The sequence below is a fragment of the Cydia fagiglandana genome, chromosome 21, assembly GCF_963556715.1.
Source record: "Cydia fagiglandana chromosome 21, ilCydFagi1.1, whole genome shotgun sequence".
In the NCBI taxonomy this organism is placed as follows: domain Eukaryota; kingdom Metazoa; phylum Arthropoda; class Insecta; order Lepidoptera; family Tortricidae; genus Cydia; species Cydia fagiglandana.
The window spans coordinates 9,906,787-10,028,682 of record NC_085952.1 but is presented as its reverse complement, the minus strand read 5'-3'; the positions used below and the strand labels follow the sequence as shown (position 1 = coordinate 10,028,682).

General features: G+C 41.1%; 4 protein-coding genes across 4 annotated transcripts; 2 read left to right on the top strand and 2 right to left on the bottom strand.

Annotated features, from left to right (window-relative positions):
• Positions 1-1,144: 1,144 nt before the first annotated feature.
• Positions 1,145-5,674, bottom strand: LOC134675034 (uncharacterized). The gene is made up of 7 exons (XM_063533180.1): positions 5,539-5,674; positions 4,802-4,919; positions 4,452-4,522; positions 3,675-3,750; positions 3,033-3,179; positions 1,978-2,137; positions 1,145-1,288 (listed from the first exon to the last, which is right to left on the bottom strand). Exons 1-7 carry the CDS (start codon positions 5,632-5,634, stop codon positions 1,150-1,152), a joined length of 807 nt encoding a protein of 268 aa, XP_063389250.1. The 5' UTR covers positions 5,635-5,674; the 3' UTR covers positions 1,145-1,149.
• An 8,108-nt stretch (positions 5,675-13,782) lies between these two features.
• LOC134675247 (huntingtin) lies at positions 13,783-68,896 on the bottom strand. The gene is made up of 45 exons (XM_063533464.1): positions 68,700-68,896; positions 68,485-68,626; positions 68,183-68,304; positions 67,655-67,872; positions 66,629-66,760; positions 66,229-66,362; positions 65,150-65,339; positions 64,146-64,270; positions 62,832-63,002; positions 61,564-61,673; positions 61,189-61,313; positions 58,013-58,785; positions 56,428-56,624; positions 55,596-55,715; positions 51,959-52,211; positions 50,654-50,828; positions 49,280-49,525; positions 48,602-48,774; positions 47,517-48,047; positions 46,735-46,895; positions 45,989-46,082; positions 45,711-45,810; positions 44,944-45,038; positions 44,300-44,542; positions 39,227-39,614; positions 37,591-37,777; positions 36,140-36,278; positions 34,731-34,847; positions 34,061-34,126; positions 33,757-33,875; positions 32,890-33,021; positions 32,005-32,157; positions 30,546-31,578; positions 29,508-29,701; positions 26,896-27,042; positions 26,051-26,224; positions 25,508-25,656; positions 24,553-24,680; positions 23,600-23,745; positions 22,616-22,682; positions 21,977-22,170; positions 20,553-20,691; positions 19,710-19,845; positions 18,994-19,313; positions 13,783-16,589 (listed from the first exon to the last, which is right to left on the bottom strand). The coding sequence occupies exons 1-45, from the start codon at positions 68,762-68,764 to the stop codon at positions 16,191-16,193; spliced, it is 9,222 nt and encodes a 3,073-aa protein (XP_063389534.1). The 5' UTR covers positions 68,765-68,896; the 3' UTR covers positions 13,783-16,190.
• Positions 68,897-69,157: 261 nt separating this feature from the next.
• LOC134675131 (pyridoxal phosphate homeostasis protein) lies at positions 69,158-72,169 on the top strand. Its single transcript, XM_063533290.1, has 4 exons — positions 69,158-69,367; positions 69,487-69,844; positions 71,328-71,569; positions 71,861-72,169. The coding sequence occupies exons 1-4, from the start codon at positions 69,269-69,271 to the stop codon at positions 71,939-71,941; spliced, it is 780 nt and encodes a 259-aa protein (XP_063389360.1). The 5' UTR covers positions 69,158-69,268; the 3' UTR covers positions 71,942-72,169.
• A 1,904-nt stretch (positions 72,170-74,073) lies between these two features.
• Positions 74,074-115,599, top strand: LOC134675278 (uncharacterized). The gene is made up of 6 exons (XM_063533499.1): positions 74,074-74,346; positions 105,803-106,188; positions 108,735-108,902; positions 110,946-111,081; positions 111,775-111,917; positions 112,439-115,599. The coding sequence occupies exons 2-5, from the start codon at positions 105,963-105,965 to the stop codon at positions 111,908-111,910; spliced, it is 666 nt and encodes a 221-aa protein (XP_063389569.1). The 5' UTR covers positions 74,074-74,346; positions 105,803-105,962; the 3' UTR covers positions 111,911-111,917; positions 112,439-115,599.
• Positions 115,600-121,896: the final 6,297 nt, after the last annotated feature.

Sequence of the window (121,896 nt, the reverse complement as noted above, 5' to 3'; positions counted from 1 at the left end):
AGAATAATAGAAGTCTGGACCTCAAAAATGATCCAACGTCCATTGTGCCGCGAGCGACTACTGGGCTATAATCGCGAAAATCGAAGTTCGCAAATTACGGGCATTTTTCCCTGTCACTCTAATTACGCATTCATTGGAGCCCCTCTGCGCGCAGCTCGACAACGTCATAGGGACCGTGCGCGTTGGAGGGTCTACCATCTTGTGGCCTGAATCGGAAACATATGTGCACAATGTGCACATGTACATTGCCAAAGCAAGTGCTGCCATCTACCGTTCACGTCGGTACGTTTCTGCCATCTTGTGGGCTACATCGGAGGCATAAACGACACATTTACGCCTCGCGCTAAAAATCAAACAACTCCTATGCTGCCCCCTATAGTTCATGCATGCCCCATAATTATAATTGGGTAATTTATAATTGGGTAATATTGAAAGCTGCGGGCGCGGTATAATTATGGAGAAGAGTTGATAACTGTCAGTGATACGTGTCAGTTATGTGGACCGATTTTTTAAGTCACAAGTACTAAGAGCTTCGGTGTATTCCCATTTGTCCCCGCTGGACACAGATGGGAATAGGCGCTGGGGCGCTGCATATGAATCATTCCCGTTTGTCCCCGCCTCATGTATGGGGTCATCCATTAATTACATCACACGTTTAGGGGGAGGGAGGGGGTCAAGAAAATGTGACATATTGTGACTTGGGGGAGGGGGAAGACACAAACTTTGTGACGTCACTTTAACTTCATCAGTAACCGAAAATTTATTTAAATTATTTTATTCGCTGTACATTTAAATAACAAGTTTTTAAAACGATAATCGTTTTTATTCGTTTAATTTTCTTTTCTAAGCAGTTTTGGGTTATAAAATTACTAATATTTATTTCGTCAAAAATATTTTGTTAAATATTTATAATACTTAGGTACTTACTTAATTCGATTAGGCGATTTCGTAGAAAAAATGTGACGTTACACTAGGGGGGAGGGGTTTGCCAAATGTGACCAAGTGTGACAAGGAGGGGGGGGGGGAGGGGTTAAAAAACCTAGAAATTCGTGTGACGCAATTAATGGATGACCCCTATGGCGGCGGCCACGTGGGGCAGGGACAAATGGGAAAACACCAGAGCTTCGTCTATATATTCCGTGGCTGTTATTAGTACAAAAATATGGTTCCATCGGAATGGTTCTCGACTTTGATGACGGGCGGCGGCGGGTCCCGTTCCAGCAGGTACCTGCGGAGCTCGATGAGGCCTACGTTGGCCACGGAACACAGCAAAGCTACTAGAAGAAGCCTGCAAAACACAAAATTGTAATGTTTAAACTGAACCCAACAAAATACATTTAAAGTATAATAAATTATATAATTTCACATAATTAATTGTAATGCTCAATGATCGATAGGTAAAGATAGGTAAGGAGGGTAGTACCCTAGCTTTTACGCATAAGGTAGGTAGTACATTTTATTTGCTTGCACCATCTCGCCAACCCCGGGGTTAAATGGTCAAACCTGGAGTTATAGTATGTAGTTTTCAAATAGAGCTCGACGGCTAATCCTAAGTATTGTTAAGTAAAACCGCACGTGCTACTTACCTGCAAAAAAGGGTCTTTATTATTATATTTGGCACCTGAGCGCGGGCTAGTCCAACGCTCAAAAAACCGTGTAGGTGCGCTCTACGATAACGCGCCTTTGTTACGCATCTCGATGACACATTTTATACTGGTTCTGTAGCATTCGACTCGCCGGCACTCAGTAACTGACGTACGTATTTGTTATGCAGGTGGTTGTAGCACGTGGCACGAGCGGTTTTACTTAACAACAGACAATAGCATTAGCCGTCGAGTTCTATTTGAAAGCTACACACTATACCATAGTTACCAGTACAATTTGATACTCGGTTAACGCGGTTTAACCGGTTAACCCTAGGTTAGCGGGGTGGTGTAAGCAAATAAAAATAAGACCCCAAAAATTACAAATAATTACCAGAAAGAATATCCCAGACCCGCTGTGAAGGCGTAGTCGCCTCCCGCTATGTACGAAAGGGCCAGGTGGCTCTTAAGGCCCGAAGCGGCCCAGTAGATTCCGAACATCAGTAATGATGTGAATCCTAGCACTGATGTCACTACGTTGCTCCATAGACAGCCTGGAAAAAATAATATTTAAGGAATACACGAGGGAAACTATCGAGTTTGTTACTGTCTCTACACGGTGTTACAAAAATAGTGGGTGTCCGTGTAAGTGCATATTCGGTATAGGGCGGCAAAATGACAAAAAATTCGCTGATGATAACAAGAAATAACTGAAACAGTCAAAATGATGGGCGCTGAAAAAGGGGCGGCTACAGGGCCTGGGGCCTAGGGCGGCAAAGACTGCAAATCCGCCACTGCGGTATGGTGTTCTGATTAGGAAAAAGTAGAAGAAAAATTGTTTTGACGAGAATATTTATTATCGGGCGAGACAACAATATAATTACGCGTGTATAAGAACAGGCAGGGCAATGTATGAAATTCTATGTGCTTCGTCGTCGTAAATTTAAGAGTTAGACTCTTGTCGGTGTAGCTCTCCACATTTGACTCTATCCAGGGCCGCCTCCTTGATTTCCTTATACGACATTACAGCTACCTTTTCTTTTATTTGTGCTATGTAGCTTATACTCGGCCTTCCCCTTCCTCTCTTGCCTGCAATCTTTCCTTCTATTATGTTATTTATAAAAGCGTCATGTCGTATAAGATGACCAATCATTTTCCCTCTCCTACTCTCTATGTGCTTAGCGTATCTTATGTATTTTAGAGTAGGAAACGCTAAAGCCAAATATATACACATTGCAGATTTGCAGTCTTTGCCGCCCTAGGCCGCAGGCCCTGTAGCCGCCCCTTTCTCAGCACCCTACTACGCTCGATATTATATTGACTACATTTTGAGTTATTTCTTATTATCATCATTGAATTTTTTGTCACAATTTGCCGCCCTAGGCCCAGGCTTACTTGGCCTTAGGGCAAATCCGCCGTTGTATATACAAGGAAAATACTTAAACTTACCGGGCAACCCAAACATGGGTTCCGTTGGGTTCTTAGTGGAGTTGATGATGGCCAGGCCGGCCGCTATTACCGCGAACAGGAGCTGGAGGAACAGCATCACCAGGAGACTGATGTAGAAGCCGAAGGAAATCACTGCTGGCTCGTTGGCTGTCAATAAATAAAATAAAATAATATTATGGGAGAATGTTACACAAATCAACCTAAACGGCGGCCTTAAACGCTAGCGACTGCGTCAACTCAAATGCAGTTCATCTCGTGCACCAATGTTAGTATAGACAACCGCTTTTTTAAATGAGTCCTCGCCTGCGCGGTACGGGGGTGACGGGGTAGGACGACTAAGGGTGGCGGGGAACGTGCGGGCGCCGTACGCCTGCCCCCGCACCCCCCGCCACCCTTAGTAGTCCTACCCCGTCGCCCCCGTACCGCGCAGGCGAGGACTCATTTAAGTGGTCGGACTATAGGAGGGATATGCATTCTAAGTTAGTTTACGCTGTTTACGAAAGTCGCTAGCGAATATGTCAGTGTCAAACTCGTGGTAAGAACACTGGTCACATGAAGCTCAATATTAGCACGAGCGGTTAAACATCAAATAACTGTTGCCCTTCCACGAAGATTCCAGAACAATATACCTAAACAACTTACGTGGGTCGAGTACTTGCACGGTCGTAATGGACCCACACGCGAGGCTAGGGGCATTACCCTGGGCTAAAGCACGAACCTGAAAACAAATGATAATTCTCATTATACTTACCTAGGCTACATACGACGAGTGGCATGGAAGTAGACAGAGGTGTGGCCGCGCTACTCGTCATCGGCTGCTATAGGTACCTACTGCCATGCATACTTCCCTCACTACTCCCCATAATACCACTCGTCGAGTGTGAGGCAGGGGTATTAGGTAAGTTAGAAAAAGTATGACGACTCTACCTCACGAGTACCTAGGTACCAAATAATTTAATATGAATACGCGACCCCCCATTTCAGTTACGTTTACGTTAATAACTTGCCACTCACGTAAATTACAAATAAATTGTTAAAAATTTTGAAAAATAAAATTGTAAGATTACATCTTGCGTTCATGTAGATCTGGGTTTGCATTTAAATAATTTGTTTTTGGGATACGTACCTCTATTTGGCTTAAGTCTTTAGTTGGGCAGTTTCAATAAGTTTACAACAACTTATTTAGAAAATAAACTACAGTATAAATTAGCAATGAATTTTCGTTTTGAATAGCCCTATTTGGCTTAGTAGGGCAGTATTGTATCTTTAATTGGTGTGTTCCCATTTGTCCCCGCCCCACACGTGACCGCGGCCATACATTAGGCGGGGACAAATAGAAGTGGTATCACCATACAACTTCTATTTGTGCCCGGCGGGGACAAATGGGAATACATCCATTAATTAACAATTTTAACTCACATCTTCAACCCTGGCTGTCCTCTCAGTCTTGCAGCTGACAGCACACGCGTTTTCTTCAGGCAAACATGTCACTGGAAAAGTTTATGGCTGAATTAAATGTATCAGAGTTCTAATTACCTACATAGTCTACCTTGAAGTAGGTTAAATTAAATTAAATGAATACCCGGGTTCACACAGAGCGAGTATACGCGCGAGGCAATTTCCTCGCGCACTAAACGGCCAGTGTATTAGACGTGCCTTGCCCGAGGCAATGCGGCCGAGGCACATCTATACAGTAGCCGTTTAGTGCGCGAGGAAATTGCCTCGCGCCTCGCGATAATCGCCGAAATTAAATGTCAAATTTTACTTACTAAATAGCGTATTGAAAGTAGGCGTCCCCAGACTTCGAAGCACCAGTTCTCCTCTGAACAACCCATATTGGATGTCGCTTTCCGCTACATCCAGTTCTGCTGAAGCGGTTGAGACTATCTGAAACAGTTAAGGTAGTTGTACAGTGAATAAAAAAAAATAGTGTTATTGGACATTTCAGAGACGAACGCGAAGCCAACACCAACACGTAGAAGCTTTTTCGACAAACGTTAGTTCCCGAATCGCCGGATTCTCTTATATTACCTACTCGGTGAAATGTGAAGTCCTAAAGAAAATCCGGCGAATCGCGAACTAACCTCGACAAATATACCTATGGGGTTGTACCTACACCGAGGAAATGTTTGTACCATAATATAAGCTAAATGTTTACGATTATTTAGTAGGTACTCCTAAGTTGCAACGAACTTAAAAATTCAATTAAGAGTAGACTAGGTACTTTAATATCAGCACTCTCCTGCAACCCTGACATTGACATCTACTTGCGCAAAAAGCCATCCCTTATGTCCATAAAAAGAAGATTGAAGGTGCCAATAGTTGGTAGGATTATATGCTAATTACTTAATATTGAGTATTTTACCGCATGTAAAGGGGCCCACTGATTAACAGTCTGCCGGACAGTATCGGCCTGTCAGTTAGAACAAAATTTTGACAGTTCCGAACAACTGACAGGTCGATACTGTGCGGCGGGCTGTTAATCAGTGGGCCCCTTAAGACTTACCCAACTGTCACTGGACACAGCTACAATAATCAACAGCACACTCAACACACCAGACAGAAACGCTCCGAAAATGTACCCGCGCCGTGTCACCGCCATATTGCCGACTAACGCTTATCTCAAGATAATGACTAATAATGGGAATTATATCTATTGATAATTCGATTGATGTATGTTATTATACTTATTATAGATGCGATACACGATGAATGCTAATATTACTGAAACAGAACATTAGGTAGTATCTATTAAAAATCTTGTCTTGACAAAAAGAAGCCCCCATTGCCAGGGGTGCGAAACTCCTCCGTCTAGTCTATGCTTCGGGCAAACTCGGCTCCGTTCGGCTCAGCATTGCTCCGAGAAATTATAGGGGTTGACACATCTTGACGTCCCTTTGTGTGCACGAGCACAGAAGATTAATGGCTTGAATTTTGACAACCCTAAATAGTTGAAAGGGATAGTGCCATATATTAGAAAGGGCCAGCATGATTCGACCCTGAGCCGCTGTTAAGCTTCGGTTTTGTAGGAAGTTTCCTTTCTGTACGGTAGTGGGTATACTATTATTTATTCAGTGTCACTGCTGCGCACCTCCAAATGGTACCTACAGCCACCATGATGAATCCGATGATACACGAGTACAGGGACAGCGGGCTCCGAAGGTGTCCATGGTCTTCTGCAGGGAGGTCTTACAGCTTCTCAGTGGCGGATTTGCAGTCTTTGCCGCCCCTTTCTCAGCACCCATCATATTGACTAGTATTGACTACACAATTTGCCGCCCTAGGCCCGGGTCTACTCGGCCTTAGGGCAAATCCGCCGCTGGGGCTTCTTCGGCTTGCGTCATGCGGAAAACGTAGTACAGTCAAAGAATTTAATTTACTACCCATTTTGTACTTTGTCACAGTGACAACCGTATGAGGTCTCTAGCGGCTTTCATATTGATTGTCACTGTGACAAAGTACGAAATGGGTCGGAAAATTAAATTCTTTGACTGTACGTGGTAAAACGTACACTACGATTGTTTTGTTACGTAGCGTTAAAGTCTGCCTAAACAGCGTATCTACTTCTTGCATTAATCTTCATAGATACTGATATATCGGTTCTTAAGCTTTCTATTGGAATAGCCGTGATTAAGGCACATACGTAGAATCGTAAAACAATACGTCACTACATGAAACAAGCGGTTATGTCGTAAGTACGGAATGTTATCTGCAATGCAGTGAAAACAGTACGATCACCCAAATTCACTATCACTATCAATTGACCTCCCACGGGTAAAGGTTACCTTTATGGTGGTTGGCGCTTACGCTATTATGATGTTATGCGACGTAAGCGCCGACCGATATAAGGTAACTTTACCCGTGGGACGTCACAATTAGAGTTAGAGACCAAGAAAAATTTGCTGAGATTTTGATAGCCCACGGTGCAAGTGTTAGGTATTTTAAACGTCAAACTTCTATGGCGTGCTGCCTTTCTTTCGCATTTGTTAATTCGTAAGTGTGAAAGAGAGGCAACCCGTCGAACGTGGTTCGCGGTATGCCCTCTGTTTCGGTCGTGATCTGTAAGTTGCGGCGCCTGCTTATTTTTGCGAGTCCTGTTAACTTTAAATTTTTGATTTAGGGCCACCCCACATCTGGCGTCTTTCGAGCGTCGGCGTCTACAATTCTATGGCTGCTGCTCGACGCAACTGCGCAGCGACGTCATTTTCCATAGCGCTGACCAGACGCCGACGCTCGAGAGACGCTAGATGTGGGGTGGCCCTTAGTCCACAAAGCACGGTTCCTATAAGGAGCTTACATGAACTTGTACACTGTTGACTTAAATTGGTTAAGGTATGAAAAAAACACGTTAAATGTAAATCTCATTAAATTTTACTTCTCGCTGAAGCGGTGATAAATAACATAATTTCATACATAATAATTTCCTATAAAATATACAAATTATACAACGTTAAGGCTACTAACACTACAGTGCTCGTCTCTAAAAAGGACTTGTCCAAAATAATTTAAAAGCTCCCATCTCACATTTCTCCTCGTTTGAGTTTGCGACTTATTTCCACTACAAGAAAGTCTATTTTACATATAAGCATAGCCGGTGAGATCGGAGTTAGTTGTTATTCCTCTTTATTGCTTAGACTAAGATAAACTAGCGCCATCTATGTTCCGATTAGTCAAATTAATAAACCGAATTGTTACTTTATGAAAATACTATCCTTTTTAAATTTATATGTTTATATGTGGCGCTAATGCGAAATAACTTTACAAAAAACTAAATCTAAGCCCTCAAACTGTGATATTACACAATTAGGTACACCCAGTTTGCAAAAGTAGATGTCCACCACTTTTAGAATGGGTTCCTTTCACAATGTGTCCATGCAATTTTACAGCTCGCTGTACAAATGGTTCGTTAGAAAGACAATCATTTCGAAAATATGAGAAATATCCGAGGAATATATCGCCTTAACCGATCTGTAACTTAGAAGTACAGTCAGCAGCAGAAGTTGCAAAGCGGGCGACGTGTTTAAAACTACCTTGACGCGTTCTTATTCTCTTGACAATACAGTCGCGTCAAGATAATTTTGAACAATTTGCCTGGTTAGTAACTATTGCTTCTGACTGTAGCAGTTGGGATATCGGATAAACGTATATAATTATATTATGTGTTCCGTACTCCACATCGGATATCTTCATTGAGAGAGTAACGCGATCGTTGACCAATGATGCCGCTAGCGTCTATGTAGTCGCTCCGCCCCACGCCGTGACGTAGTTCCGCTTCCACTTCCTGCGAACCGTTGCTCGCTTCCCGCCACTCGCCACCGCCATGGCATTGTTTCGTCGACCGTCTTGACCGATGGTCCGCAAATATTTTTTGCGTATATTTTTGCAGCATGGTGCTTTAACATTTCCGATCCAAAGCTCGGTCGATTAAATAGTGAGATATGGCAGAGATCGCCACTATTAGTCTTTTGGCGGTCTCGCGATCGAAGTCATCGAACGGTGCTTTTCGATTCTACCCACTTTTTTCTTGCTAAATTAATTTTCACATTCCATGCTGCTAAAATCGTTACCGTTAACTCGCATTTTCGAGATCGAAGTAGGAAGTGCGTCAGTGGTTTTTGTTAACAAGTGGTAACAAGTCGCTCCGCATCGGAGAGGGAACGTGCGGTCATCGTGCCTGCGGCGGCGGCGGCGGCGCCCGGGCGGCGCGGCGGCGGACGGCCTGCGCGCGCTGCTTTCGGGCGCCGCGCTTCGCTGATAAGGAGGTTTGGATTGTCTCGAACCATCCGGTGAGCCAGTTTAAGATATTCTAATTTTATTGGCGTTCAGAAGTTACTTCGTCACTAAAGGAGGGTTCTCAGGCAGTAGCCTGGGAGTACCTCGTGTTGTTAGTTGCGGCGCGACCGGGGCGCCCGTCCCCCGGCGCCCGCCCCCGCCCGCGCGCGCCGCGTCTTCTGCTGTCGTCCAAGGTGACTCCGAGACACCGCGCCGCTGCGGGCCACGGTGGACGCCTCCAGTCCGCAGGACTCGGAGAGACGTCACACGCCCGCTCCTGTTGCTGCAGTCGCGGTGCGGACGCCTCCAGTCGCGGTGCGGACGCCTTCAGTCCGCGGGACTCCGAGAGACGTCACACGCCCGCTCCTGTTGCTGCAGTCGCGGTGCGGACGCCTCCAGTCCGCGGGACTCCGAGAGACGTCACACGCCCGCTCCTGTTGCTGCAGTCGCGGTGTGGACGCCTCCAGTCCGCGGGACTCCGAGAGACGTCACACGCCCGCTCCTGTTGCTGCAGTCGCGGTGCGGACGCCTCCAGTCCGCGGGACTCCGAGAGACGTCACACGCCCGCTCCTGTTGCTGCAGTCGCGGTGCGGACGCCTCCAGTCCGCGGGACTCCGAGAGGCGTCACACGCCCGCTCCTGCTGCTGCAGTCGCTGTGCGGACGCCTCCAGTCCGCGGGACTCCGAGAGACGTCACACGCCCGCTCCTGTTGCTGCAGTCACGGTGCGGACGCCTCCAGTCCGCGGGACTCCGCGAGACGTTACACGCCCGCTCCTATTGCTGCAGTTGCGGTGCGGACGCTTCCAGTCCAGCGGGACTCCGAGAGATCCGCGTGGCTCTGCGCGTCACACGCCCGCTCCTGCAGCTGCGGGCGCATCGCGGGTGGATCGCGCCAAGGTGAAGGCGGACCGCTTCTGCGTCCCGACTGCTCGAGCGGAAGGAAGGTAAGTTACGTGTAAGCAGTGGAAAGGCTACGAGTACAGCGACGATCGCCGCGTTGGTTGCCGGCCGTCATGACGTCGCTGGTGACCTACGCGCCGGTGGTGGCCACCACGATGGCACCGCCGAGGGCAACAGCGTCGCCGTGATGATGCGTGCAACTACGAGCCTAGCCATCGGCGCCTCCCGTGCCGGTAACGTCCGTCACGCGCACCGGCGCCTGTCGAGCTGGCCGCCACGACGGCGCCTCTCGCACCTGAGCCTGGCGACGGTGGCCGCCATGATGGCGCCGCCCGCTCGATGACACCGCCTGCCCCCCGAGCTGGCCGCCACGATGGCGCCTCTCGCATTACGCATCGACGCGGCGGCGGCGGCTGCCACAATGGCGCTGCCCGCCACGATGATGCCGCCCGCCACGATGGCACCACCACCTGCGCACTGGCGCCTCTCGAGCTGGCCGCCACGATGGCGCCTCTCGCCTCACAGCAGTGCCTCCCAGACCAGCCAGCCAGACGGCGACCGCCTCATGCACCGGTGCCTCCCGAGCTGGCCGCCACGATGGCGCCTCTCGCCGCACGCACCGGCGCCTCCCGAGCCGGTGGCGGCGGCCGCCACGATGGAGCCGCCCGCCTCACGCGACAACGCCTCTAGAGCGGGCCGCCACTATGGGTCCTCGCCTCACGCACCAGCGCTTCCCGAACCAGTGGCGGCCGCCATGAGCCGCCCGGCCTCAGGCACCGGTGCCCCACCCCCCCCCCGAGCCGGCCGCCACGATGGCGCCCCTAGCTTCACGCACCGGCGCCTCCCGAGCGGCGGCGGTTGCCACAATCACGCCGATGCTGTCCACCGATGCTGCAACTACGACGATGTCGTCCCTTGCTCGCTGGGCGCCACAGTATCAGTTTTGTCCTGTCCACATGGTTCCATTGAGGTACGCAGGCGCCTATAGCTATGGTGCAGGTATAGGTATGGTATGGTACAGCACGAACAGACCGCTAAGCTCTTGGTTTCGGTTAAAGAATCCTCCGGCGACGGCAGACAAGGTCGTAAAGAGCCCCGTCCTAGCGCGGCTCGACTGCCCGGAGTTGAAAGCGGTAAGATATGTCGATACTCAGAGGAAAATACGTCGTGTTCCCGGGCTTCATAAAGGTGCTGATCGACTTCGCTGTGTCGCTTCGAAGCTCCTACGACTTCTCGAGGCCATGGAGTGGTCCAACCGGAGAACAGCTAGCGACAAGGCCCTGTGCGACCGCTCGAAACCGAGGTGAAAGGCATCGAAAAGGTCTGCAGACTTCACATAATTATCTCTACTTGCTCGCGCTCTCCAGCTTAAGTTCCGTCTTACAAAGACGAACTCGTGCGAAAAGCCATAATAAACAAAATGGGACAAATAAACCCGCTGCGCCTGAACAAGCTTGAGTTTCCGGTGCTAAGAGAAAGGGGAAAGGAGGACTCCAGCAGTTTCCATCTGTCTGTATTCGACTTTATCGAAACAGTTTTGTTACGCAAAGCGCCAAAATCGATTTTAGACTTGATTTCATCAGTTCGATTTCCTTAAAAGCATGCTACTAACTCGATGCCCTATACTAACTCGATATAGGGTGTCTCTTCGGATAAAGCGAATTAGACCATCACGCTCCTAGACATCACGTGGGACACGCGGCACAACACACCGATTGAAAGTTTTCTTTTTCGCGACATACAGGCCTGCCTTGCTGTAGAGTTTCTCGCAGAAATGAGACTCAATGCCTTCTGTTCAGTCTCAAATTCGCAAACTTTAGTTCATGGAGGAAGGTGAAGCCTTCGCAGTCCCCAGCAACACGGAGCTGCCGAAAGCCTCGCACCACTTTCTTCCTCATCTTATGCAAGCAGTCCGTTACAATCTCCAATATTGGTAGACAATGTACGAGGTAAGGCCCTTTCAGCGAAGAGTAACCGTTAACGGGCCGCATCTGCAGCGCTGACGACAGAAGTGTAAACATACAACCGCACCGGTACAGTATACATAAAACGACGGCGACACTACATCCCTTCCGTTACTACGGCTGTCGCAAAAACTGCTGATGCCAGCAGATCGTCTACAGGTCGCGCTGGTTGCTTGCTACTTGCCAGGTCGGTACAACCCCCGAGGGCAACGGTTTATCAAGAAGTCACTGCGCGCCCGAGTGGCAGCTGCGCCCAGCAGCCGCCGAGACTGTCTTCACCTGACAGGCGCCTTGTTGGCCGGCCTCCGCCTTCGAGAGCCCTCGCACTGTGCCACGGTATTTCTTAACAGACTCATTGAACTGCTACCACGACCTTTGACAGCTGCCTGTGAGACTTGGCATGGATGTCTCCACCTCCCAGCCTAGTCTGTGTACTGCGACGGCGTGATAAGGAGTCTTAAAGCAGCTGTGGTAAGCTTGCAATTTACTGGCGGTCCTAGTGAACACAACGTCAGACCGCCCTATTACGAGTCAACGACCTTAAGAATGAGGCGTAGCTCCTGTCAGATAGGACGCTCCAACACCGAGCTGGCGGGATCAGGAGTGACGTCCGCTACTGGCGTGACTGGCGCATGCATATAACATGCCAAGGTCTAACGCTACGTAGCGAACGAAACGCAACTGTCACTGTCTCACTAATATGGAAGAACCGGATATTCCCGATTCCGGTATTGTGTTTGTATAGAAAACAGTAACGGGAGCCCCTAGATCGTCCCCTTGTCTAGGCTGCATGTACGGCCACAATGTAGAAACGGTATTTATGGTACATCAAAAATAAGATCAACTGCCAGGTACCTCTATCCAGTGAAGTAGCGAGCTATCTCAGACGTCTATTTCTATTATCCATGTTAGCTTTCAGAACGATACTCGTTCATAAGCCTCTCACAAGTGCTGTGTATGAACCACTATCGGACACTATGCCTTCTTCCAACGCCATTAATAGCGAGACCAGCGCCTCCCAAAGCACCAGCTTGGGACGCGAGACATCTACTTGCCCTAATTTAAATAGCCCTACAACGTTAGGTACGTTAGAAGAAGTACGATAGAATAGCTGCCGCACTTTTGCTGTTAGCATCAGGCCGCAGGGTCAATGACCTTACTCTACTACACTGTAGCCCGGGCAATTATATAGATAACTTTAACGCTATTATTTTGTGTCCGAAATTCGGCTCTAAACCAGATAACGTGTCTTACCGACTGGACTCTTAGAAGCTCCGGAATAAAGTATAGACCCAGTATAAGTAGGTAGTCTGGGTACGTCACCTTGCGAGAATTACACAAAATGTTAGGGGACACTTCGCTTATTTCTTTCAGCCACAGTCTCATCCAAGCCGGCCTCGCCTACGATTGCTTTTGATCCACGATGTACTTAATAACTAAATTGGCTGGAAAGCTATTCACTTAGCGATATTTTCGCTTATGTTAATTGGGAACATGACTCGCCGAGATTCTGCGGATCGGATGCGATTTCGAATGAGAATTCTCTTAAACCAGTTTAACGTCAGATTCGAACCTGAGATTACAATTTCAATTCTCAATTTCCTGTAATTCACATTATAACGAGTCACTGTGATTTCATGGGTTGCAATATGGTGTATACATATTTATTCATTCTCTGAGTTCTTAGACAGTAGGTGTAGCCCTATCGCTTGCGCGCCCGCTAACTCGCCACCAGGAGATAATAAACAGGTCTCAATGAAGATATCCGATGTGGAGTACGGAACACATAATATAAAAATTTTACCTTCCAATAAAATTATTATTATGTTTCCTATCCACATCGGATATCTGAGTAATGCCTTCCTGGCAGGCTACTAGGCTACTTTTATGCCGACGGTACTTCTCCTCAACAATGACATGGCGGTGGCGAGTGGCGGGAAGCGAGCAACGGTTCGCAGGAAGTGGAAGCGGAACTACGTCACGGCGTGGGGCGGAGCGACTACATAGACGCTAGCGGCATCATTGGTCAACGATCGCGTTACTCTCTCAATGAAGATATCCGATGTGGATAGGAAACATAATAATAATTTTATTGGAAGGTAAAATTTTTATATTTTCAGGACCATCCAAATACCTTCAAAAACTGGATGTTTCGTATTTTGGGTATCAATGAATGGGTCCTATACTATTTCATACACCAGTGTCGCAAGCATACAAACTTATTGCATACTAGCGACCCGCCCCGCCTTCGCACGGGTTACACAAAATCTTAACAAATTATACAACTAAACCTTCCTCAAGAATCACTCTATTGATGGGTGTAAACCGCATGAAAATTCGTCCAGTGGTTTTTGAGTTTATCGCGAACATATAGCTGGCCAAGCAGATCCTGTCAGTAGAAAAAGTCGGCAAATTTGAAAAATGTAGGCGCGAAGGCATATCGTCTCATAGAAAATTTGAATTTCGCGCCCTTTTCTACTGACAAGATTTGCTTGACCATCTATATATTATGTATAATTACACACAAACAGACAGACGCGACGGGGATTTTGTTCTATAAGGTGTATTGGTATAGTTCTTAGTTTTGTAACAGAGCCCGGCGGCTAATCCTATTGTCTATTGTTAAGTAAAACCGCACGTGCTACTTACCTGCAAAAAAGGGTCATACTTATTATATTTGGCACCTGAGCGCGGGCTAGTCTAACGCTCAAAAAACCAGTGTAGGTGCGCTCTCCGATAACGCGCCTTTGTTACGCATCTCGATGACACATTTTAGACTGGTTCTGTAGCGTTCGACTCGCCGGCACACGCGGTAACCGAAGTACGCAGGTTTTTATGCGGGTGGTTGTGGCACGTGCGGTTTTACTTAACAATAGACAATAGGATTAGCTCGGGCTCTGTTACAAAACTACGAACTATAATTGTGTGAGTGAATCTCTTGAATTAATATGATCCTTCGAATCATAAAATACTACATAATAAAGGAGGTCATTAAAATTTTACAATATACTCGTAACCATTTCTGTATCGCTTTGGAAGCCATTACTAACGTTGAAATTATGTAAACATTATGTTCTTAAAAATATATTTCACTAAAACGACGTTTAGATTGATCTATGTTTAGAGTATTCAGACAAATACATTCATAGTAACGTGTTTTATCTTTCTTTTATTCAACCTTTTTTTGCTATTTACCCCTATTTTAAGAACCTCACTCAATATAATTTGTACTATTACCATGTACACTATGTATAAGCATTTTTAAAAAAAGGTAGGATCTCTCAAATGGAATTATTAAGTATCTAATTTTCAATTTACCCCTACGTTTCGGCACCTTTTTATGAATGAATGAAATTAATTTATTCCAGACAATATTTTCATATATTAAGAACGTAGAGACTAACAATTGGTTAAAATAACTAAATAAAAGTAAACAATACGTGGTATAGGTACAAATAATTAAAATGTATCTCGAAAATCATGCCCAATGCCTTCACAATTTCATTCATCACATTGCATTAAAATTCGAAATAAGAGCATAAGGTCATGTGGCTAATTCCGTTATAGGGTCTATTCCGTCCACGAACGTATATTTCCGTACGAACGTACGTCCGAACGTAAAAAACCGTTTGCTTTTGATTGCTGAAACCAAAATTAATAGATAGTATAGAGGGGTCCTGTCATAGTAAATGTTGTAGTCACTGTAAATTTACTGCCATCTATCGACACACGACTATAACTCAAAGTAAACACGTATAAAATTATCTAAAAAATGAATATATATATGGATAAATGATTTTACTATTTTTATATCATTGTCGAGCGTTTTTCGACTTAAAATACGTGAGTGACCCGTTCTTAATATATTTAATAATGTTGTTAGTTGTTCGAGAAAAACGCTAGAGGACGGAATAACCCCTATGACGGAATTAGCCACATTGATATTACAGTAGTTTTAAACCTATTGATATAAATCTGAGAACCATATTACTGAACTGCTAGCCACTGCGTACAGTCAGCAGCAGAAATTGCTAAGCGAGCGAGGTGTTCAAAATGATCTTGACGCGACTTTATTGTTAAGATAATAAGAGCTTGTCAATGTAATTTTGAACACCTCGCCCGCTGTGCAACTTATGCTGCTGACTGTATAGTGTGTAGCTTTCAAATAGAGCTCGACGGCTAATCCTATTGTCTATTGTTGAGTAAAACCGCTCGTGCCAAGTGCCACTACCACCTGCATAAAAAATACGTACTTCGGTTACTGAGTGCCGGCGAGTCGAACGCTACAGAACCAGTCTAAAATGTGTCATCGAGATGCGTAACAAAGGCGCGTTATCGGAGAGCACACCTACACTGGTTTTTAGAGCGTTGGACTAGCCCGCGCTCAGGTGCCAAATAGAATAATTAAGACCCTATTTTGCAGATAAGTAGCACGTGCGGTTTTACTTAACAATAGACAATAGGATTAGCCGTCGAGCTCTATTTGAAAGCTACACACTATACACGCTGCAAATTCGGTCCTTTAAGCATCCAAGCACATCAGGACATCGCTCAAACAATCATTACTACTACAAAGCTCTTTCAGCCTCTCCAACTGCCCCCCACTAAAACCAGAATGCCTCGCCACCACACACAGCAACCTCCTATCACTAAAACTCATCCCCTCCTTACACTTTACAAAATCAGTAAAATACCCGAAATCAACATCAGCACATCTGTGGAAACCTAGCCTTAATATGTAGTAGCATAGAGGAATGATTTTGCGTATGTGTTTGGTGGACGAAGCGGAGACGAGGAGTGTTAGTAGAGTGTAGGGGAGGAGGTTTGGAGATATTTTGCCGTGGAGTAAGTGGCAGAGCGCCTCGAAGATCCAGCCGCTGAGGACTGGGAGCTGGTCTTGGGTTACTGATGTCTCGAATACCTGAGAAAAAAAAGAATACATATTGGACAATTTTATACAAACCTGCCTTGTGGGAATAGGGCGATAAGTAAGCTTAATAAGGCTTGTGTTGTGGGTACTAGACAACGGTATATACAATGCTTAGATAAGTTAGCTCATTTTATTAAAAAAACTGTATTCAAAGATTTTTAAATGCATTATATTCGCTTGTCGCCGGGAATACCTGTATAATAGATTTACTTAAATACATAAAAAAATATCTACAACTCAGGAAAAATATTTGTGAGGATGAAATAAATGTCCTTACCAGGTGTAGAGGTGTAAGTATAGCACGTAAGTACTAATGTTTATATGTGTGTAATCTCTAGTATATAAGGCTAACGTACTCCAAATAAAGAGAGTTCATCTATGACTTTCGTTGTTATCACTTGTCTCCAACTCCCGTCCCTACATGGCGATCCTGCCAGTAGCCGCGGTGAGCGCGTGTTTTAGTGTTAAATACCGCGGAATAGTTCGGACAATTAAATAAAATGTGCGGGACAAATTCTAAATAAGCTTCTGACATGAAGCAATGGACATATTTTTGTATGTTTGTGTTTTTGCAATAATTTCTTTTGGGCCGTGTCATTGACACTTCGTAGTGCGTGAAAACCTTTTATGGACCGAGCGTGAGTCAACGAACGTTGCACCTTTGTTCGCATAAATGGGACAGATGGTTAGTACGAACTTTTGAGTGGAAATTGTGAAAATGGGAAACACCAGGTCGACGGCCACACCATCAATTTATATAAACTCACACGCTCAATCACAAATATCGCGAGCCGACTTTGTGAGAGAACTTGAGGTATTCTGCAAGACATGTCATGTCGAGCGAATATATATAATAAAAAGTAAAAATAATTATGTTTTTGTTAATAAACTAGCGCAAGAAATAAATAAAACAAAGGATTGGACCGGTCCGTCATTATGCATATTAAGAGATGTTATAAAAATAACTGACAATGATGACAAACAAGTTATACTTAACGATTTTCACTTATTACCTACGAGTGGCCACGCAGGTACAAGGAGAATGATAAATAATATTAAAAAATATTACTTTTGGTCGGGTTTAGAACGCGACGTAAAACACTATGTAGAGCAATGTAACACATGTAAAAAACAAAAATACACGTGTTACACCAAGGAACCAATGGTCATAACGACCACTGCAGATTCAGCATTTGATAAGATATATTTAGATTTAGTACCTAGGGCCCCTAGATAAGGATAGTTATAATTATTCATATATTTTAACTCTACAGTGCGAGTTATCGAAATATGTAGAGACGTATCCACTGACTACTAAAACGACAACGGAAGTAGCTAAAGCATTAGTAAATAATTTTATCCTTAGGTATGGTATTCCCTTAGAGATTGCAACTGACCGAGGTACAGAATTCATCTCTAACGTTATGACGGAGGTTTGTAACTTACTCAAAATCAATAAAATACAATCTACAGCTTACCACCACGAAAGTATTGGCTCGCTAGAAAATTCCCACAAACATTTGGCTACCTTTTTGCGCATCCAAACCGATTGTCACCCAGAATCATGGAGTGATTGGCTCCCTTATTGGTCATTTTCATATAATACTTCAGTCCATTCCGAAACTAAATACACCCCGTACGAACTAGTGTTTGGTAAAAAGTGCACTTTGCCAAGCAATTTATTAACTAAAGTTGACCCTCTGTACAATCATAATAGTTATCCGTGTGAGTTACGATACAGACTACAACTTTCTCAAAAAGAGGCCAAGGAAAATTTAATTAAGAGTAAAATAGTACGTAAGTCAAAATATGACAAAAATATTAATCCTGTAACATATAAGAAAAATGATTTAATATTAATTAAAAATGAAAATCGACTTAAGATGGATCCATTGTATTCGGGACCCTATGTAGTTGTAAGAGATTTAACGCCTAATGTAGAAATAGAAAAAGATGGAAAAATAGATATCGTTCACAAAAACAGAACGAAATTGTATAAATCAGTATAATAGTAAAAAAAAAAAAAACCTTCCCTAATATGAAAGTTTTTTTTTTCTTGTGAATGGGAGGTGTAGAGGTGTAAGTATAGCACGTAAGTACTAATGTTTATATGTGTGTAATCTCTAGTATATAAGGCTAACGTACTCCAAATAAAGAGAGTTCATCTATGACTTTCGTTGTTATCACTTGTCTCCAACTCCCGTCCCTACACAGGATTCGAACCCGGGACCTCCTGCTTTGGAGGCCGAGCTACACTGACTAGGCTAGAACCCCGCAAATATGAATGATATTGATATCCAATAAGTACTTTCGCCCACACTGTCAACTGTCCATCGGTAAACCTTATTACAAAAGGCATAAGGTACATGGACAGTTAAGTGCTGTTTGTACTTACCTCAAAAACAACTTCAGCATTCAACACCGCACTCTCTATCCCCCTCCCCCTCTCACTAAGCACCGCCATCATCTCCCTCTCGCTCTCCTTACAAGTCTCGAGAAACTCGATCACAACTCGACTGAGCGTCGCTGCGGGCGGTAGCGTCTCTCTCAAGAAGTATTTAAGTGCATTCGTTATTATTTGCTTGGTCTCTGGCGTTTCGGATTTGCGCAAGAGTTTGTAGAGGAGGGTAATGCGTTCCATTGAGTTCATTAGGATGTCTGGGTCCATGTTCGACACGTCTGAGGTCAGTTTTGGACTTAGGAGTTTGTTGTCGGCTGAAAATTAGTTAACATTTGATAATTCAGCATTTCGAAAACAAAACAATGTTAAGATAAGTTAAGAAGTAAATATAAATGAAATCTAAGTGTTAGCGTGTAAGGTTTATCTGTTTATGCTAATATTACATTATAAAATAAATTAAACAATTGCTGCTGAGTCTCAAGAGGATAAGACGGTCAGTATGCTTGTTTGCCATGATCGTAGCATAATATGTGACGTCCGACGGGTAAAGGTACCTTATAGCGGTTGGCGCTTATGGTATTATCACACATCATATAATACTAGATCATATATTATTAACCCCGCTCCAATATTATTGCGGCGCTATGCAACGTAAGCGCCAGCCGCCAAAAGGTACCTTTTGCCGTGGAACGTCACATATGGGGACATACCTGAGAACAGATGCACCATCAGAATCATCAAGGCGTGTCTCTCCGAATATTTTTTGGTGTTTTCCGACAATTTCTCTATCACATTGTTTTTTAGCTCTTTTGGCAGCACCTGCTGTCGGATTGTGTTTGATATGCCCTGAAATAAATATAAAAGAAATGAATCAAACATAGTTAAATTCAGTGGCGTAGCTAGGGGAGGGGGCGGCGGGGGCGGTCCGCCCCGGGTGTCACCCATTTAGGGGTGACAACCGACCGTGAACATCAGTAGTGCCACCTATAAAAATTCGTTAAATCATGTAAAATGAAAGCGATGGAGTAAATCCTGAGCTATTTAACATAAATTACAATTAATCTTTTTAAATATATTTTACAATTTTGGGGTGACACGCACAATTTCCGCACCGAGTGCCACCCATGCTAGCTACGCCACTGGTTACATTTTCAATAATTATGCGCGTGCAATAGGGGGTATCACTGCAATGTTCTGCCGCCAGAGTGCAGCACTAGGCTAGCTAGTAAACCATAGAGTAACTAATACATACTGTGCCTTAAAATGTTTCTTGACAAGTTATCACAGACAATAAAATTTGACATTGATCAAGGCGGTTTGTTAACAATGGCTTACCGGTAAACGCGAAAATAGAAATTTGGTTATCTGCCTCTTTATCGCTCGAATATGCAAGAGTGATAGAGAGGTTAGATGACGAAATTTCGATTTTCTTGTTTCGCGGTAGACCCCCAGATTGCGATGGATAGTGGTAGTGGCGCCCCCTACGCAGACTTTTGCAATCCATGTGCGTGTTTTCTTTAGGCTAGGAGGCCATTTAGGTATAATTGAGTTACCTTGACAACTAGATCTATGCAGTAATGCCTAGGCTTCGCTAGCACGAAATCCACAGCGATATTTATGAGGTCCGGATGTCCCAGCTCAATCAGTGTGAACAGGACGGCCCAGTAGAGGCTCTGTTCGTATAGGGACAATCTGAAACAAAATGTAATAAAAAAAATAAAAATCATTTATTTCAGACATAAGGCCATCCAGGTATTTAATCGTATGGCAAACATATTGTAAAAATAGAAACAAATAGAATTGGCCACGGTCGATGCGCCTATTACAAACACCGCTGTGGGTTGGTGGACTCTAGGGAATGCAAATCGGTTATTTTTTGTATGGAAATAATCGGTTTTTAACCGAAACCGCGGTTATTTCCATACAAAAAATAACCGATTTGCATTCCCTAGTGGACTCCCCGGCCTGCGGCTGCGGCGCGGAAGCCCAAACCATCCAGCATATCATCCAAGACTGCCCTATAACGCGCTATGTCGCCGGTCCTCCAGAAGACCTGATCACCCTCAGCGACGAGGCCATAAGGTGGCTGATTGGTCGTAGTGTAGAGGTTACGTTACTAAACTTATAAATTAGGGTTAATATTATATAAAACTATTATACAAAATAAGACGATAAAATATTGTCTTCTGTTAAGCTTTGGTTTCCTAGGAAAGCGGTGCCGTCATATAGCGGCCGTCATACAGCGGTGAATAACGTCACTAGAACGTTGTCTATGTAAACCAAATGGCGCTGTTTCCTAGAGAGCGGTGATTGACACCATGACGTCAAAAAGCGGTGCCGCCATTTGCATGACGGCCGTCTTAACGGTGTCGATAGTTTCGTGAACTTTTTAAGTTATTCGATAGCAGTGAAGCCATTTCTACTAAAATCTCAAATGCACCTTCTGTACCACGCGATTTGAATAAATTACCTTCCGCACTACGATTATTTTCATCTTCTGATGATAGTTCATCTTCCATGTAAATTATTAAAGCTAAATCAAGGTCGTCAATTTTCTCTCCAGGCGGCGTAGCACGGTCGCGTTTTTATCCCTTGTCACCATATCTGTCACGTTCTAACAAGTATGTAAGTGCGAAAGGGACGCGCATAGTGATAGTCGATAAAAATGGAACCGTGCTGCGCCCGCTGGATACGTTTCGTTTGCCGTTGATGGCTGTGATGACGCCGTGGAACTTTCCACATGTCGTCACCGTAAAGACGGCTGTCTTTTTGCGTCCGCTATATGACGGCACCGCTTCCTAGGAAACCAAAGCTTTACTGCGATAGCTGCCAGAGGATGACACCAGTGTCATGTGTGATTTAGACGAGAACAACTGGTCTGGTGTCATGTGTGGTTTCGACGACAACTGACCTGGTGTCATGTGTGGTTTCAACCACAACTGACCTGGTGTCATGTGTGGTTTCAACCACAACTGACCTGGTGTCATGTGGCAGATGAGTCCGCACGTGATGCGCCAGTTGGGTCACCAGCTCCTGGTAGGGCGACGGCGCGGCCACGACCCGCCGCGAGCCGCTGAGCTGCAGCAGGCATCCCTGCAGCGCCGCCTGACGCAGCGGGGCGTACGGGGAGGTCAGGGATTTCAGGAGCTTTTGATGGACTGTTTGGAGTTCCTGTTGAAAAATATTACATTTAGTATGAAAAATAAGTACCTACAAACTTCGTTACAAATGTCAGTTTCGACAGGCGTGGCTCACTCCGCGATTTCGTCGCTTTGCTACAGGTAGCTAAAAGTACATCCGTTCGACCCCAATTTTGGGATTTGCCATAAGCCGCGCGTGGCGCTGTCGCCACCTAGCGGCCATATCTGTGCTGATCGTGACAGACGCGTTTTGTTAGAGAGTGAGTCTTCTGTACCTAGTACTATTATTAATTTTGTGGTTTCGATAAGTAGGACAGTTTAAAACTGTAGTTTCTTTGGACGGTAATTTTTTTTTCGAGAGTATCGAGACGATTCCAACAAGCCCAAACTCATGGTTCTAACAAGCCCAATTTGTATTTTCATTATAGTTTGTACTCACCGGGATTTTATTTGTACATATATACTATATAGCATACCTGCGTATCATGCCTCTCCACACACAACGCCCGTTGCATGGCGGCGAGTAGAGCTCTCCCGGCCGCACTGCAAAATAATAAGTAATAACACTAATAACACATTTGTAATTCATGGCACATAATAAACGTTTTTCTATTCTGTTATATTCTTCCCCCCCCTGGGCACCCCGCGCACCACCGCCACGTCCCCCCGCCGCCGCACTCCCCCCCCCCCCCCCCCCGCCCCGCGCCGGCGGCGGGGGCCGACGCGGGGTAGCGACGTCACCCCGGGCCCCGCTCAGGGCTATAGGCTACCACACTTTTACACCTATATAGTAGTACTTGTACCTACAGAGTGAAGTGTATCATGAAGCCTCTTAAACGTCAGCTGTCGCTCCGTTGACGTGTACTGTCTTATCGTCAGGTGACAAGCAAAAGTCACTAACTTACACGTGTAACACGGTTTATTGTCCAATAATTTTAATGGTGTTAGTACTGTTAGTTAGTGACTTTTGGTTGTCACCCGACGAGATGGGTTGTACATAAAATATTATTCAATTCTATTATTAGTAGTACCTGTACTGAGTAATATCTCCCCGCGCCCCGCTCAGGGCTATAGGCTACACATGTATATAATAGTACCTGTAAGTACTTAGTGAAGTGTATTATGAAGCCTCGTAAACGTCAGCTGTCGCTCCGTTGGCGTGTTGAAGTATTGTCTTATTGTAGATGGTTTGTACATCAAATGTTATTCAATTATACTATTAGTAGTACCCACAGATAAAACATCCTCCAGACTGAGCATAGTCGCGCTACTCCCTCTGCCACGCATACGGTAATTTTACTCCGTGTTCGAGTCGACAGTGTCTTTGTGTGACATCCGTGTCTTTGAACGGATCAATCACAGCACGGGAGTTCGCTCACCTCGTCCCGCGCACCCCCGCATTTTTGGCATGGATGCTTGCTCTAAACTCGGTCTAGAGGATTCCTAGTCTATGGTAGTACCTGTACTGAGTAATATCGCCCCGCGCCCCGCTCAGGGCTATGAGCTGCGCGGCGCCGCACCGCCACTGAGACGCGTCGCTGTATACGTCGCTGCAGTAGATCAGGCTGGTCAGTAGGGCTAGGCGGGTCGCTAAGCCTGTTGGTGCCTAAACAGATAAAATCGTTGATGAGCGAGGAAAAATCGTTGAAGATTGAAGCCTAGACTTTCGTCTGATAAAGATAAAAAATAGTTTATTGAAGTAGGCATATTACAATGCGCTATTAAATCTATTTGTTTTGGGCACATATTTTAATCGCCTTTTAGTAGCCCACATTCAAAACCAAAATTAGCATTATGTCATGGATCTTTTATATACACGTCAGCGTTATAAAGTTGCTGTGTAATGTTTTGACGGTAGCAGGCGTGGCTCACTCCGCAATTTCGTCGCTTTGCTGTAGCTACAAGTACATCCGTTCCACACCAATTTTGGTGACTAGCTATAAGCCGCGCGTGGCGCTGTCGCCGCCTAATAGCAGCCATATCTGTCCTGATCGTAACAGACGCGTTTTGTTAGAGAGTGAGTCTTCTGTACCTAGTACTATTATTTATTCTGTGACGGTAGTCCAATAGATAGGTAGGATAGGTTCGTTAGGTTGCTTCAGATGCCCGAAGGGAAAACTGTCCAGATATAGTAGACTCAGGGAACGAGACAATGATTTTCACGTTTCACGATATGCCTAGGAATCTCATGATCTGCCTGATTCTACGATCGGCCGCCGACATATAGTACAATGCAAATACTCTTTATTGCACACCTCAATACAGAAAACAATACTATGAATACAGCAACTCAAGAAGTAAACAACAGGCGGTCTTATCTCTAAAAAGCGATCTCTTCCAGACAACCTTTAGGTAGTGGAAATTAATAAATGTATGTATTAATTTAATAAGTAAACTCGTTCTTAATGTTTACCTTAGGATCTAGCATCTGAGAAGTAACATCCATAAGAAGCTGCAAGCAGCTGTTCACGTCGACGTCTCTGTTCTTTCTAGCACGCTTCACTTCTTTCCTTACGAAGTATGGCGCGTAGTCTGTTATGTCTGCGAAAAAAAATACACATTTACTTCGACCTTTAACTGATGCTGTAGGTGCAGTTTATAGCTTTCCCCAATGAATGTTGAGGAAGGCATTGGTTGTGATACGCGGCATGCTATAGTTAATTTTTTTTAGCATAAGAAAGAACTTGCAAGAAGGTAAGCGATCTTGACATATTCATTAATTGAAAAACGCTTTTTAAAAATCAGTAACTATTGCTTATGAAATCAGAAGAATATAAATGATCGTATTAGATTCATAATTGTTACATATTTGCCTTAACTTATTTTTTAAATGTGTTTTTCAATTGAAAGACACATCAAGATTGTTTACCTTATTTCTAATGCTAAAAAAAACGAACTATAGTGAAAGCTATTTAGTGCCTTAACAATTACAACATAAAGTTGATTTTACCTGCAGATATTTTGAGGTAATAGGCTTATATTTTGCACAATGGGAGCTCGGTGCGTCATCGTTCAGAAGTGGCATCTCTTTCAAATAAGGTGACAAGCTATTTATTGCCTTAACCATTACAACATAAAGTCTATTTTACCTGCAGCCAGTTTGAGGTAATCAGCATTGTATTCTGCACAATGGTAGCTCGGCGCGTCATCGTTAAGAAGTAGATCTCTTCCAAATAAGATGACAAGCTATTTAGTGCCTTAACCATTACAACATAAAGTCTATTTTACCTGCAGCCATTTTGAGGTAATCAGCATTGTATTCAGCACAATGGTAGCTGGCGCGTCATCGTTCAAAAGTGGGATCACTTTCAAAATACGGTGACAAGCTATTTACTGCCTTAACCATTACAACATAAAGTCTATTTTACCTGCCGCCAGTTTGAGGTAATCTGCATTGTACTCTGCACAATGGTAGCTCGGCGCGTCATCGTTCAGAAGCGGGATCCGTTCCAAGTTGATGCTGTCCAGTTGAGAGAAGAAGGAAGTGCCGACTAGAATGTTGCGCAATCGGTGGATTCTGTTAACAAAAACACAATGTATTACTTATACTGCGGCAAACCCACTATGTCAGTAGAAAAAAGCGCGAAATTCAAATTTTGCATAGACCGACCTTTCGCGCCTACATTTTCTAGTCCTGCCCAGGTCTCTAGGCACGTGTCTAGCGCACCTAGCGCTTGTCAGCAACTGTGTTATTCCCCGCACGGCCCAATGCCCGCCGTTAGAGAACCACCCAAATTCAAACGTTTTGGTAAACTGCACTCACTCCCGGCTAGTCCTGCCTATGTCTCTAGGCACGTGTCTAGCGCACCTAGCGCCTGTCAGCAACTGTGTTATCCCCCACACGGCCCAATGCCCGCCGTTGCCCTTAGAGAACCACCCAAATTTCAAACGTTTTGTTAAACTGCACTCACCCCCGGCTAGTCCTGCCCATGTCTCTAGGGACGTGTCTAGCGCACCTAGCGCCGGTCAGCAACTGTGTTATCCCCCGCACGGCCCAATGCCCGCCGTTGCCCTGCAGCGCGCCGAGGAGAACCACCCAAATTTCTTCGAATTGCTTCTTTGACGACCAACCGATTAGGTTCACCCTGAAATACGAACGAGTCTATCAATATAGCGACTTGGAGAGTCTGCCATTAAGTCCGCCTATTTCTATTTTTTTTGTATTTTGTACAATAAAGTTTAAATACATAAATATATTGCTGGAAATTAATAATACAGGGCGTTTTTTGAACAACTAGCCATATTGTGCGAGGTGATTAGGTAAGCCATACTGAACAACTTTTTCTATGGCACCAACTCCGAAATCACAAATATTTTTTTGCCCGTTTCATACGTTTTGGTCGAGTGGATGTCGACGTTTTCTATGGGCAGGCCAGTTTCCTTTTCGGGATTTCGGGGTTGGACCCATAGAAAAAGTTGTTCAGTGTGACCTACCTAATCAATTCGCACAATATGGCTAGTTGTCCAAAAAACGCCATGTAGAATGGTTAGTATGTGTGTTATAAATGTGTAATATTTTTCATCATGGTCGGTCTGATCTGCTACTACTGACACAGAATAAATAATAGTACTAGGTACAGAAGACTCACTCTCTAACAAAACGCGTCTGTCACGATCAGCACAGATATGGCCGCTAGGTGGCGACAGCGCCACGCGCGGCTTATGGCAAACTCCAAAATTGGGGTCGAACGGATGTACTTTTAGCTACCTGTAGCAAAGCGACGAAATCGCGGAGTGAGCCACGCCTGCTACTGACCTGAATAAGAAGGCTTCCAAAACGTCCATATCCTGGAAGGCTTGGAGCGGCAGGTCGATCTTCTGGAGCTGGTCTTTCTTGGAGACCACTTCTACGGAAGACCAGGCTATGGGCGGTATGAGCGCCATGTTGCTTACTATGTCCAGTCTGAAAAGATGAGCATTTGGAAATATGTTTTATTTGTTTCGATATACAAAATAAAATACAGTATGTAAACTAACGAAAAACATTTATTCAAACCCGTTAATGTGTAGGTCACACCGACCAACTTTTACTATGACACCGACCCCGAAATCGTGAAAAAAAATTTGGTTGTTTCATACATTTTACATTGAAATTTTCTATGGGAGTCAATTTACTTTCGCGATTAATGGGTTGGTGCCAGCCCAGTAAAAGTTTCTCAGTGTGACTCATTCATTAAAGAGCTTGAGCTTAATTTACATACTGTATACAACGTGTCTCTGCCCTCTGGACATAGATGAATAGGACGTGTCGATTGGGGTATTTTTAACCTATGTACCTACAAAGTCTCATACCAAACGCCACAGTATTACGGAGAAATTACTGATTTACTATTTAATACTTCGGAATAGCCTCTATGTACAGTCAGCAGCAGAAGTCGCTATACACTCCAGGTGCTCAAAGAGAGGTAAACGTTTAAACTGTCAAAAAGTTGTTGACTGTCATGGTAGTATTTACTTGTGAGCGCTCAACGTGTCACAAATATGTTAACAGTCGCTATTCATTAATTTCTACACTTACAACAAGTCATTGATACCTTAGCTGTCAAAAAACCAATGGTATCTAAGCGGTCAACGTGTCAAATATATCTGAACAATATGGAAAAATAGACTTTAAAGCATATAAGTATGGTCGAATATTGAATAAAAGATAGCCATGCTAATTTCAGGTAAAGCGTTTTGACAATCATCGAAAGCAGTACAGTCTTGTCATCACATACATCTATCTCACGTTTTGCCCTTCAACCATTTGACAGGAGCCTCTCGGTCAACTTACTGCAAACTATTTCTTTTAACAGAATCGTCAAGACGAATGACACATAGCAAAAGCTAACTGAAGCCGAATTTAGAGCCAATTGTCAAGGCACGTCGTGGTCTCAGTAACAGGCGTTTGCTTTTCAAAGCAGAGACCGCGGGTTCAAATCTCAGTCGTACGCACCTAGAGATTACAGCTTTTTGTTTTTTTTTGGATTTCATTTCTATTATTAATTTGTGTCTTCTGGTTTTATGTTAATTTCGCATTAGTTTATATAATTTTTGAAGATAATGTCACATGTAGCGTATGTACGACTTTCTATCAGGACGTTGTAGGTTTGAACCCGCAGTGGGCGTTACTTAGATTACTCCTGTGCGGAATACCATTTGATATTTACTACTCAAAAATCACGGTTGTTGTATGGGAGCCCCACTTAAATCTTTATTTTATTCTGTTTTTAGTATTTCTTGTTACTTATAATAGCGTCAACAGAAATACATCATTTGTGAAAATTTGAACTGTCTAGCTATCACGGTTCCTGAGATATAGCCTGGTGACAGACGGACGGACGGACGGATGTCGATGGACAGACGGAGGGACAGCAGAGTCTTAGTAATAGGGTCCCGTTTTACCCTTTGGGTACGGAACCCTAAAAATGGCTGGTCTCTTCGAAAACTGACTAAATTAAATTAAAGGATATGAAAACAATGCATTTTATTAATTTCAGACATCATGTTTCATAGTAACATTTATTGCTTAAGACCTACACAATCGATATCTAAATATAAATAGTCTTAGTTTTATTTTTCAAAACGTTCGGGGTTCGATTCCCGAGCTGAGTACACATTTTTTTTAATGTATGAATGCAGTTTTTCGTGTTACTAAAATTGATGACATGATTCCTAAGAAGAGATCGGTGTATATCGTATAGTATCAGATTTTCCCATACTGGCCGATCTAAATGGGCCACCCTGTATAGTATATTTTACTACAATAAGTGGGCTAAATAAATATATTAACAAAGGTATATAATATGATCAACGGTTTGGAAGAACAGCTGCATATGACAGTTAAAATAAAAAAACCGATCATTCTAGTAGAACCTACTTATTTATTGTATAAGTTTGACACTTAACGATAAAATACTTCTTTAAGAAAGGAGGTGTCAATTCGTAGTGCTACAGTATTTATTTTAAAGTTAAACAGATAAAATGTTGATGCTTAGTTACCATTGAAATAACAACTGCTTAGCAACTGGTGGCACCCTGGCTGCTGACGTACGTGATTGGCAGTGCGTGTAGGTATTAATGACAGCAGCTTGAATTTGATTGCTTAGTTATCACTGACTTTTTAACCGTTATTGTCATTGTGATTAAATAAGGGTGTATGTGTTAAAGAAAAACTCGGAAGTTAAGGTATTTGTGACGAACTGAAAGCCTACGTGAAAATGACATCTTAGATGTCCTTATTTTTGTGACGATTGAAGTGTATATGTTTTCTTGGACACCTTGCCCGCTCAGGTATATCTGCTGCTGACTGTACGGCAAATATTTGTATCAATTAAATAAATATTCTAAGGGCTGATTAAGGCCAGAAAATCGAATGAATAAACTTACCTAGCCAGGCTGACAAGTAACTTCTCAATAGGTCTCCTATAGCATTTGCCGAGCACTGCACTCGCTCCGTCGGGACACAAGTTCGATTCCCAGTACTCTATTAGGGTGACCAGTTTGTCTCCTATGATGATTATGTCAGGTTTAGGGTCTTCGTCGGTCGTTATATATTTATTTAGTGTTATTGGTTTGGTGTCCTGTAAAAATATATAATGTACATATGTAGTGCATTATATATAAAAAAAAAACAAAAAAAACAAGGGGTTGCACTCCGGGAGTGCCGGCAGAAGTGAAATCTCAATGACATTGTAACAGTTTTTCGATCAGGTCACGTGTCCGTCTTACGAATTTTCAATCTGTCGAATCTGTCGGTCACGTGGCCTGTCGCGAGTTTAACATTTTTCCCCATCACAAAAAGTGCACAGCGCCGCTAAAGAAGTTTTCACTTCAAAAAATGTTTTCCATCGTATTTTATCGGAAACGTTCATATTTGTCATGCTACTTCAGTCCACCTCAGTACTTTTTGTACCGAGACTGACTGAAATAGCAAGACACGTTCGTACGTTTCCGTAAAAATACGAAGGAAAATACTTATACACAGATGCAAAATCGAAAAACTCATGTCCCAGAATTTGACAGTTAAAATAGATGGCGCTGTTTGTGGTTACCGAATTGTTTAACATCTTTAGACATCCAGATTCATCGCATAATGTACAGAGCCGTACAGCGCCATCTACATTAGCGCTCTTTTTAAAATGGTTTACAAATAAATAACTATTAGGGAGACATCTTACATAGATCAACCTAGCCCCAAACTAAGCAAAGCTTGTGCTATGGGTGCTAGGCGACGATATACATACTTATATAGATAAATACATACTTATATACATAGAAAACACCCATGACTCAGGAACAAATATTTGTGTTCATCACACAAATAAATGCCCTTACCGGGATTCGAACCCAGGACCATCGGCTTCCCAGGCAGGGTCACTACCCACTAAGCCAGACCGGTCGACAAATAAATGCATAAAAACATACCTTGACTAGATACTTCACAATCGCGTACAAACAACTGATCGCAGACTGCGTCCTATTGACATTACTGTCAAAATTCAACCCACTCCATATCTCCTTACAGCCCAAAGCCTCCGCCACATTGTCAGCTGTCAAAACTATGACATTATCAACTACAACGTCATCTGTCACGGTGACATTAGCTCTGAATGATACATCAGTATGCACCGGACTCTCTACAAGTTTTTTATTCTTTATCAAAAACGTCAAATACTGTAAAGATATCACGGAAAAAATGGCTATGTTCTTCGCTAAAGATCCTGGTAATATGCTCTCTATACATTTCTCTAATAAGTCGCAGTCAGTATCGTCTATAAGAGTCAAAGTCCTTTGCATGGATTCTAGGAATCCTTTTAAAATCGTTTGGACTGTAATGAATTCTTGATAGAATAATTTATCTTGAAATACTTGATGGCATCTTCTTGTGTATTTATCTATAGTTTGTTCTACAGTTAGGTTAAAGTTTTCAGATTGACTTAAAGGCCGATTTTGCTTAGGAAATAGTCTTATTATTTCAGATAGACTTTTGTCAAAGGAGGTTATAGCGACTTCATATAATTCAGACATCTGTGGAGGAATCAATTCTGTGTCCTCATCAGTCAATTCTAAATTTCCGAATTTCTCCTTTTCATTAACCGGTATGAAGAATTGTGATTTTGATTCTTTGTCACGATTTTTGAAAACTTGTAAACTGTTGACCACATTCAATTTGTTACTGTCCATTGATGATATCATTTCTTCGTGTAATTTTATCATCTCTCTCTGTTCTCGGATGTTGTCTCGCTCCAACTCTTTGCGTTCGCAAGCGGACGCCACGTCCAGAAATTCTTTTAGATAATTATCACAGATCAGTTTGAAGAAGGTGCTAAGTAATTTCCTGTCAAATTCTGGGCACGCGATGACAGTTGACAGCTCGTCTTTTGACAGATTTAGTAGTAGCGAAGCAAGCTCCTTTTGCTTGGATATCTTCGGTAAAGCGCAGTTGGTTTGACAGCATCTGAAATCGGAATAGGGTGTTAAGGTTGTAAACTTTAGAATGCAGATGTCGCTAGTGACGTTGTGACAGTTGCAATGACTAAATTCGCGTTGATTGACGGATGGTTAGCTGGCGGAATTGGTAATGCATTTTTTTTTCGAAAGAAACTTGAAAAAAACGAGCCGTTTTGAAATATTACCATATATTCCGGGTTTTTTCAACGCTATGTAGCAAGGTATAAGGTACAAGCAAGGTTATATGGATGGAACTGACCTGGCTTTAACCTGGTTGGTTGGTTGGTTTCATTTTAGACCCAGTAGTTTCAGAGATAAAGGGGAGGGGGGGATGGTCGGATAGACAGACAGACGCACGAGTGGTCCTATAAGGGTTCCGTTTTTCCTTTTGAAGTACGGAACCCTAAAGCATGGTTATACGGATGGAACTGACCTGGCTTTAACCTGGTTGGCGAGCCAGTGGTCGTCCACGTTGGTGGTGACGATGTACTGCGGGTTGATGGCCCGGTCTTGGGACAGGTCCAGCGGGGACAAGTCGAATACCGTTGACGCCAGAGAATTTAGTTCCATTACTAACGAAGAGTATCTGTAAAAGACCAGAATATTAACCTTTTGAACGCCACAGACGGCAATTGACGTCAACGCAAAATCGTGACGTCGACGCCAAAGACGGCATTTGACGTTGATCGTTTTTTGATGAAAATATACCTACTGAAAAACACCCCACTTTTAGGTTGGCATTATTTATTCACAAAACTAAATTTTACCCCCGTGGCGTCAGTGGCGCGGCAAATGGATGCGCCGTTTGACGTTCTAAAGGTTATAAAACACACACACCTTCTAAATACAGCTACTCGTATTGCCCAGTCCTTACGTTCTGGTACATTCAAGCGGCAACCGCGCCGCTAGCGGCCGCTATAAAGCTTAAAAAGCAGCACTCGTGAAATGTCCAAATACGTGATGGCTTCTCTTTTCAACACTTCAGTCGTCTTAGCGTAAGCACAGAATAAATAATAGTTCTCGGTACATATGGTTCACTTTCTAACAAAACGCGTTTATTACGACAGATATGACCGCAAGGTGGCGCAAGCGATTACACTCACTTGTAATTTTAGTCGCTATTGGCGATTTTTCGGGCCCATCGGGGGTCCTTCCTCAGGCGCTAGTGCTCGCAACGCTTCCCCGCTCGTCGCGCGCCCTGACAGGCCGGCGCGGGGGCGGGGGTGCGCCGGCGAGTACATAGACTAGGAATCCTCTAGACGGAGCTTAGAGCAATTATTTCATGAAACCGATGCTGCCAAAAATACAGTAAACTTACCGAACATGGACCTTCTCTCTCTGCAGCATCTCTAAAGCCACTTGAACGTCCTCTTTAGTCAGTTGCACGTTTATATCTTCGACGGACATGTCTTTCAGAAGTCTGCATCTCTCTATTGCCAGGTTTGCGAACCTAAAATATATCGTGTCATAACATGTCATAAACAGACCTTGGATTCTAGAAATCAGAAATTATTTATTTGCATTGATACAGTATGGGGATGTTACAATATATGGTGTTACAGATCTTGTACCTAGCTTGCATGCAAGCGTGCAAATTCATCATTATAATCATAAATTTAAATAAATATAAAATGTCCCCATACTGTATCAATGCAAAAAAATTATGTCTGATTTCTGATTTTCAAATTGAAATTATTGAAAAAATTAACATAATAGGCATATCACAATAGAATTAATAACTAAATATCTAGGGGGCATAATTCAATTAATTACGCATCTAGAATCCTAGTTCCTATATCGATAAATAGAGTCGCTTAACTTCAAACTCGGGTAAATCCATCTGTCAGATTATGCGATTTTGGTTTTATGAAAAGTTAAGGGGATATTTGCTTGATTTCCCCGAGTTTAAAGTTAAGCGACATCTTGTAGCCACGCGAGTTTTTCGAACTAACCGCACTTGGTCTTGTTTATCAGTTTGAACATTTTGCGCACTAGGGATAGGGCTAGGGATGTTGTGATGATGTTGACGTCAACTTGAGCCAGTCTTCTCCGAGACCACGGGGACAACGCCGTCCTCGAAACATCGGAGGTAAATCTTAAAACTTAAATACGCCATTAAGTCCCGTTGTGCAATGTAATAATGTTTAATAATCGTGAAAGTTTAAATCAACATAAGGATACTCACCGAATAGCAACAGCGGGCTCCAGCTTGCCGATAATACGACAGATGAGGAACACTAGAGCCCCGGACTGGGTCTCGTGGCATAGCGATAGCATTTTGTATATGTTTAGAGCGAATTCGTCCTGTAAACAAATTTTACGGTAGGCACAGATGTAGTGCATAATTATTTTCCATCGTATTTTCACGGAAACGTACGAACGTGTCTTGCTATTTCAGTCAGTCTCTGTACAAAAAGTACTGAGGTTTATTAAAGTAGCATGACAAATACGAATATGAATTCAAATAAATAAAAACTGCTAAAATTTACCTTGAGACACCCTTGACAGCGCGCAGCAACACATTGCAAGAGCAAGCTAGAGGCCCCTGCGTTTTCCTGCAATTTTTTTTAAAAACTATTAGAACCAAGCCACACAATAAATAATAGTACTAGGTACAGAAGGCTCACTCTTTAACAAAACGCGTCTATTACGGCAGATATGACCGCCAGGTGGCGCTAGCGCGAGCAGGCGTCCGTTCCGTAGCGGTGTGCGGCAACGACTACTGCTAAACACCAAACTTGGCGTGGGCCGCGTGTACTCGTAGCGACGCGACGAAATCGTGTAGTGAGCCACGCCTGACCCGGTTGCGTTTCCTGACTATTCAATGCCATAACCATATTACCTACACTATACCTCGACGACCGGTCTGGCCTAGTGGGTAGTGACCCTGCCTATGAAGCCGATGGTCCCGGGTTCGAATCCTGGTAAGGGCATTTGTACGATGATACAGATATTTGTTCCTGAGTCATGGTTGTTTTCTATGTATTTAAGTATTTCTATATTATATATATCGTTGTCTGAGTACCCACAACACAAGCCTTCTTGAGCTTACCGCGGGGCTTAGTCAATTTGTGTAAAAAAATGTCCTAATAATATATTTATTGATCTCAAATTCAACATAGGAGGTTTTAATGTAAGTAAACTTAACGCCGTTCTCACCTGCACTTTCAACACTAAGCTTTGCACTACGCGTTCAGCGTACTGTGTGGCTAGGATCTGCACTCGGTTCACAAGTAGCCACGTCAGGTGAACCGCTTCCGAGAGACCGTTCTCTACCTGAAAATATAATGACAATAGCACAGTGTAATAAGTTTTTGGTACTAATTTCATTTTTGGTACAAGCTTATCGCTGACTTTTCTTACGACAGACAACTAATACTTATCGAGACAATTCTAAAAACCCCTAACACAATTAAGTTGCGTTGTTTCATCACAGAGTTCCTATGGCCATCTCCTGTCTCCATCATCAGATCAGCTCGTTAGTACCATAATATTGCATTGTCATCCGATTTATACATGCATGCAAAATTTCAGCTCAATCGGAAACCGGGAAGTGGATCAAATTTAACTTGCAAGATTTGACTACAGACAGACAACGGTCAGGTGAAACTAAATAAAAGCTTGTACAGTCGCCATCAGATATATCGGAGCGGCCAAGGTGCTCATAAATATCTGAACACGCCTCTATTGTCAAGGCGTTAGAGTGCGTGTTCAGATATTGTGAACACCTTGGCCGCTCCGATATATCTGATGGCGACTGTAAAAAGTAACGCAGTAGGGTTGTCACAGACTTTTACACACCAACACAAACATACCAAATATTTCAAATAAGACACGCTAGCTGAATTTTAAAAATTTATTATGTACCTGTTGCATAAAATACTATAGGCCCCGTGCATGAACAATAGAGGGCAGCATAGAAGCCGTCAGATTTTTAGCGCGAGGCATATAGGTGTCGTTTATGCTTCCAATGTAGCCCACAAGATGGCAGAGCCTACTATGGAAACGTACTGACGAGAACGGTAAATGTTGGCACTTGCTTTGGCAATGTACATGTGTACATATGTTTCCGATTCAGGCCACAAGATGGCAGACCCTCCAACGCGCACGGTCCCTATAGGGAAACCCAACTATTTTGGGACTGGTCACTTACAAAATATTCGCAGTTAGCCAGAGCGCAAGCGGTTTGAAGCGCGTTCGCTGGCGATGGCCGAGTGTCGCCGCCTCCCAATGGAAGGTTATTTAGGCCCTTGAATTTTAAGAACTTTTGCATAAAATAACTATAGAAGGATATAGGGAAACCCTACTATTTTGCGACTGGTAACTTAACTTACAAAAGCGAAAAACATGGTGCGCGACATAGGCCGTAGACTTAGGCAGAAGGGGGAGGACCCCCGCTCCGAATCGTTTCTGGTGCAAAGGCCATCCATAGCGCGGCAATGCCACGAGTATTATGGGCACTTTTGCACCGGAAGCGTCCAGGAGCGGCAGCAATGTTTAGTTAGTAACTTGTGTGTTTTTAGTTTGTAAGTATGACTAACTGTATGTATGTTTTGATCAAAACTTACAAAATATTCGCAGTACGCCAGAACGCAAGCGGTTTGAAGCGCGTTCGCTGGCGATGGCCGAGTGTCGCCGCCTCCCAATGGAAGGTCGCGGGCGAAACCGATCAGTTTCTGCCAGTATTTGTGAGACAGGAAGTTTAGCCTGCAACAAACGAATGAAAATTATGAATAACACTAGCGACCCGCCCCGGCTTCGCACGAGTTACACAAAGCCTTAACAAATTACACACCTAAACCTTCCTCAAGAATTCGCCGGAAGAAAGAGCCGGAGTTTTTTTTTTTGACATTTTTACACAAATTAACTAAGCCCCACGGTAAACTCAAGAAAGCTTGTGTTGTGGGTACTCAGACAACGATATATATAATATATAAATACTTAAATACATAGAAAACAACCATGACTCAGGAACTAATATATGTATCATCATACAAATAAATGCCCTTAACAGGATTCGAACCCGTGACCATCGGCTTCATAGGCAGGGTCACTACCCACTAGGCCAGACCGGTCGTCAGTTTGAACCCGCAACCACCACCGGATTGAAAGTCGCACGTTCTTACCGCTAGACCACCAGCAGCGCTTCAATCCACGTGCAAACATATTTATATTAATCTAAAATACACGCCAAAATGTCTTCTCATGTTACCTTATCAACAAGTGCGACCAGTGTACAGTCAGTAGTGGCGTCCTGTGCGCGGCGCGCAGTCATATCAGGTTGAGCAGGTCCAGCGGAATATTCTCGTCGGGACTGTACAGGCCCGTGTTGAGCCCGCTCTGCTCGTTGTGCAGGGTGCTTTGAGCGGTCTTGGCTATTTAGTAAATTCATCACATTTTCACGGTGAATATGCTTGTTCGCTTAAGACGTATTTTTAGAACCAGCTCAATAAGATTTCCCGAGTAATATGCCGTTTTACACTTAAGTATTCAATACATTTTACATGTTTAATAGTTACGCTTGTTCGCTTAAGACTCATTTTTAGAACCCGCATAATACGATTTCCCGAGTAAGGGCTGATTTAGACGGCGCGCGAACTCGCATGCAATTTTAGTTACATTGCGGATTCCAAATTTTATATTAAAGGAAAAAATTGAAAAATTTACGCTTTAAATTAAAAAAAAAAAATGATTTACATTGCGGATTGTCGGTTACGTCCAATTCAACCAACCGATTCAAAGTCGCACGCTCTTACCGTTAGACCACCAGCAGCGCTTCAATCCATGTGCATTGTTAGAACCCGCATAATACGATTTCCCGAGTAAGGGCTGATTTAGACGGCGCGCGAACTCGCATGCGATTTTAGTTACATTGCGGATCGTTGGTTACGTCCAATTCAACCAACCGATTGAAAGTCGCACGCTCTTACCGCTAGACCACCAGCAACGCTTCAATCCATGTGCTAACATATAATTTATATCAATCCAAAATATACGCCAAAATTTATCGTCACGTTACCTTATCAGCAAGTGCGACCAGTGTACAGTCAGCAGCGGCGTCCTGTGCGCGGCGCGCAGGCATATCAGGTTGAGCAGGTCCAGCGGAATATTCTCGTCGGGACTGTACAGGCCCGTGTTGAGGCCGCTTTGCTCGTTGTGCAGGATGCTTTGAGCGGTCTTGGCTGTTAGGGGGAAGAGGCAGCCACCTAAAAAATAATATACCTATTAGGGCCACTAGCACCATTCTAACCCGGGGTTAAGCGGTTAAACCTGGAGTTACCATGGTTACAATTTGACACTGTGTTAACGGTTTAGCTTAACCCCGGGTTAATGGGATGGTACGGTCAGCCAAGAAAGTGGTCTATCACTTTTCGACTCTAGGTACCATCTGATACCATCTGACTCTATACTGCAAAACGTAATTCAAGGCCAAAAAAAGTAAGAAAATGTTGCCACTTTTTACTAGCGCGTCTTGTATTTATGCAAGAATAAATAAATAAAAGATTTTTTTTAAATCGTGGGAGTAAAATTACTAATAAATAAATTATCTTAGCGTGATTATTTGTCAAAAGGAATTTACTATTTTACAAACAAATTATTGCAGTAGCAACATTTTCTTACTTTTTTTGGTCTTGAATTACGTTTTGCAGTATAGGTAGGTATCATCTGATTGATAAGAGTCGAAAAGTGGTAGGCCACTTTCTTGGCTGACTGTACAAGTGGCTCTTAGGAACACTGATTTGACGTATAGTCAGCAACAGAACTTGCTAAGCGGGCAAGGTACCTATTCAAAGTGAGCTAATACATTTAAAAAATAAGAGCTCATTTAGACGATGCGAGAACTCGCATGCGAGTTTCATTGCATTGCGGGTTTTGATCGGTCGGTTGAATTGGACGTAACCAACAGTCCGCAATGTAACTAAAATCGCATGCGAGTTCGCACGCCGTCTAAATCAGCCCTAAGAGTTGACTGCATGTTTAAGTAAACTCACTGTTTTATGTACTTATTAATGAATGTAACATAGTACTTTTGTAATAATAAGCCACTCAAAATATTACGATTTTGGATGTAAGAATACGTGATTATAACGGCTCGTACGCACAATACCGGCGGCACACCCGGCCGATTTTTGCCGAGTGGGTATGTCGCCGGCATAATCAAGCCCGGCAGGTAATGCAAGCCCGGGCAGCTCAAATACCGCCGGGCTTGATGGCGGCATGCCCGCCGGCCGGGCCGCCGGCATAGTGTGTAGGAGCTTTAACCTCTAGCTGCCCATACGTCAAACCTTGCCAAGCAAAATGAAACTTTATTTTGTCAACACAAAGTTTAAATTAAAATGGAACAGGATACCTTTTTATAGGTCTCTGGGCGGATATACTTCGTTTTTTTTTAGCATTAGAAATAAGGTAAACAATCTTGATGTGTCTTTTAATTGAAAAACACATTTTTAAAATAAGTTACGGCCAATGTGTAACACTTATGAATCTAATACAATCATTTATATTCTTTTGCTTTCATAAGGAATAGTTACTGATTTAATAAAAGCGTTTTTCAATTAAAAGACATGTCAAGATCGCTTATCTTCGTTTAAGTTCTTTCTAATGCTAAAAAAACGAACTATAGAGGTTAACATAACTACGTACAAAATACCTACTTGTTAAATGCAGCATATGCTTAACTTGCACAATAATATTCACGCACACCGCATACAGCAAGCCATTCTGACCCTCTCCATCGCCAAGCTCAATCGCATCATGGCAATTATCCACCTCAGTTATAGCGAACGTCAAAGTTTTGAACAAAAACCTGACCAGAATGACATCTGGCGACAAATTCGCGCAGTTCTCGTTGACATTTTGGACGTTTAGCGGGTCCACGTCAGGTTTGACGTTGAAAAATATGGATTGAGGTGAAATGTGGGACGATTTGAGGTAGTTTATTGACAGTAGTATTTCGCTCTCTGGTATTAGAACGAGTATTTTTCGCAGGATGACCATTGTTATGGCGAGGTAGCGGATTTTCAGTTTGCGGGGCGACGTTGTCTGAAATAGAAAAACATATTGTATATTTATATGTTTTATGCGTATGCAACTTTCAATGCCTATTGTGAAATTATCTGTAAGCAAAAAAAAAATGTTCTCATAATACATTTAATAAAACAGAATGGTAATCAGAAAGTCTATTTAGTAATCTCATCAAATTTTGCTGCTCACGGCTCACGGCTCACGGCTGTTCGCTTAAGACGCATTTTTAGAACCAGCTTAATACGATTTCCCGAATAATATACCATTTTACACTTTTTTCGTACATTCTTCATGGTCCGCTTGTTCGCTTAACACATTCACTGCCAAGAACACGTATGTGTGTTCATTTTGTACCGAAAACGGGGCGCCCGGCACCGAAAGTGTTAAGACGCCTTTTGAGAAACCATTTCATACGATTTCCTACGCAATAGACCATTTTAAACATATTCATAATTTTTTCACGTTTAATACGCTTGTCCGCTTAAGTCGCTCTTAAATCGTCTTAAGCGTGTTTTACTGTTGACACTTTCTGGGTTGCTTTATAGCATGTTAAGGCTAAAAACATTTCAAATACCTGTTCAAGTTTTACTGAAGTTTTTTTTTCAAGGTTAACATGATCGTCCGCTTAAGATGCGTTTTAAAAATCTTGTTAAGCGGGTTTATTTTGTTTATTTTTTTTACTGTATGTGTACTATTCTCCCGGTTAATACGCTTGTCCTCTTAAGGTGGTTCGCCTAGGTTACTCAAAACTTAACTCTCGCTAGATGGCACCACTTTTGCAAAATTTCAGGTTTTATTTTTTTGTGAAATGGTCATGGTATTTGTATACTTAAAAGTATGTTTCGCGCACTCTTTAAATAAATATTGAACAATTAAAGTAAACATTGAATACTTCATTGTGCAAAAACCACCTTTTTAATTCGACGGAGTGTTGCTGTCACGCTTTTTCCTAGTATTACTCACACATGCAAACAGTGTTTCCGTGATCCTTGTAGTAGACAATTTCACACAACGTAAGTATGTTGCATTGCAATAGCGTAACGGTATGTTCGTGGAAATAACTACGTGCAAGAGGATTGGGGTTCAAGACTGGTGCGAGTAGGTAATTTCTTTTTGTTTCTCCTTTGTGTTATCTTACCTTTAAACGAGCAATTATTATATATATGTTACTGTAAAAGCCCGAAGTACGGCAAAACCTAGGATTTACCGGTAAAACCTAGGTTTTACCGATGCCGATCGGTAAAAGCCCGAAATGTTAAATCTTACTAGTTTACATCGGGCTTTTACCAACACCGATATGGTAGAGTCTGTGCGGAAAGAGAAGAGTCGTGGGATTTGAGGGCGCGCCAGTGCTATTTTATGGTTTTTGCTATGCTGACAACACTGGTCACGTGATTATAGTACGACACTAAAGGTCATGATACTTGAATCCCTTTTGTTCCGGTTTTTTACCACGGCTTACTAAACGGAGCCTGGTGGTGGTGTCGTCTCGTCAACTCAATCCTCTGATTTAGCGCAGGCACTAGTTTTCTTTTTAAAACACACTTGTTTTTATGTCTCGGATACTACAAAGTGACTGCGATTGACAAAACTGCTAAAACTAGTTAAGAATCTGCCCAATACAACTGTAATTTTAGTACCAAACAAGATAGTCTCATTTATGTACTGCCTAATCTGTGCAGTCCAACAGTTATTAAAACCGGGTAGATCGGGTAGAAATTGGGCAATAGAACCGTAATTTTATCTGGGATATATTTCACCCATTGTAAACTTGACTTGTAATGTATGTGTACATTATTAATAATAAATATGAATATGAATAAAAATAGTGCATTAAGTAGGTAGGCCTTATTGGGATATGTCCGGTTCTCTCATCTCACGATATTTTACTTCGCCGAAAAGTCACTGCTAAATATGAAATATAATTTCGTAACTAACAGAACCTACAAATAAAGAAATATTTTATTAGAAAAAGTTTTATTCAGAACCTAGTAAACGAACTTACAAATAAAGAAATATTTTATTAGAAAAAGTTTTATTCTTTGTAATCGAAGTCTGAATTAAAATATTCAATGTCACTTATGTTTGAGCTAGCTTCAAAACAACTAGGGACACTCATAAACTATCTTCATCTGAACTGGATGTGCTTGAATCCGGCACGTAGATTACGAATTCTTGCATATCACCTACTTAGCGGTCTTTTATTCGAGTTACCGTAGGTACTTTTACACAATCCTGAAAAAGAAATTACATATAAATATGCATAAAATGGCAAGTATCAAGACTACTTGTCAGTTATTCTAAAGGTCATGAATGACCTGCATATTTATGAAAATTAATATATTTTGAATGAATATACATACCGATTATGTACCGGAGACAAGTTACTTAGGGGGCTTATTAAATAGGTAATTATTTAATATTAAATACAACATCAATACCCGCGAATAGCGGAAACACGTTCCCCGACTTTTTGTAAGTCGATAGTCGGCTTTTAGCCGTTTTCTTCCCGCTGACAAAACCGAACAATGTTAAATATAATTTTCCTTGTGGTTTTATGTACGGTTTTATCGTGTTTTGAAAATATTTAATACATAAAACTTGCGGTTTTTGTTAGTAAAAATATACATTGACAGAAGTTTGTTTACTTTTTACAAGACAGGTGTCAAAGGTTTGATTGCCATATAAAATTTAAAATGTTAGTTCCCGTTTCTGCCACGACTCTTCTCTTTCCGCACAGACTCTAAATCCTAGGTCTTACCACGGCAACCGGTAAAGTTTGAATCATGCACTGATTCTTGAGATTATTAGATGAAAAGTAGGTAGGTTTGGATCTCCCGGTTCTGCTGAAGGTGAAAGAGAACTCTACTAGCCTGCATCGTGGCTAGGCACCCAGGTTTAGGTATAGTTAACTTTAAAACCGAATCTGCAGCTGGCCACTTTATTGAGTAATAGAAACGCGTTCCGTATGTGTTTCGCTTTCCAGATGACCAGGGTGCCTAGCCAAGGTGCCAATGGTTTACGCTCCGTAGCGACTGAAGCGCAGCCGTGTCTGTCGCATTAATATGGCAGAGTGATAGAGAGAGGTATTACCCTAACGTTCGCTACGGAGCGAACGACTGGCATCATGGCTAGGCACCCAGATTTAGGTATAGTTAAGATTACCGCCGAATCTGCAGCTGGCCACTGTATTGAGTAATAGGAAAGCGTTCCGTATGTGTTTCGCTTTCCAGATGACCAGGGTGCCTAGCCAAGATGCCAATGGTGTACGCTCCGTAGCGAACGAAGCGCAACCGTGTCTGTCGCATTAATATGACAGAGTGATAGAGAGAGGTATTACCCTAACGTTCGCTACGGAGCGAACGACTGGCATCTTGCCTAGGCACCCAGATTTAGGTATAGTTAAGTTTACCGCCGAATCTGCAACTGGCCACTGTATTGAGTAATAGAAACGCGTTCCGTTTGTGTTTCGCTTTCCAGATGACCAGGGTGCCTAGCCAAGGTGCCAATGGTTTACGCTCCGTAGCGACCGAAGCGCAGCCGTGTCTGTCGCATTAATATGGCAGAGTGATAGAGACAGGTATTACCCTAACGTTCGCTACGGAGCGAACGACTGGCATCTTGGCTAGGCACACAGATTTAAACGCTTTTTAAAAATCAAAAAACTATTACTTATGAAAGCAGAAGAATATAAATGATCGTATTTGATTTATAATTGTTACATATTTGCCGTAACTTATTTTTAAAATGTGTTTTTCAATTAAAAGACACGTCAAGATTGTTTACCTTATTTCTAATGCTAAAAAAAACAAACTATAGTAATAATTGTGTTTTTCATTCATAGACAAAATCCATTATTTTATCCACAGGAAATTTTATATATCTCTTTTTTATTGCAGTGAGGATGTCCTGATTGTAAAAATAAGAGAGATTAGGTAGAGTATAATTTCTAATTTTCTTTGTCAAAAATAAACGAATACGTGTAGCCCATACCATACTTAATCAATCGATTTATGATAATAAGAAAAATTAAATAAAAATAAAAAAACAATACGAAATTTAGATGTAACAAAAATACAAAAAGTTATGTTCCAGCATACAATTGACTGGGGATCGAACCGGGAATCTTCCGTTTGTAAGCAAAAAAGCGACTGTTTGCATAACACGCCATGATAGTTCTTAGCTAAGCTGACGAACTTCGGGTACTTATTCTCGCTTAGGTCAATTAAGTACCTGTCAAACGTCAGTGTCAACAAAATTGCACTAAACATGACGGCACTCCAAATTCGCGCCGTGGTCAGCCCGGCAACGTCGGAAATGGTATGGCAACGTCGCAAATGTATCTGTACACGACATTTGTGACACACACATACGTAAAATTGATGAAAATTTAACTATGATTTTTGCATGATTTCTGTATGAAACATTGTTTTCCTGTTAATTTCGCGCAAACGAATATTCGAAGGAAGATAAATGCGGAAATATTTATGTATTAATAGTGTGTAGTTACTTAATGAGCTTTGATTGAATTTTGTATGAAAATCGAACCACCTTAAGACACTTTTAAATCTTCTTATAGCATGTTAACGCATTCATTGCCAGGGGGCGTGGCCTAGGAACAAACTTGTACGAAGGTGAACGCACATGTGCGTTGGGGGCAGTGAATGTGTTAAGGGTAAAAACGAATTGGTAAATACAAATACCTGTTCAGGCGCCTTGAACAATATCTTGAGCAGCGTCTCCACCCGGCCCTGCTCCAGCAGCACGTCTTTATACACGGACTCTATCAGCCTCTCCAGCGCCGCGATGGCGTGCCGGCTGTCCAGCTCGATGGACGCGCTGGCCAGCAGGTTCAGTAGGGTGTTGCAGGCCAGCTCCGACCAGAGGTAGTAGCTTTCTGGGTGGTCTTGGGAGAGACAGAGGACGCAGGATACTAGTTCTAGGACCTGGGAAAGAAAATAATTTAGTTAGTGATTTAGCTCACCTAAAAACTCAATATGAGCATTATCCACACAGGCTACGGTCATAATTAATTCATCAGTTTAGTGATCAATATTTGATTGACAAATAAGACAACAGCAGTGCGAGTTACGAAAAAGTTCTAACAGTTCTCGGTGTTTCGAAATTTTTCATAATATGTAAAGGAGATTCCCATTTTGGGAAGAGGATATTTCGTTCTCCATAGGAAATCGCATCAAACTCCCGAGATCTCTCCATGTGGAAAATTTCACATTAGTTTTTTTCCGTTGGCTCGTTAGTGCTTTAAAACCAAGTTATTTATTTATTATGTAATAATAATAATGTGTAAAGCTGTATTGTTGGCGATAACTATGGTAAGGATGCATACCTTTTGTCTGTCCATAGTTTTTTGCAACATTGAAAACAGGACTTCCCTTGTAGCCTGTGCTTCCTGTTGCTGTTGCCTTCCCAATACACTACCACCTGCAAGAACAAAACAGTTTTTACGAAAATATATCATACTAGCCTCTTCCCGCCACTGCGTCCATGTACATTTCAATAAATTCCCTCTCGCCTCCCCCTTATCACTTTAGAGTACTAAATTGCAATACCTACTGCACCCCTGAGGTGACCCAAACTGCCCATGATCGGAGTCAGTGGAAGAATAGGATTTGAGACCACCTTATGGCTCATTTAGACGGCGCGCGAACTCGCATGCGATTTTAGTTACATTGCGGACCATTGAGGTTACATCAACTCAGCCGACCGATCAAATAACGCAATGTAATGAAACTCGCATGCGAGTTCTCGCACTGTCTAAATGAGCCCTAACAGAGGTTAACAGGATAAAAAGAAGAAAGAATAAGATTGAAAAAAGGTCCTTGTGTAATTTTCCAGGTTATAAACTACGTACAGTCGCCATCAGATATATCGGAGCGGTCAAGGTGCTCACAAATATCTAAGCACGCCTCTATTGTCAGGGCGTTAGTGTGCGTATTCAGATATTGTGAACACCTTGGCCGGTCGAATATATCTGATGGTGACTGTACCTATTTGTGTGTATTGGTCCAGAAGTTTGCGTGATGGAGGAATATAAGGAACAACCATTCAAACTTCCACTTATAATATTAGTTTAATTTAAGAGGCATGTCTTACCCCCCATGTTGCTGAAAATTTTGACGATAACTGGCTCCAAACCTGCTATACACTCCAAGTGATTGCCAGATGCCATTAGACCGTCGCATAGTTGTATTAGCTAAAAAGTGTAGGAATATTAAATGAAAATTAAACTTAAAGAAAAATAATTTTTCATCCAATTTTTTAGTAAAATATTCAATAAATAAGCTAATTACCAAACAACTTGGTAACTGTCTAATAAATATGCGTCATGGTTCCAATTCGAGACTCGAGAGTATTTTATCAGAACAACGTACCTTAGGAATTTCTATTATTTGCTTCGTGTGGTGTTTCGAGGAGGACAGTTGAACTAAGAACATCAGTATACTGTGGACTAGATCACAGCAATTACTGAAACAATGAAACAGATACTAAAATACGCATCGAACAAATCAACTATCAATTACAAAATTTCTGTAAGACTTTTTTATATTGGCTGACCGACTAAGATTTACATCGTGAATGGCTCTCGATAAAGCTCCTCGTTATGGAGCGGACCCTGTCGGGCAGGCTTAGTAAAAAAAAGAAATACCACGACAAACACACGAATAATGTTTTTTTCGGAATTTATATATCCTGGTCACGGCACCAAAATGTAACGCTCCCACTACAAGAATCCTTTTTAACACGTGATTATAATTCTAATTACTAAAATAAGCCCCAGAATAGCTGGTGGGTTATTTTGAATTGCTAGTATTTAGTTAGTTCATAGCTAAATTAGTTTCTGAATTATATTTTATAAGTATCACAGCGAGAACTGTTGAGAAGGCACTCCTTTTATATAGGCAATCATGCCTGTTATAGGCTCCCATGAGCCGTGGCAAAATGCCGGGATAACGCCAGGATGATGATGATGACACCCAACTGGTCAGTCAAAAAAAGGCGCTAAATTCAAATTTTCTTTGGGAAGTCAACTCTTTGTGCCTACATTTTTTTAATTTGCCGCCCTTTTCTACTGACAAGGTTGCTGTGCCAGAGTATAAAAATGTGATGGCATACTCACGGTATCTCATGTTGTTCCACATACTCAAGTTGCTTGATAAGGAACGCGATGAAGATCTGCTCACTGTCTAGCATGCAGTAGTTGACTCTCAGGGTTAGCAGCTGGCTTAGAAGGCTTAACACGCGGCATTGCAGTGGTATGTCGTTTTGCATCGTGTAGCTCTGTGAATGATATAAATGATTCACGAAAAGCGTAATTATTGTAAGAGAAAATGATTTGGATAAAAATGAAAACTCTGATAAGATAGAATCTTTTCCATGAAACGTATCTTTCTTGTATCTTGTAAAGAGTGATATTCTTAGTCTGTTTTCCGAAAACTGAGCATTGCGATTAAAATAATAATCTTCGGTATCATATCCAAAAAAACTACTATTAAGACACATGTTTATCTTTGATTAGGAATTTAGGAGCTCTAGTATAATAAGTTTTTGGCAAAAATATCATTTTGGTACAAGCTTTTAAGCTGACTGTACTTTTCTTACGACAGACTACTAATACTCATCGAGACAGTTCTGAAAACCCCTAACACAATTAGGTTGCGTTGTTTCATCACAGAGTTCCTATGGCCACCTCCTGTCTCCATCATCAGATCAGCTCGATGGTACCATAATATTGCATTGTCATCCGATTTATACATGCATGCAAAATTTCAGCTCAATCGGAAACCGGGAAGTGGATCAAATTTAACTTGCAAGTTTTGATTACAGACAGACAACGGGACAGGTGAAAGTAAATAAAAGCTTGTAAAATACCGACTGTGTATAAAAACTAAGCAAACTCACCTTTAAAGCTTGTATCACAACCGGTTCAAACAACCTAATATATCTCTCCAACTCCTTTTTATTCGTACTCCACTTCCTATCCATTTTATTCTTAGAGAAATTCTCCATAGCTATCAACATTTTTCGTTCTTCCATCATCACCGGATTTTTACTGTCTAATGTAAGTTTCTGACTAGAATTCGAACATATACTGTTCCTTCTAGACTCACTCTCAATAGGACTTAATGAATTAATCAACATAACATCATCATAAAACGTAGCTTGCTCATCGTTTTTGGGTAAAGCTTCTATACTCATGAAATCATTATATTCAGTTATCATGTTAGTACCAAATAAGCATTTTAATAGCTGTGTTATGCAATACACGGTGGTGTCGGAACGAAGTGGCATAATAACTTTGAGGTAGTAGAGTAGCTCTTCTGTGACTGAACCAAATTCACGTTCAGTGGAAAGTTCCAATTGTATAGCCAGGCAATTGAGCACTGTTGTTAGGAATTCGTAGAACATACTGCTTTTTGGGTCGAGGTTTATCTGAAATGGTAAAAAGGACACCAACTGAAGCAATAAGAAACAATATATGTATAAACATGTCGAGCCATGCTGTGTTCCGTAGTTGTTCGACTGACAACCTACGTCAGTGCTTTGAGTCATCCAAGGGGGATTTTTGTCGGATATTGTGTACATATAATGATAAATACAATACCTTATGGTTACTGTACGTAGCCCTCAGATTGTCATACAGCTTCATATAGAAGGGTTCGGTGTAGAAGTGACCCGCGAAAGTCGGTCGCATGCTGGTGGCCGGTGTGGGGAGTCGCTTGCGCATGTTTCTGTCATCTACCCCGCCTGGGACACTGTTCTGATTGTGCACATAACAACAAAGTGGTACAATACCTTATGGTTAGAGTACGTAGCCCTCAGATTGTCGTACAGCTTCATATAGAAGGGTTCGGTGTAGAAGTGTCCCGCGAAAGTCGGTCGCATGCTGGTGGCCGGTGTGGGGAGTCGCTTGCGCATGTTTCTGTCATCTACCCCGTCTGGGACACTGTTCTGATTGTGTTCATAACAATAAAGTGGTACAATACCTTATGGTTAGAGTACGCAGCCCTCAGATTGTCATACAGCTTCATATAGAAGGGTTCGGTGTAGAAGTGTCCCGCGAAAGTCGGTCGCATGCTGGTGGCGGGTGTGGGAAGTCGCTTGCGCATGTTTTTGTCGTCTGAGCCGTCTGGGACACTGCCGCGACGGGGTTGAGGTTCTGATTGTGAAGAAATATGAACTTTAATCAATTTTAAGTTCGTATGAGACTTTTTAGTTGTAATTTTATGGATTTTTATTAGTTTTTATTGTGCCTGTGACCGCTGTCATTTCAAGATACTGATACAAATTTCTGCACCTATCAGTTTAGTCGATACATTTAAAATAAACAATTCAACATTCTAACTTTGTTGTTTGTTGCCAGGCAAAACTAGCCGCAAGATTCTAATATTTTTTATTGCATTTTGTTACTTAGGCGTAAAAGTAAGATTTGTATGCCATTTAGTTTCCTCAAAAATACTTACAGCTTGGCAAAAAAGAGTAGAAATTAAAAAGTGGCAACACTGTAGTGTCGTCCTGTTTTCTTATATAAATTGGTTTGAAAGGGACGACACTACAATGTTGCCACTTTTTGATTTCTATAACTGATATACTGGAAAACAAAAAAAAAACATCCTGTATAAAATATTCTTTTACATAAAAAAAACATTTTTTAATAAAAATACCTGTACTTTTCCTCCTAACCGGGCTTCCCGGTAGCGCAATACCACTCTTATTCAAATGCACATTAGGGTTAACATCCTCAATCAAATGCACCAGCACGTTTAGCATTTTCAACGTCACTTGCAGAAACTTCTCCGCTGAGCTCGAAACTCGTTCGTCGTCTAAATGTTGCCATTTGTCTTTAGTTTGGGAGTCGCGTTCGAATATGTCTGTGGTTGTTTTCTTGCACATTATGTTGTGGATTTCCACTACAACAATAATTTATTATATCAAAAATAATCCAAATAAAATTTATTCATAAACATTATTGGTAGGTACATTCAATGTCAATCTTAAAATCTAGTTAACAATTTACTAAACGATGTGAAATATTACAAAAATTAGCAAAAATTGGGGATAAAAAATGTTTATATCATATTGGTATAGTCAGAATCAAAGTAGCGGATCAGCCGGCCTAGCCAAGGTGACAATCGCTATCGCTTCGACAACGAAAAGCATTATGTCTCTCTATCACTCTTCCATATTAGCGCGACAGTGACAGTTGCGTTTCGAGTGTTTCGACCGCTACGGAGCGTAAGCGATTGGCATCTTGGCTACGCTTCCTGACTACACATCAAAAGTATCTACCATTCTCTAACAGCTTAACACAAAGAGATTTTGGATAGATAAATGAGATTTGTATATATGTAGAACATAGACTGAAACATATACTTTTGAATGCGATCTGTATAGATAGATATATCTCTATTTGAAAAAGTTATCCAGGATACCTACTGATAACTAAACTTTTTCAAAGAGATATATGTATAGGTATATAGTCCTGTATCTTTAATTCTTGGGATTAGTTGTCAAGCGGACCCCAGGCTCCCATGAGCCGTGGCAAAATGCCGGGATAACGCGAGGAAGAAGGAAGGAGTCTGTATCTTTAAGTATTAAATAAAAGTAAACAAACAATTTTTAAATGTTCGGGTAGTTATAAGATTCATTGGTTAACCAACCAAATACAAAACCGCCTGGATCTGTCACTGAACGGCCTGACTTTAATCTACATTATTTGATCATATAATGTTTTCATCTACCCTCAACAGCTGGCTTAAGGAGGCATTTAAAGATACAGAGTACTTATATAAGAAGTTATCCAGATACTTTTAGCGCGTAGTTTTATCCATATGTGAAAGCTCACGATCGTCGCTCTCACTAGCCAGTGAATCCACTCGCCGAGGCCGAAACCGGCTAGGACAGGATGATGATGATGATGTGAAATTACAAATTGTAGCAAAACTACGACTATTTTTGGTCTAACCTTACAGGAACAGAAGAAAAAAATTCTGTTTTTCAGCCTTAAACACGCTCAATATTAACTATCTTAAACTTACCTGGATAAACCAGCCTGCAAATATCAAGTAGCAACGTCCTCCTAGCCACACTTCCATTGCAGTAGTCCAGATTATCGAGGCAGTAGCTCAAGATGCCTTGGTCCGAATATGCCTCCTTGTGTCTCCATGGCAACCACTTCTTGCATATGGCTTGTAAGCATTCTAGTAGCCCTTGCTGTAAAATAGACCTTAACACTTAAAACTTAAGAGTTCAATTTAGTAGCTCGAGTGAACTTGAAATTATTTACAGATTTATTCGATTATTTTGAAGTACAGTATGTACTGCAAAAAAATTAACATAGTATTTTTTATGCAGAATTATTAGGTTTCGCAATGAAACTTGAATGTGGATTTTTTTAAATGTGGTTCGTACTAACAGGTACGTTGGTAATTCTAACAGGTAGCATTGTCAAAAACTAACACAAAACCACTCCAAATTAAAAAAAAATATCACAGCTGAAATAAAACTATGTTACAGAGGACAGTCTTTCCACTCTGTCACAGAGGACCGTGTTTTGATAAAAAAAAACCGGCCAAGTGCGAGTCCGACTCGCGCACGAAGGCTTCCGTACCGTTACACAAAAAACGGCAAAAAATCACGTTTGTTGTATAGGAGCCCCACTTAAATATTTATTTTATTCTGTATGTGAATAGAAATAGGTACATCATCTGTGAAAATTTCAATTGCCTAGCTATCATGGTTCATGAGGTACAGCCTCGTGACAGACAGACAGACGAATGTTACTCACCGAATAGAATTTACAATTGCACCCGACCAACCGCCACATAACATCATCCACGATGGCTCTTAAACTTCCACCTTTCAATACATCTCCACTTCTCAGTTCCTCAGGCAGATCAAAGTAGAAGTACATATCCTTGACCAGGTCTAGTGACAACCCTGGACGCTTGCATGTGAACAGTTGGTTCTGCTCTTTGGTCAGTTAAATACCACTTCGTTTAAGAGTTCTTTCCACTCCGTCACAAAATACAGTAGTTTATAGAAAAATGGACTCTATTACTCACCGAATAGAATTTACAATTGCACCCGACCAGCCGCCACATAACATCGCCCACAACGGCCCTCAAACTCCCTCCCTTCAACACGTCTCCACTTCTCAGTTCCTCAGGCAGATCAAAGTAGAAGTACATATCCTTGACCAGGTCTAGTGACAACCCTGGACGGTTGAAAGTGAACAGTTGGTTCTGCCCTTTGGTCAGTTAAATACCACTTCGTTTGAGAAGAGTCTTTACACTCCGTCACAAAATACAGTAGTTTATAGAAAAATGGACTCTATTACTCACCGAATAGAATTTACAATTGCACCCGACCAACCGCCACATAACATCGCCCACAACAGCCCTCAAACTCCCACCCTTCAACACATCTCCACTTCTCAGTTCCTCAGGCAGATCGAAGTAGAAGTACATATCCTTGACCAGGTCTAGTGACAACCCTGGACGGTTGAAAGTGAAGAGTTGGCTCTGCTCTTTGGTCAGTTGCGCGAGCATTGTGGTAGGGGTGTGCCGTTTTGAGATGAAGATTTTTGGTATTATGCTGGAAAGGAGTTTTCTTTTTAATAAATTGTTTTTTTGCTTAATTTACTGGTTAACTCAGATGATTGGTGAGAAGTTACTGGGGTGTACTGGTTTATATTATGTTTACAAAAAAAATAATTTGGCCAAGTCCGAGAGAGCTCGAGGCATTTAGTGTTCCGTACGGCTACCATCAGTTTGGCATTGACATAAACGATATCGTGAACGTAATTTACTTCCTATAGGTATATCTCTTTCGCAGTAATATGTCAGTACGAGCGAGATGCATAGAAAGTAAATTACGTTCACGCCCACGGTAGCGTTTATGTCAATGCCAAACTGATGGTATGATGCCAAGCAATAGTACAAGTGTCTAAATGTGAAGGCCAAAGGCCGACCTCCGCGTAGCCCGAAGGCCCGAAGCGTCCAGTGGCCTATTTTATAAAGCTACAAGTTACAATTTACAAGCGGAAGTCTCGTTCTAAAACGTAGGGTTAGAAAGAGACTTCCGCTTGTAAATTGTAACTTGTAGCTTTATAAAATGGGCCACAGGATGTCAGTGCTTTAACACAGAACAATAGTACAAGTGTCTAAATGCGAAAGCCGAAGGCCGAGCTCCGCGTAGGGCCGAAGGCCCGAAGCGTCCAGGCTGTCAGTTCTGTGTTTAACCACTGACATCTTGCAGGCTTCGGGCCTTCGGCCCTACGCGGAGCTCGGCCTCCGGCTTTCGCATTTAGACACTTGTATTAATTACCTGTGTTTAGAACTGACCTCTTGGATGCTTCGGGCTTTCGGCCCAATGCGACTTCAGCCTTTGGATCTTGCGACTTAGACACTTGTACTTAAAAATACTTGGAAAAGTTACGGGAGACGCGCGTCTGTCGGACGCTTCGGATCTTCGAATCGCTCCTTCGGCCTTTGCATTTAGTTAGATTCTTGTACTATTGCTTTGTGTTTGAATACCGAAGTCGAGCATCTCGCGAATGCTTGATGTATTATAATAATTTAGAGTAAGGCCAAGCGCGCACCACGATTTTTTGTCCTGCGATAATTTTGTCGCAGAAATGCAACGTATGTGTTTATATGTTAGTGCGCGCATATGCGACAAAAAAATCGCAGCGATTTTAAAATTGTGATTTGTCACAATAGTATAAGTATCTAAATGCGAAGGCCGAAGGCCGAGCTCCGCGTAGGGCCGAAGGCCCGAAGCGTCCAGGCTGTCAGTTCTGTGTTTAACCACTGACATCTTGCAGGCTTCCGCGATTGTTCGCGACGCGATTGTCGCAAAGTGAATTGCAGCATGCGGAGTTGTATGGCCCCGCGCGCACTATGATAATAAAATCGCACCCCGGCCGGACCTCACTCGGCATTTCGCTCTCCAAACCCCAACATCTCGGCACCTGCATCTCCAATGGAGTCTCAAAATGAGACGCTAGATGTTGACAATTTAATTATGGAAATAGACGGGGATCACCTTTGTGTTATAAATGCTCAAAGTCATACAGCAATCGCATTTTAAAGACACGTTTCATGACAAGGGACTGGTACGAAATCCATGTTGAGAATGAACAAATCGTCGACTTTTTCATCACAGTGCGCGCAGTGAATTTTCTAAAATCGTGTCGCAAAAATTAATATCGTGGTGCGCGCTTGGCCTATAATACCTTAAATGTATACTCCTTCAATTTGAATTTAGAACTCATTATTATTTTTTATTTGATTTTGTTTCTAGTTCTATATGCCATATATATAGACTTTAATATTATTTAGAACTGCTAAAAAACAAGATCGGCTTACTTTAAATATTTCGTCAATTTTACCTTTGTTTCTAAAAACTGTGATATTTAACTGTCATATACTATTAATGTCTTCCAAAATTATTTTCTCGTAACAGGACTGAGGGGCTACCGCGAAAACCGAAATTTGCAATTTGCGGGGATATTTCTCTTTTACTCCAATGAAGGCGTAATTAGAGTGACAGAGAAAAATGCTCGCAATTTGCGAACTTCTATTTTCGCGGTTATAGCCCTGAATCTTGTTGCTCACCGATCCGTTCAAAAATATACATAAGTACTGAATAATAATTAATAGCTATTATAATTATACAATGAATGCAGAAATGTAATGGTACTTAATGAAAAGGAATATTGTGTATATTGTTTCGACGAATCAGATACTCTCAATAAAATCTATACACGAGGCCAAAGCTGTTCATAAATATTAAATGACTTTATTATCTCTATACGCCTTACTAACTCTATTGTGTCCCATTGTGGAAAAAAAAAACACAACGACAGTCAAGAACGGAATTCTTAATTTGAATTTTTCAGATTTTTGAGATGCCTAGTCCATTGATTGGAAAGCCAGTTCGAAATTGAAACTTATTTGCAATATAATAAGGTCGTATTTTGTAGATCTCTCTCATACTTATAGTAGGCTATTGAGATAAAATTAAATATCCCACAAAAATAAGCAAGCAGAATTAAACTTTGTGTCAAAGATATAAGTCATAAATTTCAATGCCAAAGTTTTAACTAAGGATGTTTCTCGCCTAATATGAATTGACCAGTGTAAGCATCAGTTAGCTAGCCCTAAGCAACCAAAGGTCAAGCTGCAGTTGAAAAACTAATAAAGATAAAGTTAAGCTGATAATTTTCCCGCCGTCTCCATGCTTCTTTAAGTTGGGTATTGACTGGTCAGCTGCCTGTTAGCTATAGTTTTCGCGAAAATCGCCAGGACAGAGGTGAAAATTTTTGTATGAAAACTTGCAACTTTAAATGCATTTTTTGACGAAACTATTGCAGTCTAAAATGAAGTCAAAATCAGTCCATCGACTCAATTTTTTGCAAGCTTTCTAATGGTACCCCACACGATTCTTACAAATGAAAAAAGTTTCAGCCTACCCCTCTCAACCCCCTATATTTCCCCCTTTAATAAGAAATAAGCAGTTTTGACTTATTTACAATATGAGTGGTGGTAATTGCTATAACTGTTCCAAATTTTAGGTATCTATGTCAAACGGTCTCTGAGAAAAACATATTTAACTGATTTGCAAGACCGAAGTGATCCCATAAGTGTTCCGTAAACAAAGTTTTGTACGGAACACTAAAAATTGTCTAAAACTATGCTGTCTTTCACAATAAAACCAGCTCGCAACTGATGTAGTTGCGACCAACGACCAACAATCTAAGAGTGGTACGGCACCAGCGATTTCTATGCTGGGTATTTTTTTTTTGTCGCGCCCATTACAAAAAATACATGATACAAAAATCAATCACTCAATCATACCGCTCTGTCACGATTAAAAGGAACGAAATAAGCGCATTGAAATTGACGCAGTTAAGATTTACAAAAGGAGACCCTGACAATTTTGGGGCATTCAAATATTATAAAGTAGTCTACTTACTTGGTTATAGTTTGGGCGGCGGCTTGCCTCACCCTCTGGTCTTCGTCGGCCAGAAGGCGAAATAGCGTATCCACGATTATTTTACTTTTTGCGTGGAAACCAGGGTACAATAAAAATATCCTGTAACAACACCAAAACTGAATTAGTTTCTTATTAATTAACATACTTACAACCCTACAGTATGACGCTTCGCTCAATGCGAAAGCTGTCAAGCTATTTTCAACCTTATGGAGGTTAGGTCTAAAGTCACACAAATTGTTATTACTATTAGTACTTACTTCTGATATGGTAATTTCTCATACAGCTTACGACGCGTCGCTCAATGCGATAGCTGTCAAGCTATTTTCAACCTTACCTTATGGAGGTTAGGTCTAAAGTCACACAAATTGTTATTACTATTAGTACTTACTTCTGATATGGTAATTTCTCATACAGCTTACACAAATTAACTCTGCACAGCCAATACTTGTTACTCTCTACAAAAATGAGATAATTGATACAGTCCCATAGTAGAGGCCAGGATGACGCGTCGCTCAATGCGAAAGCTGTCAAGCTATTTTCAACCTTACCTTATGGAGGTTAGGTATAAAGTCCAACAAATTGTTATTACATTTACTACTTACTTCTGATAAGGTAATTTCTCATACAGCTTACACAAATTAACTCTGCACAGCCAATACTTGTTACTCTCAACGAAAATGAGAGAATTAATACAGTCCCAAAGAAGAGGCCAGGATGACGCGTCGCTCAATGCGAAAGCTGTCAAGCTATTTTCAACCTTATGGAGGTTAGGTCTAAAGTCCCACAATTTGTTATTACATTTAGTACTTACTTCTGATAGGGTAATTTCTCATACAGCTTACACAAATTAACTCTGCACAGCCAATACTTGTTACTCTCAACGAAAATGAGAGAATTGATACAGTCCCATAGTAGAGGCCAGGATGACGCGTCGCTTAATGCGATAACGGTCTTGGTTAGGGCCGAGAGCGTGTGGTTCACTGCCGAGTGTATTTCGTCGGTTAGACCCTGCAACATTTAATATTATCAAAGACAAATGGCAAATAGACTTTTAATATTATTAGAGACAAATAAATAAGTGAAAAGTAGTGCAAAAATTTGCAGCAAAAAAAGAAAGAATAAAACCGGGCAAGTGCGAGTCGGACTCGCGCACGAAGGGTTCCGTACCATAATGCAAAAACAAAAACAAAAAAAAAGCAAAAAAAAACGGTCACCCATCCAAGTACTGACCACTCCCGACGTTGCTTAACTTTGGTCAAAAATCACGTTTGTTGTATGGGAACCCCATTTAAATCTTTATTTTATTCTGTTTTTAGTATTTGTTGTTACGAGGGGCAAACTGAAAGTGTTTAGAATAGAAAAAGCTGAAGTAATTAGGACGTTACTCTTTATTTTAATGCGTGCTTTATCTCTTTCTGACCACGCGTACAAATTTTCATTAGGATAGGATTACCCTGAAGCGCACACAGCTCATTCTTCCAATGCCTTTTTTGTATGGCGATTTTAGGTCCTCGGAGGTTTTGTATGAAATTCATGAGGTACCCATTGGGATTCAAGCTTTTTTGACACAAAATAATTTAAGCAAGATTTTTTTAACAGTGTCATATGAATACTGAGGGATATCAAAAACTACTGATATACAATTTTTTGCCAGTATTTTTTATTAACCGCACAACTGTGCGATGTAAACTTTTGACGTCACTCTAGAATGACATGCTTCTCTATGATCATCCGTTGAATACCTACAAAAGCGATTAAATGAGTAATTTAAAAAATAAACCGACGTACAAGAACTAGGCTTCATTATGAAACTATAACTGAAGCCTACTGTAACTCTGTTGTCGGCTGAGCCAACAATGAAAATCGTTATAAATAGTAATACGAAAAAATTCTTAGGGCGAAATTGGAATAACGTTTGACGTACAATTTCCAAATTGCCATCAATCCTGAAACACAGATAACTACCAAATTGCATATACCTCAAAAAAAGAATAAAGAGTTATATTTTCATAAATAATATGCCTCTTTTTGTTATATGATCTCTAAGTAGCCTTTTCTAAGAACTTTCAGAGTTGCCTACGTATAGCGGCAACAGAAATACATCATCTGTGAAAATTTCAACTGTCTAGCTATCACGGTTCGTGAGATACAGCCTGGTGACAGACGGACGGACGGACAGCGAAGTCTTAGTAATAGGGTCCCGTTTTACCCTTTGGGTACGGAACCCTAAAAAATAACTGTAATGTCAACTTCAAACGTATATTCAACTTTAAAATACTAATACTTTGTTATCTAGTACAAAATCAGTCGTAACTCTGATAGGGACTCGGAAACAGTGGTTGCACCACCAACAGTGGCAGACCTTAGGCAAACGAGTATGAGTTGCAGTACTGTACCTTTAAAATGATCTTCACCAGCTTTTCAGCGCTGATATTATCACTAACTTCCTTCGGCAAAGCACTAACATTCCTCCACCTATTGTAATCCCCATGTGAAAGCTCTAACGCTGCACTCAAATAATTCCCTATACACACTCTCACCAACCCCCTTATTTGTGGGTCCGAATGCTCTTCAAAAAGAACAAAAACATCCGACATGTGCTGAAACTCGAAACTGCCATCCTCACTTATTTCCATAATCGGAGCATCTTTGCTATGAACTTCATCGGTCCTTTTCAACGCCCGTTTCTTTTCTTCCCTTTTAAAAGCGTCTAGGTTCTCCAAATTGGTAGTAGATTCACCGAAATGGTCGAATTTCATGTCTAAATCTATGCTTGAAGATAATATGTCACCGCTGCTTGACATAGGGTAGCCCGTAGTAGGGTCGTTACTGCAAGACATATTGGAGTTTGTAGTGAAATTACTGTTAGTCATATTAGGGTTAGTGCTATCCGTCATGGCGCTAGCGATTAATTCTTTGGTGTAAACTTTGCTATCCAAGATGTTGCTTTGGACGTCTTTCGAGGAGCTCTTTTGTTCGACACTGTCCATAGATTTTTCTAGAGATTTGCTGTCCTTTTTGGATTGTTGCGATGGCGTGTGGCTGTCAATGCTTCGGTTCAGGAGGTCTTGGGTTAGGGAGTCTGTCAGTGAGTCTTGGTAGCAGACGTTGCGTTCAAGTATGAAGTCGTTTATGTGGTCTTGGTTGTAATCTGTTCCTTCTGATGAGCCTGTAATTTGAATAATTTGTAAGTATAGTTTGTAGCTTTCTAATAGATACGGCTAAAAATTTGTATATTGTTAAATAAAACCGCACGTGCTACTTACCTGCAAAAAAGGGTCTGTAATTATTCTAATAGGCACCTGAGCGCGGGCTAGACCAACGCTCAAAAAACCAGTGCAGTTACGCTCTCCGATAACACGCCTTTGTTACGCATCTCGATGACACATTTTAGACTGGTTCTGTAGCGTTTGACTCGCCGGCACTCAGTAACCGTAATGCCGGCGAGTTGAACGGACCACACACATCCTAACAAAATATTTATCCATCAGTTAATTTTGAATCTTATTGCAATTTTCATAGGTGTTGTAATTGAATTACCTGGGTAAAGCGAACGAACGATTTTTTATGCAGGTGGTTGTGGCACGTGGCACGAGCGGTTTTACTTAACAATAGACAAAGGATTAGCCGACGGGGTCTATTAGAAAGCTACAAACTTTACCCTGAGTAATATGTATAATTGTATATCTCTTATTTAATCGAACGTAGTGAGCTCTTGGGATCAATTTGGTTGCACTTTTCTAAGTTCCATTTCTCTAACTCATTCAGACTTAGGAGTTAAAGGGATCTAAATGTATTTAAATCGTGATGTCTCTCTTCGGGCTAGGTACTACTTGTACAAAGAGTAGAATACATTTTCTCAACATAGTACCTACTACTTAAGTTGTCGGTAGCAGGGATGTTGCGGATGCAGATTTTTTGACATCCGCATCCGCGGATATTTAAAGCCTCACATCCGCGGATGCGGATGCGGATGTCAAAATTTGGTGCTTAAAAAACGTCAAATACTGCATTTTTAGCATTTTTTATAAAAATGAAACGAGACGTTTAGTATTTGAGCAAGAATATAGGTGCGTTTTATTTAATAAACAGTAACTTGGCCGACTTTTCAGGATCTAGACGACTTCGTTATGTATAATGACGGAAGTAACTAGCACTTACGCCGCCGCTGCCGCCGCTAATACGTTACAGTTACCGACTTGGTCGACATCCGCATAATGCGGATGCGGATGCAGATGCGGATGTTGAAAATAATGCGGATGTTCCGCGGATGCGGATGCGAATATTCGCAACATCTCTGGTCAGTAGCAGTACTTACCGGAGATATTGTGTGACTTGGCATCCGCATCTTTGTCCAGATAGACGGTGATGGCTTGCAGATACAACTGAAGAATCTCTGACATGCAGTTTAGTTGTTGGTAGCAGTACTTACCGGAGATATTGTGTGACTTGGCATCCGCATCTTTGTCGAGATAGACGGTGATGGCTTGCGGATACAACTGAAGAATCTCTGACATGCAGTTTAGTTGTTGGTAGCAGTACTTACCGGAGATATTGTGTGACTTGGCATCCGCATCTTTGTCGAGATAGACGGTGATGGCTTGCGGATACAACTGAAGAATCTCTGACATGCAGTTTAGTTGTTGGTAGCAGTACTTACCGGAGATATTGTGTGACTTGGCATCCGCATCTTTGTCCAGATAGATGGTGATGGCTTGCGGATACAACTGAAGAATCTCTGACATGCAGTTTAGTTGTCGGTAGCAGTACTTACCGGAGATATTGTGTGACTTGGCATCCGCATCTTTGTCCAGATAGACGGTGATGGCATGCGGATACAACTGAAGAATCTCTGACATGCAGTTTAGTTGTTGGTAGCAGTACTTACCGGAGATATTGTGTGACTTGGCATCCGCGTCTTTGTCCAGATAGACGGTGATGGCTTGCGGATACAACTGAAGAATCTCTGACATGCAGTTTAGTTGTTGGTAGCAGTACTTACCGGAGATATTGTGTGACTTGGCATCCGCATCTTTGTCGAGATAGACGGTGATGGCTTGCGGATACAACTGAAGAATCTCTGACATGCAGTTTAGTTGTTGGTAGCAGTACTTACCGGAGATATTGTGTGACTTGGCATCCGCATCTTTGTCGAGATAGACGGTGATGGCTTGCGGATACAACTGAAGAATCTCTGACATGCAGTTTAGTTGTTGGTAGCAGTACTTACCGGAGATATTGTGTGACTTGGCATCCGCATCTTTGTCCAGATAGATGGTGATGGCTTGCGGATACAACTGAAGAATCTCTGACATGCAGTTTAGTTGTCGGTAGCAGTACTTACCGGAGATATTGTGTGACTTGGCATCCGCATCTTTGTCCAGATAGACGGTGATGGCATGCGGATACAACTGAAGAATCTCTGACATGCAGTTTAGTTGTTGGTAGCAGGACTTACCGGAGATATTGTGTGACTTGGCATCCGCATCTTTGTCCAGAGAGACGGTGATGGCTTGCGGATACAACTGAAGAATCTCTGACATGCAGTTTAGTTGTCGGTAGCAGTACTTACCGGAGATATTGTGTGACTTGGCATCCGCATCTTTGTCGAGATAGACGGTGATGGCTTGCGGATATAACTGAAGAATCTCTGACATGCAGTTTAGTGCTGATGACTTTACCGATACTCTAATAATCCTGGAAAAAAATGGACTTTAAAATAAACTGATAGATTGACGCTGGTTTCAAAATATTTGTTCAAATGTACTCGTTAATATTTTGAAACGAGTAGTAATTCTTGATGTCTTGGTATTGTTAACCTACGGCTAAAGCTACGATATCGGAGCCGTATTGGTAGTTTTGTACTCGTTACCAATAAGTTTCTTGGAACCTGTCTTACTTATATTATGCTTATGTTAAAAACACGAACGTCAAAAGGGATTATTACCTGTCAGGAATTACACCTCCCTTGTTGGCAGTGAGAAGAAACTTTGAAGCTAGCAACCTCGCAAGATACTTCAGTGGAATGTCATCGTCCGTTGCCGCTCCTATATTTACCTGGAAAATAAAATAAATAAATATTATAGGATATTATATATTTGGGGTGCATGAAAGGAGCCTCCCCGCACGACGCACTCGAAGTTACGGCGATCACACATTGCTAAAGGAGCATTCCACGGGCTGTCCCGTACAAACGCATTTTATTTCCTGTGTTGCGACTTTTTTCTCGGCATTTAAAGCAGGCGATTATTTTTCTGTGCATATTTTTGACCATTTGTCATAGAAAAGGAAACTCTTATACCTTTAAATCTTCAGAAACTTCGCGTTTGTACGGGGCAACGGTAGACAATTTCATGGAATGCTCCTAAAGCGTCTGGCGCACCCCGGGCAACGTTCGGTACTACTACCGAGCGGCGAATCCTTTCCACGCGATGGTTCCTCCAAAAAACAATACATGCGATCACCAGCGGCGCTTCTCGAAGCCTGCCTTGACTGTTATCTCTATCAATACAGAGGGCTTCTCACAGGACAAAGCGCTACTCCTATCGGAATCTGACCTGAGGGACGCGACGGTCAGGGCTGTCAGCACCGCTGCTTTCTGGGCATCCACTATTTAAATTTTAGAGGAACCTCGACACGAGAGAAGAGGATAAGATATGATATTATTACACAAATTGACTAAGTCCCACAGTAAGCTCAAGAAGGCTTGTGTTGTGGGTACATAGACAACGATATATATAATGTATACACATTTATAAATACTTAAATACTCAGGAACTTGTGTGATAAACACAGATATTTCTGTGTTTGTCACACAAGTTCCGCTGCGCGCTACGCGTTACGCTGTCTCGAGTTTATCATTTTTTCCCCACCTCAAAAAGTGCTCAGCGCCGCTAAAGAAGTTTTCACTTCAAAAAGTCTCTAGCGACTTTCATATTGATTGTCACTGTGACAAAATACGAAAGGGGTCATAAATTAATACTTTCGACCGTACCTTGTTCATCTTTCTGTCGGTATATCCACGCACACATCCGAAGATAGATCTCTTGGCTTTGAAACCTGTGTCGAACGTCGGTAAATAAAGGTAATGAATTAAATCCGCGATAGACCCGTCTATAAATGTGAGTTAATATAAGACATTGTCAATGAACACACACACCTATATGTTTCTGTTACTGTTGGCTGTATCGCAGCACAATATTCTTGTTTGCTTACCTTAACTCCACTCTCAAAACCTCCATGGTCGACATGGTCTTCTTCTCTCGTCTCCGACTCCTCGATTTCCTGGAGCTTCTCAGTCAGGTTCTTGTGGTAACTTAGAAGCTCTTTGGATAGGTGTTCCGTGTTCTCTTCCAAGTCCATTTCACTCGCCGGAGAGTCTGGCGTCTGAGAATATTAAAATAAAAGTTAAAAGCACAAAAGCAAAAATTATACAAAGAAACATAAATAATAAATGATTTACAGATGAAGAGCGTAATTGTTTTCCATTGTATTTTCTCGGAAACGTTCGTATTTGTCATGCTACTTCAGTCAACCTCAGTACTTCATGTAGCGAGACTGATTGGATGGATTGGAAAAATCGATGGAACGTGATTACGCACTACAGAAGAGGTCGGCAACCTTTTGTTATGTATGTATATTGGTGGAGGGTAGGGTTAATTCTCCTCGCGCGCCCTCTGGCGCCGGCAGTTTTGTAACGATTGTCAGTCCGGTAATAAACCTATGTACTGAACGCACGGTCTTCTATTTAGCACCCCCGAGAACCCTTCGTACGATTCCCCTGGGCTTATATATACCAATTGGCGACGAGGATGGGATAGCATCCAAGGGCCACATAGCAGTTAACGAAGTGGACGCGGGCCGCACTATGTTAGTATTTATGACTTTATCAGACGTTGTCGTTTGTCAATATTAATTACATACAAAATAGCCAGGGAGGCTCGCGGGCCACGAGTGAGAGGTTTGCGGGCCGCTGCACTAAAGTATCTCCGTGAATCTTATAAGTGTATTTAGTCTAGGCATTATTATTCTCTCTTTTCAGAAATCGGAGCTAAGAACACGCAGCACCTGTGCTTTTTCGAGTGTTAAAATATGGATCAGTAGGGCTAACATGGTCGCCTTTTTGTCAGCAGTACAAATCGTCATATTCATATCCATAGTGAATCGTATTAGTACGTAAATAAGGTTAATTTTCGTTTAAATGATTTTTAGTAATTAGTGAGGTTTGGTTGTCATCTGACGAAATAGTACAACAAACAGAAGAGTGAAGATACATCGGCGCGCACGACGGTTAATATATCGCTGTTCTCTGTATGGTAAATCACGGTGTCAGTGTAACCTCGTAAGGCCCAATGTGCATTAATGTACACTGTGTTTCAATCTAATTTGAACCTTTCAAAAACGACATAAGGTAGCATTTCTTTTGTTTCATTGTCTTCTAAAACATACGAAAGCCACCCTAATCTCCTATACAACAAGGCTCAAATAAAAAGGTATAAATCGAAATAGACTTTAGGATAGTACTTATACCTGAATGGTAAGATCCTCAACACTAAGGCTGGGTGTAGTCAAATGTAGGGCTCCGTTGAACAGCAGATCTGAATCACGTTCTGATAGCGGGCCCATAGTCGCTCGAGACGATATGCTTGCATTACCTGTATGGAAACAAAGAATAGTGATACTGTACACTCAGCAGCAATAGTTGCTAAGCGGGCGAGGTGTCCAAAATGATCTTGACGCGCCTTTATTGTCAAGAGAATAGGGAGTATTACTGCAATGTTCTGCCGCCAGAGTGCAGCACTAATTTGTTTAGTAAACCATAGAGTAACTTATGCATACTAGGCCTTAAACAGTTTTTTGACAAGTTTTCACTTTGGTCATAATAGAGAGACAGACAGAAACATAAAATTTATTTATAAAAACAAAGGGCTGATTTAGATGGCGCACGAACTCGTATGCGATTTTAGTTACATTGAGGACTATTGGTTACTTCCAATTGAGCCGACCAATCAAATACCGCAATGTAATGAAACTCGCATGCGAGTTCTCGCACCGTCTAAATGAGCTTAAGACGAAACAGCAGGTGAGTTTTAAATATTTTAGGTAAATATACCCGTCTCGCTAACGGAAGCGGCACCTAAAAGTAGTGCGATAAGGACAAGGCGAAAAATCCTGCGTAAAAATCTCAAGAATCGAAGTTTCGTACTCGACTGTTTCCTCCTCCAAAACTTAACCAATCGTAACCAAATTTGGAAATCTAAATGATTATGAAATTATCTGTGTCGGACCGTTTTGCTTTTTTGGCTAATTGATATCAGTTTTGAATACTGCGCCTCTCATTGCGACATAGTCAATGAGGCCATTTTGGCCATTAAAACATAAAAATATCAAAAAAAGCAAAACGGCCCGACACAGATGTTGACAATATTAACATGTGTTGAAAAAATCATTGCTCTAGCATCAAAACCCACGGAGGAAACAGTCGAGTACGTTTGTATGGAGAAATGACCACTCCTGTTGGCTCTTAAACTCACTAATATTCCTCCTATGTCGTTTCTCCTCCCTGTGGTCTAAGGACACTTTCCTCGGATGTCTCTCCAACAGGGCTTTCCTGTATTCCCCTCTGGCTTGCGACAGGAGGGTGCTGAGGCATTCGAGTACTGTGTTTTGGATGTTATGTTCCGTTGTGGTACGCTCTATGTAATGGATACATAGGTAGTAAAGCTGAAACAAATAAAAAATGGTTTCCAATTTTGCATTGTTTACAATTATTGTATTCTTATATCTTTTTTAGGGTTCCGTGCCCAAAGGGTAAAAACGGGACCCTATTACTAAGACTTCGCTATCCATCTGTCTGTCTATCACCATGATGTATCTCATGAACCGTGATAGTTAGTCAGTTAAAATTTTCACCGATAATGTATTTCCGTTGCGGCTATATCAATACTAATCATAACCCTCCTTTTGCGTTGCCGTAGTCGGGTAAAAACAGATTATAATAAAAATTTTAGTGGGGTTGCCATACAACAAACGTGATTTTTTGCCGTTTTTTGGGTAATGGTACGGAACCCTTCGTGCGCGAGTCCGACTCGCACTATTTGGTTAGTATGTGTGCCGTAAAAAAAACTGAGGTTAAAATTGTAAATGTGTAAAATAAAAAAAAGTGTTTAACCAGTAACAATAACAATGAAACTATCAAGCCAGGGCTGTCAACACCGCTGCCTACTGGACATCCCTTGAACAGTCAGCAGCAATAGTTGCTAAGCGAGCGAGGTGTTCAAAAATGATCTTGACACAACTTTATTGCTAAGAGAATAAGAGCGCGTCAAGGTAATTTTGAACACCTCGACTGCTTAGCAACTTTTGCTACTGACTGTATGAAAAAAATAAGCCTCGACCCAAGAAGTACCAGGCGTGGCTCACTCCGCGATTTCGTCGCTTTGCTACAGGTAGCTAAAAGTACATCCGTTCGACCCCAATTTTGGGGTTTGCCATAAGCCGCGCGTGGCGCTATCGCCACCGAGCGGCCATATCTGTGCTGATCGTGACAGACGCGTTTTGTTAGAGAGTGAGTCTTCTGTACCTAGTACTATTATTTATTCTGTGGAAGTACCTGCAAATAATCTTGCACCGTAAACACGTCACTATCCGCGAATTTGGACACTTCATTAGTCTGAAACAACGCCTTGATCACGCAGAACCACGCCAAAATCACCGTGTTGTCGCTCGTCGCTGGCCACAGCTTCTCTGTTGGAAAATACACCTTAATGTTATTGCTTTATGGCACATTTTAGAGATATAATACTGACAAAATTAGTGCGTTGTAGTCTGTGGCGAACCATACTTTCCGTGTTGGAAAATACACCTTAACGTATTTGCCATAAAGCACATTTTAGAAACTGGCAAAATGGCTTGATTTTCCATGCTTTCCGCGTGAGTGTGCAGAGCGGAGCATAGTTCTGTCGGTGGACCTTATGTGGTTACAATAAGGATTACTTTCAAACAGCACTTACTGAACACGGTGGAGCACACCTCAGCCAGCACCGAGTCCTTATGCGAGCACAACAGTGCGACACACGCGGCTGCTGGTCGTCGCACGCCCGCTTCCATGCTCTCCACGTGAGTGAGCAGGGCGGAGCATAGTTCTGTCAGTGGACCTTATGTGGTTACAATAAGGATTACTTTCAAATAGCACTTACTGAACACGGTGGAGCACACCTCAGCCAGCACCGAGTCCTTATGCGAGCACACCAGTGCGACACACGCGGCTGCTGGTCGTCGCACGCCCGCTTCCGTGCTCTCCGCGTGAGTGAGCAGGGCGGAGCATAGTTCTGTCGGTGGACCTTATGTGGTTACAATAAGGATTACTTTCAAACAGTACTTACTGAACACGGTGGAGCACACCTCAGCCAGCACCGAGTCCTTATGCGAGCACAACAGTGCGACACACGCGGCTGCGGGCCGTCGCACTCCCGCTTCCGTGCTCTCCGTGTGAGTGAGCAGGGCAGAGCATAGTTCTGAAAAACATAAATATTAAATTATACTTCCTCTGGCAGCTTAGGTCTTGTGATGTTTCCTAGGTGGTGGCCAGTACTGCTGGTGTCATAAGATGTGAATATTATTATAGTTTTGTTTGCTTTACATTATTTTATGTTAGATTGGTTGCACTGATCCCTGCTGGGTGAAAGCCTCCTCTTTACCCTTCCATTTCTCTCTGTTTTTTGCTGTTTCCATCCAGTTCTTTTCAGCTGTTTGTATGATGTCGTCTGCCCATCGTTTTTGAGCCATCCAACCTCAACCTCATGGCTCCTCTACACGATGGGCCAACGCCGGCCACTCCAAGGGACGCATTTATGCCTTAGAGGGAGCCAGTGATATTGCTATCTCATTGTACCGCATGGCTGCTTCCTTTGGAGTGGCCGGCGTTGGCCCATCGTGTAGAGGAGCCATCAAAAACTATGTGAATATAGCAATTGTAAAATGTAACAAATAAAATACATTGCAAGACCTGAAAAGGCACTTATGAACAAGCCACCTACCAGCAATTTCCTCATCTGTAGTATAAACAACCAGCGCAGACAGTATCCGATCCAAATTGCTCTCTAAGGCCTCCAGCGTAAGCTGTATTTCGCTTGTACTCCGTACAATCTGACTGAGCTTTGGGAACAGGAGCTGAGCCTGCATCCTGATCTTGCCTACACCCGGACGCAGCCAGCTTTCTCCGAGGAGGATTCTTGTGAGAGCTGCTCGGATCCATCTGAATATTTAAAAGATATACTAAGAATTTTTTTACAATAATTTGAACAGATTTTACTATAGTCATCCAAAAAATTATCAAAGGTAAATATTTTTAAATATCTTAACATCATATTTATTAATATGGATTGAGTAAAATGTTTGAAAAGCTATACCTGACTTAAAAATATAGTCTATGGCACACAAGTTTATAACTGACATAATCGGTCAGAAGCCAACAGCCTGACTTGAATAATATTTTAGCTAATATGTGTAAAAATTTGCTCCGGCCTCCTGTCTACATAGCTTATGTTTCAATCTTTTTATTTTACCTGGCGTTTTTGGTGTGATCAATTTGATTCTGTAGGATAATATTAGTTTTGTGGGAGTGGAATGCAAATCCCCCCACCACAGCTCTGTTCAAGGCTTCATCACCAACCAATCGTATTTCCGCCTGTAAACATATTACATATTAGGAGCCTTGACCATGGAAACCATTTGTACTATAGAAACCATGACTTCTTAACTAATAGATCAGCACCCACAGGAATATTGGAATAATGCACAATTACTAAGGTAATTACGGTAATGAGAAACATAATTTGAATTTCATGCTTAAAATACCGTTACTCACACTATCGTTGCTTGCCAGAGCCAATAATGTCGGTATGGCAGAGTGCAGAAGATTTCCATAATGTCTAGCGCAGTTTTGTCGACTTCCTAACGCGCCGAGACACCGGCCCAGCGTTCCAGCTGCCGCTTGGAGTTCATGAGTCCTTAAAATAATACAAATACCGGTCAATTTGCATACAGGAAATGCGTAGTGCAAGAAAATGGTCTATAACTCACTTTGTAGAGCCTTCAACGGATTTCAAGTATTCTAAGGCCTTTTCGGCCCTTTCAAGCACGTTCATGGCTATTTTACATTATTCTATATCAGCCAAAGATAATTTGCACATATTTAGCAATGTAGTTAGTGGAAAAACTGTGTATATCTTCGCGGAAAAACGCAAACAAACTTCAGAAAATCAATCGAAATGACGTTTCTGTCTGACTGAATAAGTAATTCGTTCAGAAATTGCGTTACATGAAGTTGAAAAAATAAGTCATTAAAAAAAGTTCTTGGAGTTTAAAAAACAGCATTAAACAAAGTAATGTCCAAAATATACTTAAAAATTGTTAAAAGATACTTAAATATAATATGATAAACGTAAATGTGCAATCAAAATCCTGGTTAAATCGACAATGAATCGAGTTGTTTAACATGACAGATAGCTATAGCTGTGACAGCAACCTGACAGCTCACAGCTGCTGTTGCGGATCGATAAACGATAAGCAAAGTTGATAACAAGAAAGTACGTCGTCCCTGAAAATAAATAAATAAAGTCAATTAAATAAGTGACAGAAGCAAGACAAGAATGTCTGCGTCTGCGTCGGAAGATCAAGAAGTAGACGTAATGTACGGATTGCAAAATGTTTTGACTAAAATTCAGGCGGCAGTTGCCAGAAGGGCCAAAGTAAGTTTGTTTATTAATTATTTGTTAGTATTTTCTCTTAAACTTCATGAAATATTTTATAAGACATAAAAACGAAATCTAACCTAACCAAACTTTTGAAGTCATAATTTTTTTTTCAGAATTTACCTCAAATAGCACCAAGACTGGTGGCTGTATCAAAAATAAAACCAGCGGCGTTAATAGTCGAAGCTTACGAGGCTGGCCAGCGTGATTTTGGCGAGAACTATGTAAACGAGTTAGCAGATAAGGCTATTGATCCTCTAATTCTAGAATCATGCAAGGATATTAAATGGCATTTCATAGGCCATTTGCAAACCAACAAAATAAACAAACTCCTTGGTTCACCAGGATTGTTTATGGTACAAACAGTGCACTCTGAGAAACTGGCCGATAATTTAAACAAACAGTGGCTTAAGTTCAGGAAAGGGGATGAAAAATTAAAAGTTATGGTGCAAATTAATACAAGCGGAGAAGAAGGTAAGTTTTTCATTGAACACATGTGAAATAGCCAAAGAAGTGAGTTCAAGCCTGAATAGGTACTTACATGTTGTTCCTTACCTATAGTTCGTTTTTTTTAGCATTAGAAATAAGGTAAACAATCTTGATGTGTCTTTTAATTGAAAAACACATTTTTAATAGTACATTATTGCAGAGGCCGGGAAAGGACAATTCGTGGATGAGTTTCGATTTTGTCGGACGACGCGAAACGGAGTCCGACAAAGAAGACGAATCCACGAATTGCTATTCCTGCCGAGGCATATATAGTGCTTTTCTCCAAACATGCGAGGAAATAAGCTAAAATAATTATTATTTAAGCATCAAGCATCACTCAAATCAAACCTTCACATCCAAAATGTCAAAAACAATTTCCCTCATTAATTAATTTTTAAAAGTTAAAGGCACAAACTTATTCTGCCATTCAGTACCATTCAATATTCGTTCATTCAATATAATTGCGCAATATAGTTTGTCAAACCAACTTTTCAGTCAGTAAGAACCAAGAAAACTACACCCATCCTTTTCTTTTGGGTGCTAGTACTAGTGTAAGACAAAGATAGTATGATTCTCTTTGTCTATGTTTGAAATGAGAAAGTCCTTTGACAAACTATGTAAGCTTTATGAACACGGATGAGATTTAAAAAAAATATAAAAATAATCTTTGATTTTATTAAGCAGTATTCGCACGATCATACACGTGAAATGATAGCTGATCGGGTCGTGTGGAAGCGGCTCGCGGCAATAATAATTGGCTGTTTGCGTTTTTTATTATTAAAAAGTAAAAAACACTACAGTAATAAGTTATTACTGTAGTGTTTTTTTACTTCCCGTCCGCTAGAACAGGACAGCGATAGTTTGATGTTTTTTAGTTAGAGTTTGACATTAACGAAGAACTTCCCGTACTATTTTTGCTACAGTAAGGTGAACATTTCCGAGCATATTGGAGAAAAATAAGTTACGGCAAATATGTAACAATTATGAATCTAATACGATCATTTATATTCTTCTGATTTCATAAATGATAGTTACTGATTTTTAATAAGCGTTTTTCAATTAAAAGACATGCCAAAATCGCTTACCTTCTTCCAAGTTCTTTCTAATGCTAAAAAAAACGAACTATACATATTCAAAGGTTTATGTTAATTAATTCATTGTACAATGTTTATTAAGATGAGAGGTAAAATAATTGCTATCCATATAGCAATATATATAATATATTCTATCCTTTAATATAATTGTAAAATAAAATTTATAATGCAACACTTTATAAGCTATTAATTATCTTAAACACATTTTATTATTTACTTATAATCTTAAACACATAACTAGATGAAGTGGACCACAGTCCCACAGATCCATTCATTCTTCTTGTTGTCTGTGTTGTATTTATTACAGTCAAAATCAGATCAAAATGGTTTCTATTGAATAATGAGTTACTTATTTGTTTATGTAATTATTTCAGCTAAAAATGGAGTCCCACCATCAGAAGCAACAAACCTGTCGCAGCATGTTATCAATAATTGCCCAAACCTAGAATATGTGGGACTTATGACTATAGGACAGTATGATTATGATGTGTCCCAAGGTCCTAACCCAGATTTTATTTCACTTGTAAAATGCAGGGAAGAGGTGTGCAAAAATTTGAACCTGGATATTAATAATGTTGAATTGTCTATGGGGATGTCCACAGATTTTGAACATGCGGTATGTGTTATTTTTTATTTTTTTACCAAATGTACAACATAAGCTACAATGTGGGGTTCACAGCACCTACAGTGGTATATGTTCTAAGCCAGAGATTAATTAGTTTACTCACTTTTACCCAAAACACCTAAACAAAATTGGATTGGTTGCAATGTAACTATGAGAATTACAAGCACTTTTTGTATTGTGTTGAAGTATGGTTGCTAGTTGCTTGTTGCTCACTGGTGCCAGTATGGTATAACATTATAATTCGGTAGAATTAATTTAATATAATCAATTACTTGATTTCAGATTGAACTAGGAGCGACTACAATCAGAGTTGGTTCAACCATTTTTGGTGCAAGGCCGCCAAAACAAGCAAAAACAAATTAGAAAACTGAAAACATTAGAAAAAGATCTATATATTGTAGTTGAACATTACAGCCTGTAAATTTTGCTTCATTTATACAAATATTTATGGGCTTCCAATAAGTGTTATGAACTTATGAGTCAATGGGGTTCTTACAAAAAATAAAATTCTCTAAGAATATTTTTTTATGAATAGGTGTAAGAAAATTGTACATGTTTCAGCTTCTCGATTTAAATAAAGCAGTGATTTATTATATAAAGACGGTCAAGCAAATCTTGTCAGTAGAAAAAGGCGCGAAATTCAAATTTTCTATGAGCTGGTATCCCTTCGCGCCTACAATTTTCAAATTTGCCCCCTTTTTCTACTGACAAGATCTGCTTGACCAAGTATAGAAATGCAGCATTTTTATTTTGAATTTTTTTTCGCTGTGATACTTATGCCGGCTACATACGTAACGATAAATCGTTGCAATAAAACTGTGCAGTCCGACTGTGCAGATAAATCGAACCGTGGTTACGTATGTAGCCGGCATTAGACTTGAAAATATTCTGTTATATATATAAATAAAACGTTTATCAAAGCCGTAACAGACTACAGCACCGCCACAGACAGACGACTAAGAGTAGAAATTAAAAAGTATTGGTTTGAAAGGGACGACACTACAGTGTTGCCACTTTTTAATTTATACTCTTTTTTGCCAAGCTGTATAGCCTCCTCCAGACTATGCGCGTGAATCGCGGGCGAAGCCGCGAACGCAAGTGTGGCGTCGATTTCGCAGATTGTTCGCGTCTTCGCGCCTTGTTCTCCGTTTTTTGTCGGTATTTCGGCCCGCGTCAAAGGAGACGCGAAGCGCGAACTTGCAAGACTCCACATTACACACTATTTTGGCTCTTATGTGGCCAGATAAATATTAATTATATTATGATTATATTACATTAAGCAGCTATATTTTACGGTTTTACAATAAAACAAAATGGAAAAACAGCTAAATCCATAGACATAATATATATATAGACGTAGTCTCAGCGAGCTGTCACTGTTGCCACTTTTGTTTAGTGTACGATTAACAATGAGGCCCACGTTGCTGTAGCCATGTCGATAAAGTCATATCGATAAACTATCGACATTTCTTGCAATTTTAATTTTACTTCAAAGGCTTAACGATACCTAAAATGACTAAAAACGCTTTTATTCTTTATTGTGGTTATCAGATCACAATTTTATAGTCACGCCCCAGCAGGGAACCAAGGGAAAGTTCAGATATTTAATTAAAATACATAAATACCTCCTAAAATAGGTGTTCCGCAATAATTGAATTATATTATTATATTATAATATATTCATTATCCATTAGCATTTCAATAATGTTTATGTTTAACGAAGATATTGAAGCTTCAATTAATCGCTATTTCGTTCCGCTGTGTAGCGTTTATCGATATATAACATGATTAACATCGACTTTTCGCATCCCTAAAAGAGCACACATATACGCTTTTACGCACACATACACAGGGTGGGCGCATCAAGAAAGGCAACACTTGATTTGAAGTCCGCCTTGTCAACAGTATGGTTGTCCTTTTTTGACAAACGGCATTTTAAAAGAGCGAGGTGAGAGAAATGATACTAGTTGCTGCGTCGTGAAAGAGAACAGAAAAGGTTGGGCCCTTGGCTAAATCACGTCTGATGCCATAGATAACTAACAGTTAAACTCGATCAGCTGATGCTTTTCCGCCATCTTGCCGCAAACCAAACTGCGAAATCGTCGTGAAGTGTGCGAGTGTGGAGTCATACATCAACTTCGCGATATGTTCGCTCCGCGACGTCGCGCCGCGATTCACGCACATAGTCTGGAGGCGGCTTATGGGCTTATGGATGCTGCGAGCGGCGCGGTAGTCTGTTACGGCGTTTACAATTCGGTCGCCCGGCAATTTTTCTAGGAAAGCCGGTCGAATATAGAAGTTCGTAAATTTCTTGCAACTATCACTTTCACTCTAATTACGCCTTAATTAGAGTAAAAGAGATGCTTGCAATTTGCAAACTGCGTAATTGCGTATCAGTTCAGAAATTTAAGGTCTACAATAAAGTTCTTTTTTTAGTTTCTGAACGAAACTTCACTCCCACCACTGTCGCCAACGACGAAATAAAAAATTAAACCGTCCATCGTCCATCCAGTTTCCGAACGAAGTCATCATTAGACGTACGCGTACACAAGAAAGTTTTTGTTGTATTTTCACTTACAATAGCGAAATTGTGTGTTACAAAACAATATCGTCATCAAAACATTATTGCTTCATTCATAACGAGTTCATTTTAAAGCAAAGCTTTAATTAAGTGTCGTTAATATTGTAACATTTTAATCATTCGATCTCGGTCAGAAAGTTACATCCCATCCTAAGTTGGAAAGTCTCAACAAGGCCGCTTCATACAGGTAAGTGGGATTTAAGGATAAAAAAGCATTTAAACGTAATCACATGCCACTTTCTATTTACGAATAATTATAATCATTACGTGGTTCGCCACATCGTTACTACATTCCTCGGTCTTGATTATTCTATTTATTTTGTTATTGCCAGCGTTTTTATTACATCAGCAAGAGCGTCAATTTTATTGTAGTTTGTTTTGGTTATGTTTATTATTGCCGGAATAGTTGTAATCCCTACTATTAATTTATTATAAATGCTGTCTGTGTGTTACCTTATGCTTAAATTACGCCACTGAACTAATTTAGATGAAACTTGGTAGGTATAGAGATAGTTTGAGGCCCGTGGAAAGTTTTTTATCAATCGTCATTGTATGTATTACACAAAATAGTTGAAGGCAGAAGCTATTTAACTAAATATTTTTTTTAGGGTAGATTACAATCAAGGCCTGTTCACTTCCTAAGAAAGTTATGTCCCCAAATAATTGCGCATGTGTGCGCCTGAAGCTTCTATGTGTGCGTTGGCCTCCGAGAAAAAGTTGCGAGTAATAAAAATAAAAACATTTTTCTACAGCAACATTGCTCCCAACTCTGATTTAAATTATCACGAATTTTATACATAATTAATCATAAAACGGGACTTAAAACGCTTAAAACTTAATTACACGCGATTAAGTTTTACAATGAATATTTGCTTCCAACTGTCTTTATCAATGTTCATAAAATATATGGAGGGTAGGTACGTCTACCCACCATAATACAAAAATATATTTGTCAATGACTCTGTCCAACTGCTGTGGTTAAAGTTCATAACGAAAATTTTATTTATTAAATCTTTAAATAATAAATACAACGTAGCGGTACAACCACTTAAGACTGTAAGTCTGTACCTACATAGATTACAGCAATGCACATAGAAAATGTGCTAAATGCGGAGCAACGGCTGTTGAAGCAGCCAGAGTGAAATTTATACAGCTTTAGTGGGTTCAGAAGGAACCGAGTCATAACGCATCTGGAAAGCGTATTAATTAACCGTGAAGAAATGTATGAATACAAGTTAGGAATCTGTGTAAAATGCCGTGTGTAAAGTGTAGTGTATCTGTGTGTAAAGTGTAATAGGTAGGCATGCCTAATGTTATTTGTATAATACTGAAAAATTTGTGAATGCGCTTTATTAATGTCAATTTTTTATTAAGTTGCCAGTTCACAGTGTATATTTCTATAAGTAAAACATTTTTTTAATAAATAATACTATATTATAAATATAAACATGCCTTTTATTTAAATCAATTGATAATACCACAAACAAGGGTTTATTTGCATCTTTCATATATTTCGTGATATTATGAAGATAACAAATATGTTTATTAACAGAATTACTATATACCTATAAAACCAATACCCGCCAGGCTAAACCGGTTGTCAACTTTAGTGTTTGGTACACAACGAAGGCGCTACTAGTATAAACGTATAAACGTTTGGGGACATTTTTTTGTATGGAGTTATCGTTCTTCTCCTAGTGAGTATTATATTCTTTGATTACAATTACATTGAGTCACAGAATAAATAATAGGTACTAGAGGTACAGAAGACTTACTCTAACAAAACGCGTCTGTTACGATCAGGACAGATAGGGCCGCTAGGTGGCGACGGCGCCACGCGCTGCTTATGGCTAGCCACCACAATTGGTGTGGGACGGATGTACTTTTAGCTACCTGTAGCAAATCAACGAACTCGCGGAGTGAGCCACGCCAGATTAAGTGCCTAAGTTGTTTTATTTTAAACTATTCTATGATGATTATTTACTGCTTTATTAGGTATAGGCTTAGGCCCCCAGGCAGTGGTTATTCCTTAGCAGTACGTAAGATAGCAGAATGTTTCAGACAAAAGGAAGTTTAAATAGACTGTTTCAAATAAAATTGAACTTAGATTTAATCACAGACTAGAGACAATATGGGGGCTACATAAACTGGTGGTGGTGCTCAGTGGAACACCACCCTAAATAGTAACTTAAAAAAAAAACCATCTGATCATAGCTCGAACAGCCGATTGCAGATTTATTTAAGTTGAGAAAAAAAAGGTTTAATCACAAACTAAAAGTAATTTACCTGTATATTTTTACGCACGCAAACATGATGATCTCCAACTATAAACACAATTAAACTATTACCCAAATCTCTGCCATTGTTTGTACACATCGGGATAATTGACCCATACAATCTGAGGTTCATCAATGACCTCCCATTATGCTGTGTCTGGTTATGCAAATCTATGACTTGTTTCCTTCTATTGTTTATGGATGGTAATCATTATTAAAGAGGTATTAATGAGCTCAACCCTTTGCTCCAAATGTTATGTTCATTACTAGATGCATATATGTATAGATATAGATGACACACATGTACATTTTTTATATTTTATATTTATAGCCTTATTTCAGATAAGGTACTTTTTTTTTAAATACTATAATTACAGTGTTCCTTATTCTACATTCTACGGTAACCGCTTCTGTGTGCCTTTGGGCAAAGGCCTCCCCCAATCTTCTCCACTCTTCCCTATTATGAGCTAATGTGGTCCATGTTTTTGTTTCTGTCCTTCCAGCCATGTCTTGGATTTCATCAGACCATCTTATGATGTACATTTTTAGCAACTTCCAAATAAGATGTTTGAACAAAAAAAAAATGAGGTTATATAAGAACTATCAAAGGTTGCTTTGACGCCTTTGACAGGAACTGGTGGAAGATGGCTCAAAACCGGGATACATGGAAAGGGAGGAGGGAGGCCTTTGCCCAGCAGTGGGACATTCAAGGCTCATATAAATATAAATAAATAAGAACTATAACTTTTTACTTGTTAAGCCATGGTAGGTAATGATTAATGAAGTAGCTTATGAAATGTATTTTTTAAACAACTCCAGCAATAGGTTTTTATCAAATCAATTACTATGAAACTATATCTAACATGATAATTATCGTTTCAAACCCTAATTTTGAGCGTGTTTGTAGATATGTACAGTTAGCAACAAATAGTGATGGGCAAAGCAACCAAATATATTTTGCAACACTCCTTATTCTTATCAAAGTTTTATGGCAATGTATTTGGCCACATTGGCAGTATTTACTTGATGTTAATTGTACATTAGGATTTGAATAGTTTTTGCTCTTTAGGTAATGTAGGTACTTACTTGTTCCTTACACATTCAGTCTGTGTAAAAGATTACACAACCAATTCCGCCAACTTGTTTACATTTTAACATTATGTCAAGGCAAGTTAGTTTTCCCAATGTTTTTCAGTTGACTATAAATAAGTGGCTGTTTCTCTCAATACCTAGTAATACCTAAAGTATAAAGTTAATAAAATACAATAATTGTTATGACAATTGAACAGCAAATACCACATAAGCAACTAGCCCCGCTCCGGCATCGCACGGGTTAACAAATTATACACTTACACCTTTCTCAAGAATCACTATTGACAGGTGAAAACCGCATGAAAATAGTTTTTGAGTTTATCGCGAACAAATACACAAACAGACAGACGAGGCGGGGTACATAAGGTGTAGTGATATCACTCAATGCACATTTAAAATTGACACCTCTTCAAACATTAAATATCTTAATTTCCGTGTAACACATTACCCATCAGAAACTGAACCGGTTCAAACCAAAATCAAACAAAACAGAATCATATTAGTACATATTTAAGGTCTAAAATAGACTGAAATAATGTTACGTGTAGTGTGAAGAATGTATGGTATTCTGTTATAATTGTTTGCAGTGATAATTAAGAGCTGGTGAGATAGAAAATGGGGTCTGTTCGCCACTTATCACTTTCCTTGCGTTACGCATTGCTTCCTTAACATACTTCTTGATTTAACACATTTCCAAGTCTATGGTAAAGGTACAGTCGTCGAAAATAGTAATCACGAATTTTAGTAACCAGGTACGTACTCATAAATCAATAAATACCTATGTATTTACAATGAAACTAACTTATCAACTATATCACTAATCAGTTAATCACTAACACCTTAACGAACAAAGTCTCTGTCTGTCTATATGTTCGCGATAAACTCAAAAACTTCAAGCTTTTTTCACCTATCAATACTTACTGTGATTCTTAAGGAAGTTTTAAGTGTATAATTTGTTAAGGTTTTGCGTAATATAAACTGGTTGAAATATGACGATGTTTGCTAAAGAATTGATGTATGTTGGAATTTACTATAGGTACCCGTTTGTAATCTTGGCTAGGCCTCCCTTGGCTCTCTGCTCTCTGAAAGGGTTAAAATAGTCGGCTTTGTGCGGCGAATATATATTTTTAGCCGCTTCGTTATACAAGTGTAAGTGGCTAAAAGTTAATTTGTAATGTTTCCAAGTTAATTTGTACTTTCCACTTTCTAACTTGAGATGAGATTCGACCCGTTTACACGTATCGCAAGGGCTATTTGACATACACGATGGGCAATGGGCATTTTATTAGTTGCAGCGAAAGTGCGTGTCATTATCATTGAATTACAATATGTGTAGAATGTCAATGCCGGCACAGGCCCGGATATCGAGACCTAACCCAGGCACTTGGTATGGCACTTAGAATTTAGGGAGGCCCCCTTCTCTATCTCAAAATCATTGCTAGGTTGGCTGGGCCCCTAGGCTCGGGCCTTGAGGCACAGAATAAATAATACCTAGTATTATCATAATTGAGGCCTAACTAGTCGGAAATATAATATATTTGCTACGCCAGCAGGGGAAAAGTTCCGAAAATAGTCTTAAGTTATAGAAACTTCACCCTTTTACACTCAAACTAGGCGTCAAACTTAAATTAATAGGCAAGCCGGAGGTCAATTATCTGCTTCAGTTCAAGACGGTTAACATTATAATTGTCAAATTCTTTTCAGAAGTTAACCGTGTAAAGGTTACAAACTAGAGTTACTTTTGTAGTTAGAAAAGTAGGTAGATTAGGTACGTAACTTATAATTTAGTTTTGCATGAGGCAGAGAAAAAACTATCAATTTCGACCAAATCAGAGCATTTTTCCATTATCTACACCCGATTCTATCAATGAGAAAGGGAAATTTCAACGCTCAATTATCGAGATTGGTAAACATTCGTTCCTTTGTTTACCACTTCGTAGAAAATGGCCTAAAATAGACACTTTACAATGGCGTTTAAGCCTTTTTTTAAAGTGTAGTTGGTTGCAGCCGCTTCCCAGCGATTTTGTCAACGGATTACGCCGAGACAATTGCCTTTTACGCTTCCGATGTCATAACCTGAGTATTGTCATTGCGCGGGCGGTGGGGAAGTGGGCCAGTGTAGTCGGACCTTTATGGTAGGTAGGTATTATGGAATGCAAATCGGTTATTTTTTGTATGGAAATAACCGCGGTTTCGGTTAAAAACCGATTATTTCCATACAAAAAATAACCGAAAATAACCGCTTTGCATTCCCTAGTAGGTATCTAAACAAAGTTATCAATTATGAATAAATAGATTTTTTTTACTTAGTTTTATTTGTCCCACTATTGGACAAAGGCCTCTTCCCTGGTTCTTCATAACTGCCGATTTTAATGCCAGTTGATGTTAAGAAAGGCGTCAAAGCCCACACTTCTCCGTTGGTGGCTACGGTAGCCCACCTCTCCGGAAACATGCGATAGACGTGGCCGGCCCAGTCCCAGTCCCATTTGATGGAATAAGGCCCAGTTGGGAATAGGTGCATTTATATGAATCATTCATTCCCATCTGGCGCCTCATGCATGGCAGCGGTCACGTGAGCCAGGAACAAATGGGAATACACATTCAGTTTGAAGTTATAGACCGACCGCTTAAATGAGTCCTCGCCTGCGCGGTACGGGGGCGACGGGGTAGGACGACTAAGGGTGGCGGGGAAGGTGCGGGCGGCAGGCGTACGGCACCCGCACCTCGCGCAGGCGAGGACTCATTTAAGCGGTCGGTCTATCTATAGGTGGTCTATTACAGCGGTCGGCAACCTTTTAGCAGCCAAGGGCCACATAACAGTTAAAGAAGTGGACGCGGGCCGCACTTTGTTAATGTTTATGACTTTATCAGACATTGTCATTTGTCAATATTACATACAAAATAGCCAGGGAGGCTCGCGGGCCGCAAGTGAGAGGTCCGCGGGCCGCTGGTTGCCGACCGCTGGTCTATAGTAAGCGTTTGGAATAAAAAAAGCCCTTTTATTTTTTTGATTTTTTTATAGTAAGCATTTGGAATGACACGGCTGCCTCGTTCAGTTTCCGTTGCCTCGTAAACGCGTGACGGTTTGGTCGAGCACCTAAACCAATGTTCATCTTATGTAACAACAACACAAACAACTGTTGGACAAACACCTCGAAATAAACATTAAAGGAGACAATATAGGTACCTACATGTATTTTAATTTTACAAGCTAAACTTTTACGTTTTACGTCCTCTACGTAATCATTTTGAACTAGTTCCCGCAGTTAAAATTGTCTCATGTTTTAGTAAACGTAAATAGCAACTTATAGAGCAATAATATTATTTTCCAATAACAAACTATTAAAGTACCACCCCTGCATAGAAGTTTCTATGCAGAGGTGGTACTTTTACACCTGTAACTACAGTAGTAACCTACAATTAAGTAATATTTTCTATACAAACTACACAAAAATATTTTACACAGTCCTTTTTTGGGTATCGTCACAGAATAAGTAATATCGTCTTGGGTCGTCCCATTCGTTTTTCGTCAAGTTCTTAAATTAGTCCTATTCTGCTTTCGTCACTCATTCTACATTGAAAGCCACCGACGATTGTAACGAGCTTGCATATTTAGATCACATCATTATTCAAAACTCAAATGACTGTACCACACTACCATGGCGTTCATGTTATGATAAATTCAGTGATGACCATTGACCCTAAATACAATTAGGTAGGTTCATAAGATGATTCTGTATTTAGGCTTAGGTATTTAGTCATTATAGATCGACTAAATTTTAAAATAATTATGACCGAATGAGATGAGTCACTATGTTTGTAGGAAGCCACGGAAGTTTATTTATATTATGTAAATTAGACCTTAATGAAACCAAATTAATTCACCTATGTAATTAATTATTTATAAAGCAACCTAAGGCAATAAAACATTTTTCTTTGCATATAGGTACTTATATAGGAATTTGGACTAAGACTTCGGAGATCGGGTGATCTAGCGGTTAGCTGTGAACGTTGAAAACACCGTTTAAAATCCAGCCTCAACCACCGAAGACTTTTCACAAGTTTTCTTTTTTTTTATTTATCACTAAGAAAAGGTCTGTTCAATCTTATTTATAAAGCCATAAAGCATGTCATTAGGTATACTTTTGCGCCTCTTTGTGTAAGATTTTTCACGTGACTCTATACACTCTACAGAGTACAGACTAAAATGAATGCGAGACCAACGAACGTGGAAATATCCGAACAGTTACGATATGCATAAATTATGTTTTAACACTCATAAAAAGAAACCATGAGCGTGATAGTAACATGTCAGTCCATCTCGTTAATTACTTTGTTAGTTTCATAGTTTGTCCTTCGAAGATGCTGTCTCATACTTATTCCCAACTTTCAATTATCAACTTTCCCCCATCGCCACAAAGTCTAAATCACATTACACGCTTCAGATGTAACTAGACACGCAAGAAAATTGTAAGTGAAATGGGCAATTTTGTTTCGGCCTCTTAATGGCCGTTACGCTTCTATTGGAGACCGATGGATTTCTAAAACATCGCCGTAACATTCTTAGATTGATAACTTTGTTTTCTAAGTAATTTGCTAGTGATAGTTGCAATTTTCTTAGTTGTCTCGCTGGTGGCTTGTTCACGGAGTACCATCGCCCACACCGTTAACTGTACATCGGTGGACCTTATTACAAATGGACCTTATGCCTTTTGTAATAAGGTCCACCGATGGACAGTTAGGAGTGTTGCTGTTTGTACAGACACTAGTTTTTGCATCAGGTGTCTCTTCTGCAAGTTATGTTGCCTAAGTATTTCACTGGCTGAGGGTCGGGTTGTGGAATAAACCTGCCTTTGGCAATATTTTGACATTTTTTTCTGCTCCTGTAACTAGATACGGTTTCATGTAATTACGAAACTATAAGTGTTCCATTTCTACAATTTTAAGTAAGAAAAACCCATAATTAAGATTTATTTGATATGTTCTTGAAGTAGCACCGCCCTGAATCTCTCGGCTTTGGCTTTTGATTAATTTGATTAAGCCTGTCTTTCGTACTGTTAAGGTTTTCTTTTGTGCAATAAAGTCAAAATAAATAAATAATGTTGATAATTTTTTTTTTGGTAACTTAGTAAATACAATCTTTGTGATATAATATAAGTAATAGATTAAAATCTAATAAAAGAGTCTTTCTATGACTAAATTTGATACAATAGCTACCTAGTTTTTTTGGGAACATAGTATAGTCGTGTTTTGACCCTTTATCCCATTAGGTACGTTAACAATTAAACTGCGATTGTCGCTTTCTCACGTAACACTTCCGAGTTCCGATGTTGTGTCAAGCCAAGAAAACGTAGTTATGTCACAATGATACTCATTATCTTTGGCTAAACTACGGCATAAAAGGCTCACCAAGAAAAACACAAGTGTAGTAGTCCAAGCACTTTTCTCCACATTTCTAGAGCGTCGATCTTCCAGGAACCAGGATTTGATATTAAACGGCGTCTTTATTCCATCGTCCAGTGTTATTCTCACTTTCTTTGGACAAGTCGAGACGCTGCATCTGTGGATCGACTTGTAGTGCAGGGAAAAGTGGAACGCACAAGGCCCGGTAGGTCACCAATGCGTTGGTCAGACCTAGTCAAAAGTGCACTCAATGAACCACTCCATGAATGTACAAGAAAGGCTACAGGACGGGAGGAATGTCGACAGATTGTGAAGCTTGCCACCAGCCCTGATATGACGACCACGATCACTCTGACAAGAGTGTGACGACAAAGAAGAAGAAGAATAGTCCAGAATGCCTAAAGACGGGCTAATGTGAACCAAACTACCTATAAATATTAAAAAGGAACTTAGCTGATCATCAATGGACCTTATCACTTGGAAACAAGGTTCAGTTAAGGTTTGACGAGTAAAAGGAGATCCAAAGTAACCTCTGGCATCTGCGGACTTCTTAAACCCAAAAAAATGCAATTATCAAATCGTAAATAGACAAAATGTCGCACAAAAGAGTAGGAGCTTGTTTTGCGTTAGTATTCCTCCGAAGGCCCAAGGTCCTACCTATAGTACTTATTCAGTTCAATGAAGTTTAAATCATATTCGATTGGAACAGAGTTGATTTTGCTTTGTTTCGTTCAATTTTTGAACAACGCATAATCAACTCTATTTCCTGCACTAAAGGTTAAAATTTCTGTGCCAAGTATTGCATTTTTCATTTGTATGTCTGGGCCTTAGGAGGATATTAAACAGATGTGGAATTTATGGATGCCTCATGCGCACTATAATTTATTCCAACCGCACATCCTTTTCCCCCTCAGTCACGCTTCCATACCTCCCCCACTTTAATATTACCTTCAAGTCTAAACTAAGGTCAAAATTCTAATCTGGCTAAAAATCTTTGTCACCTTCCGTCCGAAAATGCCACTGAGACTTAGTCCATCAAAGACATGCATACAATTCTAGCTCTTGTTATAAAAGCATAAGGTGCTAAGCTAATGTGTTAACATGTCTTTGACATCAACTGACAGTAACACATTTAAATAACCATTCAGATTTTATCTTGGTGCCATAAGGTCTTTGTCAGGTATAGTTGGTCAAACCAATGTGTCAGTCGATAAGAACTAGGAAAACTATACTTATCCTTTTCTTTTGGGTGCTAGGACTAGTGTAAGACAAAGATAGTATAATTCTCTCTGTCTGATTGAAATGAGATAGTCCTTTGACAAACTATATAATACGTGAATACGTGCAACACAAATGTGGCTTACCATGAGATAGGGTCCTAATGCTTCATGTGCAATAAGGACCTTTTCTATCAGAATTTCTGTTGGAATTTCAGATACAAAGGACCCTATTGCACTTGAAGCATAATGACCCTTCTGCGATGGAAAGCCACAAATAATTGAACTCTATTATATTGTAATAAGGCATACTCATCTTACACGTTAACACGTAACGGCTATCGACATGGTACGTTAAGCATGGCTGACCGCTCGCGTTCATTTACAAAATGGCGTACGTGCATTTTACATTTTTAATGTATGCACGCGTACACTGGCGTACAAAAGTACATGGACACGTTTTAACCGTAATATTAAAACATTACGGTCGACATATATCTATGCACTTTTGAACACCACTGTACATCTGTATGTAAAAGTATGTTTATCTACGCACATATCATTAATGCTCTAAAATGCATTCAGAAACCATAGGAAATGACTAGCATTATGACAACCAATTTTACTATGAGTACTTTCTTATCTGTGGTAGTAGGTAAAATCTGTACTTTAAAGTTATAACTTTATAGATTTTTGTAAGGTTATGAGTTTAAATTTGGAACAGCTGTCAAAACTCAAGTGGGTGTCTATTCTAGTATCCATAGATATTAAAACAATTATCGATACGAAACGTCAATTCAGTATATTTTTTTAATATAAACCGTACGACATTTTATCTCGAGTGACATGAGAATAGGGACTTCATTCGTTTGTCTATGAATTGAAAAAAAAACTACGGATGCGTGACATGTGTGAAAAAAGTTTTCATTTACCGCCATTTGACGTACAGTTTATCTTTTATTTAGTTTTAGGTATAAAATTAATTTGTTTTCTTGTTTTTAAACAAGTTTTAAGCAAAAGTTTCATGTAAAATTAGTGATAAAAAGATATTTAAGGAGACGGCACCTCTCAAATCTGCGAGTTCTACCAGAGAGTAACGATGGATGTCGGCTGAAATATGAGGTTAGTGAATGCATAAAAGAAGGTAATTATATGTGTGTAGATAAAGTAGTGTATGTAACTGTACATAATTAGGCATTAAAACACTCGTGTGATCCTTTTAAGAAACTCACTTCGTTCGTTTCTTAAACCCACACTCGTGTTTTAATGCCTTTCATTATGTAGCAGTCACATAAACTACTAGTAACATACCAAGGTCGAGCTGAGATGAGTATTTGTTCGTGTCGTTATGTCGACAATGTCACGGACCGGGTGTTTGCGCACGTAGATTTGACGCGACGTGTAGGTGTAGGTAGATAATTGATTTGTCAGGTGGAGAATATGATAATTATTATAATTTTTAATCTGTCGTATTCAGTTGAAGATGAAAGTTACCGGCAAGGTAAGTTACAGGCAAAGCATTAGCATGCTTTGTCAATGAGTTTGTGAGTTGTTGAAGAGGACAATATTCGGGATTTGGGCAAGGTAGCATAAGGTGCTCTGTGAGGCCTGCCACTTGCTAAACTGATACGATGAATGATGTTATAGCGTTATCGCATATTATCATATAGCGCTGTCGCATGATGACGTAGGCTTGTGTCTGTCAGGTGACCTAGAAAAGACGGGAAGAGAGTACCAGGCGGAGTATATTATTATACCATGATGTTGATGCTAGAGCCATGTACACCTCAGAATGTTGTTTGGATCAGGGGTGCTGAGAAACCTAACTTATTTACCTAATTATCGGCAGTGGCTTATGAGGGACGATCTTTGAAAGTATAATAACTAGCTAGTTGGTACTTGGATGAGTATTAGATAGAGATCTATTCAACGATTTTGCCTGTGTCCATTTAGCGTTGAACTTAGCGACTGAACGGATAGGGGTCATCCATTAATTACATCACACGTTTAAGGGTAGGGAGGGGGTCAAGAAAATGTGACATGTTGTGACATGAGGGAGGGGGGAGACACAAACTTTGTGACGTCACTTTAACTTCATCAGTAACCGAAAATTTATTTAAATTATTTTATTCGCTGTACATTAAAATAACAAGTTTTTAAAACGATAATCGTTTTTATTCGTTTAATTTTCTTTCCTAAGCAGTTTGTCGTGTATAAAAAATAATATTGTTGTGTATAAGAAATAATAAGGTTTTTAAAATGTTTAAATAATTAATGGGAGTGATGCCTCGGATAAGATCCGCAGTAAAACATTGGACTATTGGAGTACAAGGGTCCTCTTGTTACTCTAACCTGGTTAATGGGAACTTGATAGGATATTGAAAAGATAAAACCAAATATATGACATGCAATTTAATACAATTCGCTAACTACTACAATGCACTCCGCTTTAGGGCGGGCGCTGCTCAGAATACAATCGGTTTCTCTAAACTGTCGGCGGTTATGTGGTGACACTATAGTAAACCTTAATCTACGATCGCGAGAAGGACGAGATGCGGGGTTTTGGCCAAAACCTGGGATAAAAGTCTAGTGCACTCACGGGTACCGAACGTAGCTATCATCCACAGGCCCGCTGGTATTTAACGCAGCAGGCGGATCGCTGACGGTGGGCGACGGGCGTTCCTCAAGCCCCGGCTTTGGCAAGCCCGGGCGAGAACAACCCGCGGCGCTCAGGAGTTCCACAAGAAGGACCCGCGCGATAATACCTTGGGATCGTCGGACCGCGGCAAGGCTGTCCGACACACGGCTCGCGAGTCAAGGCCGTGCCCTACGGCTTGATGGTGGCGCCAACGTGTCACGCCTCGGAGTCGACAGGCCACGCAAGCGAAGGGGAGGCCTGTGTGAAGCACCTCGGGATCGCCGGGCGGCACGCAGTCCACAGGCCCTGGAAACTGCGCCCTGCGGTGAAAACCAGCGTCCCCACGACGCTCAGCACATCAGGGAGCGCGCGACGGCGCTCGGAGCAACACGACCGTCGGCCATGCTTGCGCACGCCGGCGGCACGGAAAGCACTCGGTGGGCTACGCCCTTTTCGCGCACAACACACACACACACGGCGCACTTTACATATATCCCAATCTTCCACCGGCCAGGGCAGGCGGCGGAAGGGGGCGAGGCGGTTTATTTCGATATTCAATTAGGAGCTGTATAAATGCTAGCGTGCCCCAGTTCCAACTGACACATCCATCGTCGATTCTAGAAAAATCCCCAGCCCTCCGTTTCGATCCATATCGACGCATCAAACGTCAAACCAACTTAAACCTTTTCCAAATCATATGACTCTCGAAAAAATATTAATGCTCATTAATACTTGTAATATTTTAAGTGGTTAATAATAATTACTAATAATTATATTTTTGTCGTACGTTTTCTACCTTGTTTCATTCAGAATACCTTCTTTCCGATGCGGTAACTAAACGCATAGTCTACTCTCTGACAGTTCTCCTGTCAAAACTCCAACCTTTTGACACCTTCATATTCACTATTTATGTTTCATAAAAATTCCGAAAATGATTCTAAAATACTAATTAAATTAGGATGTGACCTATTTGAGCAGTTAGGGTAGACCAGGGGGATCATTTTGATATGCATGAAGCCAGGTTTGGTTCAACAACCCCCGCGCAATCTGGGTGACAAGTAGGGCTCGCGGTCGACTCCGTGTTTCGTTTACACGTTTCGAATACCCGTTTCCGAATAACACGTACACGGTTTTCTGGCCCGTTCCGCACGTGTAATTAAGAAACGTGTAATTGAGATCCGTCTCCACGGATAAACGGGTATTCGAAGAAACGGATCTTATTTACCCGTGGCTCCGGACACGTCCTTGAGGAGTAGCTAAGGAACGAACGCCCGTACTTAAGAGCTACAAATAAATAGACAAAAGATTCATGACGAGTTTCCGTCATATCTAAACCTTATTCCGTGGTTCATAGAGTCGAAATTCAACAAACGGTTTACATAACCCTTTTCTGAGCAGGTAGTTTTTGCTTGCAATGTTGCAATACCAGTAGAAAATTAGAAATACGGTATACCTATGCTACTTATCAAAATAGTATTTTGTATAAGACTTCAAATACTAATACTTTATGGTTTATTATTAATAAATCATTTGCTTCGATATACATATTTGCTTCTTTAATTTTAGCCGCTGCATTTGTCACAATTTCATGTATGTGTAGACAGGTTCTCCTTATTACACCGACATAAAGCTTATAATTGGCTATGGCAGGTCTGATAATGGTTTGGTACGCTACTTGTTTTCGGCGATATCAGACAAAAGGGAATTTGAAAACAACACGTTGAATGGAACACCACCGGCCGGCATTTATTACCTGAGCACTAGTGGGAAAGTGACCCAAGTGAACATGAATGATTACCAATTTTGAGATCTATCTTAATGTATTTAACAATATAATTGCAAGGTAACCAAGGTAGCATGGGTTTTTAAAGTTCTCGCGTGAAATCCTGCGTTTCAAATGCCGCATCGTTGGTAGATTTGTTGTTCTCGCGCAACAGTTAGGTAATTGATAAAAATAACAAATAATCACAAAGTAGTAGTAGGTAGTACGCGAAACTATATAACTTACACCATTATAGGTATATATAAAATGTGTTTCTTTGATGGAAATGTAATATGTAATGAAATTAGCTTAAAAGCAATAATTTACTATTATAAATAAAAAATTAAGGATCTAAACTAGGGACGGGTAGGTTTAAAATTACAAATAGTAGACTAAATACAATAGGGACACCTAATACTTCCATTCATATATTGTATAGTTGGCTAAAATATGTTATATTAACACATGTGTTAAAAAACTGTTATAAATAATTTTGAAAAATTCGTACGCCAAACGAGTTCATCTGAAGTCAACATTCAATACTAGACCTTGCATACCCAGACCTAGAGCATTGATTGGCTCAAACTGTGTCGGATCCGTTCGGGCCGGTGTTAAGTACCCGTGTAAACGGAGATACGTATCTGAGAAACGTTTCTTGGGAACGTTTCTTGGATACGTATCCGGATCCCGGCGGTTCCGTGTAAACCGTGTTCTTAGCACCGCCGGTCTTAAGAACACGGGTATTCGTTTCGGCGTGTAACACGGATACCGGGAGCCCTAGTGACAAGTTCCGTTCAAGTGGCATACTCTTTAGACTTGTTTCTTCGAAACCAGTTAACCAGGAGGCAGGATATGCTGATCAACCTACAGCTGAGAAGGTACATTATAGTTTTACATAAGTGTCATACTCTGGTGTATGTTATTTTGTTGGAAATGCGACAGTCATGTTGTACCAGTTATCTTGTATGGAAAAGCATGTATTTATCCTAGGCAAATACGTAGCATCGCTACAATATCCCCTCTCTCGGCAAAGAGGTTAAGCGCCGCTTAACCGAGGCAGCCGGGGTAACCGGAGAAAAAAAAATCTTTTCCCAAAAAATCATCTGGTCCAGTAGGACGTTAACTATACATGCGGACATATACATGTGCTCCATATTTATTATCGTTTGACACTAAACCTAGATTTATTTATTTAGTATGCTACTTAATATTTATCTTTAATTTACCTATGTTATGTTCTAGAACTATAACGTAGACGTATACCTCTTAACACTATGCTGTGGTCAGATCATGACTATCACGTGTTTCACATTAGAAATCACAGCGTGTGGCCACCACACTGTGGTTTCTGCTACTCAACTAAAAAATATAACCTAGATTTCCTTTGAAATAGTCTTAAGTTGTATAATGTAGTCGCTATAGCTAATAATGAGCTAACTCTCATTTTGAGGCTAATTGATATCTTTTAATGCTAACAAAAATATTAGTTATCTTTGATTAGGCTAATTTATTCTAATTAATTAGTATATTACATGTATTTCTATTCCTAATGTAATGCTACCTATTGATATACTAATAGTTATGTTTTACTATAGCATGCTCTGCTATGCCTATATTCCTACAAATACAAAGCCACTAGTACCCTAATATAATGTGGTTACTAGTTGGTAGTTTTTATTTATTACTTATACTAGCAATAGTGGAAGCTACTTGTAACCCGCACTTAAATCAAACTCCTATATGCAGCCAATGGGCTTACATTAATTGAAAAAGAAAAAACTTGGTTTCCTTTTCCATGTCCTACTTAGTGTATTATATCCACCATAATTGAGTCACCCTGGGCCCTTAGGGTATGTAGTTACTTATAAAATTTGATTTCCTAGGAAATGCTTGAAACAAATCTTGACCAAATGAGTCAAGGAGGTACGCGTACTCAAAAAAATGGGTTGTTACCTAAGTTCACCCGAATAAAAAAAAAAAGTTACTAACTTGAAAATACACCTTGTGAAATATAATATTGAGCATAATGTCACTGAACCAATGCTTTGAAATTAAATGGTAACTGATTTTTTCCAGATTACCTTAACTACAAAGCGGTTTGCTCTAGCAGTCGGAAATTCGGAGGTTATGTGACGAATCAGGAATACTACTCCAAATGGAATGCAGCATGCCGTTCGACAACATGTCCCTACCTTTAGCACATACAAATGGTGCATATTTCAGCAGAACTTTAAAAGATGCTATGCTAAGATAGCTGAAATTGAGGTTGATTCTAAGACCAATTTCCTCAGGTTTCAAAAAAAACAAAAACAAATAATATGAACGTTTAAGTTCTATAAAGTAGTTCTATTTAGAATCGAATAAGTCAAAAACAAAGAAATTTAGAGTGTCTCGTCTGTCATACTAAGTCACCGGAATGAAAAGTTTGAGTTGGTTTGAGAAATAGAAATGAATAAATATTTTAATACTTTTGAAATGGGTGGGTCGGGCGGGTGGGTGTCTAACGCGGCACCCCATGGTCGCGTATTAAACAATGAGGCATTAGGCATGGGTAGGGGTGAGTAGATAAGGTATCCCCCCCCTCCTACTTCATAAAATTCCTCTCCTTCCCCGTCCGGCATGTCGGTAGAAAAAAAATGGTTTGCTTGTGTCAGGGTATGTAATAAAGTATAATAAATTGGTAACACTTCACTTTATACAGGAAGTGTTAAAATAAATTACCTACCTCTCAAATGGAGCATGGTGAAAAAATAATATGTGGCTGAGCGCTATGCTAATTAGTCATAGTGTAGCCTAATAATAATTGTAATAATTGATGAATTTGCTACCCTGTCACAAGTAAACTCACAAATTAATTAATATTATATTTTTAAAACAAATAATTTCACTCAATTTTTTAAATATTAAGTTTTTTTAAATGACAAAAATTTTATAAATTTATGTTATCACTCTCCCAAGCTCACAGTAACCAGGCTATATATTGAATTTAAGCTTTGTTCGGGCGCCATTGTCGTGTATAAAAAATGATATTGTTGTGTATAAGAAATAATAAGGTTTTTAAAATGTTTAAATAATTAATGGGAGTGATGCCTCGGATAAGATCCGCAGTAAAACATTGGACTATTGGAGTACAAGGGTCCTCTTGTTACTCTAACCTGGTTAATGGGAACTTGATAGGATATTGAAAAGATAAAACCAAATATATGACATGCAATTTAATACAATTCGCTAACTACTACAATGCACTCCGCTTTAGGGCGGGCGCTGCTCAGAATACAATCGGTTTCTCTAAACTGTCGGCGGTTATGTGGTGACACTATAGTAAACCTTAATCTACGATCGCGAGAAGGACGAGATGCGGGGTTTTGGCCAAAACCTGGGATAAAAGTCTAGTGCACTCACGGGTACCGAACGTAGCTATCATCCACAGGCCCGCTGGTATTTAACGCAGCAGGCGGATCGCTGACGGTGGGCGACGGGCGTTCCTCAAGCCCCGGCTTTGGCAAGCCCGGGCGAGAACAACCCGCGGCGCTCAGGAGTTCCACAAGAAGGACCCGCGCGATAATACCTTGGGATCGTCGGACCGCGGCAAGGCTGTCCGACACACGGCTCGCGAGTCAAGGCCGTGCCCTACGGCTTGATGGTGGCGCCAACGTGTCACGCCTCGGAGTCGACAGGCCACGCAAGCGAAGGGGAGGCCTGTGTGAAGCACCTCGGGATCGCCGGGCGGCACGCAGTCCACAGGCCCTGGAAACTGCGCCCTGCGGTGAAAACCAGCGTCCCCACGACGCTCAGCACATCAGGGAGCGCGCGACGGCGCTCGGAGCAACACGACCGTCGGCCATGCTTGCGCACGCCGGCGGCACGGAAAGCACTCGGTGGGCTACGCCCTTTTCGCGCACAACACACACACACACGGCGCACTTTACATATATCCCAATCTTCCACCGGCCAGGGCAGGCGGCGGAAGGGGGCGAGGCGGTTTATTTCGATATTCAATTAGGAGCTGTATAAATGCTAGCGTGCCCCAGTTCCAACTGACACATCCATCGTCGATTCTAGAAAAATCCCCAGCCCTCCGTTTCGATCCATATCGACGCATCAAACGTCAAACCAACTTAAACCTTTTCCAAATCATATGACTCTCGAAAAAATATTAATGCTCATTAATACTTGTAATATTTTAAGTGGTTAATAATAATTACTAATAATTATATTTTTGTCGTACGTTTTCTACCTTGTTTCATTCAGAATACCTTCTTTCCGATGCGGTAACTAAACGCATAGTCTACTCTCTGACAGTTCTCCTGTCAAAACTCCAACCTTTTGACACCTTCATATTCACTATTTATGTTTCATAAAAATTCCGAAAATGATTCTAAAATACTAATTAAATTAGGATGTGACCTATTTGAGCAGTTAGGGTAGACCAGGGGGATCATTTTGATATGCATGAAGCCAGGTTTGGTTCAACAACCCCCGCGCAATCTGGGTGACAAGTTCCGTTCAAGTGGCATACTCTTTAGACTTGTTTCTTCGAAACCAGTTAACCAGGAGGCAGGATATGCTGATCAACCTACAGCTGAGAAGGTACATTATAGTTTTACATAAGTGTCATACTCTGGTGTATGTTATTTTGTTGGAAATGCGACAGTCATGTTGTACCAGTTATCTTGTATGGAAAAGCATGTATTTATCCTAGGCAAATACGTAGCATCGCTACAAATTTTGGGTTATAAAATTACTAATATTTATATCGTCAAAAATATTTTGATAAAATATTAATAATACTTAGGTACTTACTTAATTCGATTTGGCGATTTCGTAGAAAAAATGTGACGTCACACAGGGGGGGAGGGGTTTGCCAAATGTGACCAAGTGTGACAAGGAGGGGGGAGGGGTCAAAAAACCTAGATATTCGTGTGACGTAATTAATGGGTGACCCCATATTTCACACATCTAATCAATCAAGAAGTCTGTCTGTGTGGAAAGAGAAGAGTCGTAGAATGTAAGGGAGCCCATACATTCTACCACAGAATAAATAATAGTACTACCGTACAGAAAGGAAACTTCCTACAAAACCGAAGTTTGACTGCGGTTCAGGGTCAAATCATGCTATCCCTTTCTAACATATGGCACTAACATATCCCTTTCGGTTATTTAGGGTTGTCAAAATTCAAGTAATTATCTTATCTGTGGTCGTGCACGCACAAGGATTCAAGGAAGTCAAGTGGTGCCAACCCTAAAAATTGCTCGGAGCAATGCAGGCCGCGTAGCCAAGATGCCGATCGCTTACGCTCCGTAGCGATCGAAACGCAACTGTCACTGTCGCACTTATATGGAAGAGTGATAGAGAGACATAATGCTTTTCGTTGTCGAAGCGATAGCGATTGTAACCTTGGCTAGGCCGGCTGGGCTATAACCGCGAAAATCAAAGTTCGCAAATTGCGGGGATTTTTCTCTGTCACTCTAATTACGCCTTCGTTGGAGTAAAAGAGAAAGATCCCCGCAATTTGCGAAGTTCGGTTTTGGCGGTAGCCCCTCTGAGCCGAGCGGAGCCGAGTTTGGCCGAAGTCAGGAGTTTCGCACTCCTGATTCTACGACTCTTCTCTTTCCACACAAACTATACATATGCGTCGTAACCTTACAAATTCCACAAATGCAGTTAAAACTGAATGTTATGCATAACGGATCGATCCCGTTAACAGCCCGTGGCCGATGGGCAATAATTAACGATTGAGGTACAGTTGCCGCAATTAACAGTTCCGTTCGTGTATAACACGAACTGTAACACATGTACAGTCACCTGCAATTATATGTTACTCTTCGAAGGCCGCAAAAATATGTGACACGCTCTTATGGCTCTACAAATAAGATTGTGTCAGATATTTTTGCGGCCTTCGTTGTGTAACATATTATTGCAGGTGACTGTACAGTCAGCTGGTCAGTCAGATGCTCAAAATAATTGGACTGTGTTATGGAATAACGAACTAAGTAGTTCGTCATAACACAGTCCAATTTACAGACACTCTTTAAGTGCCATCACTGCCATCATAAATGTCAATTTCTAGGAAATATCAAGTTTAAATACGATTAGGGAACAAATCAAATTATTTTGTCCAAGGCACGTTCTGCTCGCCCTTAGAGTGGGTCAAAGGCTCTTAGTCTTTCAAGGATAGCATACACCAGATAATTTACCTTAGGTTGACAAAACCACTCGATCTAGAAGGAACCCACCGTCAAAATCAATTCCACTACCAGCATGGTGGTTGTAAATCAGACCGTGGTAAAGAAACAGCGGCCATTTTTACAATGTTTGACTAAGCACCACTTGCACCATTAACCTTACCCATAGTTAACCGGTTTAACCTGGAGTTACCATGGTTACCAGTACAATTTGACAGTGGGTTAACGGTTTAGCGCCACTTGCACCATCCCATTAACCCGGAGTTAACCGGTTAAACCGTTAAAACCCAGTGTCAAATTGTACTGGTAACCATGGTAACGCCAGGTTTAACTGGTTAACACCGGGTTAGTGGGATGGTGCAATGGCGCTTATCCGGTTAACCCTAGGTTAGTGGGATGGTACAAGTGGCCCTAAGAATTCGTATTTAAGGTACTATTCAATTCAATTTTTATCATGATTAGAGCAAGTTTTCCGTCGGACGTTCCGGTTTTGAACTACAAGTAAAAAACTGAAAAGAGCAAAATTTTTCGACAACTGGAAGAGAGCAAACTCGGATTACACTAATTTAGGACCAAATAAAGGCATTAAGATTTTTTTTTTTTTACAATATATTTACACGGCATTACAGACAAGCCAATACACCGAGAAATTAAACATTGCAACACACACAGTATACAAACACATGAAATATATAAGGTGACATTAAACGTAAATGCTGAACAGCCTGTCATACGATGATTTCCAGCTTGCTGGGAATTAATTCCTTGAAAAAATCTAATTTGATTGGCCTCTCATTGGGTTGAATGCATTTAGTAAAACGGCGCAATAAACTGATATTTAGATTCATGCTGACCACAACTTATGATTAACGATCTTCCAACTATGCAATACATAATCAATTGACCATGGGTCGATGGGCAATAAGCAAATGGCCGAAGCTGCGATGAGTGTGATTAACCTACTGTACTGTTAGTTTAATAGTTATGCTTGCTTGCATACGAGTATGATAGTTTTAATGTGTTTTTTGGTAAGCCTTATTGAGCTTACTGTGGGACTAGGTCGATCTGTGGAAAATTGTCCTATAATATTTATTATATATGTCGGAGAATGGCTGAAATGTGCCATCTGTCGCCTTCAAGAGGCGTTTTATCATGCAAACCTTGACAAATGGAGCAAACTAGGGTGTTACGTACACCAGGCCCCCTAGCCAAGGTTACAATCGCTATCGCTTCGACAACGAAAAGCATTATGTATCTCTATCACTCTTCCCCATTAGTGTGACAGTGACAGTTGCGTTTCGATCGCTACGGAGCGTTAGCGATTGGCATCTTGGCTACGCGGCCTGAGTGGCGTTCGACGCAGTTCCGCTAAGACGTCATAGAGTGCGCTATTAAAACAATTGAAGTCGAGAACAATTGAAGTTATGCTGTCAATCAATCTTCAGAAGAAGCACGATGAGAACGAACGGGAGAAGATGACGTCTGTGTCAAATCCACTGGTTTGCTTAAGATAAGAAACGTATCGCGTGCTGTGATTTGTAATGAGTCTTGTGCAGTAAAGATTGTGAGTTGAACAACGTATTTCATTGAAGGCCCTCGTCATCATCCACGATTGAAGGTTCTGATGTGCTGCAGATAGTATGATACGCCCACAATTCCCGACATATATTATTAATCGTTCATAACGCTTTTCTAAGAGACTTACAGAACTGCAAAACATTGCATGCATTGCGGCATGGCATGGATGAATTCATTTATAAAGTGGCTGTTTTTGTAAACATCCCTTCAATTTTACAGCCGAGTGTAAATCATCATAATCATATCAGCCGGCCCCGGCCATCAAGGTAGTTATTTATTTGGTTGGTTAACTACCTAATAAATGTTTTGAATACCTGAAAAAAATAACATTGTTTACATTTATTTAACTACCTAAAGAATAACACTTTAGACATATCACGTGTTATACGCGTGTTTTCTTTTTACTTATCACAATAGATTTATTTCTCGAGGCATTGAGTGTTTTCCTCCCGTCTCGACTTAGGACAAATTTCTCGAGATTTCTCGCCTCGAGAATTCTCGAGCAGAAGCCCTACTATCACTGCAAAAAAAACATTATGCGAATTCAAATGCCCAACGGGTATAGTACACATGTATAACAAGTAGAAATGTCGATCAATTACGCACGTTATCGTTATCGCCGATCTGACTTTCCCATAGCGAGCTATGAATTATACATGATCCGCCCGTGCGCTTGGAGTCGGGACGGACACCTATTTTGTATTGCTTGTATTTTATTGCTTTCTCCATCAATTCATATAGGTATTCCACGGAGTGAGTCCGCATACATAACAGTAGTCGTGTATGGATATTTCATTACTTTATTCACGATATTTACACCGCATTGGAAATTATGCATAAAAAAAATCACATCATACACACATAGCATACACATATGAAACTGTTCGTCATGTTTGGAATTGTTATCTGGCCCCAATTTCACATCGGTGACAGGTGCGACGAATTGTAAAATCACTGCTGTTGACGTCACAGGCATCCATGGGCTACGATTACCACTTACCATCGGGCGGACCGTATTCCTGTTTGCCACCATCATTGTATTATTTAAAAAAACTTTATTATATCGGAAAAAAACTGATATTTCTCCTGCGAAGTTTCTGACAATTGTCAAAGATTCAGAAGAATTGTAGGTAATTCTTGACAGGTAATGAGTTATATGTCGGAATTTCGTGACAATTGTAGTGTTTCTTGTGACAATTGTCATAAACTTAGCAAGAGTAATATCTGTTTTTTTCCGATATCATAAAGTTTTTTTTAATAATACAATGATGGTGGCAAACCGTAGCATATGGATCCCTGTGACGTCAGCAACAGTGATTTTACAATTCGTCGCACCTGTCACGTTGGTGAAACAGGGGCCTGATCTCTAATATTATTTCTCGATTTCTACTGTGTTTCATTCTTTCATCATGCATTTTAGCGTCAGAGATATGTATTATGTCAGCGGAACTATTTGCAATTTCAGAAGCCATGTCCTATTCGGTTAACTTAAAACTTAAAAATGTCGTGATACTTACGGACAGCAAAAGCGCGTTACAGCACATAGCTCGCTGCGCCTCTGGACACAGAGGCACAGCGTTAGCGTACACTGTGTTGCATAAATTAAGTACGATACCCACTGATATGACATTGAAATTGCAATGGGTCCCCTCACATATAGGGTTAAGAGGCAATGAGGAGGCCGATGCCTTAGCAAAAGACGCATGCACAAAAGGCGCGGATGTGTATATCTTTCCAGACTTTACTGAGAAACTACATAAATATAAAAGAAAAATTCATTCTGTCTGGAAAGAACACTTTGATGAACGAAGCAAAGAAAAAGGCGTGTGGTATAAGACGATGCAATCGGAACCTCCTCATGTACCTTGGTTTACTAACAGTAATTTAAGCAGACAATTAATTAAGATAGGTTTAAGATTGCGTTCCGGACATATCCCGTCAAAAAAATTTGCCTACTTAATGAAAAAAGAACCATCCCCAAATTGCCAAGTTTGCGATTCTGTTGAGGACGTGCAACATATTTTGACGGAATGTGCACGGAATGAAAGCGATAGACAATCGTTACTAACTACCCTCAAGGTAAATAGATTAAATATAGGTGCCTTTCAGAGCATCTTAACGGTACCGACCTCAGAAGAAGCTAAGAAGATATATTTATATGTTATAGATTTTTTTAAACGGTACTATACTATTCCATAAGTAGCCATGTAAGAATACTAGTATAAGGTACAATGGGGCTGACATAATCATGTAACTGATTTAAGTCCCTAAATATAATAATATAGAATAAAAACAAAAAAAAAAATCATGCATTTGTTTCGCATGTCTCCAGTTTCAATGCGGTGAAGCCTCAGGTTGCAGGGGGCTTCTTCTTTCTCTAACTTGCTACACCTTCATCTCAGTCTAAAGGCCTGTGCACACCGGCTGCGTGTGCGTGACATGCACGTGCGCGTGCGGCGTTGTAGTCTACAGACTCTTATGAGAGACGGCACACCGCTTGCGTGACGTGTGCGTGTGCGGCTCCTACATTTTAGTGCACGCGCACGTGCACGTCACGCACACGCAAGCTGGTGTGCACAGGCCTTTAGGGTGGTAATCCATCTGTCCAATATCTTGGTCCAATGTCATTGCGTCTCACTCTCATTAAGCAAAATGTGAGACAAAATACACTTACGGCAAAGAAATTGGACAGGTTGAATACCACCCTTACGTAAAACCATGTCTTATCCTCTAGTCGCCCATACGTCAAACCTAGCCAAGCAAAATGATATTTTATTTTGTCAACACAAAGTTCAAATTAGAATGGAACAGGAGACCTTTTTATAGGTCTCTGGGCGGCTAGAGGTTATTGGGGGTATGTGAACTTATTGTCTAATTTTGCAATTTCTCAAATATCACATCGGTAACAAATACTTGTCAGACCTGTCTATTACCGGCCAACGGATTTGTCTGCAAAAAGTGAGACAAAAGAACCCGTTTCGATTTCAAAATCGAGTCAGTATGGTACTGGGTTAATAATACAGGCTTAACCGTCGCGTGTGATCGTTATTATAACGTAACTAGTTCTTATCGCTTTCGTATTAAGGTCGATATTTGAATGATTGCGTAAGGCGCTAAACGTGTGTTAGCGCGTCGAAGGAAATGTGTAATTAAATGAACACTTCATGGAATACAGATACATAAGAGGGGAAAGACAACAGCATCAACTAACGTAAAAATATGGGTGCATAAAAATTACTCTATGTCCTATAGTTCTTAATTCGCTGTCATAAGAGCTATGGGACATATTTTTGAGTACAATGAATTGACCCACCCTTATGTAGCGTTCTCTTGCATGCCATTTATGGCTCCTCTACACGATGGGCCAACGCCGGCCACTCCAAGGGACGCAGCCATGCGGTAGAATGAGATAGCAAAGGTTTCTTGAACCTACTCGGGTAGGGGTAACTAGTGCAACATGTCTGGATAATATATTTTGTAATTGTGAATGTATAGATAAGCAAATATTTAACTGTTTTTATTCTGATCATAGCGGTCAAAGGGCTGTTTTCTTAAGCGATATTCGTGATACTCCACAAACAATAACATATAGACCCATTACTAGTAGTCGCTTGGAATTATTCAAAAATGAAATTCAAAAAAGTCTTTGTAGGTTACCATTTTCACATTACAACTGTAATAATTTGTATGAAGATGTTTTTAACGTAATTCTTTATCATTTTAATCAAAATTTCAGTATGAAAACTATTAGTGGGTCAAAAACTAGAACAAAGTTTAGTGAATGGGCTACTGCAGGCATTTATAAAAGTAGAAAAAGGCTTTATGAACTTTATAGTGAGAGAGAGCTGAACAAAAATACAGATTTCCTGGACTATGTGAGGAACTACTCAAAAATCTTCAAGAGAGTGTGTTTAACAGCCAAAGCAAACTATACAAGTTCTAAACTGAAAGTGTCGGACAACAAAGTGAAGACAACATGGAATATTATAAATAAGGAAGCTGGTAAATGTAAATCACGCGATTGTCAAGTCAACATTGTCTCGGATAAACAACAGACCATGTCAAACAACGATGTTGCCTCGGCATTCGAAGATTATTTTTCTAAAATAGCTATTAATACCACGAAATGTCTACATTCATCTTCGTCTCGAGCTCATTCCTTACTTTGTGCTAATGTTAAGAAATGTAATATTAACTTTGAGTTTAGTCTAGTAGATTCAGCAATTATTGTTAAAACATTCAAGTCACTCAATTTAAAGAAAACGGAAGACTTATGGGGAACATCCGTTAGAGTCATTAGTCATGTCTTGGACGTAATAGCGCCTTACTTAGCCGTAATCTATCTATACATATAATAAAGCTGTAGAGGGTCGAAAGTCTGTACATGGAAGATATTTGAAAAAAAGTTGGCTGGGGATACTTAGAATCGATAACAGAACACGTTCCAATAGTTTTTAGAATTTTTGTCTGTTTGTCTGTTTATCTGTTTATCTGTTTGTCTGTTTATTTGAACGCGCATCACGTGAAAACGGCTGAACGGATTTTGATGAAAACTTTACTAATCTGTCGAGAAAATCTCCGGCCAGGTTATAGGCTATAAAAATTCAACCCCTATAAGGGGGGGTAGCCACAATACTAGCTTGATTTAAGTTTGCCCCTGAATCTTATGGCGCTACTTAGGAAGGAGGGGCAAACTTTTTTGCGCCTGGTTGGGACTAAATGTAACAAGACCGAAGTGATCCCATAAGTGTTCAGTAAACAAAGTTTTGTACGGAACACTAAAAATGTACAACTGTCTATCAAATTGCGTTTTTTATATCGAAAAATTTTCGAGCTCGCTTCGCTCGCGTTTTCAATAACTTTCTGCGGTATGATAAAGAAGATATTCCGGTGACAACTGCAGCAGCATTACGAGTAAGTACTCTGTTGCAACGTTACTGCTGCAGCACTGTCAATTTTCGTGGTAAAATGATGTGACTGATTTCCATGCTGAAAGTAAAAAACTACAACTGTCTATCAAATTGCGATTTTATATCGAAAAATTTTCGCGCTCGCTTCGCTCGCGTTTTCAATAACATTCTATGATATGATAAAGGTGATATTCAGTTGGCAACTGCAGCAGCATTACTCTGGTTGCAACGTTACTGCTGCAGTTACTGCAGCTACTGTCCATTTTCGTCATAAAATGATGTGACTGATTTCCATACTAAAAGTAAGAGAGTGAGGGTACGTAAGTATGACCCAACGTAGGCATTCGATTTGACTTTACGCGGACGCCCTTGAAGTCATGGAACAAATCTTGCTTTCGGGCTTGCGGCCAGCCAATTTTTTCGACATAGGTTACTGATTTTATAGCGAATTTTGCGCTCTTGCACGGCAGATTTGTCGGCCAAGGCGAGTTGCTACTTAGCCGCGATCCTGAGACCTAACTGTCAAAGTGATAACACTTTGGCAGATAGGTCTCAGGGGCCCGGTGAAAGCCGAAAACTAAAAGCATCCTATCAAGTAGCGCTTTCGAGTGAAGCCAAAGAGCGAGCAGTAGAAGAGTCGTGATTACGTGCATAGATTCGATTTCAAGCCACTCTTTTGCAGTTCAGCGTTAGGTCTTATGTAAAGCATTCTCCCTTACGGCGAAGTTGATCTCCTGCCTTAATTACACTTGGGCGTGGATACAAATCCAAGCTTTCCTCTTTCGCAGCTGGGCCTTCTGCCTTGCTCACATTTCGCCAATTCAATTCACTTGGTCAATTCCAAGCTCTGCTTTCTTGCATCTTTTCTGTGTGAAAACAACCTCGCTGAGACCCTTAAATATCGAGCCCTATGCGAAGCTAGGCTCATAGAAAACTGTCCCATCCCGTCTATGTATGAAATCCTGGATTCGCGCCTGGTTGGGACTAAAGTAAAAATGTACAACTGTCTATCGAATTGCGTTTTTTATATCGAAAATAGTACTCTGTTGCAACGTTACTGCTGCAGTACTGTCAATTTTCGTGATAAAATGATGTGTCTGATTTCCATATTAAAAGTAAAAATGTACAACTGTCTATCAAATTGCGTTTTTATATCGAAAAATTTTCGCGCTCGCTTCGCTCGCGTTTTCAATGACATTCTAAGATGTGATAAAGGTGATATTCGGGTGGCAACTGCAGCAGCATTACTGTGTTGCAACTTACTGCTGCAGGACTGTCTATTATTGTGCAAAAATGATGTGACTGATTTCCATACTAAAAGTAAAAAAGTACAACTTTCTATTACATTGCGTTTTTATATCGAAAAATTTTCGCGCTCGCTTCGCTCGCGTTTTCTATAACATTCTGAGATATGATAAAGGTGATATTCGGGTGGCGACTGCAGCAGCATTACTCTGTTACAACGTTACTGCTGCAGGACTGTCAATTTTCGTGATAAAATGATGTGACTGATTTCCATAACTATCCAACTGTAATGCGGCAATGAACGTCACTCAATTTACCAAAAAAAATTCAATATAATCTTGATGACCTTAGAGAGAGGGGGCACCATGGTCTAGAAATGCTTAGGGCATCAAAATATCTTAATCCGGCACTGGTCATTTGCGGAGTCAAACGATTTGGGACTCGCATTTTATACGCATTACCATGCCTTCCCCAAAAAAATCGAATGATTCGCGAAAGTCTCGCAACGCATTGGGGTTACAAGGGGCACGTGGTCTTCCTCAGGAGTCTGAAGAAGACCACGGTGAGTGGCGCTTTAGCCAGGCAGGCCGCTTCACTTTCGCTCGCGCGCGTATACCTTACTGTATCGTCCGATATACACCTACTACTCTGTCGTTTAAATCACGTGTATAATTTGAATAAGGGCGAAAAAGCTATTAATTTTGGAGTGTAGTTTTATTTAGTGGCACCTAATTGTAAAATATTTTATCTGGACTACAGTCCTCTAGCATATCCATCTGTCAACTTTACTTCAAGTTCCGCCTCCAGCGGAGAGGGAGAGAAATAGAACAGACCGAATTCCACGCGGGCGGAGCCGCGGGCACAGCTAGTTTATAATATTTCAATTTCACAAGGAGTCTTTCCAGATCTTATGAAATATAGCAAAGTCATACCTCTTTTTAAATCGGGTGATTCGAGTGATATGGCTAATTACCGTCCAATATCAATACTTCCTGTAATAAGTAAAGTTTTTGAAAAGTTAATGTTAAATGATCTACTGGGTCACTTCAACAGACATACTTTACTCACAAGCAATCAGTTTGGTTTCACAAAGGGCCGTTCCACGACCGATGCTGCTTCGGTACTTATTAAACATATTTATGATATTTGGGAAAATTCTTGTGATGCAATTGGCATATTTTGTGATCTTTCTAAAGCATTTGATTGTGTGGATCATGGAACGCTCATTTTGAAATTAGAACACTATGGTCTGTCAGTAAATGCCCTAAACTTTATGTCTTCTTACCTTAGCAACAGAACACAAACAGTTGTTGTAAACAAAATCCGGTCTAGCGGTACTGTAGTCCAATTAGGAGTGCCACAAGGTTCTATTTTGGGTCCATTCCTGTTTTTGGTTTATATAAATGATTTGCCATGTGTAGTAGAAAATCTTTGTGAAATTGTTCTTTTTGCTGATGACACATCATTACTTTTTAAGGTTGATCGTAAATCTACCGATTACAGTGTAATTAACAGCACACTCGTTAATGTACTAAACTGGTTTACTATGAACAATTTGCTTCTTAATGCTAAGAAAACTAAATGCATTCGATTTTCTTTGCCGAATGTTAAACCAGTCGATACTAAGATACTTTTGAATAATGAATGCTTAGAGATGGTAGATAAAGCACTGTTTCTTGGTTTAACATTGGACAAAAATCTACAATGGAGTCCTCATATAAGAACACTAGCAAACAAATTAAGTTCGGCCGCTTACGCTGTGAGGAGAATTAGACAATTGACTAATGTTGAGACAGCTCGCCTTGTTTATTATAGTTATTTTCATAGTGTAATGTCATATGGTATTCTGGTTTGGGGCAAAGCAGCTGACATACAGACTATATTTGTCTTACAAAAGAGAGCCATTCGTTCTATATATAATTTAAGGGTGCGTGAATCATTAAGAGAACTTTTTAAAGAAATTAATATTTTAACTGTAGCTTCCCAATACATATATGATAGTATTATTTATGTTGTTAAGAATCTAGACTCCTTCACTAAGAATTCTGATGTCCATAACTATAATACTAGAAATAAAAATAAGCTTGCTATCAGAAAGTTTCGTGTTCGTAAAGTACAGAAGTCATTCGTTGGGCAATGCATTCATTTTTATAACAAGTTACCTGAGGATGCTTTAAGATTACCCTTTCCAGCTCTTACGAATTACTTAAAAAAGTCATTGATGTTGAAGGCTTATTACAGAGTCGAGGACTACTTGACAGACAAACATGCATGGTCCAAACCAGAAACTGTAATAACGACAAGTAGCAATTAAAAACATTGTATTATGTGTAGAGTTAAAGGTGACTCAGCTCAGGTAAGAAAGCACATCAAATTGTATGAAAGCATCTCATAACAATCAGTTAGATTCATATAATATGTATTCTCATTTCTTTTATTGATTTTATTTTCTTTTCCTTTTGTAAGATTTGATTTGTTTTCTGAAAGAGCTACGTATTTGTGATTTCATGTGCATATATGTTTATTTTTTATATCAAATTCTATAAAGTTATGTACTCACTGAGTATAATTGCATGAATTCTATAGTAATTTAAATTGTATTAATTACTCGTAATGCATGTTAATTATAAGATGTAATAATGTTTTGAAAAGATGTGTCCCGCCGAGTTTGTTGCCGGTCCCATATTGGGATACCCTCCTCCAATTGAGGGGGGATTTAAATCTTCTCGGGGCAGAGGTGTACGGTTGGAGCCGGTAAATTTATTTGACGTTCATAAGCGCATTGTAATATGCCTACTTGAATAAACTATTTTTTATCTTTATCTTTATCTTTAATATCACTTGCTCCCTCTAACGCATAAAGGCGTCCCTTGGAGTGGTCGGCGTTGGCCTATCGTGTAGAGGAGCCATTAGAAATGAAATGGTCTAAGCGTTACCATAGACAAAACTCAATTCTCTTTGGCGTTACCAATCGATTTTGGGATTGGAGGAACTTATCGTGTTTATGTTAGATTTTATGATGTCATTAGGTATTTCTTTTACAAATAAATATGATTCATCGGAATTCCTTTAACGCGGTTGGATAAATGTGTATTAAGTTTAAATACACAATAGGTACTATTATTGTCAACAATGCCTGTACTTTTACGAATTTAAATAACATCACGTAATCTAGCGTCTCCTCATACTTTAAAATTCAAATTAACCTCACTCATTCACTCACCGTGCGAAATTAAATCGCCATTTGCAATTCAAACACCACAAATTAACAATTAGCTAACCTAACACTAACGAACTTGACTTTTGCGTAATAAATTTTCTTTCTTATTGTTCCAGCTTTTCCAACGTGGGACCGTTCGAGAAACCCGTACAATGGCGTAAACGCAAATTAGAAAATCGGCTAAACAATTGGCGCGCAAAAACTCCGCCATCTTGTGGAATAAAATGTGACGTAACGCCATCTAGCGGCTGATTGGTGAACTAAGTGAAAGTGAAGATGAAGTTGAACTTGTTCAAGCGGTCGATGATTTTCGCGACCTTCTTCGGGTCGTGTTTATGTATAGCGCTGATTGTGGCGTCTTTGGGGACGACGCATTGGATAGATGCGAGGGCGAGGAGGACGTCGAACCCTCTGGATTCTGAGGGGAGGATCAGCTTCGGGCTGTTTGAGGGGCACAAGGAGCTCAACTTCGGATATGGGTGGAGGAGTCATAATTTTAGCGGTAAGTTTTTTTGTATTTGTCTATACTCTGTCCCCCTTTCATAAAACTTTACGGGCCTGATTTAGTTAAATTATGTTTTATCCCTTTCTTACAAATGCATAAGTCAAAATGACAGATAAGGACAAACGAATATTAGGTAATTGGGGTTTGTAGCGCGTTTATAAGGGGGTGTATCTTTAGGTATTTAAATAAAAGTAAACAAATATAGACGGTCAAGCAAATCTTGTCAGTAGAAAAAGGCGCGAAATTCAAATTTTCTATGAGACGATAACCCTTCGCGCCTACATTTTTCAAATTTGCCGCTTTTTTCTACTGACAAGATCTGCTTGACCAAGTATAATTTGTACATTTTCGGGTAGTTATAACATTTATTGGTTAAAAAATACAATACCGCTTGGATCTGTCACTGAACGACCTGACTTTAAGCTACCTATATTATTTGATCATGTAATGTTTTCTTCTACCCTCAACTGGCTTAAGGAACCATTTGAGGGTAGATTTTGTTAATTTTATTTAAATACCTAAAGATACAGACTAGTGTGCGTATAATTTGTTAAATATGTGTCCAGAGTTATTCTTTTACATAATTCGATAATTCTAAATGTAAGCCAGTCTGACCAATATAATATTCCTGTATATATGATTACAAAAATCAGATATATTTTGACAGTCGTCAATAGTTTTAGATCAATTTTCATTTCTTTCATTAGCCACACTGTTTAACTGTTTTTAATTTTAACCAAAAAATCCCCATAAAGACTCGGTCACACTCGGACATCAAAATTTATTTAGCTTTAAGTTTAAGCTTGTATAAGAAAACCGAGAGCATATACCGTTTTAAAATCATAACATACATTTCAATCACCAAACTCTGAATCAAAATTAACGTACTATTATCATATAATTGGATGAAATGGATGATCGACCGCATTAACCATTTAGTAAAGCTTATGCAACATGCTCCCATGCGACAATGGTCCGGTCAAATGTTCCATTCTTTTATAATGTCGCATGTTTCAAAACAGCTTGTAGTATCATAATGAGATTAACCTCGCATATGTCAGTCATTACAGATGTCGTGAAATAACCATTCGGTCCAATTAGGATTAAATGAATGACAATGTTGATGCAAGAGATATCTGATGAGAACTTCCATTCTTTGAATTATCTACTCATAATCAAATCTAGTGAAGTAGTGATGAACGAGCAGTATTGCGTGGCTTCCAAACCTCGTCTCTTATAGCACAGAATAAATAATAGTACCTACTACCGTGCAGAAAGGACACTGCCTACAGAACCTTAAAAAGTTTGACAGTGATTCAGGGACGAATCATGCTGTACCTTTTTAATGTACGGCACTATCCCTTTCGGCTATTTAGGGTTGTCAAAATTCAAATCTTAGGTATCTGTGGTCGTGCAAGAAAAGGGACGTCAAGTTGTGCCAACCTTAATAATTGCTCGGAGCAATGCTGAACCGAAAGGAGCCGAGAATGCCCGAAAGGAGGAGTGTCTCCCCACTGCTTATAGTAAGATTTTATTAAGACAGATAGATAGAATAGATAGAATACTCTTTATTGGCACACCTCAGTAAAAATATACAAAAGAAAAGTACAATTGAAGTGTCCGAATGACACTTAATCGTTGTTCTTAACCTTCTGATATCTTGATAAATAGCACATTGTTGATGAAATGCACTCATTTCTATGTTTGCATAACTACGCAAAGTAAAAATGTTTCCTGTCTATATCTTTTTAGGGAAGAAGATTTTTTTTATGTTATACCTTATAATTATTAATTGGATAGGACCGATGGATCATCCTCACCGAGACGCCTATGTTCCCTATCAGCCCGTGGCGTAAACCTGCTCTCCATTTGAAACCAACTAACTTAACAGGTTAAGAACTTAAAGTCCATGGTCCTCACTGATGGGTTGGCACTTTTCACTGTGAATCCTTGGAAAAAGCAAGATATTTTGGCACATTTGCAATGAGCACTGGACATGTATACGCGCATTGTAATATGCCTATATTGAAGATAAAAATCCTCGTCATGTTTGTCAAATGGTACAACAATTTGCGTCCACGATATTCACATTTTCCTTACGCCATGTATGGCTGCTAAAAGCCATTGATAGAAAGTGTGCTTTAAACACAATGCCCAGATCACTCCACTCGTCACTCCATCAGCACTCCACATAGAATGAGGGTGGTTCTTCTGGAGAAGTTATGCTTATTAGTTAAATTAGCTTCTAGCATTATGTAGTCCTCAGCAAGAGTGTCAGCAGAATTGTTTCTCTCCACATGGAAGCTATTTAGTCTAACTTAGGGGTCAATCTAAATTATCGGACACCGAGAAATAGGTCAGATTAAACTTTAAGATTTCACCGGGACAGTTGCAAAATAAGTTAAAGCTAAAAGCGCGCTCAGATCTGGTGATCTCTCCCCGAATGCGCCTGTCTGCAAACTGCTTTCTTTCGTGCGCTGTGGAGCGCTAGCGACGAATTCACCAAATCTGGAAGTACCTTAAAATAAATATTATGGTTTCAGTAAAAGCGGGCACTCACCCGGCGCGGCGCTGGGCTTGGATGGGCACAGCGGCTCAACTAGCGGCAGCACTCGTATCATGTGGCGGCGCCTGCGTACTGGCCGCTTTAGGGTCTGCGGCGCGCACGCGGGCTATGCCGCGCCCGCTCATCATCAGCAACTCGCTGGCAGGTCGGTACACAACAGTATATACTCCAGCTACTGGCCTCACTCACTGAGCTTAGATGGGCACAGCGGCTCAACTAGCGGCAGCACTCGTATCATGTGGCGGCGCCTGCGTACTGGCCGCTTTAGGGTCTGCGGCGCGCACGCGGGCCATGCCGCGCCCGCTCATCATCAGCAACTCGCTGGCAGGTCAGTACACAACAGTATATACTCCAGCTACTGGCCTAACTCACTGAGCTTAGATGGGCACCAGCTCAACTAGCGGCAGCACTCGTATCATGTGGCGGCGCCTGCGTACTAGCCGCTTTAGGGTCTGCGGCGCGCACGCGGGCTATGCCGCGCCCGCTTATCATCAGCAACTCGCTGGCAGGTCAGTACACAACAGTATATACTCCAGCTACTGGCCTAACTCAATGAGCTTGGATGGGCACAGCGGCTCAACTAGCGGCAGCACTCGTATCATGTGGCGGCGCCTGTGTACTGGCCGCTTTAGGGTCTGCGGCGCGCACGCGGGCTATGCCGCGCCCGCTTATCATCAGCAACTCGCTGGCAGGACGGTACACAACAGTATATACTCCAGCTACTGGCCTAACTCACTGAGCTTGGATGGGCACAGCGGCTCAACTAGCGGCAGCACTCGTATCATGTGGCGGCGCCTGCGTACTAGCCGCTTTAGGGTCTGCGGCGCGCACGCGGGCTATGCCGCGCCCGCTCATCATCAGCAACTCGCTGGCAGGTCAGTACACAACAGTATACACTCCAGCTACTGGCCTAACTCACTGAGTTTGGATGGGCACAGCGGCTCAACTAGCGGCAGCACTCGTATCATGTGGCGGCGCCTGCGTACTAGCCGCTTTAGGGTCTGCGGCGCGCACGCGGGCTATGCCGCGCCCGCTCATCATCAGCAACTCGCTGGCAGGTCAGTACACAACAGTATACACTCCAGCTACTGGCCTAACTCACTGAGTTTGGATGGGCACAGCGGCTCAACTAGCGGCAGCACTCGTATCATGTGGCGGCGCCTGCGTACTAGCCGCTTTAGGGTCTGCGGCGCGCACGCGGGCTATGCCGCGCCCGCTCATCATCAGCAACTCGCTGGCAGGTCAGTACACAACAGTATATACTCCAGCTACTGGCCTCACTCACTGAGCTTAGATGGGCACAGCGGCTCAACTAGCGGCAGCACTAGTATCACGTTGTGGAGCCTGCGTACTAGCCGCTTTAGGGTCTGCGGCGCGCACGCGGGCTATGCCGCGCCCGCTCATCATCAGCAACTCGCTGGCCGGTCAGTACACAACAGTATATACTCCAGCTACTGGCCTCACTCACTGAGCTTAGATGGGCACAGCGGCTCAACTAGCGGCAGCACTAGTATCACGTTGTGGAGCCTGCGTACTGGCCGCTTTAGGGTCTGCGGCGCGCACTCGGACTATGCCGCGCCCGCTCATCATCAGCAACTCGCTGGCAGGTCAGTACCATCGCCCACACTGTTAACTGTACATCGGTGGACCTTATGCCTTTTGTAATAAGGTAGTTAGGAGTGTTGCTGTTTGTACACAACAGTTTATATGTACCTACTTCAGCTACTGGCGCACCTCATTGGGCTTGGATGAGCACAACTGCTTAACTCTCGGCAGAGACAACTTCGACAATTTAAATTGGTATTTAAATGACTTAGGGCCTTTTGCCTTCATCCCACTAACAAGGGATTAAGCGGTTAAACCATTAACTTAATGTCAAATTGTACTGGTAACCATGGCAACTCCAGGTTTAACCGGTTAACCCCGGGTTAGTGGAATGGTGCTAGTGGGCCTTAGGGCCCTTTGCTTCATCCCGCTAACAAGGGATTAAGCGGTTTAACCATTAATTCAGTGTCAAATTGTACTGGTAACCATGGTAACTGCAAGTTTTACCGGTTTACCCGGGTTAGTGGAATGGTGCAAGTGGCCCTTAGTTGATATATAGACAATAATTAATAGCTTGTGTCTTTGAACTTTAATTCATTCAGCCACTATGTCATATAACTTACCAGAATATTTGTCATTCCAGTACTCTTCACCCTCGGCGCTATTGCAGTATGGCTGACGGAGTACTATCTACGATTGCAGCACAATGTGATGTCAGACGAGGACCTGGCTAACACCTGGAGCTCTGACGGCACTGCTGACCTGGGGTTATCTTTCTGGTGAGTCCTAATACGATCTCGCAGGAAAAGCCGTGCACAGAGTTCCCCTCGAAATGTCGTTACTGATTTTGTGATACTTTTGAGCCTTATACTAGCACATAATAATAAATAATTATACTGCCTCGATAACGTGTGTTAACATTGTCATGGCAGGTGTCCGACCTCTCTACAATAGCAGTCTCATTGTCCACCCAAACTTCATTCTATAGACCGGTATACTGTTCACTTTTTTACAATAGTCCCAATCCCAATGCCTGCTGAAACCGGTTCATGGGTGTCTATAGTGTTGCACCTGTGAACGGGTTCCAGCAGGCGTTCTACATGACATTAAAGCTCTCCAAGGGGCCTCTACGTGTTGAATCTGTATCCCCACGCAAGCCTATCAAAAGTCCAGGATTTATAGGCCCGTGAAATCCAAAGTGGAGTACAAACAATAATTATACTAAGTACAGAAGGATCACTCTCTAACAAAATGCGTCTATTGCGGGAGATAGATAAGGGCAAGCATGCATCCGTCCCGTAGCGGTGCGCGGCTACTTCTTCCGCTGGACACCAAAATTGGCCGCATGTACTTGCAGCGACGGAGTGAGCCACGCCTGATTTTAGTTAGATTAGTAGCGCAATGCCCCCCCTCCCCCCGCTAGCAGTCATACGGTATACAAGCATCTAATCAAAATATGTTTCACATTCCAGGCTTGTGGTTGCCGCGTCCATATCTGCGTTTGTGAACAACGTTTGCATCATGGTCGCCATGGCCGACGAGCGAGATGCAGATACCATCGCTCCCGCTCTAGAGGAGAAGGTCAACGGGGCTATCATGCTATATTAACCCGCTGGTAAGATCCTGATCCTATACTCAGTTGCTAAAGTACGCTAAGAACGAATAATTTCGTACATTGACCTGCCTGTTCCTATCTCTATCAGAAGCGCATAATTATATTGTTGTCCCATTCGCTTCGCACAATGTCATTGACGGCCGGCATCATGGGCATGCGTGTGACAGAGATAAAACAAAGATCCGCGATCTCGCACACCCACAGCCGTCCGCTTAGTACTATTGTAGGGGCCAAACGAACGTTCCGATGGGATAATAAACCGAGCTGTCAACAAGGATGCGGCTAAAGACGATATTGCTTATCGATTATCGATGAATTACGCTTGCTCGATGAAACAGTATTATACATCTGCATTTATTATATAGTACCGCTTGCTTCATTAATATGTTTAAATATAAATACAGCAAAAAAATAACATTCCGTTTGGTGGGCGTTAATAGGCGAGTTGCCTTTAATGAAATGCCTACTTAGATTTTCATAGTACAGTAAATACCTATTAAAACACCTGATTTCTGTTTCAGGTCTCGACTGCTGAGAGAAATGAACAGGAACCAATCCGTCCATTGAAACCACACAAATAATCGGCACTACTTTGAAAAGAACTCGTATCTTGTTCTGTCAATGAAAAGAAAAACCGGCCAAGTGCGAGTCGGACTCGCAAACGAAGGGTTCCGTACCATTATCTATAAAAACGGTCACCCACCCAAGTACTGACCCCGCCCGACGTTGCCTAGCGTCGTTTTTGACCGAACAAACGTGATTTTTTACCGAAGGGTCAAAGATCACGTTTGTTGTATGGGAGCCCCACTTAAATCTTTATTTTATTCTGTTTTTAGTATTTGTTGTTATAGCGGCAAAAGAAATACATCATCTGTGAAAATTTCAGCTGTCTAGCTATCACAGATCACGAGATACAGCCTGGTGACAGACGGACGGACGGACAGCGGAGTCTTAGTAATAGGGTCCCGTTTTTACCCTTTGGGTACGCAACCCTAAAAATGTGGTGTCTATGTATGGGATGCACACAGAGTTACCTACTGCCTTTCAACTCTGAGTAGGTAGCAGTGTGAGATACGAGATTTTTTCAAAGTAGTGCCTTAATGTTGGTATACAAAACGTTTGCTTTAAAATAATCACTAAAACTAGCTCAATACATCAAACTCCATTAATAATGTAAGCTGTTTCTTGAGTTAATGTAAGTTGTAGGTTTTGAAGGCTGAACGTTAGAGATAAGTTTGTGTAGTAATTTATATTACAGTAACATTTAGTATTTTTAGCAACTTTTAGATTTTTTTTGGTACTTAAACTGACTGAGAATCTCTATATTTCATTGAGTATTTTTTTATAGAAAGGGTATGTAAAAAAGTCCGTCCATTACAATATTATCTTGTACAGTCAGCAGCAGAAGTTGCTGAGCGGGCGAGGTGTTCAAAATTACCTTGACACGCTCTTATTCTCTTAACAATAAAGACGCGTAAAGATCATTTTGAACACCTGGCCCGCTTAGCAACTTCTGCTGCTGATTGTACAGATGTAGTAATTATATTCCATCGTATTTTCACGGAAACGTACGAATGTGTCTTGCTATTTCAGTCAGTCTCCGTACAAAAACTACTGAAGTTGAGTTGATTGAAGTCGCATGATAAATACGAAAGTTTCCGAGAAAATACGATGGAAAATAATTATGCACTACATCTGTATCTCACATATCTTAGATATTTAGAGAAATTACTTATGAAAACGTTGAAAATACTTATCTCCTTGGATTTCAGAATAAATACTGGTTATGTCCTTTTGTAAATTTTGAAGTCCCTATTATTTTATTACCAATGATATTTATAATATAACTCAAGAAAGGTTATAGGCGTTTCAAAACTCTTATGGCTCCTCTACACGATGGGCCAGCGCCGGCCACTCCAAGGGACGCATGTATGCGTTAGAGGGAGCAAGTGATATTGCTATCTCATTCTACCGCATGGCGGCGTCCCTTGGACTGGCCGGCGCTGGCCCATCGTGTAGAGGAGCCATTAGGCAAGCTATAACTGTGCACGTGCTAACGAGCTCCCGCGCACCGAAAGAGAAAGAGACAAGCATATGGTCAACTACGAGTGTAACAAAGATGCTATGCAAAAAAATTATTAACAAAAACAGTAATTCATACTTGTAGGTACTGAAATAAATATGGAGGTTTTTGTGCTCCTTATGTATGAGTATAACCTATCTATAGTTTAATATCATTGTTTATTACCTCAAATATTTTAAGACAATAAGGCCCACTTGCACCATCTCAATAACCCGGGGCTAAGCGGTCAAACTGTTAACCCAGTGTCAAATTGTACTGGTAATCATGGTAACTCCAGGTTTAACCGGTTAACCCCGAGTTAGTGGGATGGTGCAAGTGGCCCTAAGTGTGTTTTTCAGATTGATTAAAAATAAGTCATCCAGAAAGACTCCGACTTAAGTTTGTCTGATAGCTTTTGTCTTCTGCGTCTATGTAAACCGAATAAGCCCTCTTACACGTATACATACAACGCGTCTGGCCAACTCTATTGTAACACCTGCAGAAGAGTCTTTAAGACCAAGTTCGGCCTGGCCAGCCACATTTGGGCCCATAACAGGCGTAATCCGTATTTTTTTTTGAGGTCGCCGTCATCGAAATCGATGAGGAGGACTATTTATATATGTAAACCGACGTAAAGCTCGCTCCACACTCGTGAGCGAGTGTGGAGCGGGCTTAACAGTAGGCCTACCGCGAACACCGATGTTTGCAAATTGCGGGCATCTTTCTCTTTTACTCCAATTAAGGCGTACTTAATTAGAGTGACACAGAAACTCGAAATATACGAACTTCGATTTTCGGCCCGGTGCTCGGCTTCGTCAGATATAGGCACTATATACTTAATGGTATGTAAATAAAACATACCTAACGTTATTTAAACTTAATGTACGTATTTGTATTCGTCCAAAGTTATAACTGTCAGAATGACAAAGCTCATGACAAGTCTGCACTGAACTCAAAAAGTAAAAGATTAAAAAACGAATGACGCGACCAAGGTTCTTTGTGTTTTCCATTTTTGGAAGTGTAACATGGGGATCCTATCTCATCGCATAATAATTGATTGTCATAATGTAATGTTACGCATAAATCTCTTTTCGCATGTTTTTTCTCCAGCTGAAACAGAAAGTATTTACGAAAATATTTTGCATAGGTTGTGTAGAATAGGGTAGGTTAGGTTTGTGTTATAATTTTTCAGAAATGTTAATATTTCCAGCACAATAACCATTATGCGAAATGACTTTTATGCGTAACATTACATTAGGACAATCAATTATCATGCGACCCAATATGGACCCTGTAACATGTAGCCTATACTTTGTTCTCCTTTCATCAAAATTGGCTCAGTAATTTCGAACACACGCAACAAATGTCCCACCACCAATATGTACACGAAATAGTTGGAAATATGTAGTACAAAATATCGGAAAGTTGTGAATTCTATACATCCAAACAGTCCAAAAACATGATATTGTTTAGTTTTTAATGTATGTTAATATGTAGATTTGTCATGGAGCATGTTAGTCATAATTTATATTAGTTGTGCCATTAGAATAAGTTTTTTATAGACCTTTTTTCTTAACTGTTGTGTAATAATTTTCCGTAATTAAATACTAATGATATTTATATTGTATTTTTATTTTGTAATTAACCTTTGACTTTTGAGCTTTTGGAACCTCGTACAGTGGAATCCGTTTATTATGACTCCGCTTATACTGACCAACCGCTTACTATGACGTAATTACTGTGCGAAGTTTGGTTTTCATATAAAATTATCTGTGACAAAGTCGGATATAATTACTTCGCTTATAGTGACAAATCGCTTTCTATGATCTATAAATCCTATTTTTATGAAATTATGTCCAGTTATTACTGACACATTCGCTGGCGTTTTCGTGGCCATCCACGTCTCTCTGTGAGGACGTTTGGTGCGTGCGGTGTTTTAGTTTTGATTCCCAATGACTAGTTGATAATTAGTACAAGGTTAGTAAATTTCATCTCTGACAGAGGATTTTGAGATTAATTTGGAAAAAATAAGAAGTTAATCAACTATGCTTTATATGACATCCGCTTAGTATGACGGATTTGTCATTTCCCTTCGATGTCATTATAAGATATAAGCGGATTCCACTGTATACCGGGTGTGGCCTGTAACATGAGCAGTAAATTTAACTGTAGGCTGTACTCCTCATATTGACCAACATTTGTTCAGCGACGTTTAAAAATAACTTGTGGTTGGATTTTTAATAGACTTTAAAGTTTATTCTAAGACGCAATGTATTGCGAATTTTCTTATGTTTAAGGCGTGACAAGCAACGTCAATAGGGAAAAATAGGGAGTCTAAATACTTCATCATTTTTAAAAGTTGTTGAACAAAAGTGTCGTCGTTTGAGGAGTACAATCTATGTTTTAATTATTTGCTCGTATTACAGGCCACACCCGGTATAATAGTTGTCACGAGCCATATGTAGTAGGTACCTACAGCAGTAGGTATTGTATAAGCCAAGGTATCATTCAAGTAGGTTCCCACTCTCCACTGATACTATAATGTCTATAACTCTCTCTTTTACTATAAATATCTTCGAACTGTAGGTAGCTACATCCCAGAGTTAGACACTTGATTAAAGTCGATTATTTGACTAAAAATAAAAATACCGAAATGAAACTGGGAAAATAAAAATATCAAAATAGTTAAGTGTCCATTTTTAGGGTTCCGTACCCAAAGGGTAAAACGGGACCCTATTACTAAGACTTCGCTGTCCGTCCGTCCGTCCGTCCGTCTGTCACCAGGCTGTATCTCACGAACCGTGATAGCTAGACAGTTGAAATTTTCACAGATGATGTATTTCTGTTGCCGCTATAACAACAAATACTAAAAACAGAATAAAATAAAGATTTAAATGGGGCTCCCATACAACAAACGTGATTTTTTACCAAAGTTAAGCAACGACGTCGGGAGTGGTCAGTACTTGGATGGGTGACCGTCTTTTTTTTGCTTTTTTTGTTTTTTTTTTTAATTATGGTACGGAACCCTTCGTGCGCGAGTCCGACTCGCACTTGCCCGGTTTTTAATTTTAGTTTCAATCACACTAATTTTTGGTGTATTCCCATTTGTCCCCGCCGGGTATAGCTGTGTTATCATTATCATACAAATCATTCACACTTGTCCCCTCCCGCCTCATGCCGGGTCACGTTGGGCGGGGTCAAATGGGAATACACCTAATTTTTGCCGTTACATCCTAACCCTAGCTTTCTACTCCATTCACTAACCCGGGGTTAACCGGTTAAACCTGGAGTTATGGTTACCATTACAATTTGACACTGGGTCTGGGTTGACGATTTAACCTTTTCGACGTCGTGTCAAACACAAAAGCTGTCACTCGGACGCCACGTCACGCAAGTGTCAAAACTGAAATTGAAGTTTATGCATATGCAATTATGCACGTAGGTCTAATGTTGCTCTGTGGTGTGTGACCGATTAATCGGTCTTTGGCGTTGAACCTGCGGTGCGGATATATTGGTCATTGGCGTCCAAAAGGTTAACCGGTTAACCCCGGGTTAGTAAGATGGTGCAAGTGGTTCTTAGTCGCACTGCCACGATTGTCTGTAGACTATAACCGCCATATTGGCACATTTTGCACACAATTCACACGTTTTAAAAGGAAGTCATGTAACGTAACGAACTTTTTCCAATACCGGATATTGGGGCGCGGCTTCCGGCCCTTTCGAGTTTAGAACAATGGCGGCACCTGTAACGGCTGCGCGGGCATTCTAAATATAAAGTTTGGGGAAATGGAAATGATCTAAAACGGTGATTGTGGATAAATTAAAAAATGTTTTAGGCAAACAAACGGTAGGTAAGGGTAATTATATTATAATATACACTGAAATAGTACATTACGATACAAATGCGAAAAGTAGGAAATTCACAATGACTGGTGATAAATTAAAACACTCCCTTTAAATTGACACGAGTTTCGAATTACCTTAGTACAACGTTTTACCAGGGGTGCGAAACTCCTGACTTCGGACAAACTCGGCTCCGTTCGGCTCAGCATTGCTTCGAGCAATTATTAGGGTTGACACAAGTTGACGTCCCTAATCCCTTTCCGTGCACGACCACAGATAAGATAGTGGTTTGAATTTTGACAACTGAATTTAGAAAGGGAGAGCATGATTTGATCCTGAACCGCTGTCAAACTTCGGTTCGGTAGGAAGTTTCCTTTCTGTACGGCAGTACTTACTTATTCTGCGGTTTTAACTGTAAAACCTACAACATATGGCTCTTTAAATTTTCGACATACGCACGTATAGTGCTAGTTACCGCACTAGGGAGGTAAAGTAGCACCGTAATTAAACTACTGTAAAGGACTTAAATGTAGCCGCTGAAATTTCCCCGAACCCGAAACATCATGTCCTCGCCATTTGACACAGTTTTCTAACTTTGCTATTGCACCATACAGTTCCCTAGGGCTTTTAAACCTTTTAAAACTGTTTCTCAGCCGAGTTAAACTGTCGTTTAAATGCGGCACGACGCCTGATTTACATAGTGGCTCTGTTAGGTCAGTCCGTTTGGGAGTCGTTGAGGAATCGTGGAAATCTATACGACTTCGATTTTGTATGTCATGTTATGTTACACTGCGCATGATGAGTACGTTTCGCCGCCCCAGAAGTCAAGGAAGAAAGACAAATGCAATCTGCCTGGGGCGGCATATGGGGTTGGCGCCCCGGGCCACGGCCCGGATGGCCCTAGGGTAAATACGCCCCTGTCATGGGTACCTGAGAGTTTTAAAATATTTTGTAAATCTCTAAATACGTTTACATATCAACGTATATCTGTAGGTATGTTAGGCTTTGATTTATAATTTTGTCAAAAATTCGAGTCTACAAAGTAATTTTTAAGCTTTTGCAATAAAGGGCGTCACAGATTTTCCTGGGTTTTTGCCAACATGCGGCCACACAACACACTTCGAAATTATATTGCAAATCGGATGCGATCATCGGTGAAGTTTGTAAAGGCCATAATTAAGGTTTAACGTGAATCCAACTTTGTATATATATCGATGGCATGCCTCCATTGCCTCCGTAGCAATGTACGATAACCGGGACCCAGGAATCAATCGCAAGATCCATTTTACCGTGACGTGCCCAGTAAACAGATCTCTTCCGTTCAGCTCATACGGTGTTTTTCAACGTTAAGCCAGGCCTTCGAGGTGGGGGCGCTAGGTCGGGTAACCTCCACGAGGGTCTGGGCCATTCCAATTTCTGTTAATCCTTGCGGATTCGCAGTCAAGGGAATGGTTCATGGCTGGTGCGCCCTGGGGGCAACGGTAAGTGATCTCCTGCGTGGGATTGCTTACCGGTGTTGCCAATAACCCGACACCCGGGGTTATCCCGGGGGGGGGGGGGGGGAGGGGTGTTCTGAGTGTCTCCGTGATCTCCTAGGCTATACCGGACAGGGCTACCCATACCGGGCAGGCGAAGAGTGAGGGACACTATCAAGAGCAGGACGGGTCTGCCCGCTTTCAGTGTAGAATCCGGGTGGACAGGCTCCGGCCACCGTCACAAACTCGTTATCCCAAATGATAAGGTGTTGTTGTCAAGTCTAGCAGCCTTTGATGGGACCGAGGGCCTCGCCTTGGTCGGCCGGGTCAAGAGGAGATAACCTCAATAAAAAACCACAATCCCTCGCATGGCGGTTCACCGTGCGGGGGTGCTCTTTTTAGAGCGGCTGGGGTGTGCATCAGTCTCTAGTGGCCAACCCTGTGACACCGCCCGACCTCACAGCGTATATAGGGCCACAGCTTGGGTACGGGGATCTCTGCCCCTGTGGAGTTTTAGTCTCCCCTACTCGTGGGAATCTAATGGAATCTGAAATTAATAAAACAAACTTTGAAAACGCCCCTTCTCAGGGGCAACATGAAAACGGCTCTTCACAGAGCGAGCTTCTTCTTGAAGCGGTGTTGGAGACAGGATCAGAAACCGTGCGAGCGCCAAGCGCTGCCAACACGGTAAGGAAGGGAACACGGTCAGGGCTCAGAAGCCAAACACCGGTGCGTGAGGGACGCGTGGAGCTGATAGGAGGCGACAAGATGATCTCACCTGATCCCTCCGTGAAGGACGTGAATGGGGAGTCAACAAATGAATCAGGTAACCAACCCCATTTCCCAGACATATCTGAGGCTACGTTTGGGTCTGACGATGAGTACAGTGACATGGAAATAGAGGAGATCTTACAGAGCCAGACTGCAACCTCCCTGAAGAGGAAAGCACACAGCACAGATGAGGACTTTGTTCCTCGTAAAGGGACTAAAGTTAATGCGGCCGGTAGAGGGCGTACCCGCTCTAAATTCCAAATCGCTAAAGCGAAGCATAGAGCGACAGACGCCAAATCTCAGAGGGAACCTGGTGAAGCATCAGCGTATCTCCTGAACCCCTCCAGAAAGTGTCCACGGACGTCACAAAAGGACACGCCGAATCGAGAGGTCTCCCCAGTAGAGGACAACTTTGTCAAACTGCGGCGGTACGCCAACGTAGTTCTTGCGGAAGGCCTGAAGTCCAAAAATTTAAAAGGAGACGTATGGGGCCGCATGAAAGTTGCATGTGCGAAAATTATTGACGTCGCCGATAACATAGAGGAAGGACATACGGAATCAGATGTCATCCGAAGGCTTAAAGCAGACAACAAGAGGATGCGGGAAGAGCTGGCTGCCCTCCAAAGTGAAACCAAAGCACTGCGCACAGCCTTTTCTGAGCGAAAGACCTCGGCGTCGGAGAACTCTGTCGGCGCACCGATTTTAGCAACGGAAGACGCGCTCTTTAAATTCAAAGAGGACCTTAAGAAGGAGCTTCTTGTCTCGATTGGCAACATAGTTAATGCCCGTATTGGAGAGGTTAAGAGCCTGCTTCCACCGGAACCGATAGTACGTCCTCCGCTAGCAGCCGATAGAAGGAGGGCTAAAGCTACTGCCCCCCAGGGCAACCAAGAGGATGAGTACGAAATGGGAGACAGCGCTCCAGTTTCACAACGAGGGTTGGTTGTTAACTCTGCCGTAAAGGCTGCACCCACTGTAAGTAAAGAGGCCACAACAGGGTCAACCCTCATGCCTCCAGCCAGATCTGGCCCAGCTGCTGCGAAGAATAAACGAGGGGCTAAGGGACTGAGTAAAAGTCAGCCAATAATGGCTGCTCCCTCGACGGATCCACCTCCGGATACATTCTCGGAGGTTGTGAGAAAAAAGAAAAAGAAAAACCAAAAGTCTCTCTCATCTCAATCAAAAACTACCCCGGCCTCAAAGGTGGCACAGGCGGCAACCCCGAAACCTAAGCTTACTGCACCTAAATCGGCAGCAGTTGTAGTCACCTTAAAGCCAGGAGTAGAAACTGACTACAAGTCGGTTATGGGAATAGTGACCACTCTGAAACTTGCCTCAGTGGGTATTGATCACGTGAAGGTCAGAAGCACGGCGGCTGGGGCCAGATTAATTGAAGTTCCGGGAGCGAATAGCGACGTTGCAGCTGACAACCTTGCTGAGAAGCTCAAGGAGCTGGTCGGTGGAGTGGCTGAAGTGCGCCGTCCTGTTAAAATGGCGGAAATAAGAGTATCCGGTCTTGACGAGGCCGCAACAGTAGAGGCCGTTGGCGTTGAGATCGCAAAAATAGGAAAGTGCTCACACGGGCAGGTCAAAGTGGGCAAAATACGCATGGCCCCTAACTGCACTGGGTCAGTAATTGTTACGTGCCCAGTCACAGCAGCCAAAATGGTGATGGCAACGGGTCGATTATTGATTGGGTGGTCATCGGCTCGTGTTGAGGCATTGGATCCTCTCCCCATGAGATGTTTCCGGTGCATGGGACTGGGACATACAAGGGCACTCTGCCCCTCTCCAGTGGACAGGTCAGACCTATGTAATCGTTGTGGCA

Excerpts from the sequence above, each read along its gene's own strand:
- LOC134675131 (XM_063533290.1), top strand. The coding sequence starts at position 69,269 with ATGTCTGCGTCTGCGTCGGAAGATCAAGAAGTAGACGTAATGTACGGA. Across the intron at positions 69,368-69,486 it reads CAGTTGCCAGAAGGGCCAAA|AATTTACCTCAAATAGCACC; the intron begins GTAAGTTTGTTT and ends TTTTTTTTTCAG. Across the intron at positions 69,845-71,327 it reads TAATACAAGCGGAGAAGAAG|CTAAAAATGGAGTCCCACCA; the intron begins GTAAGTTTTTCA and ends TAATTATTTCAG.
- LOC134675034 (XM_063533180.1), bottom strand. The coding sequence starts at position 5,634 with ATGGCGGTGACACGGCGCGGGTACATTTTCGGAGCGTTTCTGTCTGGT. Across the intron at positions 4,523-4,801 it reads TACTTTCAATACGCTATTTA|TGACATGTTTGCCTGAAGAA; the intron begins GTAAGTAAAATT and ends AAACTTTTCCAG. Across the intron at positions 3,180-3,674 it reads CGTGCAAGTACTCGACCCAC|CCAACGAGCCAGCAGTGATT; the intron begins GTAAGTTGTTTA and ends ATTTATTGACAG.
- LOC134675278 (XM_063533499.1), top strand. The coding sequence starts at position 105,963 with ATGAAGTTGAACTTGTTCAAGCGGTCGATGATTTTCGCGACCTTCTTC. Across the intron at positions 108,903-110,945 it reads CATCAGCAACTCGCTGGCAG|TACTCTTCACCCTCGGCGCT; the intron begins GTCGGTACACAA and ends TTGTCATTCCAG. Across the intron at positions 111,082-111,774 it reads GACCTGGGGTTATCTTTCTG|GCTTGTGGTTGCCGCGTCCA; the intron begins GTGAGTCCTAAT and ends TTCACATTCCAG.
- LOC134675247 (XM_063533464.1), bottom strand. The coding sequence starts at position 68,764 with ATGAACGTGCTTGAAAGGGCCGAAAAGGCCTTAGAATACTTGAAATCC. Across the intron at positions 56,625-58,012 it reads TGGTGAAGATCATTTTAAAG|GGTCTAACCGACGAAATACA; the intron begins GTACAGTACTGC and ends TAAATGTTGCAG. Across the intron at positions 45,811-45,988 it reads AAATAATAGAAATTCCTAAG|CTAATACAACTATGCGACGG; the intron begins GTACGTTGTTCT and ends TACACTTTTTAG.